General features: G+C 35.5%; 1 long non-coding RNA gene across 1 annotated transcript; it reads left to right on the forward strand.

Annotated features, from left to right (window-relative positions):
• The first annotated feature begins 31,000 nt into the window (after positions 1-31,000).
• Positions 31,001-115,114, forward strand: LOC306668070. Its single transcript, XR_013765723.1, has 3 exons — positions 31,001-31,234; positions 90,687-90,805; positions 114,860-115,114. It is a non-coding gene; the product is annotated as an uncharacterized lncRNA (long non-coding RNA).
• Positions 115,115-144,179: the final 29,065 nt, after the last annotated feature.

The following is a 144,179-nucleotide window of genomic DNA, read 5'->3' on the forward strand; positions in this document are numbered from 1 at the left end:
GTGACCTTGGCATCTTTTCCATAATTTAAAGAGTCCCTCCTTTCAAAGGAGAGAAACTGCAGAATAAGCATATTGGTAGGAACTTTCCATGTGTTTTCTGGGCATCCATTTTTGAAACTAGAACTGACATTGGGAAATGGTGTAAGAAAATATATGTGCGCAATGCATTTTGTGTTACTTTAGAAGGAGAATAATCTAAGATAAAAGAACCCATTAAATGAAAGGCTATGGGAAAAAAAACAATCTCCTAAATGACGAAATACTGTGGTAGAGTAGAAAGAAACTGAAATTTAGATTCAGAAATCCTAGGTTTTAGTCTTAGCTCCCCCAGCTACTAATATGTCTCACTTTGGTAAATTATTTAAATCCTATTTTTTTCTTATCTATAAAAAGGTTACTTATAATCTTTGATTTTTAAGACTATTGGGATTTTAATGGATAACATATTAAAGCACTTTACAGTGTTACAAAGATACAGTCATGTGCCACAAAATGACATTTCAGTCAATGACAGATTTTATACACACACACACACACACACACACACACACACACGTATGCATACATACATACTTTGGCTTTAGTAGCATTTCTGCTGACTACACAATCTCAGAAGGCTGAGCTGACTTTCCAGCCTCCAAACTCCTGGTGCGTTTTCTCAATCCCATAACCCTGGCTCAGTTTCAACTCCTACTGTACTAGTATAACCATTAACCCCATGAGACTGAGAGCTGGCTTGACTGTTTTATTTTCCCTGAAAGGTTTTATCCCTTAGTTCTAAGGGGTCTCTGACTGTGTCAATTATAAGGATATAATTATTGTGATTGTCCTGGAAAGAACATGGTATATTTAATCCAATATTCTAACTTTACAAATGAGAAAACTAAGGCATAAAAAAGTAAAATGAGAAAAAGATTCATAGCAAAGTTGGAATAAAAACATACTTGAAAACAGACACAAACTACCACCTAGGATCTAGACTGTCTATATTATTTGCTATATAAGATTAAAAAAACTGTCAATCTTTATGTTTTATATTTATAACTATATTTTTTAATTGAATAAAAGAAAAACCATTAACAACAAATGCTCCTTCCATCCAGACAGAAAAGTAGGTCCAATTTGTCTGGTAACAAATATTTGCAAGAGTTGTGGTGTTTTAATAGAATGAGGTCAAGAGAAGGCCATCACAATTGCCATTTTTCATTTAAGAAATGTTAGGGTAAGGGAGATTTTCCAAATGCTAAAACAAGAAATATTTGGGAAAAAAAAGGAAAAAATTAGAGTTAAAACCAACATATGGGATAGGCCATCACTTCAGAAATCTGAGAAAGCATAGAGTATGTATTAGTCAGCATGGGCTGCTATAACAATATACATAGCCTGGGTAGCTTTAACAACAGACATTTATTTCTTACATTTGTAGAGATTGGAAATCCAAGATAATGGTGCTAGCATTCATCTGGTTTCAAATTATGGTTGGTCTGCTGAGAGCTCTTTTCTTGACTTGTAGATGGTTGCCTTCTCCCTGGGTTCTCCTTAGTAGGGAGAGAGAGAAAGCAAGTCCTCTACTGTTGTTTCTTACAAGGGTCCTTATACCTTCATGAAGGTCCCACCCTTGTTACCTCATCTAAACCTAATTATCTCCCAAAGGTCCCATCACCAAATATCATTGCATCAGAGGTTAGTGATTCAACATATGATTTTGGTTGTGACATAACCATTCAGTCCACAGGAGAGTGAGAAATAGAGTAATTGACTGCTTAAATAGAATGTAGTTGATTACATTCCCCCATTTAAAAAAAGGAGAAACAGAAATTCCCTGTCAAGGTGACCACCTAAGCCAATGTATTACTTTTTCTTCCCACCTCTGACAGTCAAAGAACATAAAAATAAAACTAAATTTAATTTACCAGTGGAAAACTATAAGATTGAAAAAAACCATATAAGTCATCTATATTTAAATATATTTTAAAAATTCAAACTACCACTTGCATCAGCACCAAGAGTGGTGAAGAGCTTCTGGGAGTTATAAAACAGAGCAGTGAATAATGAAGCAAAACTAAACCCAGGAACTTGCAAGTATTAAAGAATAAAAGTGGGCAGGGTGGGGAGTGAGGTATCCAGTGGAATTCTAAGAATAACACCAGGACACAGACAATGGAAACTAGAAGCATGGTCAGCTACAAAATTAATTAAAGGAAGAATGAATAATCTGCTTCTGCCAGAGTAGGAGACTCCACAACTTTACAGATAGACATAAATTCCATAGGGTATGTGATTGGGAGTTGGCTTTTGTATTTCTCCAGACTTGATCTGGAAAAGGGAGAGAAAAGGGAAGTGGATCCCCTCATCTCCGTTATTTTCCTGAATCAGACTACTGTTGAGAAGATGAAGCAGGTGGACTATTGGAAAAGTTTCCTATCCTGGAAGTTCCTTCCTGGCCTCCAGTCAAAACCAGAATCAACGTCTTGCTTTTTAAACCAGAGCCAAACTTCCACCAGATGGCGCCAAAACTACAGCCAGGACCAGAAAAGATGAATTTAGAATTTTTCCTATGGGTAAAGCACTGTAAATTGGGATTCTGCAGCAGGTCAGTGCTGGGCACTTACTAACTCTGAAACAAAGCAACCCCTCTTGTGCAATTATATTTTTAATGACAGGTTTTTCTGTAATTAAAATGAAGGCTTCTTCATTGCTTCTGCACAGATATTTCCTTTTTAGAAAGTGGACACCTTTAAATAGAAAAGTCTGAGGAAACTTCCTGAATTTTCAGCTAAGGCTTCCAAATATGAAGTCCTTTTCAACCAGAGTGATTCAGATAAATTTATTGACCATATGACTCAATACAATTTATTTTTCATTCTGCTCACTTTTCTGATTAAAAAATAATAGGTAAATTTTTATCCATTGTGGTCAACTCAGAGTATATTTAATATAACAGTGCTGATCTCTATCGACATTAGACTTCACATTGATTAGCCAAGCACTACCCATGTTCCCAGTGTTCATTTTGTTCAGAGTTCTCTAAAGGATGAACTGTAATTAACGTTATAATAAACTCGGAAATTCAACCTTCTCTTTACAGCCATTAGGAGTCTGCTTCTTGGAACTTTGTCTAGAAAGACAACAATTTCCAAAGACAAATCACCATTCTCTTCTAACCTGATTTCAACAGAAAGAGCAGGATCCCTCACAGCCCTGGCAGCCTGCTGTGGTTTAAATAGTACCTGTGGACAGGATGTAAAATTCTACCTTAGCACCTTAGTATCTCTCTATGATGGTCTTCACAACCCTGCTGATGTGGTAGTAATCCTAAATTTATTCATCAGATCTCTTTATGTTTTTTAATATAGCATTGTAAGGTTGACTCCTGAGACCCCAAATGGAATACAAAATTGCTGTGTATGTATTTATTCATTTGAAGCAAAGATTTATAAAATAATTTTTGAAATGCTGAGCTGGAAGTATTCTCTGAGATAAATAATCAAATACTAATTTTAAAAAGTGCAAAAATCTGCTACATAGAACTTGTTGAACTAGAAGTCAGTATTTGTTCATATTTTCTTATGCTTCCATATTAAACCAACAACTTAACAGTGTATTTTTAATAGACTTCAGGGAGATTCAAGAGTTTGTTGTGGGTGTCAGGCAAAAAGAATCCCTCCAATGGGTTTTTCAATTGGCTGATTCTGCATTTATATTAATGTAACTGATGGTCAGAAAAGTGTAAGCAGTCAATACTGAAATCACTGAAATTAGACCTCATTTTATATTCAAACTCCCTGATTTACTTGTGATGTTTCCTTGGGCAAATTACTTAACCTCTTATTTAATCTCTCTGGATGTCAGTTTTCCTTATCTGTAGAAGGGGGACAACAATGATATCTCTTTCAGGGATTAGTCTGAGTTTAAATGCAATACATAGGAATACTCCTTCAGTGTTACTGTTATCATTGCTATACAAATTGTCTATATAACACTCATTTTAGTGTAACAAATTTCAGATGGGGTTTTGAAAATTTATTATCAGTAGATGGTAAATACAAAAATCTTAAAATGTAATCGTAGACCTCAAGCGTTAGATCTTTAAATGCTCTTAATGTATATAAAATTAAACAGTCGTGGATGAGAGAAGATGGAAGTGATAGGGAGGTTACAAATAACATTTACTATAGACTTATTATATTAATAAGGAAGAATGAGTTTATAAGTTTATCACTCGTGGGATTATTTAACTCTACTTGAAAAAAGTTTTGAAGCATGTTAGAATTTCATTATTATATTTTCAATGCTGTAAATTCAGAAAATATTTAAGCATTTAAACGGAAATTTAAAAGTCACCTTAAATTCTACCATCTGAAAAGAACGAGTTAGGTGCATGTGTGAAAATATTTAATAAGTTTTAAAGACAAGGAAGTGCAGAGGCTCTAAATTGGGGACATGCCTAGTGCACTCCAGAACATTAAAGTGGGTCATGAAACTAGAGTAGATGAATGAATAGAAGGTGGGGTAAAAAGGAATAACTAGTTAGAAGTCTAAAGATGATGGCACCTTAGTTCAGAGTGATAGAGTGGAACTGAGGAAATGTCATTTGATCTGGATATGAGTTTTCCTGGAAGTCAGCAGTCAGGAATGACTACAGGTTTTGTGTCTGGTTAACCACAAGATGGGAGTTGTCCTTCACTGCCTTTGGAAAGTAGAAGGATCAGATTGGCAGGAAGTGGGGGGAATCACTAGGACCTCAGTTTCAGACAATTGTCTCACAATCTAAGTGGGCACATGAAAGTAAGTAGTTGTATATATTAATCTGAAACTCAGTAGAGAAATCTAGGCTAAAGATAAAAGTTTGGGAGTCATCAGCACATACATGATTTTAAAGTCATGAGAAGGATGGGATTGTCCAGAAAAAGAATTTAAGTTTCAAGCCATGAGACCTTTCAACTTCTAAGACAGAGGGACTAGCAAGCTGTCAAATGCTACCTGTCATTCGGATTCTATAGACAGAAATGACCAGTAGATTTTGCAATGTGGAAGTCATTCACTGCTCTCCAAATTGGTTCAAATGTTCTTTTCTATACTTTCATAATCTCTTGACATTCAAACATCCTTACTCTCAGCAATGACCAGTGTCTTATTTCAAACAATCAGAAGAGGAATTGCATAATCCTACCTGTGTCTCTAACCAGAATAAACTAGTCTGTTAGATGGAGAGATTCTCAATGCTCTTAACCACGGCTAATCATCTGTACAAGATCCCATCCCCTCTAGAATATTCATGATCGTTTTTTCAGTCGTGCACACTTCCATCATCATTTTCTCTGTGTAATTTTTTCTCATCAGCATACGAATTTCTAGAAAAAATTCTTATAAAATGAATATGCACTTTTTAGAAAATGCACAGAAACTTTCTTTTTTATTGTAGCAATTCCATAAGTTATCACTCTTCACATACTTTTATAAAATCTCTGATCTCCAGTTATTTTTTTTGTCAGTATCAGAATCTACTTGTACTGAGATTTCTTTTAAATGTGAAAAGTTACTGTCTTAAATCTAATTATGAGTTAAGTATACATTTATATCTAAATATAAGTGTAAGGCATTGGTTTCCAAGTTATCCGCACTACCCTAAGACAGAGAAAGATCCTGATTCCATGGGAATTGAGGGAAAGAGCAGAACACTTTTCTGTTTGAGAACAGCTGCTATTTAGCATCTAATTCCACTATCATAGGGGCCTGGAGTGGACTGATGCTGGGTTCTATCTCCTTCAGGCAAAATAACTTCGTTTTATTCTATTGGGAGTAATGAGTTATTTTCAGTTCAAGACTGAGTAATAAAGTGAAGATAGTGAATGGGGACTCAGGGTATAGCTCAGTGGTAGCAAGTACAAGGCCCTGCTTTCAGTCTCCAGCAAAGCCAAAGGAAGAGAGAATAAGACAGTGAATAGTATTTAGTTTCTCTCTTTCAGAAATCCTCATAAGGATATTAGCATGCAAGCAACTCACTGGACTGCAGTGTGATTCGTTTTTCAATAGCATATTATGGAAACAAATAGAAAAGAATTGTTAGCATTTGAAAGATGAGGAAATTTTGCCTTAAAAACATACTTGAGGGGTGAGGAAGATGAAGGACACAACAGGAAGAAAGTAGAGGAAACCAGAGGATTCTGATGTCACGGGCAAAATGGCACATTAATGTAATTCTGGGCAGCAATGTAAAGAAACAAGTAGAATCAGAAGTAAGAATGGGAGTTTAAAATTAACCATACAAATTCAGAGAAAATGGAAACCAAATTTCACGACAGCAATTTGACATAATCCCCTCAGAAATCACAAAGCAGCTGATTGGCTTTTTTTTTTTTTTTTCTTTTTTCTTTTTTAGAAGCTCTATGGACTTGCCTGGAATACTGACATACAAAAGCCACCTGGTACACATGTGTTAATTAGGAGTAAAAGAAGTCCCCCCCCCCCCCTTCGACAAGGGGGCCAAGCCAAATAAAAAGAGAAGTACACACAGCATCCTGAAAAGGGTATTTGGAAGAAAAGTAAAATCTTTCATTGTCTTCAACTGATCAGAGTGCCAAGATAAATGTGTCTGAGTCTTAAGGTACAGGGTACCTCTGGCCACTTTTGGCAATTGCTTGAACTAAAATTGGCTTGTCTGCAACGTTTTTTAAAGTGAAAGAAATTAGTCCATAACCACAATATTTAATCCCCATAATGTCAAACAATCAAGCCCTTCATTGAAGTGAGGGATTGTTTTGGCATCCACAGTCCATCCCATCTATAATCACCCAAAGAATTGATTTTGAATCAAAGGTACTTTAGGCAAATTGTGAAATTGTGAACTACATTTAGTGCTGAAAGATGCCAAGATGTGATGTGCTGAGAAGCCAGATCTGTAGAGCTCTGACAAGGGACCCAGACAGCCTTGGCAGCAATGTGGACTAGGCTGTTTGCCCAGAGAGCCCAGTGCTTCACCTTTATGTACCCACTGACCTGTGCATTGGCTTCTGATTCTCTCCTCCCATCAAAACATTGTTTTCCCCAGAGAAGATCAATATCATTCCATTATTACTTGTTTTTGCTATACTGAGAATTGAACCCAGGGGCACTCTACCACTGGCCTACATCCCCAGCTCTTTATTTTGTGACAGCATCTCACTAAATTGCTCAAGCTGGCCTTGAGCTTGCCTCAGCCTCCTGAGTCACTGGAATTATAAGCATAAGCCACTGTGCCTGGCTAGTCAATTATATCTTTTTTAAAAAATATTTTTTTAGTTGCCGATGGACCTTTATTTTATTATTTATGTGTGGTGCTGAGAATCAAACCCAGTGCCTCACACATGCTAGGCGAGTGCTCTACCACTGAACCACAACCCCAGACCTCTTCAATTTATCTTGAGTTTGGATAAAAGTGTTTTCTTGTTCAGAGTTATTTGTATTTTAAATTATATCATAAATGCTTCATTTTCTCTTTAAAGAATTTCAGAAATGACAAGTAGGACAGCTTTGAACTATGGGAGATGATCCTTCTCAGAGCCTCTGAATGTGCTACCCCGAGTTTCCAAACCTAGCTGACCAGGAGTTTACTAGTTAAAGGACTCTCCAAGAGTCTTAAAATAATTATTCTATGACCATAATGACCTGTTGTTTGGGTTCACCCCGCTTCCATTTTTCCCTGTCTTAAGAAAAAGTACCCTTGCTTTAGTCAGCTTTTTCACCACTGCAACTAAAAGACCTGACTAGCACAATTGTAGAAGAGGAAAAGTTTCAGGGCTCATGGTTTCGGAGGTCTCAGTCCATAGACAGCTGATTTTATTCCTCAGGGTTCCAGGTGTCACAGAACAACATGGCGGGAAGAGTATGACGGAGGGAAGGAGCTTATATGATGGTCAGGAAGCAGAGACTCGCTTGCCAGATACAAAATATATACCCCAAAGCCACGTCCCCAATGACCCACCTCCTCCAGCCACACCCCTCCTGCCTCCAATTACCACTCACTTAATCCCATTAGAGGATTAATTCACGGAATGGGTTAAGACTCACAGCCCAGTCATTTCCCCTCTGAACCCTCTTGCATTGTCTTACAAGCAAGCTTTAGGGGGACACTTTACATCCAAATCATAACAACCTTCTCTTTCCTTCAGGGACCACTGACTCCATTCTATCTATGTGGTTTGCGTAAGGTTAACTCCATCGCTGTCTCACAAAATGAACATATGAATTTGATCTAATTAATTTGAACATCAGATTTTCCCAGACTCAGAAATGAGTTTGTTGTTAGACAAACCTGGAGACTGATATCAGGGAAGCAAAGGTACAATAAGATCATCCTGGCCTGGGCCAACCAATGAAACTCAATCTTGGAACTTCATGCAGATTGTAGAAGCAGGAGAGATCTCTCCTTCTTGGAGTTACTTAGTAGAATGCATGTGACCTAACCAAGTTGCTGTGAAGAGGAGGAACAGGTTTGAAGATGAATCCTGGGAAGGAAAGCCAAGTTAAGAAAGAGGACAAAGTGCATACAAACCATAAGGTCTAGTTTGAGCCACTGGTATTTTCAGTCAAGTCTATCAATAATTTTGAGTCAGCTTTGGTTGGGTCATTTACAACTAAACAAAACATCAACTGTTCCAAAAACGTCTGTCTGTTTGATTGGACTTCCTGATGACACCCAAGTTGAACCCAAAGACACCAATTGCGTGATAACTCTCAGAACTTCAGATTGTTGCTCTGACTCCTTTACTGTCCTAAAAGTTCTTCCCTTTACCCCCCAAACTGGTTTCCTTTTGATATTAAGAGACATTTACCTAGTCATTACTACTATTTGAACTACTTTACAAATATTCACTCATTTAATTCGTTTAGCAATCTTATGAGGTAATTTCCAGTTTCATTCTCATTCTGTAGACAAGAATTCTAGGCCAGGATCACACAGCTTAGTGTGGGAGGAGGTGGCAGGAAAGGAGAAAGCTGGGTTCCATCACTGACAGGCCTAATTCCTGTTGCACCATTTTACATCAGTGTTCTCAGCCCTGGCTTCTTCATACAGGCATCAAGTATCTGGGACCTGAAAAAATTACCATTTCTGGGGTCCCAGCACCCAAGGGTCTGGATTGGGGCCTGGGCATCAGTGTTTTGCAAAGCTTCATAGGTAATTCTAATATCTAATTCATATTTTAAAAAAAGACCTATTCACATAAAATATCAACAATATTCTCGACCCATATCTGGACATCCAAAAGGTATCATTGGCTTTTATATTATACTCACTAGAGAGCAAGTAATTATTTTAAAGTTTTACTAAGACAATCCATTATGATACATATTTAAGTTATAAATGATATTAGCTGGGACTAGGGATAGCATTAGGGCTCATGCAATATATATAATGTGAGAAATGGAGGCCAATATAGACAAAGGTATTTAAATTTGAATAACTGCAAATGACCTAATCTTAGCTGCTTATTCTTGCTATTAAGGTCAAAATGACGATCGTTGTCAGGTAGAACTTGTATGTGACCCAGATAAACGTCATAGCAATGAAATACTATTTATTTACAGATTGCCTTGCTCCAACAAATATAGTGTTTCAAAGTTGTTCTGTCCTTTGTATCTGAACTCTAAAATGAAGAAAGAAATGTTGCCTTTTTTTTTTTTTTTTTTTGCCTCCTACTCCCTTGTTACCATGTCCATCCACAAATTTAGCTAGCTCTTGAGGGGGTCTAGCTCTTGGGGGTCACAGTTCTGTTATGCTTTTAGAGAAATATATGGGTAAATGGCAGGGTAAAAGTATGAAGACATCTTCAAAGTTATGAGGAAATTATTTTTGCTTTAAATAATCTCCCATCATTGCCGCTGATGAATTAATGTCTTATATCTTGGACTATTTATGTAGTATAATTTAGTACCTTCTAGTCCTCTTTCCATTCCCACTCCCAGAATTTTTTTTAAATATTACCTTTTCAATTGAGTATAAATTCAGAGATTTACATGGGCAATGTGGAGAGAATAAATATTTAAGTGTGTTGGATTTCTAATTTCTCTTTCCTTGGTGGAAATGAAAAACGCTTTTCATGAAATTTCAAAATGTCATTTATACATTTTTCAAAAATAAGAATTAATCTACAATCACCAACAATATTCATATTTCTGATACATATAACCCTAGTATCTAAATATTTCTGCTTGCCTTTTTTGTAGTTTTTATCCTTTATCTATATTTCATTATTTTTAAAAATAAGAACTCTTTCCTAATAAAACCAACAAATTCTTGTAAAATGTTATTAAATTTACCACAGCATAAAGACACCCTGACCTTCCCACCCTTTCATCAGGCTTTCTGCAAATCATTTTGTCTTTTAAGCAAATACATTTCAACACTTAGAACATCATTAGTAGTAGCAAATACAGAAAATAAAATTTTCCACATTTCCATTGTTTAAATTTAGCAAGAAGATATAAGCTTTATAAATTATTCCTCAGTTTGAGAAATATAATCAGGAAAGGTAAAGAAACATTTACTCCATTTAATTAGCAATGTAGTGATAGAGAATTAATACATGAGACAATCTGTAGGAAATGAACTCAGTTGTCACAAGTTCGCAGCAACCAAATCATTGTTGTTATTTTTGACTTGTGAAAAACAGCAGGTATATATTAATATATATACCTGCTTTTGATTAAGAGAAGAACAGAAAAGCTAAATTCTTCCTGAAGAATAATTTAGTACAACAAGTAGCAATTTTTTTAGCATTTCACCAGATTCTGAATGAATTGCTTGATTAATTGTCGAGGCTTTTATTACTGATGAGTGATGAAGGAGAATTTGACAGCTAGTGGTATTCAGTGATTTTTCTGATTTGCACTGCAGGGGGTTTATTCAACAATTAGATTGTCCTCTACAAAGTAGTTTCTCTATTCAGTAATGACTTATTGCTTATGGTTTTTCTAAAGAAATATATTCAATTTTGCTTTCTCTTTTTACTTCAGAAATTCCCAGCATTTCTACAAATATCCCAATAACCCATCCATTTCTTTGAGACCCCCTTCTGAGTTGATGTCCTCTCTGGCTTTTGAATTTGTGTTATCTATATGATTTTAAATGCCAAGGATATAAATAGTTTTGAAAATAAAGCAAGGAAATGTCTGCCAAAAGTTTATTTCCTCAGTGGGCTAGTCAGTCTCAGATTAAACTGTGAAACAGAAGAAATATGCCACTTTTTTTCCCCATAAGAAACTGACCTCTTCATTAGGTTCCTGTGTGGTTCGGTATCTTGAGTTTTTACCCTGCGCAAGGCACTGGGGTAAGTTGCTGGAGTATAAAGATAGATGAGTCACTTTTATTACAGGCTGTTCCTCTGTAAACCCAGAAAGTTCTTCTCTAATAGGGTCTCTTAAGAGAGTGACCATAGATGCTAGTTTTCCCTAAGCAGTCCATGTTTACTCCCATTTTACTCTCAAAGAATCTGGTTGATCTATATGATATGTATGTGTCCATATTTCCCTTTGTCCTTAATGACATTGATCACTATTATGAAGAAAATGATGTCAATATAGTGGTTCTATCTTAGTGGGTATTGACTTGCATCTAACAATGACTTAAAGATGAATTAAATTTTTTAATTTATATTCTTTCAAGGGGAGGGTACTGCAGATGAACCTAGGGGTACTTTCAAACCACAGAGCTACATCCCCAGACCTTTTTATTTTTCATTTTGAGATAGGGCTCACTAATTTATCCATGGTGGCCTCAAAGTTACCATTCTGCCTCATCCTCCCAAGTTGCTGGGATGTGTGCCATGAGCCTGGATTAACAATTTTATTTTTTTAATTTGAAATTATGCATATATACAAATTTAAAAAACAGGCCACGAAATTATTGTTTCCCCTTCATCTACACTTCCCAAAAGTTAACATTTTACAAAGCCACAGAAAATGATAGCAACAAGGAAATTAATATCTATACCATACTATTTTCTAATCTATAGACCTTATTCAAATTTCAACAACTATCCCATTGATTTCCTTTTTCTAATCTAGTCTTCAACACAAAGAATTGCATGTTGCATTTAGTTATAATTTCTCTGTAGTCTGCTTCAGTCTTTTTGTCTTTTAAGACTTAGATATTTTGAATAATACTGGCAAGTTATTTTATAGACTATCTCTTAATTTCAGTTTACTTAATATTTTAAAGATCAAATGGGGCTATTTATTTGTAGTAACAATACCACAGATGAGATAGAGTTTGCTCATTACATCATGTCAGGATACACTAACAGAACTCTTTAAGATACAAAGGCAACTTTTCAATTTTCTGTTGTGTAGTGATAGTCCTATACACATTAGATTGTTTTTCACTTTATGTAAGAAAGATCTTACAGTGTTGCACTTCTCTCTGTTACTTTTATAAGTTAAAGACTTAGTTCTTGTAGGACACTTACTGTGAAGGCAGCCATTCCACTTACAAATTAAATCTACCTAGATAAACTAGAGGGGCCAGCTCTGATGTTAGAAAACTCTTTACATGACCACTTCATTTAAAAATTCAGCCTGAAGAAGCAACTAGAGAAGATACTTCCTACATCTTGCCTTCAATATATATATAATACTGATAAGTCAATGAGTCAAGTGTTTTATGAGTATTACTTGAAAATTTTATTGAGTATATAGATTTGTCTTAAGGGTAAAGTGGTGGTTTTTTCCAAAAGTTCAATAATATGTCTAATCAATAAACTCTGCCACATCTTCAGAAAACAAGTGTTCTTCTTCCTTAGGGATTTACTCTTTAAAGTCCTACATTTTAGGGTATTTGTGTGTATAAGGATTGATTCATTGAATTTTTTTGCATTCTGACAAAGATTACAAAACACTAGAGCATGTGTAACTTTATTTGTTGACTCCATAAGAATTAATTTGGTTTAGCCACTCAATACTAAATGAACTCATTGCTACATCACAAATAACTTGTATATTGTTGGGATAAAGGGTTTTTTAAGTTATTCTTTTAAAACAGCTGTAGCTATTCATTCAAAAGATTTGATGACTTATAAAATGCTCTAGGTAACTTAAGATTTTAAGGATTTAAAAGGAAAATATGTATTTTTCTTACAAAGGTTCATAGAAAAATAATATGAGGAACTAATAATATTTGAGAAGATTTTATTAAAATATGACCTTGAAAGAAAATATATGTATTTTTATACCAGAACTGCCTTGTTACTGCTCAATTTCCACTTATCACAAATTAGGGGAAAAGATGGGCACATTGTCATCAATGTATTATGTATGACAGAGAACACAGATTTATCTGTCTGATTACATAGTGTTTCTGTACTTTAGTGTTCATATCCATTTTTGCTTAGGATGATGGAATAAGGGTCAAAGACTTGCATATTCCTGCCTTTAAAAAGTAGTAAGTCTCTTATAAAATATAAATATTACCAATTTTAAAGTCAATGTTAAAGCAAATTTTTAGTTAACCAAAATACAGATGCAAAATACTCTAATGATTTCATTCAACTAAATTTTTACCAAGAGGAACATTAAAATGGGGGCCATATGTTCATAGCATGGGATAATAAGATAAGAATAAAATAGTAGGGAGTTCTGATTCATCACAATTATATGTTCCTATGGCTACAAAGATTCAGAATTTTTAGACCTACATTTTATTATATTTTTAATTACTGTAATAAACCAAATTATTCATATTTTGGTTATAGTAAATTGAAACATGATTCTACAGATATAGCACAAGGAATATAGTTATAAATTTACACAGCTACCAGTTGCTAGTAGTAACAGTTATTACATTACACATATTTCTCTTGTAATATGTTAAACATTCCATCTTTGGTTTCTATTTGCCATACAATTTTAAATTTGCATACTAAACACATCATGGCACTTTAAATTTATAAGTGACTTAAATTCTTTGAAATTCAGGAGCTTTTCTGCTAAACTAGATGTAGTAATTCTTAGAAGTTGATTGGGAGAATTAAATGAGGTAACGTATGTGAAAGTACCTCTCATTTTCTTTTGTATATAAATTTTCTTTTCGTCCTTTTTCATTTAGACTATGACAGTAATAGTTTATCTTCATTGTCTTTTGCTTATAATTTTATTGGATGCAAATTCACATTCACCCTAATAGTCGAGAATATCTATGGCCTTTATCACTCATGCTATTTTTTCCTGTTTATTAGAGAGCTCTGTGAACTATTATTCACAAATCATTATTTCTGACGCCATTCTCTGAGGTGTGAGCATCTGCTAGCTGCTAACAGAGGGTGCAGCTGTTGTTCAGACTGTGTGGTGTTGCCAAGCAACTGCTGCAAACCAAATCCCCGGGCAGGTTGCTTGCCCAGGCGCACCTGCCTGCCGACCCAGCTATTTATTTAATTAAAAATCTGTTCCTGCACAACAGCTTGGCTGGAAAGGCAACAGCAGCAATCGATTACAACTATATTAAATGACCTACCCATATTGTTTCATTGACTATTCATTTCTAACCCAAGGTGTCTCTGACCACCCCCACTTACTCTTAATGACTTTGCAAAAAGTGTGTAAAAGCAAAGTACAGATGGATTCTATGCATGTCAGAGAAACCAAAAACAATGTCAGGAATAACCCTTCCTGTAATAAAATGGGTCCAAAATGAAACTCATCAACAGGAGAGCTTCTACCAAGAGGACACTGCATCTTTATGTGCAGGAGGGAAAAAGGAATTTAAAATATGTATATATTATTAATTAGGAATTAGGAAATTAAATATTTTCATGATCTACATTGCTTTGTTTTTCCTTTCAATTAAGAAAAAAACATTTACCACTTCAGATGCATTAGAGTTCACCCTTAGGTTACGCTGATTGTCTATTCCCATTCTGGTCTCCCCATTTTAAAAATTGACAGAGGCACTTTTGTGTAACCAGATGATCTTAGAAATAAAACTGTCAAGAATTAATACCCATCAGTGAAGTTTCTTTTAAGAACCAGGGGGAGTCTTGGCAGTGCTTATGTACATGTCAACAGTTCTCTGTCCTTTGAAGCGTCTTCCAACTCCTTTTTCCCTCTTAGGAGCAACTCAATCTAATAAGGTTTTCAAGAGAAAAAAATGAAAGGTCTTAGTTGCGATGGCATGACAGATTTATTTTTAATATCTTTGAGGTGAAGACTTTAAACTGGGGCTCCATAAGTGAAGTATTCCTTCCCAGTTTTTATGCAACTATTGAAGTCAAACAAGGCCTTTATTAAGAATTCAGTGTTTGCTATATCATCATGACCAGCATAAATTATTATTTAAAAGCTAGAATTAATTCTCTTTGAGCAATGTATAAATTACCTGTGCAAAGGAAGTTTGTCTTCAGAAAAGGTACTAAATAAAGTATAAACAGTGACTGTTCAATATGAATGGGAGCTCATATTTAAAGAATATATATAACAAAGTGTTTTTGTACTATATATGCATATTTGTGGGTCTGATTTCAAATGGTTTTACAGGTTTTAAAGTTAAAATTGAGTTCATTTTTTAAAATTCTGCCAACATCCAAACGTCGTTCCTGGTTAGTGCATCTTTACCCAGGTATATACTTCACAGGCTTCTGTTTCTGCTCCTTGCCCACGCTGTCTTTATGTTTACATTTTCCTTGTCACTGAGATTGATGTCATTTCTACTCATTAGAGACAATGCTTAATCATAATAAGAATCTCATAAAACATTGCAAATTCACAATATCTACTTCTAATACAGATTTCCTTCAGGGATCTGCTATGAACTCACCAGGTTCAGTCTTCATTTTATTTTTACAAATGCTTGCAACAATAGATGGTTTATTTCTATGAACCAACCAGGCATACACAGTAATGTTATGCCTTTTGCAGGGTTTCTTTCTTTTATTTTTCTCTTCATTCCTTTCCTTCCTATAAGGAAATAACACATATCCTGAATCTTCTATTGGATATTATTGGATAATAATTTTTTTTAATCCAGAGTGGTGATTGTTATCAGTACAAAATATATTTCATCAGATTTTTTCTCTTTTGTTTTAAACTTTAACATACCAATGATAGAACTACAGCACATGTGTAAAAGTATTGTTCTACCAAATTCTTGAATTTGAATATTTTTCTGCTTTGGTAAGCTCACTCAAAATCTACTCATTCTTCAAAGCCTGAGTAAATATCATCTCCTTTGTCAACATAAGGTCTCCTGCAGTGCTGTGATTTCCCCTCTCAATTTAGTGTTTAGCACTTACGTCAACATGTATTGATACCTTGAACTAGTGATTGAAAATTATACAGTACATACATCTATGCTATCACTTATAGGCTAGGGACTGTACTGAAAATAACTAGGTAGTTTTCCTTGTAATATTAAAAATTGTAAAATGTTAATAAGAATTTTTACTGATTTAGGAATGAGGAGAAGAAAAACTATTGACAGAGAGTGGAATCACCAATAAATACAATAAGGAAGTTATACATTTGTAAATGGAAGTATCACTGTGCTATATTATCTGTTCCTCCAAAATCTACATTTTTTCCTGGACATATCATCTTGGGTGATCTAGAAGCCCTTTGGACTTTAAAATTCCCAAATTTGAATTCTAAATCTCTCTCCAAACCTGTTCCTCTGGACTCAATCTCAATTTCACCACCATACATCAGAATACTTATCTGGAAAATATGGAATTCATTCTTATCACTTTTATCTCATCTCACAGATTGTACATATTAAAATATTTTACTACCACTAATTAATATCTGCTACTCATTTATTAATAATATTTGTCTCCAAGCAGTTCCCGTTTGCAGTTTTTCCTGTCTCTACTGACTCCATACTGATATTAGATCTTTCTAAAACACACATCTGTCAAGTTACTTGCATGTTTAAACTTGCAGTGACTTCTTATGGCCTACATATGAAGTCTAAAGTCCTTACCATAGAATGTATGAACTTCCAGGAACAGTTCTTCATTTAAAGGTCCCATTCAAAATTAACTTCCTCCTGATGTTTTACATAATTCCTTCAGATATAATTTAATACCTCTTCCTTTGTGTATCCCTACCTCATCCATACTCCTGTCATAGCAGGATTAAGGATAATCACTTATTGTGATTTATTAGTTGGATAGGTGCTTAGTAAACACTTGTTAACTGACTATAATGTGCTCACCCATCCAATACCAGTCATGATAGATTCATCCCCTTCCATTTCTTCTCTTCAGTCATCTTGCTTCACATTGCATCCCTATCAACTAAAGTAACTCAAGACATGAAGCCTTGTTATAAATGATGAAATAGATAGGTTTTAGTATACAGGGATAGAAGTAGGAAATGGTGTTTACTAATGAGAATGAATTGATTACTTGCAGAGTATACTAGTTCCAAGACCTATAAAAGTACCAGAATATTGAGAACCTAGTTAAAAACTAAAAGTGTAAGAGCACCAATATTTACCTTCTGAATGAGAGATCTTCCTAACGATTCTATCAATCAGGTTTTGCATGAAGAAAGAGACCTGATAGAAAAAGGATTCATATTTTATAAATATGGGGGAATTTGTTTTCTTGTCTACTAATCCCACCTCCATGTTCTGGAGCCTGCAGAACTAGTACAATATTCTATTAAAAGAATATTATTTATATTAACACTAATAGAAAGCAGCCTTGCACAAGTCCTTGGCTAGAGATAGACTCCCTTTTTACATAATTTATCAAATATATCATAACAGGAGATTAATCTCCCCAGTGTGAAAGGTATAAATTTGTCTTTGGTGTATCATCCAAAGTCCTAACAATTGTGCAAATTCCTGTCCCTCCAGACTGCATTCTCAGAAACCAAATCTCCAGGGACACCACTTCTGTGTCATTTTCTTGAGAAACAGGACCAGGTAGTGATTTCAGCCAACCCAAGCTGAAGGCAGGGTGTTAGGAGATTTCTAGGGTGAGGAATTGGAGAGAAGGCCAATGAGAGAGAAAGCAGCATTGCGTGGAGCCCTCTGCCCTTTGCAGGCCCTCTTCCCAGCAGGGACCAGTTAGATATCTTAGGAAAGCTACTCTCAAATCTTTACTATACTGTGGATTCAATAAATATTGAATTTTTTTTTTTTTTGCATCTAAAGTTAAAAAAGAAAAAGGAAAAAGTGAAAAGCTGATTTTTCATCCTTCAGTGTTTCATTATGTTTCTTTAGCTAACAGTAAGATGTTTTACTATGGAGTGTACAACATACAACTATTTCTTACACAATAGGCAGTAGTGACAGAGAGATAAATAATGATGGCGTATGCTTCTGAGTATATGCCATAGTCCCTTTCCTTTATGTCTTTACATGGGGAGTGTTAAATAATGTGATGACCGATGGAAAGTGAATAGGGGACAATGTAGATACCACTGAGTAAATATGAGTATGGACTTGTAATCATATGGAGATTGAACTTCTTGCTTCAGCTGCCTTTGGCGACCCTATAACCTTGGTCTTCTAAGCTTCCAATCTTTTTGGTACCAAAGTGAAGATCATATAATACCTCTGTCATAGAGTTGTAGGGAAGTTTAATATTTGCAAAGTGCTTAGACCAGTATCTAGCAGTGCTTAGCAAAGTATTACTTAATAAATGATAACAATCATAGTACAGTATGACTGAACCACAGAATATATAGAAATGAATGACAAGATATGTGTCTGAATTTACACATGGCTAGATCAAAAGTGAACTTATACCATGCTAAATAAAACTACTAGGCTTCAAATCATTCAAAAATATCTTTAATTCTTTTATGTCTTACAATGGATGAGAATTGATTTTGTTTCCCCTGATATTTAAAATAAATAAATACCTCAAAGAAAACAAGCCTCGAAGAAAAGCCCAAAAAAGGATGCCTTTTTATGGTGTTATAAATTGTATTTACACAAATGACTCACAAAAATGAATTTGTAACAAAAATCTGTACTGTAAAGAGACCTCAGGGTAAGTAAACAAGAATACGGTAATATAAACCACCCCCCCTTTGCCATATGTTATTGTGTGTCTAACATAAAATCAATTTAAAAAAGAACACATACAGTTTTATAGTCTTCATGTGATATGCTGGTTGATGTTGCTTTTAAAATTCAGCACCTCACATGACCTAAAGTTGTACCTATTTAGATGTCATTACTACTATATGTCAGGAAAGGAAGAACATTAGTCTCTGTGATTTGACTATGTGACCATCTCTCTCATGTAACATCTAGTCCACTTTAAAATTTCAAACACTGGAACTTTTGTTACATTGATTTGAGAGCTTCCCTTATCCTTCCTCTTCTTGCTTTTATTTGTATTTAATCTATTCCTGCCCCACCTCGAGATGCATGAATATTATTAACTAAAATAAATTTAGCAAAATAAATCTATTTTTCTGAAACATGTATGATAATTACCACCTGTTCAGAGATTCTGAATGCATACTACTGTAGGAAATGAATTTTAATTCCAATTTGGCCATTAAATGACATCGAGTAGTCATTTTGCTCATATGGGTTTCAGTTTCTACACTTAGAAAACAAATCAGTCATTTAATTGTACCCTCAGATCCATCCTATAGCTAAGACTTTTTGGCTACCATAATTATATTCCTAATAAGTCAGAAATGTTCTAGTGAAAAACAGGATATATGTTCTTGTGAAGCACAAGGCATAACAATACCATTGAAAAATCAACTAAAGTATCAACATTCTTTGAAAAGGGTATATCAGTAATAAAGTTGTAAAGGTTACTTACTTTAGAATTACTGAAATTAATACACTGGACACACATTTCTTTGGGGAACGACTCATGATAGATTTATGATTATTCTGAATGGCACTAACAAGTTTCTAAATCTTTTCAAAACAAGTGAAGAGTTCAAATGATTTAAAGCAATTCTAGACTGAACATTTAAGGATTTTCAGCAACTCATTGTTTCCCATCCTTAGTAACCATATCCTGATTTTTCCCTGGAAAACACTCTGATCCCCCTGCACTCAGTCCAAATGTCTCTTCAAGAAGTTAACTCTACTCCTCTGTCCTAAATACGGTAATATTCCAGTGAGGTTTGGGATTACTTAGGGTGGTCAAATCAGACTAAAACCTTGGGCTTAATGGAACAATGGGGGAAGTATCATTTGTCATTTATAGGATTGAGGATTGAATAACAGGGAGTAGAAGTTGCCCAGGAACCCCCCTGTATCTGAGACCAAAACTCACAAAGAGGAAACTGACTTGGAGACAAATTCCCCAGTGTAATCTCATCAACCCTAACTGAAGCTTTACCTGTGAACATTTCAGTCATGTAAACATGTAAGTTGGCCAGTAGTTTCCTTTTCTTCTGAAGTCAGTTTGATTTGGGATTTCTGTCAATTTCAGCAAAAAAAAAAAAAAAAAAGAATAGTTATTACAAACTCAGAATGTATGTCAATTACTCACTGTATATAATTTAATGTAGATGAGCTACCATTGTGATAAATTGGGAAAGCTCTTCAAATATATGGTTTATTCTGAATATACTACTAAGATGTATATTCATTAAAATTTATTCAAAGGAAATAATTAATGAGCTTTCTTCTACATTCTGAGAGAATAATGTACCAGCAAAAGAAATCACCTCTTTGCAAAGCAATTATGTAATAAAGGAATTCAGAATCATTGATTAATTATATGTCAAAAATTCCTTAATTCTGTAAGAATAATTGAAATATACAATAAGTGTAATTTATTTATTTCTTTATTCATTTACTCATTTTACATTTTCAGATTATGCAAAAACTTTTATGTTGAGGTCAATTCAATACAAGATGCTATTGTTTGGACCCACACTGTTCAAAACAGAGGCACACACATATGGCTATTTACATTTAGATTGATCAAAATTAAATTACTTAAAAATAAATAAAATTAAGGGTTTACTTTCTCAGTCTCACTAACCACATTTCAAAGGCTTAATAGCTTCATATGACTAGTATCTATCATATAGGCAGGGCATGTATAGAACATTTCCATCGTCAAAGAAATTTCTATTGTATAGCATTGGCTTAGACAACAGAGCTCAACAAAGAGCATAACAAAATAATCCTCTTCATCCAAGAAAAGTATATGCAATGGAATATACAGGAATGGATTTGTAATTAAAATAATGATAAAGAAAACTGAAGTTTGAATAGCAGGAACCCATAATCCAAATTATCAAAAATGACTTTCCTGAGGATGTGACATCTAAATTAAAGATTAAAAGAACTATCTAGAAGAATTTGAAGTATTAGATGTACTATTATATTTTAAGGAAGTACAGAGTAAAATGGAGAGTAAAATTTATAAGATAAAAATGTATGGATTGATTGCTTTTCAAGGTTTTTTTAGTTTTTATAATAGCATATTTGAAAATAACAAAAGAATATATACAACATAAGTGTACATCATAAAGTGTAAAAGAAAACCAACACTCATGAAACAGAACACCACACTTAAAGGAACTTGAATTATACTAAGGATCCCTGATATCTTCCTTTGTTTTTTTCAAATTAATTGTTGTCTTATGGTACAAAATGATATACTGTGGCCCATATATATTTGATACATCTATATAATGTGTAGAATAAAATTGGGATAGTCAACATTTCCTTCAAACTAAACACTTAAAAATTTTAAATTAATATTTAATGATTACATGTATGCTGCTCAAATCAGGGTAAAAAAGTTTTGTCACCTTATTGGTGCTTTGTATTTGGAGTCTGTTTTAGTCAGATTTTGCTTTGCCAAAGGACCTGACAAGAACAACTTAGGTAGAAAAGTTTATTTTGGCTCATGGTTTTAGAGTTTCAGTCTATGGTCTGCCCACTTCATAACTCTGGGCACCAGGGTAGGCAGAACATCATGGCAAAAGGGCATGGTGGACAGGAGGGAAGCAGCTCAGGACATGGCAACCAGGAAGCGGAGAAAGCTCTGCTCATCAGGAAAATATAGACCCTCTGCAAAGGCACATCCCCAGTGACCTACTTTCTCCAACCATACTCTACCCACCTGCAGTTCCTGCCCAGTTGATCCATATACATGGGTGAATCCACTGATTAGGCTACAACTCTCTTAAGCATTTCACCTCTGAACATTCTTGCATTGTCTCACATGTGAGCTTTTGGGAGACACCTTATATCTAAATCATAATAGAGCCTCAAGCTTCTCTTTTCTAGTTATTCATAAAACATATAATAGGTCTTTGTGAAATGTAGTAACTCCACTGTTCTGTAGAGCACTAGAACTTATTACTTCTCACTGTGTTTTGGTACCCATTATCCAACCTCCCTCCCCACCCTCCCACCTTTCTCTGTCTCTAGTAATCACAAGTCTATATTCAGATGGACTTTAAAAAATATATACATATGACAGAAAATATAAGGTATTTGTCTTTCTGTAAAGGACCCCCAAATTCTAAGCTCCAGCTTCCCTAAAAATAATACAACTCTTCAGAATTTTTTAAAAATTTGTTCGCTTTGCATTATAGGTTTAATAAGAATGGGTGTGTTTCTAAAATTCTTATGATTTTTGTATAGTTCATCTGTGACTTTTTTATTTAAAACATACAAAGATTCATTTATATTGGCATGTGGTGTTACAGTTCATTCATTTTCACTAACTTCAGTCTCCTAATATGAAAATACTCAACTACAAACCTCTTTTCCAATCAATAGACATTGGTATTATTTCCAGGTCTTTGTTGTTAACAAACAATGCTTCTACGAACAGTTTTATATGTGTGCTGATGTTTTTCTGTGGTGCATAGTAAGGAGGGAAATTCACAGGATATAAGCATGTTTAATTTAGAAGATAATGCCAAGCCAAATTGCTTTACCATTTTACTACTCTGTCAGGAGTATGTGAGATGAGCTGTTGCTCCACATTCTTTTCAGTCTAGGGGGTTATAAATAGTATGTCATTGTTCACTTATGGAGGTTGCCCATTCATTCATTTTGGCAGCTCTTATTTTCTGTTCTCAGAAATGCCTACTGGCTTCTGCCATTTTCTCTTGGGTGCTTCTCTTTTCTCCATGGATTTTTAGTTCTTTATTTATTCTTCCTAATAATTTTATCAGTTTGTGTGTAGAAAACATATTTCAGATTATGGCTTCTAATTTCATTCTTTTTACATAAGTCTATTCTATTGTGTAATTTTCAAACAACAATTTTCACCCATTTTCAGTGTTTTTGATCCTCTCTACGCTCCCTCTGTCACCATTGCGATCAAGATACAGAATACTACATGATGTCCAAAATTCTCCTTGCAGTTTTAGAGTCAAATCCCTTACATCTGACACCAAGCAGCTAATGTTGCATTTTCTACCTTATAGATTTTTTTTTCATAATTGAATTATAAAGTCTGTAATCGTTTGTAACTGGCATTTTCAATTAACATAATGGTATTCAAATATATCTATATTGTGTAATAGTACGCTATGCCTTTTTATTACTAAGTAATATTTCATTGTGTGGATATATCATAGTTTATCCATACTTCTTGGTGGATACTTGCATTCTCTCCAGAATTGCTTTTGTGAATAAGGGTGTCACAAGTAGTCTTGTACACATGTTTTTATGGTCACATGTTTTCATTTCTCTTGAATAAATATATACTAATATAATTGCTGAGTCCTATGATAAGTGTATGTTTAACTGTGTAAGAAATTTCAAGCCGCTTTCCAAATTGGTCATTCTATTTTGCATTTTCAGCATGTTTTGTGAAACCCACCAACACAAATGTAGAGATTTTCATTTTCTACATATCCTTGCCATCTCTTGGTATTTTCAACCTTTTAAATTTTATCCATTTTTTGTGGGTATATTCTAGTATGTCTCTAGAGCTCTAATTTGTTTCTCTGATACCTATGGGTGTTGAATATTTTTTCAAACGTTTGTTTAGCCATCTGTATATCTTCTTTTGTGAAATGTCTTTCCTTATTTTTTTGCCCAAGTATTTTTTAATTGTTTGCCTTCCTTCCTTAATATTGAAACGAAAGAGTTCTTTGTAAATTTCAGTTACCAGTTCTTCACAGAATATGTCCCTCATAAACATTTTCTAATTCTTTGGCTTATACTTTAATTTTCTTAAGTGGTTTTTGTTTGTTTGGTTGATTGGCTGGTTGGTTGTTTTTTGTTTTTTGTTTTTCTGGACTGGGTATTGAGTCAAGGGGTACTTTATCACTGAACTACATCCCCAGCTCTTTTTTTATTTTTTTTATTTTGAGACAGGGTCTTGTTAAGCCAGCCAGGTTGGCATCAAATTTGCAATCTTCCTGCCTCAGTTGCCTGCTTTACTGGAATTACCACATGTGCCAGGGCTCCTGGCCTTAACAGTGCTTCTAAAAAGCAGAGTTTAGCCAGGTGCAGTGGTGTTCACTTCTAATCCCACCACTCAGGAAGCTGAGAGGCAGGAGGATCACTTGAGTCCAAGAATTGGAGACCCACCGTCTTGAATAAAAGTGAGACTGTCTCAAAAACTAATTAAATTAATAAAAAGGAAAAGTTTTAATTTTAATAAATCCAAACTAAAACTTTTTACTTTTGTGGTGTCTGTTTATGTGTCCTATCCAAGAAATGGTACTGGAAACTCCTGTTGTTTAATTTGTTAAGCTCCTTGCTAACTTAAGAATATTTTTCTCATATATTTTTTCTATAATTTGAAATCTTCTCTGAGTGTCCATGTAATATTGAGTAAATAAAGATCTTTTTTCCTAATTCAAATAAATAGTTCCAAAAATTTATAGTACTTTGGGGGATAAAATTTTGCCCACTGAAGCACAAATAGAAATTTCTAATATATTCATACAAAGAGATAATAAGTTGATAGAACTTATTATGCATATACATATATATGAAGTAAAATGGCTTTATTTCACAGCTGACAGGCTTAAAAAATTTGGGTATCACTCCTTATATTAAAAAGTAAAGAACAAGGGCTAGGGTTGTAGCTCAATTGTAAAGCACTTTCCTAGTATGCTCCTGGTCCTGAGTTTGACCATAGCACATACATACATACATTCATAAAATTATAATTTCTCTACATCAATATATTCAGCTTTACCTTTTGTATCTTACATACAGCAGTTTTACATTTTAGAACCCTCAGTATGAATTCTTACTATCAGTTTATAGGTCAGATGTTATGTATGCCATATGTAATCACAGCTTGTTTTTACATAATGACATAGCAATACCTGCATTTATTTCAAAGATAGAAATTAACAGTATCCTATTCAGTATAATTTATTATTTAGTGATAATATTTTTTCTGGTTTTGAAAATAATACTCAAAAATATCTTAATTTGGAATTAAATTTGATAAAAATTTTATAGAAAAAGCAAACAGTTCAAAATTGAATGTTTTGTTAACTTATCCACAAATAGAACAGAATTGATATTACCATAAAATATAAATAATACCTTGATTTTACCAAGTTTTCTTTGATAACAGCTAGCGTAATACACTAAATGAGACTTTTCTCCAATATCAACCTATTATCATTGATAATGTTGTCTTGAAAGGAGTCGATATTTTTCCACCATCATAACCTTAGCCTATCTCCATTCAAAATATTTTTATGTTTCACTCATATGATGTATCTTTATCAAGAGTTTTTTCTTAAAGACTAGAAAGTAATACATTCTTTGATTACTAAGGTAAAATGTTTTTATTGTTATGAAGCTAAGACCAAAGTGGTCATCCAACAGACTTAACAAAGATGATAAATCAATACCAAAAATATAGTTGTGATCATGTTGGAATTTTCTTGATGGCAATATTATTTCTTTAAAGTATCTTTACAAAAAGAAATCTCAAGGTACTTTTTGTTAAAAATTTTTGTTCAATAAGAATTTTTAATGAATTAATGACTTAATTTGGCTTGAAAATGTTTTACTTACAAATGAGCAATGAGAATCGGGAGGCTGTAAAATATAGGATAGAATTATTAGAGTGTAGCTAATTATTATAATATAAAAGTCTTGTCCAACAAGACCTACCTAGCCCTGTATTCATTATTCTAGTTCACTTCTAATTAATTCTTCGGGGCTCAAGAATTTTAAAAAATACTGCCATTTCACCTGCATAAACAGCCCTTAGATATGATGGTCAGGAATTCTATTTTCAGACTCATTCACCATTCTAATTAGCTGACTTTTGAAGAAAGAAGATCTAAAAGTCTTGTATGCCCAGAGTAAAATAAAATAAAAAGAATATACTTTTTAAAAAATATATGAACTGTCCTCCTAAACAGTTAACTATCTGACTAAAACTCTGTTTGAAGTAAATAGGCATTAGAGATTAGTAAGAGTACTTACAGCAAAAGGCAAAATTATACAAGAGAACAGCAGGACAAGTCTTGGAACTGTGATCATACTACATTCTAGAAATATCAATTTAGAGATCCTTCTATAATAATTATGGCATTACAACAGAATTGGTATTTGGTAAATCCATTCATTTGCGGGTATCTCCTAAGTAACTGAGAGTATTGAGATTTGTTTGTATGAATACCAAAGCACCTATCGTTTAACAGAACAGATAAAGTTTGCAACAAAGGAAGATTCTAAGATTGTCAAATATTTCTAGGCACTAAACCAAGATAAGAAATGAGTAGTGCTCATTTTATCTACTGTTGTAGAAATTGCCAATTTCCCTGGCAACTGCAATTTCAATGAAATTGTTCATTGGAAGAAACCAGATTGCAATGGGTTGAGAAGTGGGAGGTTAAGAATGCATTCATTCTAAATAGAGAGAATACCTTCAAATTCTTTTGTTATAAATGAGGATGAGATAGATAGCTGGATATGGTTGATGGACTTCATCATTTTTTAAATGGGATTATGTTCAAATGCTAATAGAGTGTGTCAGTCTGTTTTCTTGTGCTTTATCTTTCGCAAAATACCCTAGACTGTATTTATAACGAGTAGAGGTTTATTTTGACTCAGAATTCTGGAGACTGGGAATTCCAAGCACATGGCACCTGCATCTGGTGAGGGCCTTCTTGCTGAAACATAACGTGGTGGAGGACATCACATGGTAAGACAAGGCAGCTATGCCGAGAGCTTTTATAGCAAAGTCACTCCCACAATAGCCCATTAATCCATGAACAAATTAATACATTCAAGAGGGCTTCCTCACCTCTTAAATGTTCCACTTCTCACAGGGCCCACCTCTCAAACTCTGCTAAAATGTGACCTTGGGGATTAAGTTTTCAACACATGAAATTCAAGGTGCCCATTCAAATCATAGCAGAATAAAATCAGAAAAAAACATATTGACTTAGAAAAGAGAAATCAATGAAGCAAGTTCCCTTAGACAGGATGGATGAATCTTAGGAAAAACTATAATACTTCCAATTTTAACAAAAGTGCTGGAATTTATGATGGTAGGCTTAGAAATTTATTGGCAGATGTTATGGATTTTCCATTTAACGGCTTTTGTTTTGAAGTAGTAGAGAAGTTATCAGTTGAACATGAAGGAAGAAGACAGGAGTGGATTGGAACTGTCATAAGTTCAAAACAAAAAGTTTTAAAAGTAAAAAACTAGGGGGAAATTCTGTGTGTGTTTGTGTGTGTGTGTGTGTGTGTGTGTGTGTGTGTGTGTGTGTGTGTGTTTTAAGGAAGACTCCTGAGTAATATAACTAACATAGTCAGTATTCACGTTTCAGCTCCCTCCTCACACACAAACTTATCCACTTAAGACTCTAGGTCTACTAACCTAGAAATAGGAAATACGGGGGATGGGTGGGCATGTTAAATGAGTTGAAGAAGATGTAATCAGTCAAATTCTACTGGGTACATGATTAAATTGCTGCAACAAATAAATGGCATTTTATTTTATGATGAGTTTGCTCAAACTGACCTTGAACTCCTGTTATGGTTTAGATATTAGGTGTCCCCCAAAGCTTTTGTGTGAGACAATGCAAGAAAGTTCAGAGGTAAAATCATTGGGTTATGAGAACCTTAACCTAACCAATGCATTAATCTGCTGTTAGGTATTAACTGAGTGGCAGATAGGTTGTGGCTGGAGGAGGAGGGTCACTAAAGGTATGCCTTTGGGTTTTATATTTTGTCCATGGTGAGGAATGCTCATTGCTCCCTAGTTATCAAGTTCTGAGTTGCTTTCCTCCTCCATACCCTTCTGCCATGATGCTCTGCTTCATCTCTGGTTCAGAGCAATGGAGTTAGCTGTCAACAGACTGAGACCTCTAAAACTGAAATCCCCAGATAAACTTTTCCTCCTCTATGTTGTTCTTGTCAGGTCATTTGGTCACAGAGAAAAAAAAAAAAAAAAAAAAAAAAAAACCCTGCTCAACTTACTCTCCTACCTCAGCCTCTCAAGTAGCTGGGACTATAGGCATATACTACTGCATACATCTCAATAAATGACATTTTACCCAGGTCAGATAAGACTGTATTTTTAAGAAATTAGGAAAAATTGAATCTCAGAGAGTACTGTATTTTTAATACAATTAGGATAATTGAGCATTAACGGGATATTAGGGTCATTCAGGATTATTGTTAATGTGTTAGGTGTGATAATAACCTTGTGGTTATTTTAAAATAGCTTTACCTGGAGGGATACAGACTGAAGTACTATGAGCAAACAGATGTGATGCCTAAGATTTGTTTTGAAATTCTCAGAAAAAAAGTGGAGCAGAATTAGATGCAAGAACAGCAAAATGCCAGTAATAAATGTTGATAAATAATGTGGAGACAATAGTCATGGGCACCACTTCTAAGGTGTGTTTTTGTGGAAAGAAAGAAGTAGAGGTGAGTCAGTTGGAAGGAATGAGGGACAGAAAGGATTATTTATTTTAAATGATACTAAAACATGTTTGAATGCTCATGGAAATAACTCAGTGGGGAGGAAGAAAGTGAGATAAAGAAGAGAGGAACTATAGGAACAGACAGCTATGGAGGTGAGAAAGAATGGCAGGCATACCAGCAGGGAAGGTAACATTAGCCTTTGGTAAAGCAGGGGCACCTCACCCAGAGTGCTAGGCAAGATAGGTGACTGTGGGCAGATGGAGTTCCTGGTGGAAGGAATGCTGACTTTCCTCCATGACTGCTTCCCACTTGGTAAATCAAGTAAAAGCCAAGATAAGTAGTAAGATTGAGGAAAGAGGCACTGAAAGAAATTGAAACCCAGAAAGCACATTTTAATCAGATCTTTCTTCTACTGAGCCTCAATAAATGTGGTCATTTGTATGTAAGCAAAGGTTATCATGTGGTCATTAAGAGGAGTGAGTACCAAGTTTCATAGATAATTTTTTTTAATGAAATCATTAAATTTATCCTGACATAACAGAATCTGGCTACCGGATGATCCTCAGAAGTGAACTCTGATAAATCAACTTGTAGATATTGAAATGAAAGAAACAGGTATTTGGTGCACCTCTGCCTTGGTGTGCTTATGCCTTTCTTTTTGGCCTTCAAACCTGTTATCAGCTACCCAGATGGCACGATTCCATGTGGGTTTATACAGATAGCACAATTCCATGTGGGTTTATATAGAGAACACTACTTCAGTTTGAATGTCTGACTTTACATGCTTTGAAGATGTGTGCTTTTATAATCACGGCAAAAGGAGAGGAACATAATTGAAGGGAATATGTGAATGGCAAAAAGAAACCTCCTTAGCAGATCTGAATCTAGGCTGTGGTCACTATGTGTCACATAGCACAGATCATGTGAAGTAATAATAGACTAACACACCATTCTGGGGAAGTGTGAATTTGAAGACCAATTAGACAGAACAATATTTTTTTCCTAATGTGTCATAGTAACGCAAATGGTTGTGCTAAATAAATTCATGCTCTGTACTGCTGTGAAAATTGAATGATTAATAACCTTCAGTATTATTCTTGCTTAGTTTAAGGCACAGTAGACTAACGGATGATGAGATCTTAAGCAAGAATATATTTCTATATGGATGTTACAAACTCCATTTTAATTTCCTGCTTCCTATTACCCCAGATTATGCTTTTGTCCATTTTTGAATTTAACGTGAAACTTCAGGCCCTAGACTTGACAAGAAGTAGGCTTTGAAACAACCTAAAATACTTTCTTGTATGGAATGTTTACTAATAAACTTTACATTTCTAAAGCAAATACAAAAATTTGGACTGAAATAATGCAGATATAAATATTTGTTTTTACCTGTAATGCTTACTTCATAATTACTCTCAAGTAAAAAGAACTTTAAGAAGTAAAAAAAGGGAAGGTTTTCAAGATGGTGGACTAGAGGGTGGCTGCATTTCAGGTTGCTCCAGGATTCAGCATTCAAAAGAGGAGATATTGAGAGACTTGGGACCAACTCAAAGCAGCTGGGTGAGTCTCTCCCGTGGGAGAGGTGTCCCGGATGGGGCCGTAGTCCCGGAACACAGGGAACTTTGTGAAGTAGAGCTCGCCAGCGAGACACCCCTCCCCCTGCTGGAGCAGTGAACTCGGACAACTGGGAGCATCATAGAGGAGGCCGCTCAGCACAGCGCGTGGACTCGGAGCAGCCCACCGGGGCACCGGGCAGCTGCCCGGAGGAGGAGATGCGTACTGAGCTGTTTGGACTCAGAGCTACCACTCCTGAACACCGGCAGGCTGCCCAGAGGAAGATGAGGAGCACGGCATGTCACTTGGACTCAGAGTGGCTACACCAGAGCTCCGGGCGGCAGGCCAGAGGAGGCTCGCGGTGTGTTGTTTGAACTCAGAGCGACCACTCCTGAAACCCGGGGGGCTGCCCAGAAGAGGAGGAGGAGCGCGGCGGGAGAATTAGACTCGGAGTGACTGCACCAGGGCTTCGGATGGCTATCGGGAGGAGGAGGTGCACAGTGAGTTGCTTGGACTCGTAGCGACTGCACCGGAACTCCCGGCGGCTGCCTGGAGGAGGAGGAGGTGCGCGGCGGGTAACATGGACTCGGAGTGACTGCACAGAACACCCGGCAGCTGCCGGGAGGAAGAGGCATAGCAGGTCGCTGGGGCTCAGAGCGATTGTACAGGGCTCCAGGTGGCTGCTCAGAAGAGGGGCCACATAGCCAGGCGATAAGGCGCAGAACAGGGTCCCAGGACCTAGGCGGCTTCTTGGTGGAAGAGCTGCACAGAGACAAGCTGAGAGGTGGAGTGAAGGTTCCAGGACTGCAGGCAGCTTCTCTGAGAAGGGGCAGCCTAAGGAGACTCGTCTGCGAAGGGCAAGGCTCCCAGGCCCAGGAGGTAGGCCCATTCCCGGGCTCCTGGGAATGTTGCAGAGGAAGGCAGCCCAGCCCAGGCAGTAGTTGTGGATTGAGGGGAACCTCTAGGAGGGGGACTGACCAGCGAGACCTCCCCACCGGGTGAGTCTTCCCTGCCAGGTGAGGTTTTCCCACAAGGACAGTAAAACCAGAGACACAGGCCCAAACAGGCCTTCCACAGCCCGCAGCCTAGTTCCCCTTTGGATGACCATTGGTCAACAAGTGGAGGCACCTCTGCCACTAGCAGGGAATATACCCCACCTGAAGGCCACCACCCCTAGAGAGGTAGCTTCCTTGTGGAGCACTGCATTATCAAATTCCTCCAAGACTTCAGGCTACTAAAGGCTAGGAGGGGATATACTAGAAATCTTCAGGGACATTATAAGTCAATAGAGGAAATATGCAATATCTCAGCGGTCCACTGATACCTGAACAATATGAGAAAACAAGGGAGGAAAATGCCCCAAACAAATCTAGATGTTACATCAATAAAATCCAATGACAGCATGGCAGAAGAAATGACAGAAAGGGAGTACAGAATGTACATAATTAAAATGATCAGGGAAGCAAACCATGAGATGAAAGAGCAAATGCAGGCATTGAATGGTGAGATGAAAGAGCAAAAGCAGGCATTAAATGATCGCACCAATCGACAGTTAAAGGAGCAAATATAGGAAGCAAAAGATCATTTCAATAAAGAGTTAGAGATACTGAAAAAAAACAAACAAACAGAAATCCTTGAAATGAATGAAACAATAAACCAAATTAAGAACTCCATAGAAAGCATAACCAAGAAGATAGAACACCTGGAAGACAGAACCTCAGATATTGAAGACAAAATATTTAACCTTGAAAACAAAGTTGACCAAACAGAGAAGATGGTAAGAAATCATGAACAGATCTACAAGAATTATGGGATATCATGAAAAGGCCAAATTTAAGAATTATTGGGATTGAGGAAGGCTTAGAGAAACAAACCAAAGGAATGAACAATCTATTCAAGGAAATAATATCAGAAAATTTCCCAAATCTGAAATGAAATGGAAAATCAAGTTCAAGAAGCTTATAGGACTCCAAATACACAAAATTACAACAGACCCACACAAAGGCACATTATAATGAAAATACCTAACATGCAAAATAAAGACAGAATTTTAAAGGCTGTGAGAGAAAAGAACCAAATTACATTCAGGGAAAAACCAATAAGAATATCAGCAGAATTTTCAATCCAGACCCTAAAAGCTAGAAGGGCCTGGAACAACATGTACCAAGCCCTGAAATAAAATGGATGCCAACCAAGAATCTTATACCCAGCAAAACGTACCTTCAAATTTGATGATAAAATAAAATCCTTCCATGATAAACAAAAGCTAAAAGAATTTACAAAAAGAAAGCCACCATTACAGAACATTCTCAGCAAAATATTCCATGAGGAAGAGATGAAAAACAAAGAATCAAATCAGCAAAGGGAGGAACTATCCTAAAGGAACTGTCAAATAAAGGAGGAACCAAGTGGTATCAAAAATAAATAAATAAATAAATAAAATTTTTAAAAGGCACCAAATGACCAGGAATACAAATCATATCTCAATAATAACCCTGATTGTTAATGGCCTGAATTCATCAATCAAAAGACATAGACTGGCAGATTCGATTAAAAAGAAAGATCCAACAATATGTTGCCTGCAAGAGACTCACCTCATAGAAAGAGATACCCATAGACTAAAGGTGAAAGGATGGGATAAAACATACCATGCACATGGATTTAGCAAAAAAGCTGGGTTATCCATCCTTATTTCAGATAATGTGGACTTCAAGACGAAGTTAGTCAGAAGGGATAAAGAGGACATTTCATACTGCTTAAGGGAAGCATAAATCAGCAAGACATAACAATCATAAATATCTATGCCCCAAACAGTGGCGCATCCATGTATGTCAAACAAATCCTTCTCAATCTCAGAAACCAAATAGACCATAACACAATAATACTAGGTGATTTTAACACGCCTCTCTCACCACTGTCGTGAGAGTGGTGAGAATCAACTATTTATTTTGTCAATTGTTTGTATTGTTTCTTTTGTTTCAATTTCGTTATTTCAGCTCTGAGTTTAACTATTTCCTGTTAATAACAAAACAGGATCTTCCAAACAAAAATTGAACAAAGAAACCATAGATCTTAATAACACAGTCAATAATTTAGACTTAATGGACATTTATAGAATATACCATCCAACCAAGAGCGAATACACTTTCTTCTCAGCAGCACATGGATCCTTCTCTAAAATAGACCATATATTATGCACAAAGCTAATGTTAGCAAATACAAGAAGATAGAGACACTACCTTGTATTCTATCAGATCATAATGGATTGAAGATAGAAATAAATGAAAGAGTAAAAAACAGAAACTACTCCAACGCCTGGAGATTAAACAATATGTTACTATATGATGAATGGATAACAGAAGATATTAGGAAGGAAATTAAAAAATTCTTAGAGGTAAATGAGAACAAAGAAATATCATATCAAAATCACTGGGACACTATGAAAGCAGTACTTAGAGGAAGATTTATTTCATGGAGCACATTCAACAAAAGAAGAAAAAATCAACAAGTAAATAACTTAAAACTACAGCTCAAAGCCCTTGAAAAAGTAGAGCAGACCAAAACCAAAAGTAGTAGAAGACAGGAAATAGTTAAACTCAGAGTTGAAATCAACCAAATTGAAACAAAAGAAACAATACAAACAATTGACAAAATAAATAGTTGGTTCTTCGAAAAAATAAACAAAATTGAAAAACCGTTAGCCACACTAACAAGGAGAAGACAAGAGAAAACCCAATCACTAAAATTCGGAATAAACAAGGAAATATCACAACAGACATGATTGAAATACAAAACATAACTAGAAGCTATTTTGAAAATCTATACTCCAACAAAATAGACAATTTTGAAGACATCAACAGGTTTTTAGAGACATATGAATCGCCTAAACTGTACGAGGAGGATATACACAATTTAAATAGACCAATTTCAAGTAATGAAATATGAGAAGTTATCAAAAGCCTATCAACAAAGAAAAGTCCAGGACCAGATGGGTTCTCAGCCAAGTTCTACAAACCTTTAAAGAAGAGCTCATTCCAATATTCCTCAAAGTATTCCATGAAATAGAAGAGGAGGGAACCCTCCCAAACTCATTCTCTGAAGCCAATATTACCCTGATACCTAAACCAGACAGAGACACATTGAGGAAAGAAAATTTCAGACCAATATCCTTAATGAACATCGACGCAAAAATTCTCAAAAAAATTTTGGCAAATCGCATTCAAAAACATATTAAAAAGATAGTGCACCATGATCAAGTGGGTTTCATCCCAGGGATGCAAGGTTGGTTCAACATCTGGAAATCAATAAATGTAATTCACCATATCAATAGACTTAAAGTCAAGAATCACATGATTATTTCAATAGATGCAGAAAAAGCGTTTGAACAAAATACAGCACCCCTTCATGCTCAAAACACTAGAAAAGATAGGGATAGTGGGAACATTCCTTAACATTGCAAAGGCCATCTATGCTAAGCCCATGGCTAATATCATTCTAAATGGTGAAAAACTGAAAGCATTCCCCCTAAATACTGGAACAAGGCAGGGATGCCCCCTTTCACCACTTCTATTCAATATCGTCCTTGAAACTCTAGCCAGAGCAATTAGACAAACCAAAGAAATTAAAGGGATATGAATAGGAAAAAAACTCAAATATCCCTAATTGCTGATGATATGATTATATACTTAGAGGAACCAGGAAATTCCACCAGAAAACTTTTAGAACTCCTAAGTGAATTCAGTAAAGTAGCAGGATATAAGATCAATGCTCTTAAATCCAATGCATTTTTATACATAAGTGATGAATCTTCAGAAAGAAAAATTAGGAAAACTACCCCATTCACAATAGCCTAAAAAAATAAAATAAAATACTTGGGAATCAATCTCACAAAAGAGTTGAAAGACCTTTACAATGAGAACTGCAGAACACTAAAGAAAGAAATTAAAGAAAACCTTAGAAGATGGAAAGATCTCCCATGTTCTTGGGTAGGCAGAATTAGTATTGTCAAAATGGCCATACTACCAAAAATGCTATACAGATTCAATGCAATTCCAATTAAAATCCCAATGACATACCTCAAAGCAATAGAGCAAGCAATCATGAAATTCATCTGGAAGAATAAGAAACCCAGAATAGCTAAAGCAATCCTTCGCAGGAAAAATGAAGCTTTGGGTATCACAACACCAGAACTTCAACTATACTACAAAGCAATAGTAACAAAAACGGCATGGTATTGGTACCAAAATAGACAGGTAGATCAATGGTACAGAATAGAGGACACGGACACAAACCCAAATAAATACAATTTTCTCATACTAGACAAAGGTGCCAAAAATATGCAATGGAGAAAAGATAGCCTCTTCAACAAATGGTGCTGGGAAAACTGGAAATCCATATGCAATAGAATGAAATTAAACCCCTATCTCTCACCCTGCAAAACACTCAACTCACAATGGATCAAGGACCTCGGAATCAGACCAGAGACTCTGCAGATTATAGAAGAAAAGGTAGTTCCAAATCTTCAAATGTCGGCTTAGGATCAGACTTCCTTAACAGGACTCCCATAGCTCAAGAAATAAAAGCAAGAATCAACCACTGGGATAGATTCAAACTAAAAAGCTTTCTCTCAGCAAAGGACACTATCAGCAATGCAAAGAAAGAGCCTACAGAGTTGAAGAAAATCTTTGCCACTCATACTTCAGATAGAGCACTAATCTCTAGAATCTATAAAGAACTCAAAAAACTCAACACCAAGAATACAAATAACCCAATCAACAAATGGGCTAAGGAAATGAACAGACACTTCACAGAAGAAGACCTACAAGCAATCAACAAACATATGAAAAAATGTTCAACATGTCTAGTAATAAGAGAAATGCAAATCAAAACTACCCTAAGATTCCATCTCACCCCAATTAGAATGGCGATTATCAAGAACACCAGCAACAACAGGTGTTGGTGAGGATGTGGGGAAAAAGGTACACTCATACATTGCTGGTGGGGTTGCAAATTAGTGCAGCCACTCTGGAAAGCAGTATGGAGATTCCTTAGAAAATTTGGAATGGAACCACCATTTGACCCAGCTATCCCACTCCTTGGCCTATACCCAAAGGACTTAAAATCAGCCACATCAATGTTCAGAGCTGCTCAATTCACAATAACCAGATTGTGTAACCAACCTAGATGTGCTTCAATTTATGAATGGATAAAGAAACTGTGGTATATATATATATATATAATGGAATATTACTCAGCCATAAAAATGATAAAATTATGGCATTTGCAGGCAAATGGATGAAATTGGAGAATATCATGCTAAGTGAAATAAGCCAATCTCAAAAAAACCAAAGGACAAATGATCTCCCTGATAAGTGGATGATGACACATAATGGGTGGTGGGAGGGTTTGTGTTAGGGTTAGAGTTTGGTTTAGGGAGGGGGGCAAGAATGGAGGAAGGAAGGACTGTATAGAGGGAAGAGAGGGGTGGTTGGGGTGGGGGGAAGGGAAAAATAAAAGAATGAATCAAACAACATTACCCTATGTAAATTTATGATTACACAAATGGTATGCCTTATTCCATGTACAAACAGAGAAACAAAATGTATCCCATTTGTTTACAATTAAAAAAAAGAAGTAAAAAAAAGAAGCAAAAGTCAAAAGATAGTGTTTTATTGCAGCTACATGTGGTTTGAAGTTCAAAAAAAAAAGAATTATTACTTGAATCTTTCTGTTATTTTTACAGATAATTTAACATACTAATTCTTTTCTCTTAGAGGGTTCAATGAAAATATGAAGAAAAGAGGATAAGTATTATCCCTCAACAATTGCCTCCACATCCAGATGCATTTAGTATTCTTTTAGCAAGTTTTTACAGTATAGGAGATAGCTTATAGTTTTAGAAAAATTGTACTTTAAGTTTCATAAAGTGCTGTATGTCATGTTTTTAATTGAATGTGCATATATCATTTAATGTTATTTTTATCAACTACTTTTTTTGTTGTTTGTTTTGATTCTGGGATTGAACCCAGGAGTGCTTTGCCATTGAACTACATCCCCAGTCTCTTTTAGTTCTTATTTTGAGACAGCATTCCACCAAATTGCTGAGGCTGGTCTTGAATTTGCAATCATCCTGACTCAATCTCTTGAGATGCTAGGATTACAGGTATGAGCTACCATGCCCAGATACATCCACTCATTTCAAAAAATAATAATAATAATACTTGTATTTCACTGCATAATCATCACAGATCTTATGTCAAGGTTTTTGTTTTTTTTTTTTCCTGAAAAAAGAGGTGCAACCATTATGTGAAGGTTTTATTTAAAAAATGTGCTGGTAATGCTTAAAAATCATTTATTACTAAACTATCTTCAGAGCAAGATTCAGATGGAATACTTGTGAATATAAATTAAAATTGAATAGTCCAAATTGACACACATCATTTCTTTGTGATAATTTAGTAAACATTTTTTTCAGTCTAGAAAAAATGTTTTGTTGTTATTGATTTGTGCATTATAGTTAAAACAGCACACTTAAGAAAATTTACTATAGTGTGAAGTTTGAACTTAGAATATTTAATCTGTATCTGAAAGTTCTGCACCACTATCATTGGTTTTGTTATCTGAGGTGCTGTTATCAGTGCCACTTATATAAGATGTGTTTATCATTAGTCCTATGGCGCTCTAAACAAACCACGCAAGTTGGCTTTTGGAAATATACTAACAATGTACGTGTGCTGAGAATTCTAGGCCGACAGTGTGCAAGAAGAAAAATGTGCATCCGCATGCCACTGGTGAATGCATTGCTGCTCTGTTCACCTTTTAAGCAGCATGATGAACAGAATTACTGCATGTGAGAATTGCACCAGGAAAGGTTATAAAACCATTTTTGGACTGAAAAATCAGGGTATAACGATTACATGATGGTGACAATTATAGAGTGAAATTGGTATGAAAGAGCACTATAAATGAAGCCATGTAATGATCTTTGCTAATATGCATGCTGCAACTTGAATATGTCCCCCAAAAGCATTTGTTGAAAATTAATTCTCAATGTAAGTGTTGGGAGGTGTGGCCTAATGAGAGCTAGTTAGGTCATAAGAGTTCTGCCCTCATCATGGATTAATGCCATTATTTTAGGAGTGAGGGTTTGATTTTTTTTAATTAAAGAACAACATCAGCCCTCTTTTGTCTGTCTTCATATTTCTTTCCCCCTCTCTCTTGTTGTCTGTCCCTCTCTTACCCTTCCACCTTCTTCCGTGAGATGACACAGCAAGAAGGCACTTCAAGATGCCAAGTCCTAGATCTTAGACATCCAAAGCCTCCAAAACCACAAGCCAATACATTTCTGTTCATCATATGTTATCTAGTCTTGGAATTTCTGTTATAGCAGCACCAAATGGACTACAGCTCTCTCTCACATGAACAATTTGAAATGAATACACCAGAGTATAGATTAATAGATCCACTTTAAAGTTATTCAATGGAAAACTGGAGTTTTGACATACCAAATAAATATTAAAAAGCAAAATGAAGATAATAAATGTCATTTTGCTTGAAATTTTAACAAAGTGATAAAATGAACAATAGTTAAGAGTTAATAATAATCACATAGACATTGGAGTTATAACATTGTAACAGCCTCAAAGTCAAGTTCATTCAGATCATTACTAGATAGGACTGCTATAAGCATGCTTCTTCCTTTCATAATTTTAGCTTAAAAAGTATTTATACTATGCCTCAAAAAATATGCATAAATTCAAACATTTCCAGATCTTTTGTGGCAAGTCTTCCTTATTTAGAAATTCTCATATAAACTGGATTCTTGATATGAGCAACCAATTTACATAATTCTATGAAAATGCACCTAACAGGCAGGAATAAGCTTTTTTATTTATTAAAGTTTGGATATTAACAAATGAACTACTTAATTTCTTTAATTTTGTGTTTGTTCTATTTCCTGATAATGTAATATTAGAGTATTATTTCAAAGTATGGCGGCTTTCATTTCAGACATAGCAAGAAAATGATATATAAGAGACAACTGAATAACAATATGATACACATGGCATAAACCCACATAAGCAATTCAGAAATTTAATCCTTTTAAAAATTAATGCACATTCATATATTTAATTAAATACTATGAGCAAAAAACTCAGGGGAAAAATGCATGTTTATGTCTAGTTCCATTTGATTGCCACATGTATTTAGTGCTAATTTAAGTACTTTGTGTATTTTCAAGGAGGCTGAAAATAGGATATTTTTCTGACTAATGACATTAGAAATTATTGTTTCCATTGTTACATGATTTATGACGAAACCATTTCTTAAATCAACTGAAAACACATGGTAGCTTTGCATATAAATTTTACTTTCCTAAATACTATTCTAAAGAGTTTAGCTTCTACCATTATTAAAATATCTAAACATGAAAATTTTTATGTGGCATACTCAAAATGGAGACAATGTTAAAGTAAGGTCTACAAGTTTACTGAAGTTTTTGAAAGTTGGGAACACTATTATAGTACTATACTACTGCTAGTAGTAGTAACATGTGGAATGTATTAAGAGTAGCAGGTTGATGATCCTAATGACCTCAATATAATTCTGCTTTTAATTTAAATGAGTCAAAATGTATGGATAGTACAGAATATTCATTAAGATTAAATTATATTATAAAGAAATGTTATCATTCAAATATGTCAAATTCACAAAAACATTAACAAGACTGTGAAAATCAGCTATGTTCCAAGACTCCTGAGATTAAAGACCCAATGGCTTGTTTTATTTTCAATCTTTTTACCATATAAGCACATATTTATTAGTGTGATTATACTAGAAGTGAAATTGCATGACTGATTTATTTTACTTACTGTTTAATTGTGATACATTAGTTTTTTCTCATCATGTAATTATCACAAAGTTAGCAGCTTTAAACAACATACATCTCTTTGTGGATCAAGAGTCAAGGCGCAATGGGGCTGGGTTCTCTGTGTCGGGTCTTCCAAGGTTGCAGTGAGTTAGCTGGGCTATATGTTTATCCGAGGATTAAGGAAGAGTATGTTCCTAAGCTCATTCAGGAATTTAGTAGAAGTCATGTCCTTGTGGCTATCAGACTAAAGGACACAGGATGTTTTTGTTGGTGGTCATTGGCTGTCCACCAAGACTGCCTTTACGTGAGATAGGCCACCTGCACTTTCCAAAATTTACCTATACTTCTAGAGTAAGCCTGCAGTTTCTTGCCATATGGTCTTCTCCAACATAACTGCCTACTTCATCAAGTACACAAGCAGAGTCTGTCACCTCAGGGAAGTCCCAGTTCCTCTTTCAAGAGTATTCACTTGATTAAGTTGGACCCACTCAAAATTATCTCCTTTTGATTAATTTAAATCGGAGCCTTAACGGTATCCATAATGTCCCTTTACATTTGCTATATCCTGTTGACTAGTACCAAGTTCAGGGAAGAGGGATTATGTAATGTGCAAACACATGAGACTAGAATCATGGGGGCCACACTATGGTTTGTTCAACACATACCTGTCACTTAATTCCTTGAAAAATTTTAATTTCAAAGGCAAGTATCTGTACAATTTCATATGCTTTCAAGTTGTCATATTAGATTTGACGACGAAATAAAATCCTTCCATGATAAACAAAAGCTAAAAGAATTTACAATAAGAAATCCGGCATTACAGAACATTCTCAGCAAAATATTCCATGAGGAAGAGATGAAAAACAACGATGCAAATCAGCAATGGGAGGAACTAGCCTAAAGGAATAGCCAAATAAAGGAGAAACCAAATCATGTCAAAAAACAAAAATGAGTCAAATAACTGGGAATACAAATCATATCACAATAATAACCCTGAATGTTAATGGCCTGAACTCATCAATCAAAAGACATAGACTGGCAGATTGGATTAAAAGAAAAATCCAACAATATGCTGTCTGCGAGAGACTCATCTCATAGAAAGAGATACCCACAGACTAAAGGTGAAAGGATGGAAAAAAATATACCATGCACACGGACACAGCAAAAAAGCTGGAGTATCCATCCTCATTTCAGATAACGTGGACTTCAAGTCAAAACTAGTCAGAATGGATAAAGAAGGACATTACATACTGCTTAAGGGAAGCATAAATCCACAAGACCTAACAATCATAAATATCTGTGCTCCGAACATTGGCTCATCGATGTACGTCAAACAAATCCTTCTCAATTCCAGAAATCAAATAGACCACAACACAATAATATTAGACGATTTTAACATACCTCTCTCACCACTGGATAGATCTTCCAAACAAAAATTGAATGAAGAAACCATAGATCTCAATAACACAATCAATAATTTAGACTTAACAGACATATATAGAATATACCATCCAACAAAGTGCGAATATACTTTCTTCTCAGCAGCACATGGATCCTTCTCTAAAATAGACTATGTCTTATGCCACAAAGCTACTGTTAGCAAATACAACAAGATAGAAATACTACCTTGTACTCTATCAGATCATAATGGATTGAAATTAGAAATAAATTACAGAATAAAAAACAGAAACTTCTTCAATAACTGGAGATTAAATAATACACTATTATATGATGAATGGATAACAGAAGATATCAGGAGGGAAATTTTAAAATACTTAGAAGTAAACAAGAATAAAAACACATCATATCAAAATATCTGGGACACTATGAAAGCAGTACTTAGAGGAAGATTTATTTCATGGGGTGCATTCAACAAAAGAAGTAGGAATCAACAAATAAACGACTTAACACTACAGCTCAAAGCCCTAGAAAAAGAAGAGCAGACCAACACCAAAAGTAGTAGAAGACAGGAAATAGTTAAAATCAGAGCTGAAACCAATAAAATTGAAACAAAAGAAACAATCAAAAAAATTAACAAAATAAAGAGTTGGTTCTTTGAAAAAATAAACAAAGTCAATAAACCCTTAGCCACACTAACAAAGAGAAAGAGAGAAAACTCAAATACCTAAAATTCGGAATGAACAAGAAAATACCACTACAGACACAAGTGAAATACAAAGCATAATTAGAAGCTATTTTGAAGATCTATGCTCGAACAAAACAGAAAACCTCGAAGACATCAACAAGTTTCTAGAGACATATGAATTACCTAAACTGAACGAGGAGGACACACACAACTTAAATAAATCAATTTCAAGCGATGAAATAGAAGAGGTCATCAAAAACCTACCAACAAAGAAAAGTCCAGGACCAGATGGGTTCTCAGCCGAGTTCTACAAAACCTTTAAAGAAGAGCTCATTCCAATACTCCTCAAAGTATTCCATGAAATAGAAGAGGAGGGAACCCTCCCAAACTCACTCTATGAAGCCAATATCACCCTGATACCTAAACCAGACAGAGACACATCGAGGAAAGAAAATTTCAGACCAATATTCTTAATGAACATCGATGCAAAATTCTCAAAAAAATTTTGGCAAATCGCATCCAAAAACTATATTAAAAAGATAGTGCACCATGATCAAGTGGGTTTTATCCCAGGGATGCAAGGTTGGTTGAACATCCGGAAATCAATAAATGTCATTCACCATATCAACAGACTTAAAGTTAAGAATCACATGATTATGTCGAAAGATGCAGAAAAAGCATTCGATAAAATACAGCATCCCTTCATGCTCAAAACACTAGAAAAAATTGGGGTAGTGGGAACATTCCTTAACATTGTAAAGGCCATCTACGCTAAGCCCATGGCCAATATCATTCTAAATGGTGAAAAACTGAAAGCATTCCCCCTAAAAACTGGAACAAGACAGGGATGCCCTCTTTCACCACTTCTATTCAACATTGTTCTTGGACTCTAGCCAGAGCAATTAGACAAACCAAAGAAATTAAAGGGATATGAATTGGAAAAGAAGAACTCAAACTATCCCTATTTGCTGATGACATGATTATATATTTAGAGGAACCTGGAAATTCCACCAGAAAACTTTTAGAACTCATAAGTGAATTTAGTAAAGTAGCTTACAAGATCAATGCCCATAAATCCAATGCATTTTTATAAATAAGTGATGAATCTTCAGAAAGAGAAGTTAGGAAAACTAGTCCATGCACAATAGCCTCGAAAAAAATAAAATACTTGGGAATCAATCTCACAAAAGAGGTGAAAGACCTCTACAATGAGAACTATAGAACACTAAAGAAAGAAATTAAAGAAAACCTTAGAAGATGGAAAGATCTCCCATGTTCTTGGATAGGCAGAATTAATATTGTGAAAATGGCCATACTACCAAAAGTGCTATACAGATTCAATGCAATTCCAATTAAAATCTCAATGACATACCTTACAGAAATAGAGCAAGCGATTATGAAATTCATCTGGAAGAATAAGAAACCCAGAATAGCTAAAGCAATCCTCAGTAGAAAGAGCGAAGCAGGGGGTATCGCAATACCAGATCTTCAAATCTACTACAAAGCAATAGTAACAAAAACAGCATAGTACTGGTACCAAAATAGACAGGTAGATCAATGGTACAGAATAGAGGACATGGACACAAAGCCAAATAAACACAATTTTCTCATACTAGACAAAGGTGCCAAAAATATGCAATGGAGAAAAGATAGCCTCTTCAACAAATGGTGCTGGGAAAACTGGAAATTCATATGCAATAGAATGAAATTAAACCCCTATCTCTCACCCTGCAAAACACTCAACTCACAATGGATCAAGGACCTCGGAATCAGACCAGAGACTCTGCAGATTATAGAAGAAAAGGTAGTTCCAAATCTTCAAATGTCGGCTTAGGATCAGACTTCCTTAACAGGACTCCCATAGCTCAAGAAATAAAAGCAAGAATCAACAACTGGGATAGCTTCAAACTAAAAAGCTTTCTCTCAGCAAAGGAAACTATCAGCAATGTGAAGAGAGAGCCTACAGAGTGGGAGAAAATCTTTGCCACTCATACTTCAGATAGAACACTAATTTCCAGAATATATAAAGAACTCAAAAAAACTACACCTAGAATAGAAATAATCCAATCAACAAATAGGCTAAGGAAATGAACAGACACTTCACAGAAGAAGATCTACAAGCAATCAACAGATATATGAAAAAATATTCAACATTTCTAGTATTAAGAGAAATGCAAATCAAAACTACCCTAAGATTCCATCTCACCCCAATTAGAATGGCAATTATCAAGAACACAAGCAACAATAGGTGTTGGCGAGGATGTGGGGAAAAAGGTATACTCATACATTGCTGGTGGGGTTGCAAATTAGTGCAGTCACTCTGGGAGCAATATGGAGATTCCTCAGAAAGCTTGGAATGGACCCACCATTTGACCCAGCTATTCCACCTCTTGGCCTATACCCAAAGGACTTAAAATCAGCATACTACAGAGATACAGCCACATCAATGTTCTTAGCTGCTCAATTCACAATAGCCAGATTGTGGAAACCAACCTAGATGTCCTTCAATTGATGGATGGATAAAGAAACTGTGGTGTTTATATATATATATATATATATATATACACACACAATGGAATATTACTCAGCCATAAAGAATGATAAAATTATGGCATTTGCAGGCAAATGGATGAAATTGGAGAGTATCATGCTAAGTGAGATAAGCCAATACCAAAAAACCAAAGGACGAATGATCTCATTGATAAGCAGATGATGACACATAATGGGGAGGGGGGTGAGAGGGGGGCAAGAATGGAGGAAGGAAGGACTGTATAGAGGGAAAAGAGGGTTGGGAGGGGTGGGGGGAAAGGAAAAAATAACAGAATGAATCAAACAACATTACCCTATGTAAATTTATGATTACACAAATGGTATGCCTTTACTCCATGTACAAACAGAAAAACAACATGTATCCCATTTGTTTACAATAAAAAATAATAATATTAATAATTCCAATAGGCTCTGGGGCCTAGAAAGAGGCTGTCTCTGCTGAGTACCTGGTCCTAAGGTAGTTAGGTCACAGGAGTATTGCCTCCTGGACCGTGAGAGCCAGAATGAGGAGGTGGTTCAGAATATGGGCTTTGAATTAGTTGATTTGCATGTGAAAGCAAGTTGGCATGGTACTCACTATGAAAGACAATGAAAAATTGCATTTTAATCCACTCGATTTCGGGATGAACACTTACTGGCAGTAGATAAAATCTGTGACTATGTATGTATGTGTATTCACACAGCAGTGAATGAAGATAGAGCAAACGTGGCAAAATATTGACAGTCTAGGTAAAGGATTTATGAGTGTTATTTACAATATTCTTTCCTCATTTCTGAGGGTTTGAATTCTTTTTTATTGAAAAGTCAAGGAGAAGAAAACACTGAGAAAGACAGAAAAAAACATTTTATGTATAACATGGACATGTATTCAAACTGTTTTATACAAGCCAGAAGAAAGAGCTAAGGCTTTTTGTTGGGTTGATGATTATATGGGGAGAAAAGGAGCCCCATTGTGGGTGAAGCCTGGATAATTAGAGGCCTTCTCCTCCAAACTATGAGAAGAGAGACAAGAAGCTCTGTAAATAAAAGAAATGTGAAAGTATTATCAGGACTAAAAATATTCTCACATTAGGCTACTTCCAGAGATCTGGGAATTATTGTTATTTCCTCACAGCAAAATTCTGAGAAAAAAAAAAAACTGTCCTTACATTTTTTAATTGGAAAATAAAAATGCCTCTAGCTTTCAAAAAATAAAATAAAATACAAGGACTTTATTGGCTCATATAACAGAGGAGTCCAGAGGGGGGGTGAGGCTCCACGCAAAGTTCACCATATTTTTTTAATATATCAAAAAGCACAAATACCCTTTTCTGTCCTTTCCCTCAAACTTTCTCAATACCAACTTTATCCTAACCCTGATTCAATATGGCAGCCAACAGATTCCAAGGTCACCTGCATTATCAGTCCTTCATGAAAGAGTAAGTGTCTTTAAAAGCCCGAGATTCACTAAAACCAAATGTTCTGTATGCACACAAGGCCCCAGACCATAACTACATCCAGAAGATAAAATGTGATTATCAGCTCCTCCTTGAATATGTGACTTCCTCCACAGGTCAGAAGTGGCGCCAATATCTGATAGCACCAAAAGGAAATAGATTTGGAAATTTAAACACAGCATATTTACTCTCTAGTTATCTAATTGTTTCTGTACGTTGTTTCTTTTTTCTCTTAAGTAACCAGGTTATCCTTGAAAACTACTTATTTTTTTTAGTACCTCATTTTGAGAGAGAAGCCAGATTTCTATTGGAAACTCCTTGTCTTCCTGGCATAATCTGAGTCATGTGAATAAAAACTGTGATACTGGCCTTGCAGCTGTTTTTATAAGCAGGAGGTACCTGTCGCACCAATTTGGTTTGTGGTAAGTAGACATAACTTTAAAAGCGAGTTTATGGGGGAGGGCTGTGTATTCCACCAATAATTCACTCCAATTTTCACCATGGATGAAGCATTGGCTACTGTTTAAGATGGTAAGGTAGTTGGGCTCCGAGATAACCCACAATGATCCTCAATACTTGTTATCCCCGCCCATAGTGAAACAGGTCTGGTCCATATGAGTCCTTTAAGGCTACATAACGAAGGGCACTATAGCTTCTACTTCGTTCTCTTGAATTGCACACCAAAGGGGATGTCAGGTACCATGTCATGAGGCCAAAAAAAGAGAGCTAGAGAGGCTCACATGGAGAAAAATAGAGACATTCCTCAAGAGCTATTCACATCTTGATAGTCCTGAGATTCAGCAACATTTGAAATAAAACCTTAAGCCCCAATTAGGCCTTCAGGTTATTATAGCTTCAACCAACCTCTTGACTACAACAAAACTTGTTATGTAGCAATGTATGGCTCACCCAGGTTTATATTCTCTATTGTATTAAAGAATATTGGTTCTAGTTTGTGTGTGTGCACATGCATGTGTGTGAACTTTGTTCTGAATTAGGTAATATGCTTTACTAAGTGCTCTTTTAAAATCAATGGAGGCTACTCTTTAGTTTTCCTGACTAGATAGTTAATTGCTGATATATCTTCTACTTTTAATAATAATTACCTAGTACATATATATACATATGAAATGTATATATATTTAAGGAAATTAGGGATCTATCGAATTTCACTCAGCTGGCAAGTGGCAACTCAAGGATTCAAGATTACCTGTATTTTTACCTCAGTGCCCATGTGTTTAATTGTTACATTTTAAATAGATCTATTCCTGGTCTCAACAGTAAATGTTCTTGATTTACTATGTCATTGGGAATGGTGGTATTTTATTTAGGGTTTTGTATTATTCTCACTGAAGTGATTGCTCTCTATATCATATATACTGTATTTTGGCATTTGGGTGTCAGAATGATGATAACTTCATAAACCAAGTTGAAATGTTATTCCTCTTTGTCTAGCTCTGCACTAGTTTATAGGGTGATCATATATTCTGGTACAATATGAAAAATATATCTTGAAAGCATAGAATCAAGCTGTCTGCCTTCAGAAATATTTTGAGATTACTCTAATGTCACGCGCACACACATTTTTTAATGTTTTTTTTTTTTTTTAGTTGTAGATGGACACAATAACTTTATTTACTTTTATGTGGTACTAAGGATCCAACCCAGTGCTTCACATGTGCTAGGAAAGCACTCTACCACTGAGCCAAGACCCCAGCCCCACACACATTTTTAAATAATGACAAATTTACATATGTAGTTTTTTGTTTTTGTCTGTTTGGTTTCTTGGTACTGGGGATTTAACACAGGGATGCTTAACAACTGAGCCACACCCCCAGTCCTTTCTTTTTTTTATTTGAGATATATTCTAGCTAAGTTGCTTAGGGCCTCGCTAAATTGCTGAGGCTGCCTTTGAACTTCCAATCCTCCTGCCTCAGCTTCCTGAGCCACTGATTATGGGCCCGCACCAATGTGCCTGGCGCATATGAAGATTTTTAAATATATTGTTTGAAAGTTAGTTTGCCAAACTAATATCCTAAAACCTTCAAATACTTAATTATGTGATTCCTATAAACAGGACTTTCCCTTTATATAACCACAATACTACCATCGAAATCAGGAAACTAACATTGATAAGTTTTTCCATCTCATACTCAGACATAATTCAAGAATCGCTACTTGCTTTTCAAATGTCTTCTAATGATTCAGTTTATAATTGCTGTATGTATGTAGCCTTTATGTCTCCTTAGTCTCCTTCAGTCTAGAAGAGTTCCTTAAGTCTTTCATAGAACTTCAGGACCTTGACATTGCTAAAAGTGGTAATTATTTTGTATAATGACTCTTAATTTGGATTTATCTGATGTTTCGTCATGATTAGATTCAGATTGTGTATCATTGGCAGGACTATGACATAAGTGGCTATAACATTCTCTTTGTATCCTTTAATGTAACACATTAATAGTAATGATTCACCTTGACAGTTTGGCCAGGATGAGGTCTGCCAGGATTGTCCACTGTGAAGTTGCCCTTTTCTTTTTGAAATAAGTAAAATATTTTGTGTGAGGACACCTAAAAGTTAGGCAAATATCCTATTCCATATCTTACTTTCAATTAGCTCAATTATTTAAATTTATTTCTTTCTGTACAGATTCATGATTTCCCACTTTGTTGGGAAATATAATCCATTATTATTACTATTAGGTGGTTCATGTTGTGTCTGATATGACTAATGACCTTTTCATGCTGGCTTTTGTATCCTGTGGTGTGACCTCTTCATCTTTGGATATTTCTTTGCCTCTAAAACAATATATTACAGATTCATCCCAGAATTTCCTTCCTTCCTCCAGATAAGATATTATCATTACTTCCAGGAGTCTTGGTTACTTTTAGTGGAAATAGCTTTGAGAAGCCACAATCTCAGCTCTAGGTTTGCTTATTTTAATGGGATGTCACTGATCCCAGACAGGGAACAGACCTAGGAAATATGTGTGTGTCTGGACAAACACACACACACACAATTTACATATGTATTTATTGTTTATATATCTAAATATTAGAAAATCTTAGCTCACAGTGTTACATCAAGTTTAAATTCAGTTTCCTCAGAATTTATTTTGTTTTTCTCCTTGTCCCTATTTCTGTCTCCCTTGTATTATACTGAGGAATATGAGTCCCATGATGCTTGCTTAACACATTTACTTATTTGATGAATCCCTGTGTGTAACCAAAGTCCAATATTCCTGTCACCCCTCTTTCATGTAAATACATTCCTCTCCCTTCTTGGATTTTATTTTTCACCATGGCCTTCCCATATTCTTAGCATGATGCTCATCTCAGTCAATTTTAAGCCTCTCGGTGTGTAATGGCCTTCGGACCCAGCTTTAGTCATGACCCCACCGGGTACTGGGCCACCCTTCTGTGTAGATATTCTTCTTATTTATCCTGAGTTCTGACATCCCACAAGGTCACACTCCCTTAAAGAGACATTATCCTACCCTACTTAGGTTCTGACTTCCCACACAAGGCCATCCCTATAGCTGCTTGGATTAACACCTCACATTGGGCTACTCCCCTTCCCCTTTCCTGCAGACAACTCCCTTCTCTGCCCCACCTGATGACTTTGGGATCAAGTTACTTTTTAAAAATTTTTAAAAATAATTTATTTATTTTGATTCATTGTAAACAAATGGGGCCAAATTATTTTTGAAGGGAAGGGAAGGGATCAGATGAAAAAGGAAGTTATGAGGCTAATTTCTCAGTAACTGTTTTTCAATTTCCCAAAATGTTATTGATTTTGTCTAATATTAATTATGAAACTTATTTTAAATGTGTGTGTTTTTCAGGTAGATTCAATCATATTGAAGATTTCAAAGCATAAAATTCAAAGGACAAAATTCTCACAAATATTAGGAATTTTAAAAAGCAGTTCTTTATCCTTCTCTCACAGTCCTACACGTCTTAGGAGATGAGGCATTAACTGGTAGTTCTTTCTCAAAATCATGTTTCTCCACATTTTAGAGGATATTTTTTCCTGCACTATCTTTTCAAGGATATTTACATATATGTCTCCTTCCAAAAAAGAGGGCAGACTTTTTTTTTTTTTTACACTACCAACTACAATAAATATGTTTCCCACTGGGGCAAAGTTTTAGTGGACTTGGTTTGCAACCTTTTATAAAAGACTTGGGTTTCCTTTCTTAAAACACTGCACATTGTGTTCTGAGACTCTCCTTCTATAACCATGTGGGAACTGCGGTTTGAGGAATAGGCACAGGAAAATGATGATATTCTGGCTCCTGATGCTGCTGTGGTGATAACGAGTGCTTTGTTTCTAACTGAGGAGTCTCCTGTCATCTGCCATCATCCCTGAAACTATGGCAGGCTAACTATTTAGTTTGCAAATACGAAAAATTGTCAGACACTTTGTAGTTACTACAAGTTATACATTTCACTACAAATAAGAGAAAATTCAAATACCACTAGTTTACACAGATATATCTTTGTTTAAAAAATTAAAAAGCCTTGAGATAAGTGATCTAGTAATGGTGCAACTGCTAAGGCATGTCATCAGGGACCCAGATTTTATATTTTTCTGCTCTGCCATCTTTGCCAAGTATATTTTATACTCATTGTACAGGCATTGTGTCTATGTGTCCATTGTGTACACAGGAAAATGAAAAGGAGAAATTGTGAATGGATGGATCTGTCAATTTATACCAAAAAAAAAAAAAAAGAAAAAGAAAGAAAACATTTTCCTGGGAGAACTAACCTGCACATTTCTGGATAATGATTACTACTCAGTATCCACATGGACAGCTAGAAGGCCTCAAAGCAAAACTTCGAGGCCATGTTTTAGGTCAGGCAATGAATAGTGTCTATCATAAGTATTATCCTATAATATTTCATCCTCTTTGAATATGTTACATAGCTTCTCTTTCCTAATTCCGTGAATCTTTTTTTTTCTTTTACTTATCTTGAATATATTTGCCAACTATCTGATTTTATTATTGCTAATTTTTTTTTAATCAATATAGTGTACTTCTGATTCTGTCTATGATGGAGTAACAGGGACTGGATTTATTCTCTTATCTGAAACAACCAAAAATCAATGCAAAATCTATTAAACAATCATAGCAACTAAAAATCAATGCAAAATATATTAAACTATGATTTGTAGACGTTTGACTCCAGGCAACTTAGGATAGTGATATCTGAGAGAGAGGCTGTCACATGGAAGTGGTTCCTTAGCAGCAGCATGTGGCAACTGCCGGGCTTCATACATTGGGCCAGAAAGGAGACAATGATCCAAAGTGAACGTAGCTAGTAACAATAGTTACAACAATAGTAACAACCTGGTACTGATCTTCCAAACCTGTGTTTCCACAGGGTAACAACAAGAGGGCCAAATGGTACCTCCAGACATTGGATTGCATTGCAGGAAAGCTACCCTGAGCTCAGGAGACCAACCCTCACTCCCTAACCTTATTAGAGGTCTACCAGCAGACCTGGCCAATCTTTACCCTGGAGGAAGAAATTATATTTATTATCATGGTCAGGAAGCAAAACTATGGTCAGTCCCAGGAAGAGACCCTATATCTCTGTTTTAAGGCTGCTATACAAACATCCTTGCAAATAAAGCCCAAGCCAAAAACTATTGGAAGTCATGTAGAAATGCTATGCAGAGTTGCCTCTGAACAAGGAAGATAAGGTGAATCCTACAGTGACCTCAGCTTACTGCCTAGAGAGATCTGCCAGGATGAAGTGCAGGGAGGGGCATCCTCATCATCTCCCAGAGTCAAGGAACCTTCCATCCAATGCTGATGAAAAGTGGTGAGCACAGACATTTCTGATCTTAGCACCTTTATTTGTAATAGCCCCAAATTGGAAACCACCCCAATGGTCACTGGTTTCCTGACTGGAAATCAGAGAAGGATGAAAAATAACATAAAGAAAATTTTGGGGTGGTAGATTTATTATCTTGATTATGATAAAGTTTTCATATTGAAACAATTTGTTTCAATAATATGAACACTTTTATACATACTTATTATGTGTAATTTATATAAATTGTATTTCATAGAAGTTTAAGATGTGGGTAAAATATTTTAGGAGACTGTGAATTTATTTATAAAAATCTATATAATTGATTTTTCTTTTTCTTTTTCTCATTTTTGTCTTTAATTTTCTTAAATTGAATGCTTTACACATTTTTAATTCTGTTTTGATAATGACAATACTTCATAAAATGAATTTGCTTTTGAGTATAGCCTTCATCACTTAGTCTAGAATTTCAGTTGCAAATGTTACTTTACCTGATAACTATTTAGAAAAGTTATTTTAGAATTTAGTAAGCAGTGTTTCTTAGTGTTTTATTGTGTTTTAGATAGATCATTTTATTATAGAATCTCTAATGTGGTTTATTAATTTGTTTAGAATTTTATTTGGTTCCAATTGTCATTACACCCAAGCCCCTTTACCATACCAGTGTATCATGTCCTAGCCCCTAAGAGTGTTGGTTACAAACAAGTCCTTGGTTGCCCTCTTCTCCAGAAAGTTGCCTTCAATCAACAGAAACTCATCCAAGAGATTAGGTCCCTTCCCTCTAAAGCAGCCCATAATCACCCAGTGACTGCCTGAGAGAAGGTACAAAACTCCTGTACCTTTGTCTCAAGGTAAAAGAAATTACTGATGCAGTGATTTTCTGGGTCCCCTATCTCCTCAAACTAAGTCTGGAATTTACTGAGAATACTTCCTAGCTCAGCTCCTTCCTCACTCCTATCCTAGTTCACTCTCTCCCTTATGTGGTTAGGGATTTTCCCTGAAAAGCACTCCCTCAAAAATCACGGGCATCTGGGGCTAGAGGTGTAGCTCCATGTTAGAGCACACATTTAGCAAAACTGGTTTCCATCTCCAGTACCCTCTCCCCACCCACCAAAAAAAAAAAAAAAAAAAATCACACACAAATTTTTGTATTACGTTCTGCTTCTGGAAATCCCAAAGATACCATTTTTCTTAATCAGATTTTATTAGTGCTTCATGGATGAATTAAAAAGAATGTGTATATAATTTACACACATATGTCTACATATTTATACACACACATTATATTGATTATATTTTGAAATAGTAACAAATGCTTCCTTTCCCCAACGTATGCTTGTTTCCATTCCTTTGCTTAATTCAGGTAGCAACAATGGCTTCCTGTGTGCACTGCCTTAGGGATACAGACTTGTACTGATACACATCATTGTGCTTTTCCATAGACCTCTGACACCCTTAGTAGAGCAAATAACCTTGATGGCAAATATGTTCACTTGTGAGACCAACCAATTTTTCCTCATCCTGATAAAAGCCAGTACCATTTACCTACTTGTTAATATGGAAAATCTTGAAAATATACTTGACCTTGCTTTTTCTCTCACATTGAACATCTGGTCTTATAGCAATAAGCTCTACATTTGAATTATAACCCAAGTCCAGCATTTTCTTAACACCTCACTACCATATCTATCCTTACCTGGATTTTTGTCCTTACTTTCTGATTTATCTTCTGTTCCCACCCTTGCCTCTATCCCCATAATCTTCCTCTTAGAACAACTAGACTTATCTTTTTAAAATGTAAATCAGATCATGTTATCCCTGTCTGGAACTCCTCTGAACTTCCCATCTAATTTAGAATAGAACATGAAGTCTTTACATATCTGGCACCCAACTCTTCCTCCAACTCTTCTCTTCACACTTCCTCTCCTTCACTCCTTTCTAGTCATACTTGCTCCCTTGATACTAATGCATAGTCCTACATCAGGACCTTTGCACTTTCTGGAACAATCATTTTAATGTATATCTAGGTGACTCTCTCCTTAGTTAATTCAAATCTCTGCTTAAATGTTGTATTAGTCAGCTTTTCATTGCTGTGACCAAAATACCAGACAAAAACAACTTAGAAGAGGAGTAATTCATTTGGGGTCATGGTCTCAAAGATTTCAAATCATGGCTGGCCAGCTTCATTACTCTGGACCTGAGGTAAAGCAGAACATCATGGCAGAAGGGCATGGGCATGGCAGAGGAAAGGTGTTTAGCTCATGGTAGCTAGAAAGGAGAGAGAGAGAGAGAGAGAGAGAGAGAGAGAGAGAGAGAGAGAGAGAGAGAGAGAGAGAGAGAGAGAGAGAGAGAGAGAGAGAGGGAGAGAGAGAGAGAGAGAATATGAATCAGGTACAAACTGTGTTATTCCAGGGCACACTCCTAATGACCTACTTCCTCCAACGGGGCTCTACCTCCTAAAGTTTCCACCAGCCCTCAAATTCAAATCCATTCAAATTTTAATCCATCAAATGGATTAATATCTGATGAGGTTAGAGCCCTCATGATCCAATCATTTCCTAAAAGCCCTACCTCTGAACATTGCTGCACTGGGGACCAAAACTTTGACACAGGAGATTTGGGGAGACATTCCAAATCCAAACCATAACAAATATCATTTCCTCAAGGAAGATGTTTTGTGTTCATTTTTAAATATGTATTCTGCTTTCTGTCTGTGCTTTTGTTTACAGCAATTTGATTTTAAATTATATATTTCCTATTTGTTTATTGTCTACCTCCTCCACATAAAGAAGACGTTATCAGTTTTATTTGTAATCTCCATATATAATGCAAACTTGTTATATAAATAAATGAATAAAGAAAGGATAAATGAATGAATAACTTAAACTATTACCACATTTTAGTTAGTTTTATATTTAATCATGCATATTTTGTATAGTTTGGTTAGTTGTTTTTTCCTGGCACGCATAACATTTTTTTCTGTCTCTCTTTGTGGGAAAGCTGTTTACCTACTTCACATTGTTTTCAACATCTTTAATATTAATCAATCATTTCATTTATTCCTTAATTTTAATGCTAATATAATTCTTCTTGAAGTCTCAGTTCTTTACTGTAATTTGAAGCCAGATATTTAATTCTCCCTTAACTTTGAACTTAAATGTTCATTTAAGTTTATCAAAAAAATCATGACTTTGTACCTGAACCTGCTGTTCTATTCATATCAAAGATCTGAACAATAAAGCAAATTCATGTATAATGCCAAAATTCTATCTGTTCTAATTTCAAAATATAACCCAAGTACCACATTTTCTCAGTTCCTTTACTACCATGCTTATCTCTTTTCCTGGATTAACTGCCATCTCCTTTTTCATATCCTTAATTTTTTTTTTTTTTTTTTTTGCAATTTTGCAACCATAGTGTCTTTCTTTTAAACTAGTTTTTCCTCATAACATTCTCCAGAAGCTTTCCATTTTTCTTCCCCAATTTGGACAAATTGCTCTCTAAGTCTACTATAAAGCTGTTACCTTGGGATTCCCTTTATTTCTATTTTGGGTCAAATTTATCCTTTTCTGGATCCAATGTCTTAGTCATTCTCAGTTAATCCATCATTTTGCTATAGCATATCCTCAAATCAACCTTTCACCCAAATGCTCTTATGTGTGTGTACATCACTCTTAATTTCTGATATCGTCTCTCTATTTGTCCATAGGTTTTTTTGATTCATCTGCATTAGCCCTTCATGTGAATTCTCAGTCTGAACACTTGTTTGTCCCTCTTGTGTGATTTTATTTCCTTTGATAATTCCTCCAGTTTCCATTGATCTTCATTCTGGGAGATTTTATTTACTCCTAGAATAATGATCAAAAGCATATGGATAAAGAAAAATCTAAAAGATAAATGACTGACCGAGGGGATTTGACATTTGACTAAATGGCAAAAGGAGACTAAAGAAGAGAAAGTAGAATGATGGAATTGGAGGAATCGTCACAGATAAAAAGTTCAAGATGGACAAGCACATGTTCAGAAAGAAAACTCATATGGAGGACTAATGCCGACGATTTTCCATGGCTGCAGGATGAATGTCTCTAAAGACAACACACACTTTCTTAAATATCATCTTCTGTTCTGGAAATCACCTGGTTTTCTTTGTGGGAAAAAATCTTTTAAATTTTCTACTTTCAAGTTCATAAGGATAATGTCTTGGTTTTTGATCCATGAAAAACAGGAACGAGGAAGGAGCTTTCTCTATATGACTGTAATGATGTTGACTGACTCTTCTAAGGGTAGTGAGTCAGGGACCTGGTTTTTAGGCAGGCTATGCTTTCAGTTCCAGAATTAGAAAGATTTGCACTGAGGTGCCAACATCCAGATTAGCTCCGTTAGTTCTTACCAGAGAGTTCTATTGAGTTATTTAGAGAACTGTGCTCTGTTGGAGGTTTCATTGGGTACATGCTGGCAGCAGGCTGTTCTGAATGTGGAGGTTTGGGGAGGGGGTGTCAAGTGCTTAGTACTCAGTAATGCATGACATTTCCATGTTCAAATCTGGACTCCCTCCTCTTCATTTGCTCTGTCAGCATGGTACAATGGACTCCCACAGCCTGCCCTATCTGTTGCCATTTTAGTCCACTTTCTGTCTTCTGCATATTTGAAGAAACTTCTTGTGGACTGATAGCCTACCTTCTTGTTCTCTTTGTAGGTGTAGTAGTATACATTTTAAAGAATTTTATCACTATAATTATAATTTGCCTTAGGTGGGGAGAGAAGCTTAAATTTTGTCTACCCTGTTGACCCAGAATCACTAATTTGCTGTTATTCCTTTTTACAAATGTAACCAAATATTTGACTGAAATGTGATTCCACCACCAAAAAGAGATAAACATTTGTCCCAATACCTTACGGTTGTTTCTGACCCTCACAGGGCATCTCAATCACTGAACTTTAGTGGGCCTCAGATTCAATACATGTAAAACTGAGGTACTTATTAATTTCTTTTGCCTCTAAAATTATGGTTCTAAATCTGTTGCAAAATATTTATTAAATTTTAAATATTCTTCCAAGTATCATGGAATGCTTTCTGATTATATGTTCTGGTGAGGCAAAGCAAGAATTAGAAGGCTTAATGTTATTAAACAAGAAAAAAAAAGAATCTTATTCTTCAAAAAGACAATTGTCTTTCCATAATAAATTACATTCAGGGGAGAGGGGGAGCCAGCTGGCACCAAACAGTAAGGTTTTATTTATAGGAAAAAAGAATGACAGCTTAATCCACTTTAAAGAGAAGTCACACCAAAAGCTCATAAGAAAAGATTTTCTTTTTTGCAAATGTTCATATTGCTCTCTCAATCTTTTTCCAATTATGAGAACCCGAGAGCATGTAGCATACAGTGACATATTTGCTTTTGTTCCCAGCATGTGCACAACAGTGCTATAGATTTTGAGTCAATAAGCTGCAAATGAGATCTTAGAATCCTATTTTTAAAAGACATTTTTGTGTGTGTTAGTGAGATGGAGGGACACAGAAAAGTAGTTATAATATTTTTTGAGAAAAACATTGAACCATCAGTTCAAAATATTTATCTTCATTGGTTCTTAGTTTGTTAAGAACCTTGGCTTAATCTGAGTCAGTGGCCTGCTTTCTAACTTTTTTATACATTTGACGTTATTTGAAAAGCTAACTAAGCACATATTAGTTTCCATTTCCCCTTTGGACATAAAGTGTCACTGATGGATGAAGGAATATTTGGAATACATATTAGTAGATTCCAGTGCATATATGTTCAGAGTTTTGGTCTGTGGGTGTGTAGGAGAATTGTAAGGAGGCATGAAGGCCTCACAAAACATAATTGGCTCTGTTATAATTGGACCCTGGAGAAAACCCATCCTGCTGCAGCTTGCGGCTTTTCTTCTGGGAATAAGAAAACCATGGTTCCTTTCTTACCAGCTTCATTTCTATACATCTTCGCATCAATTTAAACTGCAGATATAACAGTACTAAAATATTTATTGGGAAAAAGTTAACAAAACTTCATGGAAGTAATATTTCATAAATCTGATGTTATTTCATGAAGTTGCATAATTTTTGGAAAATTGGCTTTTGTTTTCTTGAGTAATTTAACCCATTTTATATTATGTAGACGGTCTTTTAAAAGTGAGTTCAGTTCTACAGGAAGAAAACTAAAATAATTCCCAATTACAAAATATTGATCTGAAACAATTTATAGGAGCAGGCATGTAAAAGTGGAATCACTAAATTGAAGGAATCTAAATTTTTCATGAAGGATGTATTGCTTATTTTGAGTGACACAATGTTCCTTGTTTTTATGTTTCCTCTAATGCAAGATTTTAGAAAATTGTTTTAAGTATCATTTCTCATATTTGTTATAAAAATAGTGAGTAATTTGTGTTGTAATTTTGCTTTTAATAATCTCTGTTAACAAATTTTTTATTGCTTTCTTTCATAGTCTCAAATCCCTTTGTCAGCTAAATGTGAGGCTCATCATATTTGTCTTTTTGTCTGTTTTGTGCATGTGGCATTTCTCACTCCCTCTTGTGAGATTTTTAATGACAGAAATCATACTCTATTAGTTCTTGTTACTCCACTACCTAGAGTGGTACTTGCCAAGGGCTAGATAGAACATTGTTGAATTTATTTTTGAATTATCTAGGTGTTTTTAAGTTCCTTTTAGCCATTTTCTCTTTTCTCTATATTCATAAAGGACTATAAGAAGTAGGAGAAAATTCCTCTCTAAGCAAATTGGTGAAGAGACAAAAGGAAATGAGTAAAGCATCACAAATAAGTCAAATCAAACTAGATTTTGACCAGTCTCTGCCCTAAGACTTAATAACTACAGAATGAAATTTTTGTGCTTTAGGAGGAGGATTATAAACAGCACATTATTATTGCGAAGCACTTTCAACACGAAAGTGGCTAAATATTCTAGGTAAATGTACTAATGTTCATGAGCTAGAGTAGTCAGGGTTCCAATAATCTCAAAATGCCTGAAGGAAGGGGACGATGCCATGTGCTAATGAATACCCTTACATAATATTCTTCTTTTCATAATATATTTTTCTCTCACCTCAAATAATATTCTTCTTTTCATAATATATTTTTCCCTCACTTCAAATTTGTTCTGGAACCACTTCCATAAAAAAAGCAATCTCTCAAATACAGCTATTTGAAATCAATGGTTATCAGATCATGACAACGGAAAAAGAACTATTTAGCCATTGCCTTATTTTAAGACCACTTGAACGCTGGTCTACTCACACTTCCTCCTACCTTCCTCCACCTCCCTCTCCTGGTCCATAATCTTTAGTTTCTGTTAAAGAGCCTATTCCTGTACTGTTTGAACCTCATCTTTCACCCACATACATCCTGCTGCTTTGCAGGTAACCATGACAATATTTCACAGAACTGAGGTGATGTGCCATATAAAATGCAGTCATGCTGTCTTAAATTTACTAGCAAGCACACCTTTCTCAAAATACACACGTGCACACAAACAAATACCATATTAAAATTACATGACATTTGGGAACTCTTCAAAAATTGAATATGCAATCAAATGATTTAATGAGTGGGAAGAGATCACAGGTTTTTTTTTTTTTTTTTTTCCTTCTTTTCTTTTGGTAGGAACAAGTAAAAAGGTTGTACTTGCTAGGTATCCTTGCTAATTCAAAAATAGGATCTTAATAATTTTTCCAAACTATCCCAAATTCTTTAACTTCTTCAGTATCTGTCTCCTTAAAATTTATACTAGTAGAAATGATTGCTAATTAATCACAACGTTGGAGGTAGATATATTTTCTGGTTTATAATTTAAAAGAGAAAATTGATAGAGATTATTATTTGCTTAATATTTTCAATTAGACCATTATGGTGTAGTATGAAAATACTGGTCAAGGAGTGAAAAGCTCAAGATTAAGATTCTAGGCAACAATAGGAATCACTAGATCATCCGTTTAGAGCTTTTCAACAGATAGACTATATCCTACTTTACTAGTAATTCAAATATCTGCCATTCCAGTCTCTCTACAGAGCTCCGGTTCATTGTTGAGTTGAAATAAAGGTATAAGACTCATTCAAAATATCTTTTCCCTCTTTGACCATTAGTGGAAACACTGACTGAGACACTGAGAATAAAAGAAAGATATTAGATGTCATCCCAGAAGTTGGAGGATTTTTACAATTCAATCAGAGTCATGAGTCATGTCTTATTGTGACTTGTCTCCAAATTCTTTTCTTATTGAACAGGTGCATATTTGGTGACTAATACTGCTCTACACTTTCTTAGATGTGCCCAAGATGTATGCCCTTGGGTAGCTCATACTCAAACCATTCCATTCTTTCTCCTTTAACTACATGTCCTTAGTTTGTACTCTTACTTTTAGAGTCAGTATCTTCTTCTCAAAATATTTCCCCTGTCAATTAATTATCCACCAGATTAAGCTCTTCTAACTGCACTGCAAAGTCTTCCCACAGAATAAACATGGAGGGTGATGGGCTGTACAACCTGCTACTCAGCAAACCTTCAGTTATTCCATTACCATATTTTTGCCAATATTATTCTATCTACCTGGCACTTCCCGGTTTTAGCTTATCAATATTTCAGGACCAATTCAGGCTACAGCTACTCTGAAGCTTTCTCGGACACTCAAAATTATATCATTAATAATACATAAAACCAGCAATAATAATAATAATATCCAATAGTTGGGGAATAGGTCTGTGTTCCAGTAATGAACCATGATCAGTGCCGTATACACAGCATCTTAGACTTTGCATTATTTTTCTTTTACTGTTATCACAAATTACCACAAATATACTGGTTTGAAACAAAATATGGCAGCACAAAGATGTAGGAGGAATGAGGAAGGAAATATTAAAAAATAAAGGTAAATCTGTGAAAACATTGACTTTATAAAATAATAAAAATGATGTCTTATGAAGTTTAAAAATTTGTTAAATTGTTAATAATGACACAAAAAGCAAGAATAGCAAAAATAGAATTAACATTTTCTAATGCTTTGCATTGTCTGGAAAATGTTGACAGTATTAGTTTACATTAACTTTAATAAGTCATTGGTGTAGTCATTACAGTAACCAGTTAAAACAAATAGACAATATATATAATAAGAAAACAATCTTAAGAAAAGCAAGAAGCAAGTGGGTAGGAGCACAAATGTGAACAAATAGAAAGCAGAGAATAATGTAGATTCAAAATCATATACTGTAGTAGCTGTACTAAATGGAAATAGGCTAATTACTCCATTTAAGTGACAAGTGTTACCACTAGATTTAAAAAAAAAAAATTAAAAACCTTATCTGTTGGTAAGATAGATCCTTAAATTAAAAAAAAATTGAAAATAAGAGGAATAAAATCCTTATGCAAATCATGCAAACACTAAGAGAAAGCTGATATACCTGTGTTAATATACAGCAAAAAGCATTATTATCATAGGGACTTTTTATAATGGTTTAATTAATTTAGGATGATATATCAATTCTAGACTTTTATATTCCTAATAACATTGTATCAAGATATATAAAATAAGAACATATAAAACTAACACATTCATGGTATTGGAGACTAACGTGTCTCTTTGAACTAATAGAACACATAAAAATCAGTAAGGATATAGAAGATTTAAACAATATAATTAAAAAGGTTCACCTGATTAACATATTAATAAGAATTATATCTGATCTATAGAACTCACATTCTTTTCAAGTTCACACATATAATAGAAAGACCATATGCTGTTTCAAACAAATCTCAATATCCATCAAATTACTAAAATAACACTAAGTATGATTTCTGATCACAGAGCTTTGGATCTAGAAATCGACAGCAAAAAGAAAACCAGAAAATCCTAGTAGGTTTTGAAAATGAGCAATCATCTAAAAATCCTGTGTCTCAAAGGGAAAAATCACAAATTGAAATTTAAGAAATAGTTTAAACAGTGATAATGAAATGCTTTATATCCAAACATATTGGATATGCCCAGGGTCACACTTGGACAAAAAAAATTATAGAATGGAAAGAAAAAAATAACCTGGTATCATCTCAAGAAGCAGCAAGGGCACATAACACCCAGATCTTGGAGTGTAAATTCTATTTCTCATGAAAAAGAAGCAGAAATCCTTCTCCTTGTAGAAGTGCATGATCCCACATTTGGAGCAGGAAATGTACACAGGGAACACCCAACTGTGCCCAAAAGTAAGGAGAATTCTCTCAGTCTAATGAGATTCAAAAGAGCACAGCGTTGAAGAGGTTTATAGATTGTAAACATTGACAAAATCTCTAAGTAACCTTTTTTATGAGAGACTGAGATAGAAAGAGGGGAGAACAGAAGGGCAATGGGAAAGTTTATATTTAGAAAAGATGCCACTTTATAAATGTAGAAGGAATCATAGAATGAGGAAAATAACCCATTTTGCATCCCCCTATGTGATAACCAATGCAAGCAGGACTCACTCATTAATGATAAAGTCATTAGGTAAAAAGTTGTTGGAGAACCGGACATTTACGAATCTCAAAATATGAGCTCACAGATGACTTATCAATTACAAAGGCATAGCTTTGTACAATGAAGTAATCAGGCCATCACCATTTCAAACAAGTGATCAAATTTAGCTTGACCAAAAGCTGGGCCACCTGACATTATGTCCCTCAAGCTTTAAAGTAATAAAAAGTACACATCATTGTCTGAGAAGTCTCCTCGCCAAGAAATTACCTAACTTGAATCTAATCATGTGAAAAGCACTCAGACAAATTCAGAATAAGGGAAATTCTATAAGACAGCCGGCCTGGACTGTTCAATAACACAGTGTCATGACAAACAAAGGCAATCTAGATTAAAAGAGACTCGAGAGACAAGACAACTGAGTGTAACGTGGAAACTTTCACTGAATCCTGGATCTGGGGTGCAGGGTGAGGGAGCTACAAAAGACATTTTTGGAGACAGGAAATTTTCATGTGGATTGTTGATACAGAATTATTGTTTGTTTTCTTCCAAATGAAAATGATTGTATTCTTATTTATTGCTGCTGTTAAAAAAATACCCCAAATTTGGTTCAAAATAACAAATTTATTATTTTATTATTCTGAAGGTTAGAAATCTGAAATGGGTCTCACCGAGATAAAAACAAAGTTTTGACCAGGGCTGTGTTCTAAGGGAGAATTCATTTCTTTGCCTCTTTTACCTTTCAGGGACTAGTCATGGCTCTGACGTTCTCTTTAGCCATCTTCTTAACGCTGTTGCATCTCTCCAAACATTATTCCATATTGCATCTTCTCCTGACCATAGCAAGGAAAAATTTTTTTCTATGAGGGATCCATATAATTAGATTGGGTCCACCCTAATAATCCAGGATAATTTTCTCATTTTAGGGTCTTTAATTTAATCACATCTGCAAAATTCTCTTTGCCATATGAGTTAAGTATTCGTAGGTCCTGGGTATTAGGTCAGAGAGTCTTTGGGGGAGAAAGGCGCTACTGGGTCTACCTCAAAGATACTATAGTTATTCAGGAAATTATTTTTGTTCTTAGGAGAGGCACTTTTAATGATTTAAGAGTACATATGCAAGTTAACATATGAATAAATATGTGCGTCTGTGTGATAACCAGATATAGCAATATGTTAACAACAGTTGAATCTAGATGGAGATTTTATGGTTGTTTTTGTTCTGTTCTTTCAACTTTTCCCCACACTTAAATTTTTTTAAAGAGGAATGCTACTGAGCTCTTAGTCCCCAGACAATATAGGACACGACTGTTTTAGAGATGAGTTTTTGTTTAAAAAAAAAAAAAATGAAGAAGACGAAAAATGAGTAGCTCAATAAATATTATCCATAGACCTTGACTAGAATGAGAATAAAGTTGTCCTTGTTTGGTTTTTTGGTTTATTTATTTTTTTTTTTTTTTAAGCAATTACTTATGCTTGCTGAGAAAAGGTGTTTGTTACCTGGTAGTTTGTAGGTGACACAGTGACCTTATTTCTGTGTTTTTTGTCTTTGTAGATAAAATTTGGAAGTGGCCTTGTTTTGTCTCACTTTATCATGCTCCTGTCTGGTGGGGCTGTTCTTTGGGAATGTTTATTTTCAGCTGCACAGTGGCTTGGCCTCCTTGTGAGCTCCAGGCCAACTCTGACAGCACAGAGTCCTTGCTATATCTGGCAGACCAATTTCAAGAGGTCAAGGGCTGCTTTTTTCCTTCTCAATGTTTTCTTTTTAATGAAGGCTCAATATATAAAATGAGTGAGGTAGGTTCAACTTTGAGAATAAATGTTAAAGCAGAATATCGTCCTTAAAAGTGGCAGCTGTGCCTGGGATAAATATTCTAAGGAAAAGGAATATTATTCACCCTCTTGCACTCATTTGACAAATTTTCTGGTAGGTAAAGGGTAGTGTGAGTAGCCCTGAGGGGAACACAAAGATGAGTAAGGGACAGTGATTATGTTTTTAAAACTTAAATTTTTATCATACACATGATATATGTTTCCAACATGGACTATTGATTATAAATAAAGAAAAGTGTCATCCTGTTTATTAACTAAGTCTTTGCTTAAAGCTGAATTCCAAATAATTATATGAGATAATTTAATCTTGAGAACATTTTTCAGAGAAGTTTTTGTGGAATTATTTATTTTGGTATATACATACTGTGAAATTCAAATACATATCTACCACAGATTCTTAATAAGGCTGCTATACACCAAGTTGTCTATAGAAATAAATATACGGTTAAGCTTAACCAAAAGAAATCAGTGTTAAATAAGACATCGCTAATTGCTGTCCCCCAATAAAGATTATCCAGCCCTGCAGTCCTTAGCAGTAGGGTACACTTACATTGATAAGATGGATGATATAAAACCATAATTGTGCTATACAAATGTAAAGGATTGGGCTGGGGAGACAGCTCAGTTGGTAGAGTGCTTGCCTTGCAAACATAAGGCCCTGGGTTCAATCCCCAGCACCGCAAAAAACAAACAAACAAAAAAAAAAAAAAAAAAAAAAAATGTAAAGGATTGTGTATAAAATAAATATTCCTTAGTAAAATTTTCCTCAATAATTTACAACAAAATGTGGTGATTGGAACCACTATTCTTATGGTTGTTATCATTACCTTTTATATTCAATAAATATAATCCTCTGAAAGGAAACAGTTCCCAGGGGGAAACATAGCACTTGAATGTACTGCTGACAAAAGTAATCGGTATGCAGAAAGATAGCAATTCAAATCACAGGCAGTCTCTTTATTAACTGCCTTAGGGAGGTGTATTTGAGAATTTTTCTATGAGCTTCTAAAACTCCAGGTTAACCAGAATAAATGAAAGGGTTTTTCTTAGTTTATAGTCCCTCTGCCTTCCAACAAAGTTGGAACTTGAAGCTTCCTGAAGTCCATTTTCTATAGGCCTTCATATTTTGTGTCCATCTTGAATTGAATTGTACATTTTTACTTTCAAGTTCTAAAGTTCCTTATTTTTCTAGGTAATAGTTTTCAGTCATTATGTTTTTAAGTACTTTCACAATCCTTCCCTCTATAATCCTTTTCCATGGTAGCAATGATATGAATGTTAGATCTTTTGTTATTCCCTCACAGGTTCCTGAGGTTGTGTTAATTTGTTAAATCTCTGTTTTCTCTCTGTTGTTCCAATGGGTCATTTCCATTGCTCTATTTTACAGAGCAACCGTTCTTTCCTGTGCCCTCCATTTTTCTCCTGACTCTGTTTATTGAGTTTTTTATTGTAGTTCTAAAATTCCCATTTGGTCCTTCTTTTTTCTTCTTTTTTCTGCCTGTGACTATTTCTTTTCTGGAACTTTCTACTTTTACTTGTTTCAAGAGTTTTGATAATGCTTATTGAAGTATTTTTCAAATTTCTATTTTAAAGTCATTATCAAATATTTCTGATAAATTTGTCATTCAACATTTGTACTTACCAACTGTCTTTTTAACATGTATTGTGGTTTTCCCTTTTTTTGGTATGATATGAGATTGTTAAAAAATGAAACCTGGTATTTAGGGTACTATAAGACTCTGGGTTTCAAGGTCAACTTTTCCTGACATTACTGCAGAAGGGGAGGAGAGGAGTGTCAACTCATTACTGCCAGAGAGTAGAGAAGTTCAAGTTCCTACTCAGATTCTATTGAGACCAGGAGCGAGCAGTTCCTTGTTCTGGAATTTTGTCTCCCTTCTAGGTCTGTACTGATACCACACTGACTGGGAAGGGTAGGAGGGCTTCCATACAGTCAGATGGAGTAGGAGTTTCAGCCTCCACTGACAGTAGGTAAGAGGAAATCGCCTCACTATCACTAGGTATTGGGAAGAAACTTGATTCTTCACTAGTTATCCTCTGATACCACCCCAGTGAGTAGAGGTGCAGCAGATGATGAAAGACTGTCTTAGTCCATTCTGTGCTGCTATAACAGACGCCCCAAGACTGGGTAATTCATAAAGAGCAGAGGATATGTTTCTTGCTATTCTGGAGACTGGGAAGTTCAAAATCCAAAGACCCATGCTTGGTGAGGCCTGGTTTTATCCCATGGTAGAAGGCGGAAGAGCAAATATGTGTACCCAAGAGGTGGGGAAGAAGAGATGGAGGGAAGAGGAGAGAAGAGAGTTGATACTCCCCAGTAACAGCATTAGTCCACTTGTGAGGGCTAAACACTTCTAAAAGGTCCTACATTGGTGATTAAGTTCCTTACACATGAACATTAGAGAACATACTCTATCCGAAGGAAAGACTACATCCCACAAGATCTTCACTGCTGCTATGGGAAGGGGTGCTCCTTACTGCACAGAGAGGGAAGGAGGTTCCAGCAATTAACTTGGCCTTCTCTGACATCTGGGAAGGGCACCCTGTTAACAGCCTGGGAGGGGTGGAAGTCTAGGCTCTGCACTTGGTCTTTGTGCTTATGGAAGCAGGTTTGGGATCACAGTTATGTCTCTGGCATTTGGCTGGAGTAAAATGGTTATTTCTTGTCTAATGTTTCTACCTTCCTAAGCTGCCCATTTCCTGGTCAGTTGTCTAAAGAGCACAGGCTGTTGTTGGATATTTTTGTCTCCACCATTTGTATTTCCAGGTTATTACTCTTCTAGCACCACATCTGGGATATATGAGGCTAAAAGAAAACCCAGGGAATTTACCACTATCATTTTTCTCTGGTCCTAACATCTTTAAAACAACTTTAAGAGTTTTATTATTTTGTATATAAAATGTCTTGGATTTTTCATTGTAATTAATAGGAAAAATATGAAAAAATACATCTATTTCATATTTCTAGAAATATAATTCTAATGAGACTATTTGATGAGAAAATGTAACTCTCATATAACCTTTACTATCCAATTTATTTGAGTATTTTTTTTTAACATTTGATTGAGAACCTTTATGGTTTGGATGTGAGGTATCCCCCAAAAGCTCATGCGTGAGACAATGCAAGAAGGTTCAGAGGAGAAATGATTGGGTTTTAAGAGTCTTAACCCAATTAGTAATTAGTCCCTGATGGGATTAACTGGAATGATGGGGTGTGGCTGGAGGAGGTGGGAATTGGGCATGGCTATAGGGTATATATTTTGTATCTAGAGAGTAGAGTCTCTGTTTTCTGATCATCATGTGAGCTGGTTCCCTCTGCCACACTTTTCTGCCATGATGTTCTACCTCACCTCAAGCCCCAAGGAATGGAACCAGCCTTCTGTGGACTAAGACCTCTGAAACCATGAGCCCTCAAATAAACTTTTCCTCCTCTACTGTTTTGGTCAAGTACTTTAGTCACAGCAGCAAAGAAACTAAAACAAGAACTCTCCTTTTGACGCAAATAACAATTTACCATAGTATCTTTTTTTCTTGATGTTTGAGTTCATAGGCCAAAGAGAAACTGCTACCTGTTTGGAAAACAGAGTTGTTTTGAATCACAGTCACACCTATTTTTTACATTTTGCTTATGGCTTTATTTGAAATATAGTGACAAAGTTAAATAGTAGTGATAGAGTCTTTATGGCCCACAAAGCCAAAAACATTTATTATCTTCCCCTTTGCAAAAAAAGTTTGCCAATCAGTTTTAAATGTTTCATCTTACCATCTCATGACACTTGTAAGCTAATTCATGCAGAATTTGAACTCAAGAATAGAGAGAGATCATTTCAAAAATGTATTATCAACTACATTCAATAATTTGCTATCTTAGTTGATGAGTCCTCATCCATTTAATTACTCTCTGACTCATGAAAAATATCTTCAACTTCTTTTTTCTGAATCTGACACATTTAATACCATTATTTAAAGCAAATAATATCTCTCTGATATGTGGATGCTAACATACAATAAGGGGGTAAGGAAGAATAGAAGTTCATTGGATTAGAAAAAGGGGAATGAAGAGAAGGGAAGAGGAGAATGGGAAAAGGAAAGACAGCAGAATGAATCACATATAACTTTCCTACGTACATATGTGAATACACAACTAGTGAAACTCTACATCCTGTACAACTACAAGAATGGGATCCTAATAAAAATAAGTTATACTAGATGTATGTATAATATGTCAAAATATACTCTACTGTCATGTATATCTTAAAAGAATGAATAAATAAAAAGTAGAAAATAATAGATGCCTTAACTGGAAAGCAAAAATTTTCCAAAGTCCATTTATCAAATCATACTGACTCTAACAATTTTAAATAGTTTAATTGCTTACACTTTATAATCATAATCTCAGTTAAAACTTGTAGTATTCAGACTTTATTTACATTGCCCAAGGGAATTTTTCTGAGTAATTTACAAATGAGTACAATTATTCTATGGGCAAGAAATATGCTAAATGTGAACAAAAGAGAAAACCATGGAAATAGCTACAAAACCTTTTTGCTAAGATTTCACAGCATATTTGAGAAATAACTAAGAAACTGTTGTGGCCAAAGAAGAATGAGGAAGGAAAGATTGATTGGAGATGAGTTCAGTTAGGTACCTTGGGCCATATCATGTAGGACCTCATATACCATAGTAAAATCTTACATTTATGAATGAACTGAGCAACCAATGGTGGGTCTGGGGGGAAATCTTATATGCTTCAGCCAAGGTTTTGAAAGAAACACTCCAACTGATATGTGAAGACTGACTGTAAGAAAGCAAGAGAATAAGAAAGAGTGGTGTATAATATGAGTATGGCTGGTCTTGGTCTCTGGGTCCTGGGAGGTAGCCTCTACATCCTTGGAATTTGCAGAGTACTAGGAATATCTTTGTTTTTGGTGGTAGGCCCTCTTATTTTATATTAATCAGATGATTCATGGTAGGCCCCAGTTTAAACTAGCAAGAATGATTCCATATGAGGCCTGTTGGGGAGAGAGGATGGGTGGAAAGACCAACCATGTGATTAGAGAATTGGGCTCTTGGGCCACATATGAGCCTGATCTCTGGGGAAGAAACTAAGAACTAGAGATTGAGTTCAGTCATGTGGCCAACAGTCCAGTCATTCAAGCCTATAATGAAACTCCAATGAAAGGTCTGGATTCCAATTCGCCAATTGGTGGTACTCAGTGCATATTGTTAAACCACTGACATGCTGGGAAGGTGACTTGTTTTGACTCACAGGAAGCTTTGCTTTGGGGACCCAACCAGACCTCACTCTATATGTCTCTTTTGGCTGGTCCTGATTTGTACCCTTTTTGCTATAATAAAATTTTAATTGGAAGTATAGTGCTTTCCTGAATCCTGTGATATGTTTTCATGAATAATTGAACCTGAGGAGATAGTAGGAACTCCCAAATTTATAACTAGTTGGTCGGAAGTAAGAGTAGCCATAGAAGGCCCTGAGCTTGTGGCTGTGTCTGAAATAAGATAAGTCTTATGAAGAACTGTGACCTTAGCCTGTGAAGTTTGGCCTAACTCCAGGTAGTTTGGAAATCAATGCAGGTATTAGTGGTGGAGATATTGTTAAGGGTCAGATTCCAAAAATGTTTTGAAGTAAAACTAAATGATTTACTGAGGCATAGAATGAGGAATGTGAGATAAATAGAAGAGTAAAGGATGAATCCTTTTTAAACTACTAAGCTTTACTCAATAAAATATACCAAACTTTTATACATATCTTTATAATTAAATATAGAATATTTAGTTATACATAGATATGTCTGTAAATATGTCTATATCTATACCCATCTTTATATATTTAATATTTATATGAACGTTACATATAAAATTATATATAAAATAATTTATGTATATAATTATATACATATGTTTGTAGTATAAATGGAAAATGTCCATGAAAATTATAACCATTGCACATTCTTCTCTTTGAATGATGTTATATTAATGCCCTACATATTTTTCTCCTGTTCATCACAAACTTAAATTTCATATATTATTTTGAATAGTTCAACATACTTGAAGGTTGGAGAAAAATTATCTTAAGAAAAATTATAATAATATCCATTGTAATTTTTCTGCATTTTCCTATTCTTAACAAATAGTATGTTTTAAACTTAATGGGCATTTTTTAATCACCAAAAAATATGAATAGTAAAAGAAAAGAGTACAGTCCTGTCTTTATAGTAGTCATTGTGCAATTTCTTTCTGCCATAAAAGGATTAACATAACTTAAGTTTGGATGTATTTCTACTTATTATTTAAACTGAAGAACTTCTACGACCTTTGGAGTTGAGATCCACAAACACTGCTTTGGGAAAAAATGGACAAAGTAAAGAATGAGCTACTCCTCTGCCCAAGAAAGTGAAAAAATTGTTTAATTATAACTCAAGGGACCAAAGGTAAAGAGCTGAGGATCCTTGAAATAGAGGGGAAAGTAGAGCTAGCAGGAGAGTAAAAAGAACGAGCCTCAGGCACACAGGAGAGCTGCAGTGTATAGAGATCCACGACCAGAAAAATTCTGTTGTGGGAACTAGCTAATTAGATGTCCAGAAACAATGAAATCTTGTCTTGAATTCAAAGTTCTTGCTTTTTTGAATGTTCATGCCCAACCTGGCTTCTAATTGCCAGTCAATATCAACAAAATTGAATAAGATTATTAACACTGAAAACCTATAAGCAATGCTTTGGGGAAACAAAGAACTGGAGCAGCATTCAGCCTGGGGCAAAGGGGTAGGGAAGGAGGGGAGACTCAAGAGGGGTAGAGCAAGAGTGTGGTGTAGTCCCAGGAAGAGCTTTACAGTTAATACAATTCCTGCCCACTTCCCCCACAAATACTGGAATGCCTGTCGTTAAGATAAGAAACAGGGGCTCCTTCAATTGTTCTTTGAATATTAAAATTAATGCTAATGCCAGAAGGCTGAAGGATTTGGGATTGGGAAAGTCAGAAAGAAATATGAATGTTCATATCAGATGAAAATCCTCCCTATATGACAGTACTATAACTAAATTATCAAATCATGAAGATGCAAGGTATTCACTTGTTAAATACAGGCACAGTTGTCTGGAGAGACCTATCAGGAGAACAAGCTTTGGGCAAATGTACCCACCACTTGCCCAGTGTGGATTTTGCCTCTGTCTGGGGATTTATGTAAAAAAAAAAAAGTGTCCAATATTTGAACTGTTTTTTAAAAATCATACAAAGTTATAACTTTCTTAGTATTTTGCACTCTTGCAAAAATCCAACTATATGCGCAGAGGTGAGAGGAGATGTACTGTTACAGAATTCACATAAAAATAAACTAACATAGCAGCACTCATTCAACATGACTGGCTTCCAATGTTGTCCTAATTGGACTTGATATAGTTTTATTTTCAACTGTAATGCATTTATGTGTAAGTGAGAATGTATTCAAAGTAAAATATAAATCCAGACTTTGTGAATCCCAGAGGGTTCCACAAAACAGTTTAAAAACATTATGCTTGGTAATGTTTCTATTGGAGCACCACTATGCTGAGTGGAAAAGGATCTCCTGGAAAAAGGCTAAAGAAGCAATGTGAATGGGAGATACACTGAAAGGATATGAGAAAACTTGTTCTCTTTTAAATTAATTAGGAAGTGACGAGGCTCAAATACATACTATACATAATATGTGATGCATAATATATAATATTTAAATGGTATGAACATTAGTATTTATTACATATAGTGTACAGATATCTATTATATATCATATGATATATTTAGATGCATATAAAATATATCTATATGCAATAGATATTATATATAAGCATCTAATATATTTATATATCTATATGTTATATACATATCATATATAATGTATTTATAGCATATAATATATATTCAGCCTTACCACAATATTATATATTGTTATATATTACATATTATTTTACATATAAATATATATGTTCAACCTTATCACTTCTCAATTAATACAGTAATATAATTTAATATATATCATACATGTGTGATATACATACATATATGTGACTAAATTTGGACCTTTGGAGAGGTAATTAAGATGAGTGAGTTCATTGGGGCAGACCCTAATCCAATATTACTGGTATCTTTATAAAAATAGATTAGGACACACAGAGGAGATGTATGCACATAGAGAAACACAGAGCAAAGGTGGCCATCAACAAGCCAAGGAGAGAGATCTCAGGTAAAAACAAACCTGTCAACCCCTTGATCTTAAGCTTCCAGCCTCCAAAACTGAGAAAATTGATTTCTGTTGTTTAAATCATCCTGACTGTGGTATTTTGTTATAGTAGCCCTCCCAACTAATACAACTTGAAAAGATTAAGTCCACTTAGAAATGGATTTGTTGGTTGGAATAGAAGGAAACCATCTGGCATACACTGAACCTAATCCATGATTCTCCCTTGTTGGTATAAAGTTGTAACTAATTGTACTATCACAGAGATGTGTGTGGTGAGACATAAGAGGAAAGCACCGGGAAAACTTTTTTTGTGTGTGAATGGGGCCAGGTACTGGGGACTGAACCCAGGGCATTTGACCACTGAGCTACCCCCATCCCCTTTTTATTTTGAGCCAGGATCTTACTAAATTGCCCAGGATGTTCTTGAATTTATGATCCTCCTGCCTCAGCCTCCTGAGTTGCTGGGATTACAGGTGTGCAACACTGTTCCCAGTCATTTGGGTAAATTTTAGGTGGATTAGTAATGATGCTGTCATGTTTGAAAAGTCACATGTATTTTTTTATTTTTTATATATTTACTATTATGATACCTTTTTTACTGGAAGTAAGATATTACATTTGAGAAGTTGTGGGCAATCAAACCAAAATAAACAGTCACATACAACACTTCTGCATACATGAGAATTTTATAGAATATAATCTATCAATATTTATATTTAATAAATCCTGGAGTAATTACAATGTGATTCTGGCCATATTTCTGGGCATCATAGTACCCTGAACTTTTAAAGCATATGTATTTGCAACAGATTAAATTAGCACTATGTTCTTCAATGACTACCTTGTCACTTACACTCAGAATTGTGTGCACTCCTGATCTGACAATGCCACAGCTTAAAACATTTCATGTGTATATGTCAAATCACAAAAAACTATACTTATGTGAAGTGACTGGTTAGACTAGGTGTTCAAATAAGCACATATAGCTTCAAAGAATCTACAGTTCTTACTGTAGAGGAAAAATCATAAACTTCAAAACTTCAAGTAGAAAATTCTAGAAGGCATGGGAATGTTGTGGATGAAAAAATACTAGTAGCTGGTGATAACTTATTACAGAATTTTCAAAGTCACTTTAAAGTTACTGTAAAAGTTTAAACTCACCCGTTAAGAGCAAAAAAGTTTGAGCTGTCACATCAACGCATACACACACACACACACACACACACACACACACACACACACACACAGCCAGTTAGCTAAACCTTCAGCAATGTGTATACGGTGGAAAAAAATAGTTTTTCAGGCATAAGACAACTCCATTACAGATGACAGAAATCAGTAATTATCAAATATTGTACCATCTTTTAACAAAAAGTTCTGGAACATGATGATACCCTGGCAAATATTATATGAATAAATTTGGGGCTGCACTAGATTTTTAAAAAAATAAATGAATTGTATGTTGTTTTGGATTTCTTCCAAACTCTTTCAAAGATTTATATAAAGCCAGCCAAAATCTTCATGATTTGCAGGCAACTATATTGTGGGGAAATCAGAAACAGTATACAGAACTCATTTAAAATAAAGAACTAAAGAAATGCATTTTTTCTTTATGTTTAACATAAATATTGAAATTAACTGAATGATTCAAATGCATGAATTTTCAAGATTCATTACTTTTAAAATTATCATCACTCTGGTTTGAGGACATAAAAGAACATTGCATTGTCTTACCTATGATCATTCAATAGAAGTGCATACATTCTGAATCTGTAAATAGATTTGAGCTAATTGACCTAACTGGCTAAGATCTCAATGTTATTTTAAAAGTGTGGAGATTTTCTCAAATAAATTTAACAAAGATGGTACAGAAGTTATTTTGAAAATACATTTTTAAAAAGGAGATAGCATAGCAATTATTTAAGGTTTAGGTTTATCTATAAAAGTTGGCCATTGCTACTTACGACCTAGACTCAAATTCAGTCAAAAAAGGTCAAGGTCCACTGCTTTGAATATAAAGTTTGTGAGGGATCATTTCTCATTATTAATAAATGTATGAATCCTCAGCACCACAAAAAAGGGAAATAAAACAAGAAATTTATCATTGTGTAGGAAGCATAAGATGTATTTGCATGAAATATTATTTATGCAAGACTACAATTGCCAGGAAGTATTATAGTATCTTTGACCTATGCTCACAAGATAAAGTTGGCTACCTTAAGTATGAGTTGAGCTGACCATGGAAGGATATGTCACAGTTGGATATGGAACGACAAAGTGGTTTTGACAAAGACAAAGGATCAAGAAAACACTGTGCGTGTCTGGAATTAGTAGGTAGATGTATTTGCTAGGATGTTTGACTGCATGTGAAAGAACTATAAAAGTAAGATTGAATTTGACTGTGGAGAATATTAAATGCCAGATAGAGAAGTATGGCTTGCAAACATTTTTTTAATATTTTCATTCCTTTCTTATATTACTACATCCATAAATCAAAGTGTCAACTTAGGATCTGGAGCAATTAAAAAGTGATGATGTTTACTTGAAAAAGCGTTGTTCCTTACTTGACTCTTCTTTTACCTGAGAGGAAATTTTGAAACAGTGGATTGATGTAGAACTTTTAAATACTTGGTTCATAATGATGATGTACATGTCTTTTTCATCAGTCTTAAAATGAACTCACATCTCTAAAGGAGTAGTTTGCATTGTCCTGTATCATGCTTGCCAGTTGAAACCTCCACTGAGATGGTTCCTCAGTATTAAGCGTGTGGTGGACTTCTGTGATGTTCCTGCTCAGTATCTTTTCCTTATACTTCACTCCTGTTTTGTTTTCTCCACTGTACATAATTTGGCAGAATCGCTAATTAATGTGCCCTGGCCATTCCTGTCCATGAGGGGAACACATGACATAAGACCAAATTAAATGTCCTGTCCTTGGAATCTGATGCCTTAGCAGTATGGCACATTGTGAAGCAGAATATCTCCATTTGTTTCTGTTATCTAGGTCTCCAGGACCTATTCTGATTTCTGTGCACTAGAATACTGGTTCTTTAGTTTTCTCTTCATGAAACAAGCTGTCTTATATGTGGCCAAGAAATTTATTTTTTCCTCACATTTTTATTGGTGCATTATAATTGTACATAATGATGGGATTTGATACATACTTGTACATGCACACAATAAAACAATATAATTTGGCCAATATAACTCCCCAGCACTTACCCTTTCTCTCCCTCTCCCACCTCCTGGTCCTTTTTCTCTACTGATCTTCTTTCGATTTTTAGGAAATCCACCCCCAACTTTAAAAGAAAACATAGAAACCTTGACCTTCTGACTTTGAGCTACTTCGCTTAACATGATGGTCTCTAGTTCCATGCATTTTCCTGCAAATGCCATACTTTCATTTTTCTTTATGACTGAATAAAACTCCATTATGTATGTACATCACATTTTCTTTACCCATTCATCCACTAGTGGGCACCTAGGCTGGTTCCATACTTTGGCTATTGTGAATTGTGCTGCTATAAACATGCATATGAGTTATTACTATAGTGAGATGACTTTAATTTTTCAAGATAAATACTGAGTGGTATAGCTGGATTCAATGGTAGTTCCATGCCTAGTCTTTTGAGGAAATTCCATGCTGATTTCCACATTGGTGGTACTAATTTACAATCACACCAACAGTGTAAAAGTGTTCCTTTTTCTCCACATCCTCTCCAACATTGATTATTATTTATATTCTTGATGACTGCCATTCTAACTGATGTGAGATGAAAACTCAGTGTAGTTTTGATTTGCATGTCCCTAATTGCTAATAATGTTAAATATTTTTTCATGTATCTTTTGGCCATTTGTATTTCTTCTTTTGAGAAGTTTCTGTTTAATTATTTGCCCATTTATTAATTTGGTTCTTTGATTTTTTTGATGTAAAATTTTTTGAGCTCTTTGTGTATTTTAGATATTAATCTTCTGTCAGAAGATTAGCTAGCAAAGTTTTTCTCCTATTCTGTAGGTTCTCTCTTCACATCCCCAATGGTTTCCTTTGCTGTACTAAAGCTTTTTAATTTGATGCTATCTTATTTATTAACTCTTGGTATTATTTCCTGAGCTCTAGGGGTCCTATTGAGAAAGTCATTGCCAGTACCTGGAGTGTTGACCCTAATTTTTCTTCTAGAAGTTGTATCATTTCTGGTTTTCTGGTCTAATTCTGAGGTCTTGGATCCATCTTGAGCTGGTTTTTGTGCAGGGTGAGAGATAAGGGTCTAGCTTCATTCTTCTAGGTATGTCAAGAAATTCATTTTTGCTTAAGTCTTCCACAGCATTTCAACAACTTTACAACTAAAAATTATTGGGCACTGGCACTTCTAATAGTGCTTAGGTTATTTTAGTATGACGTGCTACTGTTGATGGGTTATACAGAGATGCTACTAATGTCTTAAAGGCAAAATGACAACATAATTCATTATCTTAAAGTATCATTAAAAATTAATTTGTGACAATGGGTGTAAAAAAACAGGACACAAGTCTTACTCTTATAATGCATCTTGTGTAGATGACATCAGATAATTGATTTGAGTTCACATTTTAGCTTTTTTTTTTTTTTTTTTAAGTGGTGAAAAGGAGTAAGCTGGTCATTGAGCAATCATTTGGTTCTGTGAAAATTTGAGTATACCACCCCTAAGACTCTGGAATAGTGGTTTGCCATTTGTGGAATTTATGTGGCCTTATCTTTCAAGTATCATTGAGATGTTTTAAAAATTGTTGCTGAGGTTGTTAGTATAGCCAGTATAGCATTTCTTTACATTTTGCTGAATATTTAATTCCTGTGTTTTCTATAGTGAACAGAGGCACAAAAATAAAGCATAAACAACAAACAGAAAGTTTGGGTTAATGCTTTCCAGAAAGCATAATCTGTAGGAAATAGTTTACTGCTGAAATCCTTTTAAATATATTACATGCAAACCAGGACACTAGCACTTTATTTTTTTCTTAAAGAACAGAAAATGGGGATGGGGATGTGGCTCAGTGGTAGAGTGCTTGCCTTGCATGTTTGAAGTCCTGTTCAATTTCCAGTAAAACACACACACATGCACACACACACACAAAAGAATAGATAATTCGATGAAATTCTTCAAAGAGTGAAGTTGACCGTGCCTACAATATGTATATGTATACATAGATATGCGCTGATCAAAATTCCAATAAATACAGATATTGTGAATAATTTATGTCATAACATAGGTTTTCCATATGCCAAAAAAAGAAAAGAAACAAAATATAAGTATAATTTTTATTTAAAGAATAATTGTAAATTCTATTTAGTAATTTACTTTTTAGCTATTTTCCCTTCAGAATGTTTAAGCATACATTTCTGCTTCCGGGAAGCTTATTCCCCACTTTCATAACTATAACTATAAATTATTTTTCAGGTTTCAGCTTAAATATTTCCTCAGCAAAGTCTTCCCTTATCTGCTCAAATCTAAATCATATACTTCCATTCTAATCTTCAGTATAGCCTTAATTTTCCTTTACTGCAGATATTTGAAATCACACATTTTTGTATTATTATTCATCTTACGTTGCGTTAGAAGAGTAGAAGTTTCCTGAGAACAGAAGTACTATCTGTTTTGACTCAGTAGATATTCATGTAAATTAATGAAACCTTCAGCTAATTTCTAAAGCAGCATATTTTTTCTTGGTTATATGTTGATTCTGTGCCAAGAGCACATGAGCAAAGATGGAGTAATGCACACAGTCTTCTATATGACTAAATTTGCTTCAAAAAATATGTGCAGCACCCAAGTGTTATCACCATGAAGTATTGTATGACATGTTGGCACTATTTGATTTCCCTTCCACCAGAATAGCAAACAAATGACATAAAAAATTGAAAAAAAATTACTTATTCCTTACCATATGATAATTAAAACTAAGGCAACCTTTATATTATTAGACCAGAAACTTGTACAGAGTAGAATACAATGTGACCTAAAAATGCTAGTATTGATATGGTATCAACCCATAGTAAATGCTTAAACTCTGAATCTTCCTCCCCAAATTAATAGGGGTAAAATTATGTTATTGGAAAAATAAAGTTTCCCACAGCCTGTGTTATTCTCTTTAATGACTCTTAGGGAAAAGTTACTTGGGCTGTTGTTGGCGAAATACTATACTCTACAAATATATTCTAACTTTTTTAAGGGATCCATGTAATTCTAGTGGGACTATTTTTCACATGCTTAACTCACATTTTGGCAAAATCATGCAGTATCATACTACCATAGATTATTAAATGTTAAGCCAAAAAATTTAAACACACAGCAATAGCAGACTTTTTCATCCTTTTCCATTTTGTAGAAAACTGAAATATATTCATTCTGGCTTCCAAATAAGAATTGTGAAATGGGTATGCTTGTTCTTATTTTGCCAGGTATATAGTCTTTTACCTTTTTACTATTATTTTAAAATTTATTTAGGGGACTGGGGATGTAGTTCAGTTGGTGAGTTCTTGCCTTGCAAGCATGAAGCCCTGGGTTCAATTCCCAGCACTGAAAAAAATATTTATTTAGAAATGAGGAACATTCACAAGAATGTCAATTACCTTTTCCCTCCATGAAGATCTTGTGAGTATATTTTGGAGATAGAAAACATTCCAAAAAGTACCTTAATAGAAAAACAGATAGTTTGAATCTATGAATACCATGCAGACAGTAAAATCAACCCAATTTCTTTCCATGATTTTGAAAGTAGTTTAGCACAGACTGAAAAATGCTATGCATCAATTTAGAGAGGCGGTTAAGTCCCTTAGTATTGTACTGCAAAACAAGTTTTAACCCAAGATGGTTGAAACTACTGTGAAATGACTAAAAAGGGAAATTGCAGTATTGGCATAAGGCCACTAGAGGGTGAAAGGAAAAACAGCCACAATTCCACAGGAAAATATTTCTACACACACTACATTTAATAAATATGTGACAATTTGTCACATTTAAAAGCACTTAAAAAAAAACAGCCATACTTAGACTTGGAGATAATTTATAAACAGGGACAAATTGACAATTTGATTTGAGACAAAAATCATAGCTCTTATGACTTGACCGTGACAGGCATTTTGTTATCTATTTTAAAGGAATTTATTTGAAAACAAACTAAAAGCTAAGGCTACCTTTTGTTTCAATTGTGATTATTTTATCACTTAGAGAAATTAAGTACATTTAATTTAAGAAAACAAACCAATATATAATTAAATGTATGATGTCTATTATTCAAACATAACCATACTTTCTGTAACAGAATAGAAATCTCCTGGCAGTTCACTCAGGAAAAATGTTTAGATTGATTATAATTCATGATAAATTCCAAGCTCACTTTTTAAGTGTCATAAAGACTCACTGGCTTTTTAAGTATGTCTCCATTTTAGTCAAAAACTAGACTTACTTACATCAATTTGATTAAACCAATGAACCATCATTTAGTTTTTTGGGTTTTTTTTTTTTTTTTTTTTTTTTTTTTGTGGTGCTGGGAATTGAACCAGGGTCTTATGCATGCCAGGCAAGCACTCTACCAACTGAGCTATCTCCCCAGTCCTAGTTCTTTTTCTTTTTTTAACCTAAAACTGCTCCTGGGAAATGTGTGTTATTTTGTGCATATGCTTCCATTTCAAATTTTCCACGCATTCACTTCATATTGACTTTTTAAAAAAAACTGTTCTAATTAGTTATACATGACAGTAGAATGCATTGACACATCATACATAAATGGAGTATAACTTCTCATTCTTCTGGTTGTACATGATATGGAATCACACTGGTAATTTAATCATATTGTAAATAGGGTAATAATGTCTGATTCATTCTACTATCCTCCTACCCCATACTATACTCCCTCTCCTCCCCTCACTCCACTCTGACAAATCCCAAGTACCTCTGTTTTTTCCCTAGCCCCTTATTGTGAATTAGCATCCACATATCAGAGAAAATATTTGGCCTTTGGTTTGGGGGGAATTGACTAATTTTGCTTAGCATAATATTCTTCAGCTTCATCCATTTACCTGCAAATTCCATCATTTCATTCTTCTTTAAGGTGGAGTAATATTCCATTGTATATATATATATACCACAGTTTCTTTATCCATTCATCTGTTGAAGAGCACCTAGGTTGACTCCATAGCTTAGCTATCATGAATTATACTATAAACACTGATGCGGCTGTATCACTGTGGTATACTGATTTTAAGTCCTTTGGGTATAGACTGAGGAGTGGGACAGCTGGGTCAAATGGTGGTTCCATTCCATGTTTTCTCAGGAATCTCCATACTGTTTTCCATAGTGGTTGCACCAATTTGCAGTCCCACCAGCAATGTATGAGTGCACCTTTTCCCCACATCCTCAACAACATTTATTGTTGCATGTATTCATGACAATTGCCATTCTGACAGGAGTGAGATGAAATTTTAGAGTAGTTTTGATTTGCATTTCTCTAATTGCTAGAGATGTTGACCATTTTTTCATATATTTGTTGATTGATTGTATTTCTTCTTCTGTGAAGTGTCTGTTCAGTTCCTTAGCCCATTTATTGTTTGGGTTATTTGAGGATTTTTTTGATGTTGAGTTTTTTAAGTTCTTTATATATCCTGGAGATTAATGCTATATCTGAGGTGTGTGTGGCAAAGATCTTCTCCTATTCTGTAGGCTCTTTTCATATTATTGATTGTTTCCTTTGCTGAAGGAAGCTTTTTAGTTTGAATCCATCCCATTTATTGAGTAGCAAGATATAAAATCAACACCCATAAATCAAACACATTCCTATGCATCAGTGATGAAATCACTGAAAGAGAAATTAGAAAAACTACCCCATTCACAATAGCCTCAAAAAAAAAAAAAAACTTGGTAATCAATCTAACAAAAGAGGTGAAAGGACAATGAATACTACAGAACACTAAAGAAAGAAATTGAAGAAGACTTTAGAAGATGGAAAGATCTCCCATGCTCTTGGATAGGCCAAATTAACATTGTCAAAATGGCCATACAGGGTTGGGGGTTGTAACTCAGCTCAGTGGTGGAGCATTTGCCTCATATGAATGAGACACTGGGTTCAAATCTCAGCACCACATAAAAATAAATTAAATAAAGGTATTGTGTCCATCTACAACTAGAAATATTTTTAAATGGTCATGCTATCAAGTGTTATACAAATTTGATGCAATTCCTATGAAAATCCCAGTGACATTTTTCATAGAACTAGCAAAAGCAATCATGAAATTAATTTGGAAAAATGAGAGAACCAAGATAGCCAAAGCAATACTTAGCAAGAAAACTGAAGCAGGAGACTTTAAGCTATACTACAGAGCTATTGTAATTAAAACAGCATGGTATTGGAACCAAAATAGACATGTAGACTAATGGTACAGAACAGAAACACAGAGACAAACCCACATAAATACAGTTATCTTATAATAGACAAAGGCACCAAAAACATTCACTGGAGAAAAGATAGTCTCTTCAAAAAATGGTGCTGAGAAAACTAGAAATCCGTACGTAACAAAATGAAATTAAACCCCTATCTCTCACCCTGCACAAAACTCAAAGTGGCTCAAAGACTTATGCACTACAAGACCCTGTGCCTAACAGAAGAAAAAGTAAGTCCAACTCTTCACTGTGTCAGCTTAAGAACTAACTTCCTTAACGAGACTCCTAAAGTGCAAGGAGTAAAATCAAGAATAGAGAAATGGGATGGATTCAAACATACTGACTTTTTAAAATTATTTTTGGTGGTGAACATGATGATGATGTGCATGACTGACATTACTGAACCCGACTCTCCACAATGCAGAGCATAAATAAACCATTAAATGTGCTAGAGCAATTCTGAGTGTGTAACATGAAATAAACCTGCAGAGGTTACAAATTATGTACTCTACCTTTCAAACTCTAGGAAGCTATGTTGAGGCTGATTTCCCTAATATACAATAACTTCTAGTTTGAGGTTTTCGTAGTATTTTTTCTAGTTCTAGATTTCTCCTTCTGTAACACATGTGTAATCAAGAGATTTTAAATATGGTTCACCCCTTCACGTGAAAGGTCCAGAGATCTAAAACTTATTCTTTCATCATAGTAAAGCTATTGAAAAATTACTGCATTTTCAGACATTTTCTTCTTAACCTATTAAACTGGACATATCCAGTGACTCAGGAGGCTGAGGTAGAAGGATCACAAGTTGAAGGCCAGCCTCAGCAACTTAGTGAGGTTCTTGGCAACTTAATGAGACCCTGCCTCAAAATAAAAATAAAAAGGACAGGTTGTAACTCAGTGGTTAAGTGCCCCTGAGTTCAACCTTCAGTAACAAAAAAAAAAAGATAATTAGTAGACATGGTGGCTCACACTATTCAGGAGACCAAGGCAGGAGGATTGTAAATTTGAGGATGTCCTAGGCAACATAGAGAGACCATCTCAACAAAGCAGAAGAAAATAAATGGAATGGCACTCAGTGATAACTATCTACCATGTACAAGACTCTGGGTTCGATCCCCAGCACTGTAAAAAAAAAAAAAGATTATGCTGTATGCATTTATGAATACGTCAAAATGAACCTCACTATTATGTACAACTATAATGCACTAATAAAAATTTAAAAAGATAATTCCACTTATGGTGGCCACATCACAGAATTTTATGAAAATAAAAAATGACAATTATGAGATGACATTTTCTAAATTGTGAAACAGACAGTGGTGTGTTCATTATTATTGTTATGATAGTGTTTCCTCAAAGTCATAGATCAAAAATATGTATCATATTTAAAAGGAGCATGTGATCACTTATAAATCCACAGCATAAATCAAGAATTTAAAAGTTAACTATTTTAGTGAGATGAATTCTAATTAAAATAGTTAAATATATTTTTGACCAAATAAAATCCCACCTGAATATAACGTATTTTAGTTTTGCTACATATTACAATCATGAGAGAGTATAGGGGTGATAAGATTAGAAAAGGATAGGATTCAAATTGTAGAGGATTTTTCATACCTGTTTAGGATATTTGTCTTTGTTCTAAGAAAGAATTGGGACTCACTGACTGTTTTACAATTTAAAATGTCAATTTTAAAAGATTAATATTACAACTATGTCTATAACATACTGTTAGGTGAGAATTGAAGAAAATAAGGCCAACTATAACAGGTAATAGATACAGAATGCCTGCATGCAAGGTATGAATTATAACTTTAAAAAAATGTTTTCAGTTGTCAATGGACCTTTATTTTATTAGTTTATTTATTTATTTATTTATTTATTTATTTATTTATTTATATATGGTGCTGAGGATCAAACCCAGGGCCTCACACATGCTAGGCCAGTGCTCTATCACTGAGCCACAACCCCAGCCCATAACTTTTAATAATGTTTCAAACTTAACAAGAAATTAATGTTTGTAGGTACATTTAAATAAAATAGGTAAATATGAATTATGTTTTATTTTTTAATTTGTTGCAAATAAGTTATCCTAAGTTTGTAAAGTCAGTTGTCTAGAGCAGTCCATTTACCTGTTAAAAGATCCAACCAAAGATATGAAAAGTTGTGCTCCATTTGTGTACAGTGAGTCAAAATGCATTCCACTGTCATGTACAGCTAATTAAAACAAAACAAAACAAAAAGATCCTACTAAATTGCAAACAGATTTGCTGAGATAACTTCTTAACTCCCACTTTAATGAATTCATTTAATTTTGAAAAAGCACTTACCTAAATTTCCATTAATGAATAACAGTGTTTTGATTAAGTACTATGTATTTATCTGTTTATCAACATTTTAGAAGTATGATTAACCAGAATCTATAATCTAATACAGATTAATCTTTATTGTCTTGACTTCAGTATAATGATGGCCAGTAATATCAGGAACTATCAAACTATAAATATAAATACACAAATACACAATCACTCAGTGGCATTTTTTTTTATTATTATTATTGGTACTACATTGGCCTATACCCAATATAAGTGAATCACAGCAGCCGAGAAGGGATCAAGGGTACAAAAACTGAAGCAGTGAGCCAAAATTTCCTTTAGGAAAACCAGAATAACATTAAGGTATTCTCAATTATATTCAGTAACAAAGAAAATGACATATGGGCAATACCATCTTGGAGACAGAGATCAAAATACAATCAAGAAAGCAGGACACATTACAAGGCCAACAGACAAGAGTGAACAAGCCTTTGAATTAAGCTCACAGTGACCATGGCACAGAACACTGAGCTTTTCGTCACAGCTTTTAAAACACAAAGATAACATATAGTGACTTTACAGAAATTCACGTTAACTGACTACTTCATATGAAATCCATTTGGCTTGTTTGTCTCTTCATGAGTAATGAAATTGCATCTAAATTTAGCTGTGCCATGAAATTGAACCACACATATTAAATAATAACTGGCATCTATTGGCATTTTTAGGAAAAAGCTTGTTAATGTACTCAATCTCTATTAGATGCAATATGACAGTTTATTCTACCTATTTTTAAAAGATCAGCTGTTTATGCAAATCAAGATGAGTTCAAGTATATATTAGTTTCAATAAGGAAATTTCCATTTACCAATGATTCCTTAACACAAATTCAAGTATGTTTAAAAGGTTTATGACACTAAGAAACATCAGAAGTGGCCTTAACTAGCAATAGGACATAATGAGGATGTTAATTTAAAGAAAAAAAAAAAAATCCCTGTCCTAACAGCTGATACCTGCTGTGCTCAGACTCTCCACACTGTTGCTTCTCACTTAAACATAGGAATGACTGATGTCAGTAAAAATAGTTCTTGCTGTTAGATGGCAGTGGATAAACTTCACAGTTACCAGCCAAATATCAAGTATTTGCAAGCTCTCATTTCTGTTGCTGATTATCCAGTGTAGTTTTATAGCCCTGAAATAAGAGTAAAGTTGGAAGCTCATTGGACATGATTTAAAACAAAATTCTCAAGGTTGGTTAGAGGTAGGAACCAATCATTCTAAAAGTCAAGTTGGCTCAACATAGAGTTGCAGGCAAGATAACCCAGAAAAGGCAAAGCTGATATGGAAGTATGTTTGTGTATTTTAATAGAATTAAAAGAGGAAATGAATAGCTTTACAACATTAAATGAAACAAGGTTAGTGGACTTAAAAAATAATTATAAATTTTTAATTTGTACGTTTTGTGCAGGAACAATTAAATATAGACAACTTAACCCAATCTAAATTGATTCATAATCTGTTTAAAAGGATTCTTATAGCAACTAAATTGCAGAAGGATTCTTGTTCTATGTCTACATAGTGTTTAAAAAATATGTATGGAAAAATTATATACATAATATTTACCACGCAAAATTGTAACATATTATTGATGTATAATATATATAAATTATATTTATAAATTATATAAAATGTATATACATCTATGTATGCAAATACATGAAGCCAAGTACCTGAGCTTTTACTCAACATAACAACAAATAATTCAGTTGATTTACTTTTCAGTTGACCCGTGTAGGGAACTAATCAAAGGAATAAATGGGTGTTATAATTGTAATAACAGTATCCAGCATCCAAAATTTGTTGATGACTTGCTCATAGTAGTTTCTCTGAATTGCTATTCAGTGTAATTTTTTTTGTAAAGTGAGCATAATTTAGAAATCCCAGTTTGGGTTTTTAATTTGTTTTTAGAAGACTTTGCTAGCAAGAGCAGGCCATAGGTGACTCTGAGCCTCAGGTATAGTTTTGACCTTTTCCCTCTTACATGTCTGACACGTTATTCCCCTTTCTAGTATAGCTTGTTTCTCAGAATATTCTTCCTTCTTAGTGTTAACAGATTAATACAGAATTGAAAGAACAAGTAAGTAAAGCATTGTGAAGGGAAAAATTTCCTGACAAGCAGAAATCTAATTAAATTCTGGTAATTAACAAAAGCATGTTCCTTGGTTTCCATTTCTTCATGTGTAAAGTTGAGGTTAAATATCATACTCTCTGAGGTTCTTCTAGTTCTGTAAACTATTATTTCAGTGAATGAGAAAGGATAAAATAAGTTAGCAAATATTATTGAAGCAATACTTACTACATCAAAATGGCCATACTTTTTCACAGAAACTAATGTGTCAATTTCAAAATAGCATAACTCCATTTCTATCCCTATTTAAAGAAAAATGTAGAATGTAAACTGCAAAGTTTGCTAGAATCCATGTAGAACTTTTGAAATCCTGTGGTACTAGACACTCCTATGCCTGTGTCTCATCTTACCAAGTGTTTACAAACCACAGCTCTTTTTCTAGTGGAAATAGCACAGTGTTTATCAATTATCACAGCAAAAATTTCAAATAATGGAAGAAGTATAGAGATTAAATATTAAAAGATGGACATAGATCACTGAGGTACATATATGACTCACATACTGCCAAGTGTGGGAAATTTTGTCATACTTGCTATTAAGTTGTCCTGCCACAGTCTCATGATTGCTGATGGAAGATGGGAGAGTTCTGAGTTAAAAACAAAGGACCCTTCTTCATTGCAGCAGTTGGTTACAGAATATCAGCCTAGAGGTCTAAGCCCCAAACCTCACAAGCAAATTTGAAGAGGGACAGATGTTACCCTTATATGCAGTGGGTACCATTATTTAAGAGGAATCCTAAGCTTAGGGAACAGACCCTACATAATGGACCATAAGTCTGATTGAACTTTGCCCTATAAAGTAACATTATATTTATTATGCACAACAATAAAAAATATTTTTGCTTCAAAGGGAGATACTATTTCCACCTTCGAAGACTGTTGTTCCCTATACAAACATCCTTGGCAAGATTGTCTAGTACAAACTATCAGCTCCTCTGTAAGCAAAATGTACAGAATCTAGAGCCCAATGGTGAATTACTCCCAACAATATGTTAAATCGAGCTGTTTAAGGATGGCTAATCATCAAGGCTGCATTAGAGTGAAAATGTGTTTAAAACTATATGAACCATTTATGTTTTAGATATTTGTCATAATTAAAATTTGGAACAGTAGTGATAAAAATAAGGAAGACAAGAGTATCGTTTAACTCGACTATTTGTGTAGAGTTGACTATTACCTCATCAGCAACCTCTGTTTTACCAAAACCAATGGTCAATCCTATTCTCTCCTTCTACCTCTCAGCAGCCTGACAGTGTCAATTTCTTCCTAGCACATTTCTTTCCCTTGATCTCAAGACTCTACAATGCCTTGGGTTTTCCTCTCAACTTATGGGTAGCTCCTCTCCAGAGCTCCTTGGCTAAACTTTACTCATATGAATAAATTGTGAAGTTTAGGATGTCCTTAGAATTTTTAGCTCCCTTCTCCATCTGTCTTTTTTTTTTTTTTCTAGATGATCTCATTCCATCCTACAAATTAAAGTCAAATCCATATTATAATAGCCCAAATTGTATCTGTGGATAAGAGATACAATTTCCAGATTTCCAGATCCCCTAGCTCCTATATCTAATTCTCAGTTCATATTTGTAGTAGGAGTGTAATCAGAATGTCAAATTCAACATGTCTGATAAAGAGCCCTTGATTTTCCCCAGTCCAGCAAGATCTGTTTCTCCTCAAGATTTCATTTCAGTTAATGGCACTAATAATAATCCAGTTGCTGTGGCTCCAAACTCAGAAATTAGGTTTGACTTTTCTTTACACATCCCTGACACACAACTAACTTATGGGTCATGTCAGCATTGCCCTAACATGTATCCACCAGCTCCTCTTCCTCTTTAACAAACTGCTTTGGTCCTGGCTCTTATCATCCCTTGCCTGCCCCACTATATTTGACTTTTTAAATGCTTTTATTTTTGCCTCTCTCTGCTTCATTCTTATGTGGCAACCAGAGTGACCATATTAAACTGGCATAAAATTTTCCAAGTGTATACATCTCCCACCAACTTCCAATTTTCAATAGAATAAGATCCTGGTTCTTATGGTAGCCTTTAAGACCCTGTAGATTTAGTCAGTGCTACTCCTGGGCCTTCTTTTTATGCCACTCTTGCAGATATTCCCTGAACTTCATCCATACTTTTTTCTTATTTCCTCAAGCACATCAACTTTTTCCCATCTTGGATCCATTTTACTTGTTCTTCACTGGAATTTCTTTTCCCAGATTTCTGCAGGGTTGCATCTTTCTCATCAGTTAGTTTAATTTTATCTCAGATTTTTTTGGGTTTCCCACTCTTTCCAAATCAGTCACTCACTATAGCACTTTTAGTTGCATATTCTGCAACCATTCTTCTTTGAATATAGAACCTTGACATTATTCACATTTCCTTACTACCCAGAATGTTATTTTCTGAAAATGATGACACCTGAGACTTCCTTCACCGTTTGAGTCCTGAGGCTATCCAGGTATACAGGACTAAAAAATGTTCTGAAAATGACAAAAAGAACTTCTATAAATGATGAGGTAAACTCTTACATTAATCATCTAGGACTTTCTAGTTCTAGTTCTAGTATGTAACTTCATGTAATGTGAGATAATAAATGTCCTTGTGGACAAAGATTTGGGGATTTCCTCCTATAACTTGAGACTAGAAACATCTCCACTGCCATGTTTGATATTCATTGTCCTAATTTTTCTCAGCACTTTTCTCAAGAAGGACAAGACCTCAGCTGTCTTGTCATCACTGAACATACAGCACTCAGAGTGTGGCACAGGCCTAGCGGACACTCAGTAGATGTTAATTAATTAATAAATGAGTGAAACCATGTCTGAAGGAACTTATAGTATTCTCAATATGTCTTAAAACTAATTTATTATATCTTATAATTTTATAGGTCAGGAATTCAGTCAAGGCATAGCTGAGAGATTCTTCTCCATGTTGTATTGATGGAGGTCTCTTAGTACCTTTCAACTGCCAGACTGGGTTAAAAGGTGGTGTCACTCACAGATTTGAGTTTGGGTAAGGATGAAACGCTGAGTTTAGCTGGCCTATCTACCAAATGCTTACATGTGGCCTTTCCAGCATTTTGGTCTCACAATAGTTGGATTTCTTAGATGACAGCTAAGGAGTCCTAAAAAGTAAATGTAAGGGGGCTAGGGCATAGATTCCAAGCTTCTTTAAGTCTACTCTTGAACATCCCATTCTGCTGGTCAGGACGCTCAGTCAGTAAATCAGCATGAGCTTATGGTACCTTAAAAGGAACTTCTAAAAACATCACACATCTTCACACATGCAATAAGCACAATAATCCTTTGAAATACATTAGTGTGCTTTTCTCTTTCCTCTTTCTGTGGTAGGTAATCTTTCCTCTAATCAGTTGTTTACTTTGTAGAAAATTTAGGCTATTACAGAAAGAAGTAACTCTTCAGCTTTCAAGAACAAAAGTAGAGAGGTTTCAAGGTGGCAGACTAGAGGGTGGCTGCATTTCAGATTGCTCCAGGACTCAGAATTCAAAAGAGGAGATATTGAGAGACTTGGGACCAACTCAAAGCAGCCGGGTGAGTCTCTCCCATTGGGGAGGCATCCCGGATGGGGCAGTAGTCCCAGACTACAGGGAACTTTGTGAAGTAGAGCTGCCCAATGAAACACCCCTCCCCCCCCCAGAGCAGTGAACTCGGACAACTGGGAGCATCATAGAGGAGGCCACTCAGCAGAGCGCTTGGACTCAGAACAACCACTGGGGCTCCAGGCGGCTGCCCAGAGGAGGAGGTGCGTGGGGAGCTGTGTGGACTCAGAGCAACCACTCCTGAACACGGGGCCGAGGGGCCTGCCCGGAGGAGGAGGAGGAGCGTGGCGGGTCACTTGGATTCGGAGTGACTGCCCAGGGCTATGGGTGGTTGGCGAGAGGAGGAGATGTGCAGTGAGTTGCTTGGACTCCTAGCAACACACCAGAACACCTGGTGGCTGCCTGGAGGAAGAGGCATGAGACAGGTCGCTGGGACTCCGAGCAACTGTATGGGCTCCAGGTGGCTGCTCAGAGGAGGGGCCGCATAGCCAGGTAATAGGTGCACAGCAGGGTTCCAGGACCTAGGAGGCTTCTTGATGGAAGAGCCACACAGAGATAAGCTGAGAGGTGGAGCGAAGGTTCCAGGACTTCGGGCAACTTCTCTGAGGAGAGGCAGCCTAAGGAGACTCATCTGAGAAGGGTGAGACTCCCAGGCCCAGGAGGTAGGTCCAGGCCCCTGGGAACCTTGTAGAGGAAGGCAGCCCAGCCCAGGTGGTAGTTGTGGATTGAGGGGAACTTCTAGGAGGGGGACTGACCAGCGAGACCTCCCCACCAGGTGAGTCTTCCCTACTAGGTGAGGTTTTCCCACAAGGATGGTAAATCCAGAGACACAGGCTCAAACAGGCCTTGCCTCAGCCCACAGCCTAGTTCCCCTTTGGATGACCATTGGTCAACAAGTGGAGGCAACTCTGCCACTAGCAGGGAATATACCCCTCCTGAAGGCCACCACCCCTAGAAAACCAGCTTCCTTGTGGAGCACCATATTATCAAATTCCTCCAAGAGTTCAGGCTACTGAAGGTTAAGAGGGGATATACTAGAAATCTTCAGGGACATTATAAGTCAATAGAGGAAATCTAAATATCTTAGCAGTCCACTGATACCTGAACAATATGAGAAAAACAAGGGAAGAAAATGCCCCAAACAAATCTAGATGTTACATCACTAAAATCCAATGACAGCATGGCAGAAGAAATGACAGAAAGGGAGTTCAGAATGTACATAATTAAAATGATCAGGGAAGCAAACCACGAGATGAAAGAGCAAATGCAGGCATTGAATGATCGCACCAATCGACAGTTAAAAGAGCAAATACAGGAAGCAAAAGATCATTTCAATAAAGAGTTAGAGATATTGAAAAAAAAAAACAAACAGAAATCGTTGAAATGAATGAAACAATAAACCAAATTAAGAACTCCATAGAAAGCATAACCAATAGGATAGAACACCTGGAAGACAAAACCTCAGATATTGAAGACAAAATATTTAACCTTGAAAACAAAGTTGACCAAACAGAGAAGATGGTAAGAAATCATGAACAGAATCTCCAAGAACTATGGGATATCATGAAAAGGCCAAATTTAAGAATTATTGGATTGAGGAAGGCTTAGAGAAACAAACCAAAGGAATGAACAATCTATTCAATGAAATAATATCAGAAAAGTTCCCAAATCTGAAGAATGAAATGAAAAATCAAGTTCAAGAGGCTTATAGGACTCCAAATACACAAAATTACAACAGACCCACACCAACGCACATTATAATGAAAATACCTAAAATACACAATAAAGACAGAATTTTAAAGGCTGTGAAAGAAAAGAACCAAATTACATTCAGGGAAAAACCAATAGGAATATCAGTAGTTTTTCAATCCAGAGCCTAAAAGCTAGAAGGGCCTGGAACAACATTTTTCAAGCCCTGAAAGAAAATGGATGCCAACCAAGAATCTTATACCCAGCAAAACTTACCTTCAAATTTGACGATGCAATAAAATTCTTCCATGATAAACAAAAGATAAAGAATTTACAAAAAGAAAGCCAGCATTACAGAACATTCTCAGCAAAATATTCCATGAGGAAGAGATGAAAAACAAACAAGCAAATCAGGAAAGGGAGGAATTATCCTAAAGGAATTGTCAAATAAAGGAGGAACCAAGTCATGTCAAAAATAAATAATGAATAAATAAATAAATAAAATTTTAAAAAGCACCAAATGACAGGGAATAAAAATCATATCTCAATAATAACCATGAATGTTAATGGCCTGAATTCATCAATCAAAAGGACATAGACTGGCAGATGGATTAAAAGAAAGATCCAACAATATGTTGCCTACAAGAGACTCACCTCATAGAAAGAGATACCAATAGACTAAAGGTGAAAGGATGGGGAAAAACATACCATGCACATGGACTCAGCAAAAAAACAGGAGTATCCATCCTCGTTTCAGATAATGTGGATTTCAAGCCAAAACTAGTCAGAAGGGATAAAGAAGGACATTTCATACTGCTTAAGGGAAGCATAAATCAGCAAGACATAACAATCATAAATATCTATGCCCCGAATAGTGGCTCATCCAAGTATGTCAAACAAATCCTTCTCAATCTCAGAAACCAAATAGACCATAACACAATAATACTAGGTGATTTTAACACACCTCTCTCACCACTGGACCGATCTTCCAAACAAAAATTGAACAAAGAAACCATAGATCTCAATAACAAAATCAATAATTTAGACTAATGGACATTTATAGAATATACCATCCAACCAAGAGCGAACACATTTTCTTCTCAGCAGCACATGGATCCTTCTCTAAAATAGACCATATATTATGCACAAAGCTAATGTTAGCAAATACAAGAAGATAGAGACACTACTTTATTCTATTAGATCATAATGGATTGAAGTTAGAAATAAATGAAAGAGTAAAAAACAGAAACTACTCCAACACCCAGAGATTAAACATATGCTATTATATGATGAATGGATAACAGAAGATATTAGGAAGGAAATTTAAAAATTCTTAGAGGTAAATGAGAAAAAAGAAACATCATATCAAAATCTTTGGAACACTATGAAAGCAGTACTTAGAGGAAAATTTAGTTCATGGAGCACATTCAATAAAAGAAGTAAAACTCAACAAATAAACGACCTAACACTACAGCTCAAAGCCTAGAAAAGAAGAATAGGCCAACACCAAAAGTAGTAGAAAACAGGAAATAGTAAAACTCAGAGCTTAAATCAACAAATCGAAACAAAGAAACAATACAAAAAGTTGACCAAATACATAGTTGGTTCTTCGAAAAAATAAACAAAATTGATAAACTTTTAGCCACACTAACAAAGAGAAGATGAGAGAAAACCAAATCACTAAAATTTGGAATAAACAAGGAAATATCACAACAGACATGAGTGAAATACAAAACATAATTAGAAACTATTTTGAAAATCTATACTCCAAGAAATAGAAATTTCCAAGACATCAACAGGTTTCTCGAGACATATGAATTGCCTAAACTGAACGAGGAGGACATACACATTTAAATAGACCAATTTTAAGTAATTAAATAGAAGAAGTCATCAAAACCTACCAACAAAGAAACTCCAGGACCAGATGGGTTCTCAGCAGAGTTCTACAAACCTTTAAAGAAGAGCTCATTCCAATACTTCTCAAAGTATTCCATAAAATAGAAGAGGAGGGACCCTCCCAAACTCATTCTATGAAGCCAATATTACCCTGATACCTAAACCAGACAGAGACACATCAAGCGAAAGAAAATTTCAGACCAATATCCTTAATGAACATTGATGCAAAAATTCTCAACAAAATTTTAGCAAATTGCATACAAAAACATATTAAAAAGATAGTGTACCATGATCAAGTGGGTTCATCCCAGGGATGCAAAATTGGTTCAACATCAGGAAATCAATAAATGTAATTCACCATATCAATAGACTTAAAGTCAGAATCACATGATTATTTCAATAGATGCAGAAAAGCATTTGATAAAATACAGCATCCCTTCATGCTCAAAACACTAGAAAAAATAGAAAAAATAGGGATAGTGGGAACATTCCTTAACATTGTAAAGGCCATGTATGCTAAGCCCATGTCTAATATTATTCTAAATGGTGAAAACTGAATGCATTCCCCCTAAAACTGAAACAAGGCAGGGATGCCCTCTTTCACCACTTCTATTCAACATTGTCCTTGAACTCTAGCCAGAGCAATTAGACAAACCAAAGAAATTAAAGGGATACGAATAGGAAAAGAAGAACTCAAACTATCCCTATTTGCTGATGATATGATTATATACTTAGAGGAACCAGGAAATTCCACCAGAAACTTTAGAACTCATAAGTGGTTTCAATAAGGTAGCAGGTTACAAGATCATTGCTCATTAAATCCAATGCATTTTTATTACATAAGTGATGAATCCTCAGAAAGAGAAGTTAGGAAAACTACCCATTCACACTAGCCACGAAAAAAATCAACTACATGGGTATCAATCTCACAAAAGAGGTGAAGACCTCTACAATGAGAACTACAGAACACTAAAGAAAGAAATTAAGAAAACCTTAGAAGATGGAAAGATCTCCACTGTTCTTGGATAGGACGAATTAATATTGTCAAAATGGCCTTACTACCAAAAGTGCTATACAGATTCAATGCAATTCAAATTAAAATCCCAATGACATACCTTACAGAAATAGAGCAAGCATTATGAAATTCATCTGGAAGAATAAGAAACCAGGATAGCTAAAGCAATCCTTAGCAGAAAGAGTGAAGCAGGGTTTATTTGCAATACCAGAACTTCAACTATACTACAAAGCAATAGTAACCAAAAACGGCATGGTATTGGTACGAAATAGAAAGGTAGATCAATGGTACAGAATAGAGGACATGGACACAAACCCAATAAATACAATTTTCTCATACTAGACATAGGTGCCAAAAATATGCAATGGAGAAAGATAGCCTCTTCAACAAATAGTGCTGGGAGAATTGGAAATCCATATGCAACAGAATGAAACTTAAACTCCTATCTCTCACTGTGTACGAAACTAAACTCTAAATGGATTAAGGACCTCGGAATCAGACCAGAGACCCTACAGATTATAGAAGAAAAAGTAGGTCCAGATCTTCAACATGCCGGTTTAGGACCAGAGTTCCTCAACAGGACTCCCATAGCACAAGAAATAAAAGCAAGAATCAACAACTGGGATAGATTCAAACTAAAAAGCTTTCTCTCAGCAAGGAAACTATCAGGCAATGTGAAGAGAGAGCCTACAGAGTGGGAGAAAATCTTTGCCACTCATACTTCAGATAGAGCACTAATTTCCAGATTCTACAAAGAACTCAAAAAAAACTCTACACCAAGAATGCAAATAATCCAATCGACAAATGGTCTAAGAAAATGAACAGACACTTCACAAGAAGAAGATCTACCAAGCAATCAACAAACATATGGAAAATTGGTTCAAAATCTCTAGTAATAAGAGAAATGCAAACCAAAACTACCCTAAGATTCCATCTCACCCCAATTAGAATGGCGATTATCAAGAATACGAGCAACAACAGGTGTTGGCGAGGATGTGGGGAGAAATGGTACACTCATACAATGCTGGTGGGTCTGCAATTAGTGCAGCCACTCTGGAAAGCAGTGTGGAGATTCCTTAGAAACTTGGAATGGAACCACCATTTGACCCCAGCTCTCCTACTCCTTGGCCTATACCCAAAGGACTTAAAGTCAGCATACTACAGAGATACAGCCACATCAATGTTCATAGCTGCTCAATTCACCATAGCCAGATTGTGGAACCAACCTAGATGTCCTTCAATTGATGAATGGATAAAGAAACTGTGGTATATATATACAAAGGAATATTACTCCACCATAAAGAACGATAAAATTATGGCATTTGCAGGTAAATGGATGAAATTGGAGAATATCGTGCTAAGTGAGATAAGCCAATCTCAAAAAAACAAAAGGACGAATGATATCACTAATAAGTGGATGATGACACATAATGGGGGGTGAGAGGGGTTAGTGTCAGGCGTAGAGTTAGGGTTATGGAGGGGGACAAGAATGGAGGAAGGAAGGACTGTATAGAGGGTAAAGAGGGGTGGGAGGGGTGGAGGGAAGTGAAAAAATAACAGAATGAATCAAACAACATTACCGTATGTAAATTTATGATTGCACACATGTATGCCTTTATGCCATGTACAAACAGAGAAACAACATGTATCCCATTTGTTTAATAATTTAAAAAAAAGTAACAAAGTAGAATATACATCTTTGAGTGTCTTACAATGACAATCACAGTCTTCTAAATTCTAGGCCATTTTGAAAAAGAAAAGAATTTTCTAACCTTTTGAAACTTCCATTAGCATGTTGGGATCTCAGCCTTCCTTTCTCCCCCTACCTGGCATGCTCAGGTGTGGCTGCGGCAAAGTAAAAAAAAAATCAACAAAGACAAGTGGCGGGAGGCTGGGGGGGAATCCATAAATTCCATGAAAAAGAGAGGTCGGTGGAGTAGAGGAATGAGAATTGAGGAAGGGAGGAGGGAAGACAAAAGGAAGAAACAGAGAAATGACTCTGACCAAACTTTCCTATGAGCACATATGAATATACCACAGTGAATTTCACCTTTATGTATATTCATGAAACACTACGTTAAAGAAAAAACTATAAATAAAAAGAAAGAGGGGCTGGGGATGTAGCTCAGTTGGTAGTCCTGGGTTCAATCCTCAGCATCGCAAAACAAAAAAAAGATCAGTAGGGTAATGAAAAGGAAAGGAAGGGAGAGAGAAGGGAAAAAGGAAGTTCTGGGAACTGAATTGGAGCAAATTATGTTCCATGCTTGCATAATTATATCAAAATGAGCCTTAATATTATGTATAACTAAAGCGAACTAATAAAAAATTAGATTTCAACAAGATTTTTTTCCATACACAAGGCCCTTGGGTTCAATCCCCAGCACCTCCAAGAAAAAAAACAAGTTTTTTCTATCTGTTGAGGGAGATGAATTAGAGAGGTGAGAAGAAGCAGGGAGAGATCCTGAAGGATGTGGAAAGTGAAAGGAGGGCGGCAGCTAGGGCAGGTGCCCCAGGGCAGTGGGAGATGGGTGTGAAGGGTAGAGACTTGCAATGAAAGGGCAAATACCCTGCAGGAAGAGCTTCTCTAGAGGGCGTCAGCAGGAAGCCACCAAAGGGTCAGGGCCCACTGAGGAGAGGAACCATGACACAGTGGAAGTCGGCAAGGATTCAGGGAAGAGAATGGATCCAGGGAACAGAGTGTCAATCCAAGGTATGCTGTACCCTTTGGTCACAAACATATATTTGTAGTCCAAACCTGAGTTTTGAACTTTCACAATACTATTCAATTGTCTGCTCAACATTTCCACTTGGGTGACAAATTAGACACTTTAAATTGGCGTGCTTCCTTTCAATTTCACACTCAAATAAGAAATTTTCTATTCCTTACCTTAAACCTACTCCTCCTGCCTTTTCTATCTGAATTAGAGTTCACTATACCCTATTGTTGAGCTCAAATTCTTAGGCACTAGTCTTAATCCCACCCTTAGGCTGATACTCAATTTTACCAACTTCAAAATACATTCAAAATGCAGTTGTTTTCTACTCATTTCCACTACTACCTCTACAAACCATTCTCCTCTCTTGCCTAGACTGGAGATTCTCCCTGATTCTAGTTTTGCCCACCTTAAGTTCATTTTGTTCACACACACACACACACACACACACACACACACACACACAAGTCAGTATACTTGCAAGAGATTATGCCTCTCTGCTGCCTGAATTCTACTGTGGCTTCACAGTGCTTGATACCTCTCATTATGACTTAGGAGGTCCCATTTCCTCTGATTCCTAAGTATTCTCAAATACACTCGCACTTATTCTTGTCTGGTCCCTTGTCTAGACACACAGCCAGTTAGCTAACCTTCAGCAATGTGTATACGGTGGAAAAAAATAGTTTTTCAGGCATAAGACAACTCCATTACAGATGACAGAAATCAGTAATTATCAAATATTGTACCATCTTTTAACAAAAAGTTCTGGAACATGATGATACCCTGGCAAATATTATATGAATAAATTTGGGGCTGCACTAGATTTTTAAAAAAATAAATGAATTGTATGTTGTTTTGGATTTCTTCCAAACTCTTTCAAAGATTTATATAAGCCAGCCAAAATCTTCATGATTTGCAGGCAACTATATTGTGGGGAAATCAGAAACAGTATACAGAACTCATTTAAAATAAAGAACTAAAGAAAATGCATTTTTCTTTATGTTTAACATAATATTGAAATTAACTGAATGATTCAAATGCATGAATTTTCAGATTCATTACTTTTAAAATTATCATCACTCTGGTTTGAGGACATAAAAGAACATTGCATTGTCTTACCTATGATCATTCAATAGAAGTGCATACATTCTGAATCTGTAAATAGATTTGAGCTAATTGACCTAACTGGCTAAGATCTCAATGTTATTTTAAAAAGTGTGGAGATTTTCTCAAATAAATTTAACAAAGATGGTACAGAATTATTTTGAAAATACATTTTTAAAAGGAGATAGCATAGCAATTATTTAAGGTTTAGGTTTATCTATAAAAGTTGGCCATTGCTACTTACGACCTAGACTCAAAATTCAGTCAAAAAAGGTCAAGGTCCACTGCTTTGAATATAAAGTTTGTGAGGGATCATTTCTCATTATTAATAAATGTATGAATCCTCAGCACCACAAAAAAGGGAAATAAAACAAGAAATTTATCATTGTGTAGGAAGCATAAGATGTATTTGCATGAAATATTATTTATGCAGACTACAATTGCCAGGAAGTATTATAGTATCTTTGACCTATGCTCACAAGATAAAGTTGGCTACCTTAAGTATGAGTTGAGCTGACCATGGAAGGATATGTCACAGTTGGATATGGAACGACAAAGTGGTTTTGACAAAGACAAAGGATCAAGAAAACACTGTGCGTGTCTGGAATTAGTAGGTAGATGTATTTGCTAGGATGTTTGACTGCATGTGAAAGAAACTATAAAAGTAAGATTGAATTTGACTGTGGAGAATATTAAATGCCAGATAGAGAAGTATGGCTTGCAAACATTTTTTTAATATTTTCATTCCTTTCTTATATTACTACATCCATAAATCAAGTGTCAACTTAGGATCTGGAGCAATTAAAAAGTGATGATGTTTACTTGAAAAAGCGTTGTTCCTTACTTGACTCTTCTTTTACCTGAGAGGAAATTTTGAAACAGTGGATTGATGTAGAACTTTTAAATACTTGGTTCATAATGATGATGTACATGTCTTTTTCATCAGTCTTAAAATGAACTCACATCTCTAAAGGAGTAGTTTGCATTGTCCTGTATCATGCTTGCCAGTTGAAACCTCCACTGAGATGGTTCCTCAGTATTAAGCGTGTGGTGGACTTCTGTGATGTTCCTGCTCAGTATCTTTTCCTTATACTTCACTCCTGTTTGTTTTCTCCACTGTACATAATTGGCAGAATCGCTAATTAATGTGCCCTGGCCATTCCTGTCCATGAGGGGAACACATGACATAAGACCAAATTAAATGTCCTGTCCTTGGAATCTGATGCCTTAGCAGTATGGCACATTGTGAAGCAGAATATCTCCATTTGTTTCTGTTATCTAGGTCTCCAGGACCTATTCTGATTTCTGTGCACTAGAATACTGGTTCTTTAGTTTTCTCTTCATGAAACAAGCTGTCTTATATGTGGGCCAAGAAATTTATTTTTTCCTCACATTTTTATTGGTGCATTATAATTGTACATAATGATGGGATTTGATACATACTTGTACATGCACACAATAAAACAATATAATTTGGCCAATATAACTCCCCAGCACTTACCCTTTCTCTCCTCTCCCACCTCCTGGTCCTTTTTCTCTACTGATCTTCTTTCGATTTTTAGGAAATCCACCCCCAACTTTAAAAGAAAACATAGAAACCTTGACCTTCTGACTTTGAGCTACTTCGCTTAACATGATGGTCTCTAGTTCCATGCATTTTCCTGCAAATGCCATACTTTCATTTTTCTTTATGACTGAATAAAACTCCATTATGTATGTACATCACATTTTCTTTACCCATTCATCACTAGTGGGCACCTAGGCTGGTTCCATACTTTGGCTATTGTGAATTGTGCTGCTATAAACATGCATATGAGTTATTACTATAGTGAGATGACTTTAATTTTTCAAGATAAATACTGAGTGGTATAGCTGGATTCAATGGTAGTTCCATGCCTAGTCTTTTGAGGAAATTCCATGCTGATTTCCACATTGGTGGTACTAATTTACAATCACACCAACAGTGTAAAAGTGTTCCTTTTTTCTCCACATCCTCTCCAACATTGATTATTATTTATATTCTTGATGACTGCCATTCTAACTGATGTGAGATGAAAAACTCAGTGTAGTTTTGATTTGCATGTCCCTAATTGCTAATAATGTTAAATATTTTTCATGTATCTTTTGGCCATTTGTATTTCTTCTTTTGAGAAGTTTCTGTTTAATTATTTGCCCATTTATTAATTTGGTTCTTTGATTTTTTGATGTAAAATTGTTGAGCTCTTTGTGTATTTTAGATATTAATCTTCTGTCAGAAGATTAGCTAGCAAAGTTTTTCCTCCTATTCTGTAGGTTCTCTCTTCACATCCCCAATGGTTTCCTTTGCTGTACTAAAGCTTTTTAATTTGATGCTATCTTATTTATTACTCTTGGTATTATTTCCTGAGCTCTAGGGGTCCTATTGAGAAAGTCATTGCCAGTACCTGGAGTGTTGACCCTAATTTTTCTTCTAGAAGTTGTATCATTTCTGGTTTTCTGGTCTAATTCTGAGGTCTTGGATCCATCTTGAGCTGGTTTTTGTGCAGGGTGAGAGATAAGGGTCTAGCTTCATTCTTCTAGGTATGTCAAGAAATTCATTTTGCTTAAGTCTTCCACAGCATTTCAACAACTTTACAACTAAAAATTATTGGGCACTGGCACTTCTAATAGTGCTTAGGTTATTTTAGTATGACGTGCTACTGTTGATGGGTTATACAGAGATGCTACTAATGTCTTAAAGGCAAAATGACAACATAATTCATTATCTTAAAGTATCATTAAAAATTAATTTGTGACAATGGGTGTAAAAAAAACAGGACACAAGTCTTACTCTTATAATGCATCTTGTGTAGATGACATCAGATAATTGATTTGAGTTCACATTTTAGCTTTTTTTTTTTTTTTTTAAGTGGTGAAAAGGAGTAAGCTGGTCATTGAGCAATCATTTGGTTCTGTGAAAATTTGAGTATACCACCCCTAAGACTCTGGAATAGTGGTTTGCCATTTGTGGAATTTATGTGGCCTTATCTTTCAAGTATCATTGAGATGTTTAAAAATTGTTGCTGAGGTTGTTAGTATAGCCAGTATAGCATTTCTTTACATTTTGCTGAATATTTAATTCCTGTGTTTTCTATAGTGAACAGAGGCACAAAAATAAAGCATAAACAACAAACAGAAAGTTTGGGTTAATGCTTTCCAGAAAGCATAATCTGTAGGAAATAGTTTACTGCTGAAATCCTTTTAAATATATTACATGCAAACCAGGACACTAGCACTTTATTTTTTTCTTAAAGAACAGAAAATGGGGATGGGGATGTGGCTCAGTGGTAGAGTGCTTGCCTTGCATGTTTGAAGTCCTGTTCAATTTCCAGTAAAACACACACACATGCACACACACACACAAAAGAATAGATAATTCGATGAAATTCTTCAAAGAGTGAAGTTGACCGTGCCTACAATATGTATATGTATACATAGATATGCGCTGATCAAAATTCCAATAAATACAGATATTGTGAATAATTTATGTCATAACATAGGTTTTCCATATGCCAAAAAAAGAAAAGAAACAAAATATAAGTATAATTTTTATTTAAAGAATAATTGTAAATTCTATTTAGTAATTTACTTTTAGCTATTTTCCCTTCAGAATGTTTAAGCATACATTTCTGCTTCCGGGAAGCTTATTCCCCACTTTCATAACTATAACTATAAATTATTTTTCAGGTTTCAGCTTAAATATTTCCTCAGCAAAGTCTTCCCTTATCTGCTCAAATCTAAATCATATACTTCCATTCTAATCTTCAGTATAGCCTTAATTTTCCTTTACTGCAGATATTTGAAATCACACATTTTTGTATTATTATTCATCTTACGTTGCGTTAGAAGAGTAGAAGTTTCCTGAGAACAGAAGTACTATCTGTTTTGACTCAGTAGATATTCATGTAAATTAATGAAACCTTCAGCTAATTTCTAAAGCAGCATATTTTTTCTTGGTTATATGTTGATTCTGTGCCAAGAGCACATGAGCAAAGATGGAGTAATGCACACAGTCTTCTATATGACTAAATTTGCTTCAAAAAATATGTGCAGCACCCAAGTGTTATCACCATGAAGTATTGTATGACATGTTGGCACTATTTGATTTCCCTTCCACCAGAATAGCAAACAAATGACATAAAAAATTGAAAAAAAATTACTTATTCCTTACCATATGATAATTAAAACTAAGGCAACCTTTATATTATTAGACCAGAAACTTGTACAGAGTAGAATACAATGTGACCTAAAAATGCTAGTATTGATATGGTATCAACCCATAGTAAATGCTTAAACTCTGAATCTTCCTCCCCAAATTAATAGGGGTAAAATTATGTTATTGGAAAAATAAAGTTTCCCACAGCCTGTGTTATTCTCTTTAATGACTCTTAGGGAAAAGTTACTTGGGCTGTTGTTGGCGAAATACTATACTCTACAAATATATTCTAACTTTTTTAAGGGATCCATGTAATTCTAGTGGGACTATTTTTCACATGCTTAACTCACATTTTGGCAAAATCATGCAGTATCATACTACCATAGATTATTAAATGTTAAGCCAAAAAATTTAAACACACAGCAATAGCAGACTTTTTCATCCTTTTCCATTTTGTAGAAAACTGAAATATATTCATTCTGGCTTCCAAATAAGAATTGTGAAATGGGTATGCTTGTTCTTATTTTGCCAGGTATATAGTCTTTTACCTTTTTACTATTATTTTAAAATTTATTTAGGGGACTGGGGATGTAGTTCAGTTGGTGAGTTCTTGCCTTGCAAGCATGAAGCCCTGGGTTCAATTCCCAGCACTGAAAAAATATTTATTTAGAAATGAGGAACATTCACAAGAATGTCAATTACCTTTTCCCTCCATGAAGATCTTGTGAGTATATTTTGGAGATAGAAAACATTCCAAAAAGTACCTTAATAGAAAAACAGATAGTTTGAATCTATGAATACCATGCAGACAGTAAAATCAACCCAATTTCTTTCCATGATTTTGAAAGTAGTTTAGCACAGACTGAAAAATGCTATGCATCAATTTAGAGAGGCGGTTAAGTCCCTTAGTATTGTACTGCAAAACAAGTTTTAACCCAAGATGGTTGAAACTACTGTGAAATGACTAAAAAGGGAAATTGCAGTATTGGCATAAGGCCACTAGAGGGTGAAAGGAAAAACAGCCACAATTCCACAGGAAAATATTTCTACACACACTACATTTAATAAATATGTGACAATTTGTCACATTTAAAAGCACTTAAAAAAAACAGCCATACTTAGACTTGGAGATAATTTATAAACAGGGACAAATTGACAATTTGATTTGAGACAAAAATCATAGCTCTTATGACTTGACCGTGACAGGCATTTTGTTATCTATTTTAAAGGAATTTATTTGAAAACAAACTAAAAGCTAAGGCTACCTTTTGTTTCAATTGTGATTATTTTATCACTTAGAGAAATTAAGTACATTTAATTTAAGAAAACAAACCAATATATAATTAAATGTATGATGTCTATTATTCAAACATAACCATACTTTCTGTAACAGAATAGAAATCTCCTGGCAGTTCACTCAGGAAAAATGTTTAGATTGATTATAATTCATGATAAATTCCAAGCTCACTTTTTAAGTGTCATAAAGACTCACTGGCTTTTTAAGTATGTCTCCATTTTAGTCAAAAACTAGACTTACTTACATCAATTTGATTAAACCAATGAACCATCATTTAGTTTTTTGGGTTTTTTTTTTTTTTTTTTTTTTTTTTTTGTGGTGCTGGGAATTGAACCAGGGTCTTATGCATGCCAGGCAAGCACTCTACCAACTGAGCTATCTCCCCAGTCCTAGTTCTTTTTCTTTTTTTAACCTAAAACTGCTCCTGGGAAATGTGTGTTATTTTGTGCATATGCTTCCATTTCAAATTTTCCACGCATTCACTTCATATTGACTTTTTAAAAAAAACTGTTCTAATTAGTTATACATGACAGTAGAATGCATTGACACATCATACATAAATGGAGTATAACTTCTCATTCTTCTGGTTGTACATGATATGGAATCACACTGGTAATTTAATCATATTGTAAATAGGGTAATAATGTCTGATTCATTCTACTATCCTCCTACCCCATACTATACTCCCTCTCCTCCCCTCACTCCACTCTGACAAATCCCAAGTACCTCTGTTTTTTCCCTAGCCCCTTATTGTGAATTAGCATCCACATATCAGAGAAAATATTTGGCCTTTGGTTTGGGGGGAATTGACTAATTTTGCTTAGCATAATATTCTTCAGCTTCATCCATTTACCTGCAAATTCCATCATTTCATTCTTCTTTAAGGTGGAGTAATATTCCATTGTATATATATATATACCACAGTTTCTTTATCCATTCATCTGTTGAAGAGCACCTAGGTTGACTCCATAGCTTAGCTATCATGAATTATACTATAAACACTGATGCGGCTGTATCACTGTGGTATACTGATTTTAAGTCCTTTGGGTATAGACTGAGGAGTGGGACAGCTGGGTCAAATGGTGGTTCCATTCCATGTTTTCTCAGGAATCTCCATACTGTTTTCCATAGTGGTTGCACCAATTTGCAGTCCCACCAGCAATGTATGAGTGCACCTTTTCCCCACATCCTCAACAACATTTATTGTTGCATGTATTCATGACAATTGCCATTCTGACAGGAGTGAGATGAAATTTTAGAGTAGTTTTGATTTGCATTTCTCTAATTGCTAGAGATGTTGACCATTTTTTCATATATTTGTTGATTGATTGTATTTCTTCTTCTGTGAAGTGTCTGTTCAGTTCCTTAGCCCATTTATTGTTTGGGTTATTTGAGGATTTTTTTGATGTTGAGTTTTTAAGTTCTTTATATATCCTGGAGATTAATGCTATATCTGAGGTGTGTGTGGCAAAGATCTTCTCCTATTCTGTAGGCTCTTTTCATATTATTGATTGTTTCCTTTGCTGAAGGAAGCTTTTTAGTTTGAATCCATCCCATTTATTGAGTAGCAAGATATAAAATCAACACCCATAAATCAAACACATTCCTATGCATCAGTGATGAAATCACTGAAAGAGAAATTAGAAAAACTACCCCATTCACAATAGCCTCAAAAAAAAAAAAAAAAACTTGGTAATCAATCTAACAAAAGAGGTGAAAGGACAATGAATACTACAGAACACTAAAGAAAGAAATTGAAGAAGACTTTAGAAGATGGAAAGATCTCCCATGCTCTTGGATAGGCCAAATTAACATTGTCAAAATGGCCATACAGGGTTGGGGGTTGTAACTCAGCTCAGTGGTGGAGCATTTGCCTCATATGAATGAGACACTGGGTTCAAATCTCAGCACCACATAAAAATAAATTAAATAAAGGTATTGTGTCCATCTACAACTAGAAATATTTTTAAATGGTCATGCTATCAAGTGTTATACAAATTTGATGCAATTCCTATGAAAATCCCAGTGACATTTTTCATAGAACTAGCAAAAAGCAATCATGAAATTAATTTGGAAAAATGAGAGAACCAAGATAGCCAAAGCAATACTTAGCAAGAAAACTGAAGCAGGAGACTTTAAGCTATACTACAGAGCTATTGTAATTAAAACAGCATGGTATTGGAACCAAAATAGACATGTAGACTAATGGTACAGAACAGAAACACAGAGACAAACCCACATAAATACAGTTATCTTATAATAGACAAAGGCACCAAAAACATTCACTGGAGAAAAGATAGTCTCTTCAAAAAATGGTGCTGAGAAACTAGAAATCCGTACGTAACAAAATGAAATTAAACCCCTATCTCTCACCCTGCACAAAACTCAAAGTGGCTCAAAGACTTATGCACTACAAGACCCTGTGCCTAACAGAAGAAAAAGTAAGTCCAACTCTTCACTGTGTCAGCTTAAGAACTAACTTCCTTAACGAGACTCCTAAAGTGCAAGGAGTAAAATCAAGAATAGAGAAATGGGATGGATTCAAACATACTGACTTTTTAAAATTATTTTTGGTGGTGAACATGATGATGATGTGCATGACTGACATTACTGAACCCGACTCTCCACAATGCAGAGCATAAATAAACCATTAAATGTGCTAGAGCAATTCTGAGTGTGTAACATGAAATAAACCTGCAGAGGTTACAAATTATGTACTCTACCTTTCAAACTCTAGGAAGCTATGTTGAGGCTGATTTCCCTAATATACAATAACTTCTAGTTTGAGGTTTTCGTAGTATTTTTCTAGTTCTAGATTTCTCCTTCTGTAACACATGTGTAATCAAGAGATTTTAAATATGGTTCACCCCTTCACGTGAAAGGTCCAGAGATCTAAAACTTATTCTTTCATCATAGTAAAGCTATTGAAAAATTACTGCATTTTCAGACATTTTCTTCTTAACCTATTAAACTGGACATATCCAGTGACTCAGGAGGCTGAGGTAGAAGGATCACAAGTTGAAGGCCAGCCTCAGCAACTTAGTGAGGTTCTTGGCAACTTAATGAGACCCTGCCTCAAAATAAAAATAAAAAGGACAGGTTGTAACTCAGTGGTTAAGTGCCCCTGAGTTCAACCTTCAGTAACAAAAAAAAAAAGATAATTAGTAGACATGGTGGCTCACACTATTCAGGAGACCAAGGCAGGAGGATTGTAAATTTGAGGATGTCCTAGGCAACATAGAGAGACCATCTCAACAAAGCAGAAGAAAATAAATGGAATGGCACTCAGTGATAACTATCTACCATGTACAAGACTCTGGGTTCGATCCCCAGCACTGTAAAAAAAAAAAAAAGATTATGCTGTATGCATTTATGAATACGTCAAAATGAACCTCACTATTATGTACAACTATAATGCACTAATAAAAAATTTAAAAAGATAATTCCACTTATGGTGGCCACATCACAGAATTTTATGAAAATAAAAAATGACAATTATGAGATGACATTTTCTAAATTGTGAAACAGACAGTGGTGTGTTCATTATTATTGTTATGATAGTGTTTCCTCAAAGTCATAGATCAAAAATATGTATCATATTTAAAAGGAGCATGTGATCACTTATAAATCCACAGCATAAATCAAGAATTTAAAAGTTAACTATTTTAGTGAGATGAATTCTAATTAAAATAGTTAAATATATTTTTGACCAAATAAAATCCCACCTGAATATAACGTATTTTAGTTTTGCTACATATTACAATCATGAGAGAGTATAGGGGTGATAAGATTAGAAAAGGATAGGATTCAAATTGTAGAGGATTTTTCATACCTGTTTAGGATATTTGTCTTTGTTCTAAGAAAGAATTGGGACTCACTGACTGTTTTACAATTTAAAATGTCAATTTTAAAAGATTAATATTACAACTATGTCTATAACATACTGTTAGGTGAGAATTGAAGAAAATAAGGCCAACTATAACAGGTAATAGATACAGAATGCCTGCATGCAAGGTATGAATTATAACTTTAAAAAAATGTTTTCAGTTGTCAATGGACCTTTATTTTATTAGTTTATTTATTTATTTATTTATTTATTTATTTATTTATTTATATATGGTGCTGAGGATCAAACCCAGGGCCTCACACATGCTAGGCCAGTGCTCTATCACTGAGCCACAACCCCAGCCCATAACTTTTAATAATGTTTCAAACTTAACAAGAAATTAATGTTTGTAGGTACATTTAAATAAAATAGGTAAATATGAATTATGTTTTATTTTTTAATTTGTTGCAAATAAGTTATCCTAAGTTTGTAAAGTCAGTTGTCTAGAGCAGTCCATTTACCTGTTAAAAGATCCAACCAAAGATATGAAAAGTTGTGCTCCATTTGTGTACAGTGAGTCAAAATGCATTCCACTGTCATGTACAGCTAATTAAAACAAAACAAAACAAAAAGATCCTACTAAATTGCAAACAGATTTGCTGAGATAACTTCTTAACTCCCACTTTAATGAATTCATTTAATTTTGAAAAAGCACTTACCTAAATTTCCATTAATGAATAACAGTGTTTTGATTAAGTACTATGTATTTATCTGTTTATCAACATTTTAGAAGTATGATTAACCAGAATCTAATAATCTAATACAGATTAATCTTTATTGTCTTGACTTCAGTATAATGATGGCCAGTAATATCAGGAACTATCAAACTATAAATATAAATACACAAATACACAATCACTCAGTGGCATTTTTTTTTATTATTATTATTGGTACTACATTGGCCTATACCCAATATAAGTGAATCACAGCAGCCGAGAAGGGATCAAGGGTACAAAAACTGAAGCAGTGAGCCAAAATTTCCTTTAGGAAAACCAGAATAACATTAAGGTATTCTCAATTATATTCAGTAACAAAGAAAATGACATATGGGCAATACCATCTTGGAGACAGAGATCAAAATACAATCAAGAAAGCAGGACACATTACAAGGCCAACAGACAAGAGTGAACAAGCCTTTGAATTAAGCTCACAGTGACCATGGCACAGAACACTGAGCTTTTCGTCACAGCTTTTAAAACACAAAGATAACATATAGTGACTTTACAGAAATTCACGTTAACTGACTACTTCATATGAAATCCATTTGGCTTGTTTGTCTCTTCATGAGTAATGAAATTGCATCTAAATTTAGCTGTGCCATGAAATTGAACCACACATATTAAATAATAACTGGCATCTATTGGCATTTTAGGAAAAAGCTTGTTAATGTACTCAATCTCTATTAGATGCAATATGACAGTTTATTCTACCTATTTTTAAAAGATCAGCTGTTTATGCAAATCAAGATGAGTTCAAGTATATATTAGTTTCAATAAGGAAATTTCCATTTACCAATGATTCCTTAACACAAATTCAAGTATGTTTAAAAGGTTTATGACACTAAGAAACATCAGAAGTGGCCTTAACTAGCAATAGGACATAATGAGGATGTTAATTTAAAGAAAAAAAAAAAAATCCCTGTCCTAACAGCTGATACCTGCTGTGCTCAGACTCTCCACACTGTTGCTTCTCACTTAAACATAGGAATGACTGATGTCAGTAAAAATAGTTCTTGCTGTTAGATGGCAGTGGATAAACTTCACAGTTACCAGCCAAATATCAAGTATTTGCAAGCTCTCATTTCTGTTGCTGATTATCCAGTGTAGTTTTATAGCCCTGAAATAAGAGTAAAGTTGGAAGCTCATTGGACATGATTTAAAACAAAATTCTCAAGGTTGGTTAGAGGTAGGAACCAATCATTCTAAAAGTCAAGTTGGCTCAACATAGAGTTGCAGGCAAGATAACCCAGAAAAGGCAAAGCTGATATGGAAGTATGTTTGTGTATTTTTAATAGAATTAAAAGAGGAAATGAAATAGCTTTACAACATTAAATGAAACAAGGTTAGTGGACTTAAAAAATAATTATAAATTTTTAATTTGTACGTTTTGTGCAGGAACAATTAAATATAGACAACTTAACCCAATCTAAATTGATTCATAATCTGTTTAAAAGGATTCTTATAGCAACTAAATTGCAGAAGGATTCTTGTTCTATGTCTACATAGTGTTTAAAAAATATGTATGGAAAAATTATATACATAATATTTACCACGCAAAATTGTAACATATTATTGATGTATAATATATATAAATTATATTTATAAATTATATAAAATGTATATACATCTATGTATGCAAATACATGAAGCCAAGTACCTGAGCTTTTACTCAACATAACAACAAATAATTCAGTTGATTTACTTTTCAGTTGACCCGTGTAGGGAACTAATCAAAGGAATAAATGGGTGTTATAATTGTAATAACAGTATCCAGCATCCAAAATTTGTTGATGACTTGCTCATAGTAGTTTCTCTGAATTGCTATTCAGTGTAATTTTTTTTGTAAAGTGAGCATAATTTAGAAATCCCAGTTTGGGTTTTTAATTTGTTTTTAGAAGACTTTGCTAGCAAGAGCAGGCCATAGGTGACTCTGAGCCTCAGGTATAGTTTTGACCTTTTCCCTCTTACATGTCTGACACGTTATTCCCCTTTCTAGTATAGCTTGTTTCTCAGAATATTCTTCCTTCTTAGTGTTAACAGATTAATACAGAATTGAAAGAACAAGTAAGTAAAGCATTGTGAAGGGAAAAATTTCCTGACAAGCAGAAATCTAATTAAATTCTGGTAATTAACAAAAGCATGTTCCTTGGTTTCCATTTCTTCATGTGTAAAGTTGAGGTTAAATATCATACTCTCTGAGGTTCTTCTAGTTCTGTAAACTATTATTTCAGTGAATGAGAAAGGATAAAATAAGTTAGCAAATATTATTGAAGCAATACTTACTACATCAAAATGGCCATACTTTTTCACAGAAACTAATGTGTCAATTTCAAAATAGCATAACTCCATTTCTATCCCTATTTAAAGAAAAATGTAGAATGTAAACTGCAAAGTTTGCTAGAATCCATGTAGAACTTTTGAAATCCTGTGGTACTAGACACTCCTATGCCTGTGTCTCATCTTACCAAGTGTTTACAAACCACAGCTCTTTTTCTAGTGGAAATAGCACAGTGTTTATCAATTATCACAGCAAAAATTTCAAATAATGGAAGAAGTATAGAGATTAAATATTAAAAGATGGACATAGATCACTGAGGTACATATATGACTCACATACTGCCAAGTGTGGGAAATTTTGTCATACTTGCTATTAAGTTGTCCTGCCACAGTCTCATGATTGCTGATGGAAGATGGGAGAGTTCTGAGTTAAAAACAAAGGACCCTTCTTCATTGCAGCAGTTGGTTACAGAATATCAGCCTAGAGGTCTAAGCCCCAAACCTCACAAGCAAATTTGAAGAGGGACAGATGTTACCCTTATATGCAGTGGGTACCATTATTTAAGAGGAATCCTAAGCTTAGGGAACAGACCCTACATAATGGACCATAAGTCTGATTGAACTTTGCCCTATAAAGTAACATTATATTTATTTATGCACAACAATAAAAAATATTTTTGCTTCAAAGGGAGATACTATTTCCACCTTCGAAGACTGTTGTTCCCTATACAAACATCCTTGGCAAGATTGTCTAGTACAAACTATCAGCTCCTCTGTAAGCAAAATGTACAGAATCTAGAGCCCAATGGTGAATTACTCCCAACAATATGTTAAATCGAGCTGTTTAAGGATGGCTAATCATCAAGGCTGCATTAGAGTGAAAATGTGTTTAAAACTATATTGAACCATTTATGTTTTAGATATTTGTCATAATTAAAATTTGGAACAGTAGTGATAAAAATAAGGAAGACAAGAGTATCGTTTAACTCGACTATTTGTGTAGAGTTGACTATTACCTCATCAGCAACCTCTGTTTTACCAAAACCAATGGTCAATCCTATTCTCTCCTTCTACCTCTCAGCAGCCTGACAGTGTCAATTTCTTCCTAGCACATTTCTTTCCCTTGATCTCAAGACTCTACAATGCCTTGGGTTTTCCTCTCAACTTATGGGTAGCTCCTCTCCAGAGCTCCTTGGCTAAACTTTACTCATATGAATAAATTGTGAAGTTTAGGATGTCCTTAGAATTTTTAGCTCCCTTCTCCATCTGTCTTTTTTTTTTTTTCTAGATGATCTCATTCCATCCTACAAATTAAAGTCAAATCCATATTATAATAGCCCAAATTGTATCTGTGGATAAGAGATACAATTTCCAGATTTCCAGATCCCCTAGCTCCTATATCTAATTCTCAGTTCATATTTGTAGTAGGAGTGTAATCAGAATGTCAAATTCAACATGTCTGATAAAGAGCCCTTGATTTTCCCCAGTCCAGCAAGATCTGTTTCTCCTCAAGATTTCATTTCAGTTAATGGCACTAATAATAATCCAGTTGCTGTGGCTCCAAACTCAGAAATTAGGTTTGACTTTTCTTTACACATCCCTGACACACAACTAACTTATGGGTCATGTCAGCATTGCCCTAACATGTATCCACCAGCTCCTCTTCCTCTTTAACAAACTGCTTTGGTCCTGGCTCTTATCATCCCTTGCCTGCCCCACTATATTTGACTTTTTAAATGCTTTTATTTTTGCCTCTCTCTGCTTCATTCTTATGTGGCAACCAGAGTGACCATATTAAACTGGCATAAAATTTTCCAAGTGTATACATCTCCCACCAACTTCCAATTTTCAATAGAATAAGATCCTGGTTCTTATGGTAGCCTTTAAGACCCTGTAGATTTAGTCAGTGCTACTCCTGGGCCTTCTTTTTATGCCACTCTTGCAGATATTCCCTGAACTTCATCCATACTTTTTTCTTATTTCCTCAAGCACATCAAACTTTTTCCCATCTTGGATCCATTTTACTTGTTCTTCACTGGAATTTCTTTTCCCAGATTTCTGCAGGGTTGCATCTTTCTCATCAGTTAGTTTAATTTTATCTCAGATTTTTTTGGGTTTCCCACTCTTTCCAAATCAGTCACTCACTATAGCACTTTTAGTTGCATATTCTGCAACCATTCTTCTTTGAATATAGAACCTTGACATTATTCACATTTCCTTACTACCCAGAATGTTATTTTCTGAAAATGATGACACCTGAGACTTCCTTCACCGTTTGAGTCCTGAGGCTATCCAGGTATACAGGACTAAAAAATGTTCTGAAAATGACAAAAAGAACTTCTATAAATGATGAGGTAAACTCTTACATTAATCATCTAGGACTTTCTAGTTCTAGTTCTAGTATGTAACTTCATGTAATGTGAGATAATAAATGTCCTTGTGGACAAAGATTTGGGGATTTCCTCCTATAACTTGAGACTAGAAACATCTCCACTGCCATGTTTGATATTTCATTGTCCTAATTTTTCTCAGCACTTTTCTCAAGAAGGACAAGACCTCAGCTGTCTTGTCATCACTGAACATACAGCACTCAGAGTGTGGCACAGGCCTAGCGGACACTCAGTAGATGTTAATTAATTAATAAATGAGTGAAACCATGTCTGAAGGAACTTATAGTATTCTCAATATGTCTTAAAACTAATTTATTATATCTTATAATTTTATAGGTCAGGAATTCAGTCAAGGCATAGCTGAGAGATTCTTCTCCATGTTGTATTGATGGAGGTCTCTTAGTACCTTTCAACTGCCAGACTGGGTTAAAAGGTGGTGTCACTCACAGATTTGAGTTTGGGTAAGGATGAAACGCTGAGTTTAGCTGGCCTATCTACCAAAATGCTTACATGTGGCCTTTCCAGCATTTTGGTCTCACAATAGTTGGATTTCTTAGATGACAGCTAAGGAGTCCTAAAAAGTAAATGTAAGGGGGCTAGGGCATAGATTCCAAGCTTCTTTAAGTCTACTCTTGAACATCCCATTCTGCTGGTCAGGACGCTCAGTCAGTAAATCAGCATGAGCTTATGGTACCTTAAAAGGAACTTCTAAAAACATCACACATCTTCACACATGCAATAAGCACAATAATCCTTTGAAATACATTAGTGTGCTTTTCTCTTTCCTCTTTCTGTGGTAGGTAATCTTTCCTCTAATCAGTTGTTTACTTTGTAGAAAATTTAGGCTATTACAGAAAGAAGTAACTCTTCAGCTTTCAAGAACAAAAGTAGAGAGGTTTTCAAGGTGGCAGACTAGAGGGTGGCTGCATTTCAGATTGCTCCAGGACTCAGAATTCAAAAGAGGAGATATTGAGAGACTTGGGACCAACTCAAAGCCGCCAGGTGAGTCTCTCCCATTGGGGAGGCATCCCGGATGGGGCAGTAGCCCCGGAACACAGGGAACTTTGTGAAGTAGAGCTGCCCAGCCAGACACCCCACCCCCCGCTGGAGCAGTGAACTCGGACAACTGGGAGCATCATAGAGGAGGCCACTCAGCACAGCGCTTGGACTCAGAGCCACCACTGGGGCTCCAGGCGGCTGCCCAGAGGAGGAGGTGCGTGGGGAGCTGTGTGGACTCAGAGCAACCACTCCTGAACACGGGGCCGAGGGGCCTGCCCGGAGGAGGAGGAGGAGCGTGGCGGGTCACTTGGATTCGGAGTGACTGCCCAGGGCTATGGGTGGTTGGCGAGAGGAGGAGATGTGCAGTGAGTTGCTTGGACTCCTAGCAACCACACCAGAACACCTGGTGGCTGCCTGGAGGAAGAGGCATGAGACAGGTCGCTGGGACTCCGAGCAACTGTATGGGCTCCAGGTGGCTGCTCAGAGGAGGGGCCGCATAGCCAGGTAATTAGGTGCACAGCAGGGTTCCAGGACCTAGGAGGCTTCTTGATGGAAGAGCCACACAGAGATAAGCTGAGAGGTGGAGCGAAGGTTCCAGGACTTCGGGCAACTTCTCTGAGGAGAGGCAGCCTAAGGAGACTCATCTGAGAAGGGTGAGACTCCCAGGCCCAGGAGGTAGGTCCAGGCCCCTGGGAACCTTGTAGAGGAAGGCAGCCCAGCCCAGGTGGTAGTTGTGGATTGAGGGGAACTTCTAGGAGGGGGACTGACCAGCGAGACCTCCCCACCAGGTGAGTCTTCCCTACTAGGTGAGGTTTTCCCACAAGGATGGTAAATCCAGAGACACAGGCTCAAACAGGCCTTGCCTCAGCCCACAGCCTAGTTCCCCTTTGGATGACCATTGGTCAACAAGTGGAGGCAACTCTGCCACTAGCAGGGAATATACCCCTCCTGAAGGCCACCACCCCTAGAAAACCAGCTTCCTTGTGGAGCACCATATTATCAAATTCCTCCAAGAGTTCAGGCTACTGAAGGTTAAGAGGGGATATACTAGAAATCTTCAGGGACATTATAAGTCAATAGAGGAAATCTAAATATCTTAGCAGTCCACTGATACCTGAACAATATGAGAAAACAAGGGAAGAAAATGCCCCAAACAAATCTAGATGTTACATCACTAAAATCCAATGACAGCATGGCAGAAGAAATGACAGAAAGGGAGTTCAGAATGTACATAATTAAAATGATCAGGGAAGCAAACCACGAGATGAAAGAGCAAATGCAGGCATTGAATGATCGCACCAATCGACAGTTAAAAGAGCAAATACAGGAAGCAAAAGATCATTTCAATAAAGAGTTAGAGATATTGAAAAAAAAAAACAAACAGAAATCGTTGAAATGAATGAAACAATAAACCAAATTAAGAACTCCATAGAAAGCATAACCAATAGGATAGAACACCTGGAAGACAAAACCTCAGATATTGAAGACAAAATATTTAACCTTGAAAACAAAGTTGACCAAACAGAGAAGATGGTAAGAAATCATGAACAGAATCTCCAAGAACTATGGGATATCATGAAAAGGCCAAATTTAAGAATTATTGGGATTGAGGAAGGCTTAGAGAAACAAACCAAAGGAATGAACAATCTATTCAATGAAATAATATCAGAAAAGTTCCCAAATCTGAAGAATGAAATGAAAAATCAAGTTCAAGAGGCTTATAGGACTCCAAATACACAAAATTACAACAGACCCACACCAACGCACATTATAATGAAAATACCTAAAATACACAATAAAGACAGAATTTTAAAGGCTGTGAAAGAAAAGAACCAAATTACATTCAGGGAAAAACCAATAGGAATATCAGTAGTTTTTCAATCCAGAGCCTAAAAGCTAGAAGGGCCTGGAACAACATTTTTCAAGCCCTGAAAGAAAATGGATGCCAACCAAGAATCTTATACCCAGCAAAACTTACCTTCAAATTTGACGATGCAATAAAATTCTTCCATGATAAACAAAAGATAAAAGAATTTACAAAAAGAAAGCCAGCATTACAGAACATTCTCAGCAAAATATTCCATGAGGAAGAGATGAAAAACAAACAAGCAAATCAGGAAAGGGAGGAATTATCCTAAAGGAATTGTCAAATAAAGGAGGAACCAAGTCATGTCAAAAATAAATAAATGAATAAATAAATAAATAAAATTTTAAAAAAGCACCAAATGACAGGGAATAAAAATCATATCTCAATAATAACCATGAATGTTAATGGCCTGAATTCATCAATCAAAAGACATAGACTGGCAGATTGGATTAAAAAGAAAGATCCAACAATATGTTGCCTACAAGAGACTCACCTCATAGAAAGAGATACCAATAGACTAAAGGTGAAAGGATGGGGAAAAACATACCATGCACATGGACTCAGCAAAAAAACAGGAGTATCCATCCTCGTTTCAGATAATGTGGATTTCAAGCCAAAACTAGTCAGAAGGGATAAAGAAGGACATTTCATACTGCTTAAGGGAAGCATAAATCAGCAAGACATAACAATCATAAATATCTATGCCCCGAATAGTGGCTCATCCAAGTATGTCAAACAAATCCTTCTCAATCTCAGAAACCAAATAGACCATAACACAATAATACTAGGTGATTTTAACACACCTCTCTCACCACTGGACCGATCTTCCAAACAAAAATTGAACAAAGAAACCATAGATCTCAATAACAAAATCAATAATTTAGACTTAATGGACATTTATAGAATATACCATCCAACCAAGAGCGAACACATTTTCTTCTCAGCAGCACATGGATCCTTCTCTAAAATAGACCATATATTATGCACAAAGCTAATGTTAGCAAATACAAGAAGATAGAGACACTACTTTATTCTATTAGATCATAATGGATTGAAGTTAGAAATAAATGAAAGAGTAAAAAACAGAAACTACTCCAACACCCAGAGATTAAACAATATGCTATTATATGATGAATGGATAACAGAAGATATTAGGAAGGAAATTTAAAAATTCTTAGAGGTAAATGAGAAAAAAGAAACATCATATCAAAATCTTTGGAACACTATGAAAGCAGTACTTAGAGGAAAATTTAGTTCATGGAGCACATTCAATAAAAGAAGTAAAACTCAACAAATAAACGACCTAACACTACAGCTCAAAGCCTAGAAAAAGAAGAATAGGCCAACACCAAAAGTAGTAGAAAACAGGAAATAGTAAAACTCAGAGCTTAAATCAACAAAATCGAAACAAAAGAAACAATACAAAAAGTTGACAAAATAAATAGTTGGTTCTTCGAAAAAATAAACAAAATTGATAAACTTTTAGCCACACTAACAAAGAGAAGATGAGAGAAAACCCAAATCACTAAAATTTGGAATAAACAAGGAAATATCACAACAGACATGAGTGAAATACAAAACATAATTAGAAACTATTTTGAAAATCTATACTCCAAGAAAATAGAAAATTTCCAAGACATCAACAGGTTTCTAGAGACATATGAATTGCCTAAACTGAACGAGGAGGACATACACATTTTAAATAGACCAATTTCAAGTAATTAAATAGAAGAAGTCATCAAAAACCTACCAACAAAGAAAACTCCAGGACCAGATGGGTTCTCAGCAGAGTTCTACAAAACCTTTAAAGAAGAGCTCATTCCAATACTTCTCAAAGTATTCCATAAAATAGAAGAGGAGGGAACCCTCCCAAACTCATTCTATGAAGCCAATATTACCCTGATACCTAAACCAGACAGAGACACATCAAGGAAAGAAAATTTCAGACCAATATCCTTAATGAACATTGATGCAAAAATTCTCAACAAAATTTTAGCAAATTGCATACAAAAACATATTAAAAAGATAGTGTACCATGATCAAGTGGGTTTCATCCCAGGGATGCAAAATTGGTTCAACATCAGGAAATCAATAAATGTAATTCACCATATCAATAGACTTAAAGTCAAGAATCACATGATTATTTCAATAGATGCAGAAAAAGCATTTGATAAAATACAGCATCCCTTCATGCTCAAAACACTAGAAAAAATAGAAAAAATAGGGATAGTGGGAACATTCCTTAACATTGTAAAGGCCATGTATGCTAAGCCCATGTCTAATATTATTCTAAATGGTGAAAAACTGAATGCATTCCCCCTAAAAACTGAAACAAGGCAGGGATGCCCTCTTTCACCACTTCTATTCAACATTGTCCTTGAAACTCTAGCCAGAGCAATTAGACAAACCAAAGAAATTAAAGGGATACGAATAGGAAAAGAAGAACTCAAACTATCCCTATTTGCTGATGATATGATTATATACTTAGAGGAACCAGGAAATTCCACCAGAAAACTTTTAGAACTCATAAGTGTTTTCAATAAGGTAGCAGGTTACAAGATCATTGCTCATAAATCCAATGCATTTTTATACATAAGTGATGAATCCTCAGAAAGAGAAGTTAGGAAAACTACCCCATTCACAATAGCCACGAAAAAAATAAACTACATGGGTATCAATCTCACAAAAGAGGTGAAAGACCTCTACAATGAGAACTACAGAACACTAAAGAAAGAAATTAAAGAAAACCTTAGAAGATGGAAAGATCTCCCCTGTTCTTGGATAGGAAGAATTAATATTGTCAAAATGGCCTTACTACCAAAAGTGCTATACAGATTCAATGCAATTCAAATTAAAATCCCAATGACATACCTTACAGAAATAGAGCAAGCAATTATGAAATTCATCTGGAAGAATAAGAAACCCAGGATAGCTAAAGCAATCCTTAGCAGAAAGAGTGAAGCAGGGTTTATTGCAATACCAGAACTTCAACTATACTACAAAGCAATAGTAACAAAAACGGCATGGTATTGGTACCGAAATAGAAAGGTAGATCAATGGTACAGAATAGAGGACATGGACACAAACCCAAATAAATACAATTTTCTCATACTAGACATAGGTGCCAAAAATATGCAATGGAGAAAAGATAGCCTCTTCAACAAATAGTGCTGGGAGAATTGGAAATCCATATGCAACAGAATGAAACTAAACTCCTATCTCTCACTGTGTACGAAACTAAACTCTAAATGGATTAAGGACCTCGGAATCAGACCAGAGACCCTACAGATTATAGAAGAAAAAGTAGGTCCAGATCTTCAACATGCCGGTTTAGGACCAGAGTTCCTCAACAGGACTCCCATAGCACAAGAAATAAAAGCAAGAATCAACAACTGGGATAGATTCAAACTAAAAAGCTTTCTCTCAGCAAAGGAAACTATCAGCAATGTGAAGAGAGAGCCTACAGAGTGGGAGAAAATCTTTGCCACTCATACTTCAGATAGAGCACTAATTTCCAGATTCTACAAAGAACTCAAAAAACTCTACACCAAGAATGCAAATAATCCAATCGACAAATGGTCTAAGAAAATGAACAGACACTTCACAGAAGAAGATCTACAAGCAATCAACAAACATATGGAAAATTGTTCAAAATCTCTAGTAATAAGAGAAATGCAAACCAAAACTACCCTAAGATTCCATCTCACCCCAATTAGAATGGCGATTATCAAGAATACGAGCAACAACAGGTGTTGGCGAGGATGTGGGGAGAAAGGTACACTCATACAATGCTGGTGGGTCTGCAAATTAGTGCAGCCACTCTGGAAAGCAGTGTGGAGATTCCTTAGAAAACTTGGAATGGAACCACCATTTGACCCAGCTCTCCTACTCCTTGGCCTATACCCAAAGGACTTAAAGTCAGCATACTACAGAGATACAGCCACATCAATGTTCATAGCTGCTCAATTCACAATAGCCAGATTGTGGAACCAACCTAGATGTCCTTCAATTGATGAATGGATAAAGAAACTGTGGTATATATATATAATGGAATATTACTCCACCATAAAGAATGATAAAATTATGGCATTTGCAGGTAAATGGATGAAATTGGAGAATATCATGCTAAGTGAGATAAGCCAATATCAAAAAACCAAAGGACGAATGATATCACTAATAAGTGGATGATGACACATAATGGGGGGTGAGAGGGGTTAGTGTCAGGGTTAGAGTTAGGGTTATGGAGGGGGACAAGAATGGAGGAAGGAAGGACTGTATAGAGGGTAAAGAGGGGTGGGAGGGGTGGAGGGAAGTGAAAAAATAACAGAATGAATCAAACAACATTACCGTATGTAAATTTATGATTGCACACATGGTATGCCTTTATGCCATGTACAAACAGAGAAACAACATGTATCCCATTTGTTTATAATTTAAAAAAAAGAACAAAAGTAGAATATACATCTTTGAGTGTCTTACAAGACAATCACAGTCTTCTAAATTCTAGGCCATTTTGAAAAAGAAAAGAATTTTCTAACCTTTTGAAACTTCCATTAGCATGTTGGGATCTCAGTCCTTTCTCCCCCTACCTGGCATGCTCAGGTGTGCGGCAAAGTAAAAAAAAAATCAACAAAGAAAAGTGCGGGAGGCTGGGGGGGAATCCATGAAATTCCATGAAAAAGAGAGGTCGGTGGAGTAGAGGAAGAGAATTGAAGGAAGGGAGGAGGGAAGACAAAAGGAAGAAACAGAGAAATGACTCTGACCAAACTTTCCTATGAGCACATATGAATATACCACAGTGAATTTCACCTTTATGTATATTCATGAAACACTACGTTAAAGAAAAAACTATAAATAAAAAGAAGAGGGGCTGGGGATGTAGCTCAGTTGGTAGTCCTGGGTTCAATCCTCAGCATCGCAAAACAAAAAAAAGATCAGTAGGGTAATGAAAAGGAAATGGGAAGGGAGAAGAGAAGGGAAAAAGGAAGTTCTGGGAACTGAATTGGAGCAAATTATGTTCCATGCTTGCATAATTATATCAAAATGAGCCTTAATATTATGTATAACTAAAGCGAACTAATAAAAAATTAGATTTCAACAAGATTTTTTTCCATACACAAGGCCCTTGGGTTCAATCCCCAGCACCTCCAAGAAAAAAAACAAGTTTTTTCTATCTGTTGAGGGAGATGAATTAGAGAGGTGAGAAGAAGCAGGGAGAGATCCTGAAGGATGTGGAAAGTGAAAGGAGGGCGGCAGCTAGGGCAGGTGCCCCAGGGCAGTGGGAGATGGGTGTGAAGGGTAGAGACTTGCAATGAAAGGGCAAATACCCTGCAGGAAGAGCTTCTCTAGAGGGCGTCAGCAGGAAGCCACCAAAGGGTCAGGGCCCACTGAGGAGAGGAACCATGACACAGTGGAAGTCGGCAAGGATTCAGGGAAGAGAATGGATCCAGGGAACAGAGTGTCAATCCAAGGTATGCTGTACCCTTTGGTCACAAACATATATTTGTAGTCCAAACCTGAGTTTTGAACTTTCACAATACTATTCAATTGTCTGCTCAACATTTCCACTTGGGTGACAAATTAGACACTTTAAATTGGCGTGCTTCCTTTCAATTTCACACTCAAATAAGAAATTTTCTATTCCTTACCTTAAACCTACTCCTCCTGCCTTTTCTATCTGAATTAGAGTTCACTATACCCTATTGTTGAGCTCAAATTCTTAGGCACTAGTCTTAATCCCACCCTTAGGCTGATACTCAATTTTACCAACTTCAAAATACATTCAAAATGCAGTTGTTTTCTACTCATTTCCACTACTACCTCTACAAACCATTCTCCTCTCTTGCCTAGACTGGAGATTCTCCCTGATTCTAGTTTTGCCCACCTTAAGTTCATTTTGTTCACACACACACACACACACACACACACACACACACACACACACACAAGTCAGTATACTTGCAAGAGATTATGCCTCTCTGCTGCCTGAATTCTACTGTGGCTTCACAGTGCTTGATACCTCTCATTATGACTTAGGAGGTCCCATTTCCTCTGATTCCTAAGTACTTCTCAAATACACTCGCCACTTATTCTCTGTCTGGTCCCTTGTCTACAGTCACACTGGCCTCCCGATTACTCCTCTACCAAGACATGGAGGGCCTGCATTGGGGCTTAAGAACCCTCCTCATGGAGACCTTTCCCTAAATGGCCTATGGCCTGCAGCCTGCTCCTTCACTTTGTTATAGTTAAAATTCTTATCATCAGCAGGTCTTTTATGACCAGTATCAAAGATGACAAATGTATACCTTTACTGTCATCATGCCAAAACTTTTCCTTTTCAATCCTTGTCACCACCCTAATCTGGTTGTTATGTATCAATTGCAAATTACAAATTCTGTTATCGAAAATAAAAGACAAAATTTGCACAAGGAAAGCTTATTATTTTTAAAATGTCAATAAATCACAATGGAATTAAAAGAAAAGAGGGGTCATATCCAATGGATAAAGTCAGAAAAAGCTTTATTAAGGAGGCAATATAAAGATAGGCTTTGATGAACGCAGATGGTATAACAGGACCCAGTCAGAACCTGAAAACCAATCAGATTCAAGCAGTGGTTTGCAAAAGTGATGAGAAAGTAATCCATGTGCCCTTCCTTCAAGGTCCTGCATTTTATTATGAGGAGACAAGTTTCCATAGGAATTGAAAGGTGAGAAAAGGCAAAGTAACAGTCTTTAGGAATAACCACAGTACCAATTCAGACACACCACTGAAGGGATGTGGGAATCAAGGAGCGAGATTTTCCTTGTTTTGCAAGACTGAAATGCCTAGAATCTGACAGTTTGTAAATTTTCAAAAATGTAATAATCCAATCATAGATATATGCAGGAAAAAATATAGATCTGTAACTGCTTGGAGGCCAACATGCTGTTTCTGTTCTTTGTGTGAGACATGGTGAGAAGGCAGCAGTCCACAAGTTGGGAAGAGAGCCCTTGCCAAAACCAACCATGCTGGCACCCTGATCTAACACTTCCAGCCTCCAGAACTGTGAGAAAATTAATTTCTGTTGTTTAAGTCAAGAGCAGTTTGTTTTGGTGACCTGAGTTGTCTAATATAGTCTGCCATAACAAAATACCATAGGCTTAAACAACACAAGGCTTCCCCCGCCCATATTTCAGGAGACTAGGTGTCCAAGAGCAAGTTGCTGGTTCACCTGGTTTCTCTTCCTTAATTGCAGGTTCCTTCTTGATATATACTCATTTGGTTTTTCCTGTGTAAGAATATGCTGGTCTTGGGCTGGGATTGTGGCTCAGTGGTAGAGCGCTTGCCTACCTGTGTGAGGTATTGGGATCGATTCTCAGCACCTCATATAAATAAATGAATAAAATGAAGGTCCATCAACAACTAAAAAATATAATTAAAAAAACATTCTAGGCTCTATTTGTTTTCTGATAAGGATACCAATTCTTCCAGTACTATCACATGAAACCATGAACCACCCCCCAACACATACACATATTCCACCAGATAACAAAAACAAGGCAGTTCTGAGGATTGCAGGGTTGCTGAGAGGCATTTCTGCCTCAGTCCTGCCTTCCTACAGCACATCTCCCATGCAGAGGGAGAGATCTACCATACTAACCAGATTGCGGCACTCCTCACCAGCAGCTATCACACGGTTCAGCTGATCCTGCAAACCAGGCTTTTCATGATCTGGTCCCAGTGTTGAGCTTTTGTTTTACTCTCTGCTACCACCACAAACAGCCTACTCTAGCACAAGGGAGCTATGTCAATTTTCCCACATGGCCCTTCTGTCTCCCAGCTTTAAACTTTACCTGAGAAACGCCTTCTCCTTTTCAAGCTTACTCATCCATTTCACAGATTCCTACTCACTCTTCAAGTCCTGAGTAAACTTTTACCTTTTTTCGTAACCACAAAATCTCTCCATTTTCCATACTCCCATGGCGTCTTGAACATTTATCTATCATATGTAATCAACTGCCATATCTATTGCATATGCTTTCTATACTGCACTGATTTCAGAGCTTCAAAAGGGTATACGTTATTCACTTGGCTTGGAAAACTCCCTTTCTCCTGGTATTTCTCTGTTTTACAAGTGTAACTGCTGTTTATCAATCAGTCCTTGGCCTAAAATTCTTTTGGAAAACCTTCCCAATCTCCTAGGTTAGCCATTTTCCCTCTAAATACCCCTCAAAACATTAAGAACATTTACTTATTTGCTATTTTCCTCTTTCTAAAATAATGAATATTATCTATCTCCTAGTCCTGTGCTGTCCAATACAGTACAACTAGCTACATATGGCTAATGAGCACTTACAATGAGGTTCTTCCAAATTGAGATGTGTTATAACTATAAAATATAACAGGATTTTGAAAAGAATTCCAAAAAAGAAAAAAAAAAGGATAACAATAATGAATTTCATATTAATTACATGTTGAGATGATAGCATTTTGAATATATTGATAAGTATATTATTAAAGGTGGTTTCATTTTTTTCTGCTTAATCCTTTTTGGCATTAGAAAGTTAAAATTTTCATATATGCCATACAGATATCACTGCACTAGATTATGATCTTCAGAAGTAAGAGAACATATTTTACTTCTCTTGCTATCATTTTATAACCTCAGAAATATATGTTGGACAAATAAATTAATAAATGGCAAGTAATCAATAGAAAAATAGCTGCATCATTCAATTTGCAACAAGTGAAGGCATTTTCACATGTTGTATGTTATTAACCCATCAAAGCAATTTCAGAGACATCATAAAAATGCTCTCTCTCTCTCTCTCTGGGCTTATAAAGTAGAAGAAATTGGGGGTAGGGGGACAGTCTGAAAACCTTACGATGCTAAAGTTCTGACTCTAAAAATATATGTGTATTCTGACTCTGCTTTAATAATTTTTCTGATTTTTCATTTGACTCTATGTTTGGGGGGCAATTCTGAATGTGCCTGTCATAGGCAGATGCTTCTGTTCTCTAAGACTAGAGACATAGGAATCAGTAGGTGGTGGTACAGATGGCAAAGAGAGGGTGGGGTGACATTTCAAACTGTGGGCGGGACTAATGCAAATTTGGCAACCCAAATGGAATTTCTGTGGGCCTAACAACTTTTTGCAAGACTTCTTGCTTCCCGAGCAATCTTCAACTACCCACCCCTAGCCCCCACCATATATGCATGTGTCTGTGTGTGTATGTGTGTGTGTGTAGAGACAGAGAGCATACATATGTATATATGAAGAGAGAGAGAGTTTAAATTTCTTCTTCAGAAATCTTGTATATTGTAATTATCAAAGACTAAAAAGATTCCCTCTCAAAATTTTACATATGGAACAAAACTTACTTTATTTTTCTTATAGATGGTTCTATTTATATTTATTTTTATTGGTTCATTTTAATTACACATAGTAGAATCCATTGTGACATAATTAGAAAATAATGAAATATTTCTAATTCAGACCCCGGTACCTCTCCTTCCCTTCCCTCGCTCCACTCCCTGCTCCCTTCCCTCTATTGATCTTTCTGCCATTTACCCGTAGTTATTTTTTTTGATTAACTTCTTGTTGATGTACATGATGGTGAGATTCACTGTGGTGTATTCATATGTGTAGAAAGGAAAGTTCTGTCAGATTTATTCCACTGTCCTTCTTTTTCCCATTCACCCTCTCTTCCCTTCATTCCCCTTTGTCTACTTCACTGAGCATCTATTCTTCCCCACTCCACCCCCTATTGTGGATTAGTTTCCACATATCAGAAAACATTTGGACCTTTGGTGTTTTGGGATTGGTTTATTTCACTTAGCATGATAGTCTCCAGAACCATCCTTTTGCTGGCAAATGTCATAAAGTCATTCTTCTTTATGGCTGAGTAATACTCCATTGTGTATATATACCACATTTTCTTTATCCATTCATCTGTTGAAGAACACCTAGGTTGGCTCCATAGCTTAGATATTATGAATTGTGCTATTATAAACATTGATGTGGCTGCATCATTGTAGTATACTGATTTAAAATTCTTTGGATATATACAAAAGAGGGGGATAACTGAGTGAAATGGTGGTTCCATTCATAGTTTTTTTAGAAATCTCCATACTGCTTTCAAATCCACATAGATATAGTTATACTTGATAGAAGTGCTAAAAGCATACGCTGGGAAAAAGAGAGTCTCTTTAACCAATAGTGTTAGAAAAACTGGAAACCCCCCCCCAAAAAAAAAAAGAAAAGAAAACTAGAAATTGATATGTAGTAGAATGAAATTTAACCCCTATCTCTCACCCTTCACAAAACTCAACTCAAAGTAGATCAAAGACATAGGAATAGACCAGAGACCCTGCACCTGCTAGAAGAAAATATATTCCCAACACTCCAAAATATCAGTTTATGAATTGATTTCCTTAACAAGAATCCCAAGGCACAAAAAGTAAGATAAAAAAATTAATAAGTGGAATGGCATCAAATTAAAAAGCTTCTTCACAGCAAAGGAAGCAATCAAGTAAGTGAAGAGAGAACCTGCAGAATGGGAGAAGAGCTTTACTACGTGCTCATCAGATAAGGAGTGAATCTCCAGGATATAAAAATAAATCAAAAACTTAACACCAAAACAAGCAAACAAATCCACATTAAAGGGACAAAAGAACTAAACAGATATTTCTCAAAAGAAGTAAAACAAATGATAAACAAATACATGAAAAAATGTTCAACATCTCTAGCAATTAGAGAAATGCAAATTAAAACTACACTGAGATTCCATCTTGCTCCAGTCACAATGGCAAATTATCAAGAATACAAGTAATGATAAATGTTGGTGAGGATGTGGGGAAAAGGGTACATTCAAACTTTGCTGGTGGGACTGCAAATTGGTGCAACCAAATTTAATTTTAACATAGGGAGCCATAAGAATTTTTATCAAAAGTTATCTTAAAATGTTTGTTTTTAATTGTGCATTTAATTATATTATTAGAAATATATTGTAGTGTATAGGCATATCAATTAAACAAAGTGCAATTTTTATGTGATTTTTCAGCCACTGTCATTAGAATTGTGTAGCCACAGACTACAGCTGTGTAAGGTGAGTCACCTTACACATCACACTGCCCTTATGTTATGCATCATTTCTACAAAACCAAGTGTAGATATTTAATTTCTGTGCCCTCAATTCCTAAACTTTCTGTAGTGAATGCCCTCCTTCTTGTCCACATCTTTACAGAGCAACCAGTTCAACAGAGAGGACATGTTTTCAACTGTAGCCATAATAGACCACTGTGTTATATCATTGGTTTTTCTTTTTTGGACTTGGCCATGAGAAGGTCAATTAGACTACTAAGAAGTTGAATTTTTTGCACTCTATTACAGAACTCACAATATTCTCATCTACCTAAGTTTTTATTAGAGTGCAAGTTTCAAAAATGAAACTATTAACTATGAAACTATTAATCAACTATGTCTTCAGGATCCTCAGAAAAATATTATAGATCCTCATATCTTAAATTACACATAAATATCATTTAACTCTTTTGCTGGGACAAAACAAAAGATGTGGGTGGGGGAGAGACAGAGAGAGAAAGAAAGAGATGTTCTAAGGTAATTTAGAATCTGAAGTAACCAAATTCGTATATATTGCTAGTTGGACTGTAAAGCATGATAGCTACATGAAAAATAGTTTGACATTATTAAATAAAATTTCCTATACCTAATCACCAATAATTAGTTCTTAAGATGTATCCTCAGGAAATTCTCGAACACATGGACCAAGAAATAAGTACAAAAATCTTCACTGAAACTCTTTTGGTGAGGGAATTAAGAACTATGCAAAGGTCTATCAACAATCTAATTAAGAAAAAGTGTTGTGGTAAGTTAATATATACTGGTAGTGCTAGACAGCAATAAAGAATGAATAAGCTACAGCTAAAACTGACATGAATCTACCTTGGAATCATAAGATGGTGGGGAAATAAGATATGATGACTGTAAGCATTGTAATTCTATTTATATAAAGTCTTGAAGCATGCAAGTTCAAGCAATGCACTGATTAGGAATACATTCATAGGAGATCAAATATGTATTGATTTTAAAAGTAGTGATAAACAAAGTTCAGGAAGATGAATTTATCATGAATGAGAGTAGTGGGTGATAAGATTAAGGCAGAGCCTTCCAGGTCATGCTGGTAATGCTCCATTTCCTAAACTGGTAGTGGGTGTGGGGTGTTAGGTTTATGGTCAATTATTACACCTTACAATATATTATATTTTTTGTATACATCAAATATTAAATTTAAGATATTTAAAACAGTGTTATGAGAATAGGAAGAGGGGAAGAAAAGAAGAGAGGAAGGGAAAGAAAATATGGAAAAATTAAAGGAGGAAATGATTAAGAAATATAGAATATAAGAGTTAAGAATTCTGATAAAAAATGGAAATCCCAACAAAAAATTTGCAGAAAACAGAGAAATGTTGGTTGTGATGACATATTAACAATAGCAGAGAAGGAGGGGGGTGGTGGTGGTGGTGATGCAGTGGTGGTAAGATGGTGATGACATGGTACCTGGTGTTTATAAAATGATCGTTCTCCGCATAATACTCTCCGTTTTGTGTGTATTAACTCCAACTTCATGGGATAATATCCACTATTATTTTCATTTTTTATATGACTAAACTGAAGCAAATAAAGTCCCAGCGGACTTGAAATGGTTACCTATTCAATAAATGGCAGGGGAGGGATATGAATCCCATTGCAGACAGGTTTACTTTTTTAACTCTGTTATCTTCAGTGTGTAAGAATTGTGGTCCCGAGATCATGAGTGACTGATGTTTTTCAGCCCATCTGGCAAAGCCTCTGTGAACTTCCTTTGGTCTTTCTAGAATACAACCAGGTAGTTTATGAGGATTCTGCTTGGTTTCATGGAAATCTGTCAGTGTTTCAGGAGCAATGAAATTGGAAGTCTTGGGATAGGGATGTGCACAATTGCAGAGTGCTTACCTAGTTTGTGAAAGCCTTGAATTCCAGTCCCAGTACTGCAAAACACACAAAAATCTAAAAATGCTATTGGACAGTAGGGTGCAATGGCAAACATCTAATCCCAGCAGCTTGGGAGGCTGAGGCAGGAGGATCTCGAGTTCAGAGTCAGCCTCAGCAATGGTGAGGCACTAAGCAACTCAGTGAGACCCTGTCTCTAAATAAAATACAAAATAGAACTGGGGATGTGGCTCAGTGGCAGAGTGCCCCTTAGTTAAATCCTTGGTACCTTCCCCCAAACAAAACAATGCTATTGGAGTGCTCTTAAGAAATTCTATGCTTTCCTGCTTTCATTCTTCATGAGACACTGGAATTGGACCACCTTTAAAAAATGCATTTCATGCATTATTTACTTCATTTCCAAAGAGACAATAAGTTTTATGTGATAAACAAGATGTTCCATACATTAAATAATATTTCAATAAAGTAGTATTTTATTAAAAATAAAATTATATAATACTATCTTCAATATTTTCAGTTCAGTCTTTGAAAACTCACATAGGGCAGTGCCAAGTTTAGAAATTTGTTCACAGCAAGAATTTCAAACATACAAATAAGAAAAAAAAAAACCACAAGATTCTATATATTTTCTAAAAGTTTACTATGTATCATAAGCATCTCTTATTTCTTATATCATTCTGATGACCTTATTCTGTGGAACTATATATGCTTATTAATATTTTATGGTTCTAGTTAATAGAAGTCATCACAAAATACAATTATAGATGACTCACCAAGTTGGGAAAAAACGATCAGCATCATCATTGTAACTGAGTCACCTTCCCTGTACTATCCAGCCCCTTGATCCCACAGGCAAGGACAGTGCTGGTCACATCCTTCCCTAGCTAACTTTTTGTCTCGTCCAGCGAGTACAATGAAGACTTGGCTCTCAGATGGAGTTTTAAGGTCTTTATTTTTATGGGAGAGCTTCTGAGCCGAGTGCCTGGTTCTTCTTCCTCCACCGCCACCATCTTCTTCTTCTTCTCGCCACACAGCTCTCTCTCTTCTTCTTCTCTCTCCCACAGCTGCTGCTGCTCTCTCTCTTCGCCACAGAAAGTACGCAGCTTTATAGGATGTAACAGCCAATCACCTAACGGGTCAGGCGTTTGGATCGTGGACACTTCATGGTGGGTAATGAGGACATGTACTGATCACAAGCTCAGCACAGATGCGGAGGAGATCAGTCAGCCAATAGAAAGCACTTCCTTAAAGTTGTTTTTCTTTGTGGTTGGGCTTCTCGGCACCATCTTAGGGCGAGGCCAGCTACCACTGTGGGCCCTACAGGGCAGCGGCCTCCAGCATCTCCCCCTTTCTGTTTTATTAATGGCTTAGGATCAGGTCATCATGATAGCTCAAGTGGTAGGCACCATCCTTACCCGTCATCGGAATTCTGACCTCCAGGTGTCAGAACCCTGTCTTAGGTTGGTATGGGCCCCCATGAGCCTATCTGTGACTCTGGATCCCCAGGATCGTGCCTGTCTTAGGTTGCATAATAGCAGAACATATTCTTACCTGTCATTGGTATCTCACCCCTCTTGGGATGAGGACCTGTCTTAGGTTGATATATGTCTCTGTTTGCTTACCCGTCACTGGCTACCGATCCAGCATATTTAGCCACACCTGGGGAGATGTGCCAGTTTCAAGCGCCATAAGTGCCATTTTGATGGTCTGACATTCTCCCTGTTGTTGGCATCTTACATGCATAAGGCATTGGATCATTAGTCCAAATCCCAGTACCATAAGTATTCCAAGAGCCATGATGCCTGCCCATGTTTTAGTAAAACAGAAGATGTTTTTGAGTGATTTGAAGATTGCTGAAATAGGTTCAATGTGAATTCTAGTGGAGTTCAGTTTAATACTCTCTAATCCTAATTGAGTGGTAAGGTTATCAAGAGTATAAGACCAGTTTGCGGTTAGGTATATACCAACCTGTCTTGTGAGATTAGAAATATGTGTCTGATTTTTCCACTCAACAGTAGTAACACATAGTCCTGGGGTAGTATAAATACAACCTAATCCCATAACTTGTTGTAACATGTCTACCTGTTGTAATAAATCTACTCGCTGGTTTACTATAAGTATGCCAGCCTTTAAGTGGGCATTGATAACCTTTTGTGTTTGTAAGGCTGAGGCGGCTCTTTCAACTATATTATTGACAGCTTGTGCTGTTGGTATTGTAGTAGCTAATGCTGTTGCTACTGCCGCAGCTGCAGCAGCAGACACAGCCACCGCTGTAACCACTGCTGCTGAAATGCCGAAGTCTCTTTTGTTTCTGGACAAAATCACAGGCAGCTCTTCATCAGTTATGGAGACTGGTAGAGGCAAGAAAGTAGGAACACGCATAATCACTGCAACAGAAAACTGGGAGGCATTCCAACATTGTGAAAGGAAACAAGTTACGTTAGCATCAGAACAATTTAGGATGGTAGTACTATGGTTAGTTAATAGAAACATGAAAGGGGGTGACACACAAACTGGAGTGGGAGGAAAGGTTATGCTTCTAATTGAATTTAGACTTTTTTCTTTTTTCCTGTTCCTCTTTTTTGACTATCCTCTCTAGTTCCTCTTCTGAAAGTTCTTCCTCATCCGAGGAACCTCCTCTTTTTGATAATCTTTCAGAGGTTCTAGATCATTCCTCTTTTATCTCCTCTAAAATGTCTTCTCCTTTTTCTAGTGTATCTTTAAACATTGGCCTCGGGTTAGTTAAGCACCCGCGAATCAACGTCCAAATTGCGCTCGTGCCCACCAGCAATGGTTCTACTTTCTCCCTCTTTCTTAGATCCTCTCCTAAGTGATCCCACTGTGGTCTATTTAAGAGTCCCTCATCTAAAAACCATGGCGCAGCTTCCTCTATTGTTCTGAGGAAAAGGCTCGCAGTCTTTGTTTTTAGAGGTGTTCCATTTGCTTTTAATAAGTCTCTAAGCGGACCCTCCATTCTGATCCGTGATGTTTCGCCGCCCATTTTCTAAAGCTTTAAATGCTACCCACACTACAATGCTAAGTCACACTAAAACAACTAAAAACAATAATGCTCTGCAACAATACAATGCAACCAAAGACATGAGCTCTTGACAAACAACAAACACACAAAATCTTATTATTTTAATACCTGGCCAGTCCGCTGGGGGTTACTTTACCCAACTCCCTGTACCTGGGGGTTACTTTACCCAGCTCCTTGTACACTGCTTTAACCTTTCTTGACTTATTTTGCTTGACTTGTTTTAGTTTTAACAGCTGTTTTACCTGGATATTACTTACCTCTTTTTGTGGTGGTGCGAGGGCTTCCAGGTCTCGGCACCACTTGTCTTGTCCAGTGAGTACAATGAAGACTCGGCTCTCGGAGTTTTAAGGTCTTTATTTTTATGGGAGAGCTTCTGACCGAGTGCCTGGTTCTTTTTCCTCCACCGCCACCGTCTTCTTCTTCTTCTCGCCACGCAGCTCTCTCTCTTCTTCTTCTCTCTCCCACAGCTGCTGCTGCTCTCTCTTCGCCACGGAAAGTACGCAGCTTTATAGGATGTAACAGCCAATCACCTAATGGGTCAGACGTTTGGATCGTGGACACTTCATGGTGGGTAATGAGGACATGTACTGATCACGAGCTCAGCACAGATGCGGAGGAGATCAGTCAGCCAATAGAAAGCACTTCCTTAAAGTTGTTTTTCTTTGTGGTTGGGATTCTCGGCGCCATCTTAGGGCCAGGCCAGCTACCACTGGGGGCCCTACAGGGCAGCGGCCTCCAGCAACTTTTGGAGAACCTAACTCCCTCCTCCCCCTTAGTCCTTAATGAATCAGGATGTGAAAAAGAACTAATGCGTTTCCCAGAGCAGAATGTAGTGGAAACATTGCAGCCTTCAAAGTTACAGACCTTGGTTTATTTCCAGCTGCCACATGGTAGCTATGTCTTCGTAAGCAAGTCTCTTAATCTATGTTTCACTCTCAACAAATTACTTACATTTAGTTTCAATTCTCTCTTCTGCATAAGGGAAATAAGACCTCTTTACAAGATCCCTGTGACATCTCGATGAGATGAAATGCATAAAACGTACTGCACAGTGTGGGACACTAGTAAGTGCTTAGTCTGTTGATTTTCCCTAACTTCTATGAACACAGTTGGTCATTTTATCTTCATGATAACTACATGCAGCATCAAGATCTCTAAAATTGTGTGGAGAAAACAAAATAATGGATAAAATATTGTTTCAGTGCATACAAGCAGTATCATTCCCTAGCTCCTCACTTCGGCAAACTTCATTTACCCACAGATGGAATCCCTGATCACTGGACTTTGGCCAGAGATTTCAGGTTTGCTGGGTTAAAGGCGTTTTTCCAAGGTGACACTCAAAGCACAGAGGCCCAGGATCAATTCAGCTTGCTGGTGGTCCAATCAACTCGGGCCCTAGTTACACTATATATACCTTTGTCCTGTTTTAATATACAATGCTTCTGGTTATGACAACCAGATTTCTGCTCTCCCCTATCTTTATTCCCCTCCCCTTCACCCATTCTTCTTGGGACTGGTTGGGTAATATTTCAATCATCCATTGCTGATTATGTCATTCTTTGGATTGGTCCTTCAAACCTCTTCATTATTCTAAAATAAAATCTAAAATCTCCAAGGTTCTGTATGATTTCACCTCTTCCTTCCTTTTGCAACCTCATTTTGAATCACATCTTTTATTTTCTATTGTTTATTGTATTTGTTTTCATTATACATGACAGTAGAATCCATTTTGATATATTTATAAAGCACAGAATACGTCTTACTATAATCAGCCCCTAGTATCTCTCCTTTGTCTTTCCTCTCCCTACCCTCTGACCCCTTCCTGCTATTGATTTTTCTGCCATTTTCCCATAGTTATTTTTAAAATTAATTTCTCATGGAGTACATTATGATGAGATTCACTTGGTATGCTCATTTACATACATAGGAAAGTTATTTCAGATTCATTCCACTGTCTCTCCTCTTCCCAATCCCCTTCCATTCCCTCCATTCCCCTTTGTCTACTTGACTAACTTCTATTCTTTTCCTTTCCACCTTATTATGAGTTTGCTTCCCCATATCAGAGAAACATTTGACCTTTGACTTTTGGGGTCTGGTTTATTTCACTTAGCATGATAATCTCCACATACATCCATTTGCTGGCAAATGTCATAAAGTCATTTTTATTTATGACTGAGTAATACTCCATTGTGCATATATACCATATTTTCTTTATCCATTCATCTGTTGAAGGTCATGTAGTTGACTCCACAGCTTAGCTACTGTGAATTGTGCACCTGTAAATATTGATGTGGCTGTATCACTGTAGCATAATTAGTTTAAATCCTTTGGATATATACTTGGGAGTGGGATAACTGGCTCAAATGGTGGTTCCATTCCTAGCTTTTTTGAGGAATTCCATATTGGTTTCTAGACTGGCTGCACTAATTTTTAATCCCACCAACAATGTAGGAGTATATCCTTCTCTTTACATCCTCACCAACATTTATTGTTATTTGTATTCTTGGTAATTGCCATTCTGACTGGAGTGAGATGAAATCTCAGTGTAGTTTTAATTTGCATTTCTCTAATTGCTAGAGATGTCAAACAGTTTTTCATATATTTTTTGACCATTCATATTTCTTTTGCAAGTGTCTGTTTAGTTCCTTTGCCACGTTATTGATCGGGTCATTGTTTTCTTGTCATTAAGGTTTTTTTTATTTCCCTGAATCTCCTGGAGATTAACACCCTATCTGAGAAGCAGGTGGCAAAGATCTTCTCTCAGTCTGTAGGTTCTCTATTCATGCTCTTGATTGTTTCCTTTGCTATTGTTTTCCTCAGCTATTTTTTTCTGCTGTGACTAAATGATCTGACCAGAATGATTTTAAAGGAGGAAAAGTTTATTTGAGGACTCACAGTTTCAGAGGTCTTGTCCACAGAAGGCTGGCTCCATTCCTTGGGGCTTGAGGTGAGGCAGCTTGCATCACAGGAAGTAGAGAGAGACTCCACTCGCCAGAAAAAATAAATACTCTCGATTAACAAATTCCTCCAGCCACACCCAACCTTCCTCCAGTTACCACTCAGTTAATCACATCAGGGATTAATTCACCCAATAATTTCTCCTCTGAACCTTCTTGCGTTGTCTCACACATGAGCATACCATAACAGGTATAAAGAAGCTTTTTAATTTGATGTTATCCCATTTATTAATTTTTTATTTAAGCACCCCTTTTCTTTTGAATTACTATTAATTTTAACTAAGGTACAACCACACAGGCTTTTTAGAAATTTTCAGTGAATGCAGTAATTTTCCTATCTCTTTTGTCATAAGACTATACCGTTATAGTTTGGATGTAAGGTGTCCCCCAAAAGCTCATGTGTGAGAGAATACAAGAAGGTTCAGAGAAGAAATGATTGGGTTACAAGAGTCTTAACACAATTGTTGATTTAATCACATGATTGGATTAATTGAGTGACAGCTGAAGGCACCACTGGAGGAGGTGGGGCATTGGGAGCATGACTTTGGGGTATATATTTGTTTGGCAAGTGGAGATCTCTCTCTCTCTTTTCTGATCATCATGTGAGCTGCTTCCCTCTACCACACTCTTCCACCATGATGTTCTGCCTCACCTTGAGCCCCAAGGAATGGAGCTGGCTGTCTATGGAATGATATCTCTAAAACTGTGAGCCCTTAAATAAATTTTTCCTCCCCTAAAATTTTTCCGATCAGATCTTTTAGTAGCAGCAGCAAAAGAGTTGACTAAAACAACTACTTTCAAAATTTTGTCATTATTTTTGATTGTTAGCGGAAATATGCTTAAATTTGACTTCTTTTTTTATTACACTGATAAAGTTTCACAGTTCTTTCTTAATCTCTGGCTTGATATATCAGTTTTAAATTCTCAACCATTCTTTCTTCCCCAGTGTCTACAATCTTCTTCTTGGGAGACTTCAATTGCATGTATGTTAGACCTTTTTATTCTGTCCCATATACCTATTACTTACTTTCTGTAATTTTCTCCTTTTGATTTGGAATTTTCTATAGGGCTATCTTTCAATTTTCTAATCTTATCTTTTACAACTCAATTTACTCTAGCAAATTTATAATTTTAGTCCTAAAAATTTCTATTTTTGTGTGTGTAATAATTTCCTTTAATTTTGCTATTCCCTAGTAAAAATTTCCACCTTTTAATCTTACTTTTCAATTGTTTCTCTTTCTTGAATTCTTTATCATATAGTTTAATGTCCTTGTCTACTTTCTCTACTATTTGGTTTGTTACATGTCAATTTCCTTTTGTGTTTTCTAAACATTTGGTCATGTAACTCTGTTTTTTGTATACATGTTTAGACTACGTGAATAAATGGTAGACATTAGGCATTAAAATACCCACAGAGATTATAAATTATGTATTCTACCTTTCTAACTCTAGGAAGATATGTTGAGACTAATTTCCCTAACATACAGTAACTTCTGGTTTGAGGTTTTGGTAGTATTTTGTGTAGTTCTAGATTTCTCCTGTGTGTAAGGCACGCATATGCTAGAGATTTTAAATATATGTCTCAACCCTTTGCATAAAAGGTTCAGAACTCTAATACTTGTTCTTTCAACTGAGTGAAACTAATGAACATCTCCCCACACTCCTCAGAAAGTTTCTTCTTCACCTATCAAACTAACCATATGATGTGGCTCAGGAGGCTGAGGCAAGGGGATCACAAGTTCAAGGCCCGCCTCAGCAATTTAGTAAGACCCTCAGCAACATAGTGAGACCCAGACTCAAAATGAAAAATAAAAAGGACTGGAACTGTGGCTCAGTGGTAAAGTGTCCCTGGGTTTGATCCCTGATACTTACTACACACATACATACATACACACACACATACCAGCCAAAAGTCAAGCATAATTCTCCAACCTCTCTTCTTAGCCCCTCAGACTTCTTCTCTTGCCTTGCCTCTCTTTTCCTCTCCTTTCCCTCTTTCTTTCTCTCTCTCTGTCTGTCCCTCCCCATCCTCTCTCTCTCCACCTTCTCTCTTCTCCTCTCCTTTTCTTTCTTTTATTTCAGCCTTACAAGACCACTGGAACCTCTTCTCTTTCTCTGTCTGCAGGAGAAAGCTTTTGCCCAGGCAAAGCCATGTTCTTAGGCATTTGCTCTGAGGAATGTTAGCGCACTTCCCTCATCAATCAATATTGTCTTGTTATTAAATTCTTTCCTAGTACCTTATACTTCTTCATTTATAGCACTAGTGTATGTGTATATGCGTATGAACAGGCACAAATACTTTCCCAGAATCTATTATGTTCTTGGCAAAGGTACATGTATGTTCCTGACTTTCATTTTCGCTACCTATCTGTATGCTCAGTTCTGTAACCAAAAATTTGTGGCTGATATTCCATGCTCTATGGTATAATATCAAACATTGACAACAGTGGTTTTCTATTTTGGCTGACAACAAAGTTCTAGCGAGTGAAGTCTTTATAAATAAGAAATGTTTTTAAATATTCTGTTCCATGTATGATGAATGGATGTTAGTAACAAAGATGGTTAACTGCTCAACAGCATGCATAACCCTCCTCAATTAGCAAAGAACTGACTTTGGCAAGCGCATGCACCTAGACAGGACCATAGAATTAATCCCCATTAGAAAGTGAGCAGCAATTTTGAGTGGTTTTTGTACAAAATTATTTAAAAGGAAGACATAACTTCTATCTATCCCTTTCTGTAGATCATTTTGAGGTTTAAGGATCTTTGGGCCACAAGATTAATAGAACTTGTTTTCCTGATAATATCTGCACTCCTCCCCAGTTTATCCTATTAATAAATTGAGGAAAAAATGCCCATTTTTGTTGAACCACTGAAACATGGATTTATTTGTTACAATAGTTAACATTCTCAAACTAATACAGAAATTGATTCCTTGAACTGGGTGCTACCAGAACAAAAATCTAAACTATTTGATATGGATCAATGATCAGGAGACAGTCAGCAAAAACTTGATGTAATAGACTAGGAAAATAGAGACTGATATTATGCAATGTCAAACATTTGGTCAAGTTGTCACCAACTCAACTTAATAAGCACACTGCATGACTGTCAAACCTATAACTCTGTATAAATAAAATGAGAAAAAAAAGTCCGTAATGAAAATAGTGTGTGTTGGTTGTTCCTTGATTGGCTTGATGAAGTTTTACAAGAGACGAGTTCATGGAAGAATAGGATGGAAAGTTCTATTCAGTATGGCAAATACTGCTTTAAGAATGTTTCATTCCCTGTAAGTTTGTAGTTTCTGGTAGCCCCAAGACAACTAATGTTAAGGGTGTGGGGGAGAGAGATGGAGGAAGGGAGAAAACAGCAAGAAAGGAAATATTTTAAAGCTAACTCTAGTGTTATGTCTAGGAATTTTGCAATTTGGTACTGAGAGAAGTAATTAAATGAGAGGCTTCCAAGTTTACAAGAATTCTATCATTAAGAAAAAACAAAACTCAAAACATGAACCTGACTCAATAAATAAATAAATAAACAAATAAAAAGAGACTATTCACCAGCCCAACCCCCCAAATTTGTAATACTAGGGGCTGTGATCCAAAATCTGGGTAGTTCCCAAGGAGGATACTTTAGTTTCTTATTTCTGTTCTTACAGATAACCAAACATCCGGTGACTTAAGAAAAAACAAATTTATAAGCTTCTAATTGTGGAGATCAGAAGTCCGAAATAGGTCTCACTGGTCTGAAATCATGACAGCAGGGCTGTATTCTTCTTGTAGGCTCTGGGAGACATCAGTTTCTTTGCCCTTCCCAGCATTTAGACACCACCACACTCCTTAGTTTATGGGCTCTTTGTGGCTTCTTTTATCTTAAAAGCCAACAATGAGCAGGCTAGTTATTTTCACATGCTGATGACTCTCCTGCCTTCCTTTTCAGTTGTCAGGATCCTGCCAATTACACCGGGCCTGCCCAGATGATCCTCTCTCCATCTCAAGGCCAGTTAGCAACCTTAGGTCCACCTTCAAATTCCCTTGTCACATAATATGACATATTCACAAGTTCCAAGGATTAGGATAAAAACCTTTTGGGGCAGAGGGTGTGGTTCTGCCTACCACAGTGGGACTATTGCCCATTGTTCACTTCAAAACAATCCTCAAAGATAATTGACAAGGTCAAACCTCCCATAGATTGGAGCCAGCAGCCATCTGAAATAATAGACAAGGAAGACTGTTCAGACAGAAATCAGGGTTGTACAGAGCTTCTTCCATAATAAGTATGCTTCACTATGTCTTCTCAGTAAGATTTTGTGATTGCTGAGAAATGGTAGTGGCTGTGGTATTTATATACCATTGTTCTTGCAAATGAGAAAAGTTGTTGAAATCCTTTTGATGCTCAGTCTCATAGTACAGGTGTGTGGTAAGAGGAGGGGCAGGAAACTTGTTATTCCAAGATTGCTGTATCATGGGGAGCCATATTGGATGAGGTAGAGAATTGTGCATTATGTAGAGATCTTTGACAGGGAGCTGGATGAAGGGATGCAAGAAGAGCTTAGCTTAGAAGAATGGAGAATATTCTTTGTGTGGGAAGAAGGAAGCATGGATATTTAATAGTAACTGGTAGAGACAGCTGACTTACCACCAAAATCTGTTCCCCAGCTTCCACAACATTTATGAAAGTGACTGGTCAGGTGGGGACATCTTCTGTTAACCTGTGGTTACATCTAGATGGGGCCATGAGACTAGTTTACCCCAAAGAAATAAGAGAGGTGATATATTTCAAGCTATCAATAAGCGATCATTCCTTATCCAACCTTTTTTTCTCCTTTTGTCTGGAGACAAAGACTCCAGGGCCCTAGGAGATGAGAAGCCACAAGAAAGATTCAGGATCCTTAAAATGCCACTAGGAGAAACCTACCTGGTGCCAAGCATTGGACTGGTAAATGAGCAAAAATCAATGTGTCTTCTGTGCTAAGCTACTAATATTTAATGGTTTGTCAGTAAAATCAATGTAAACCTAAAATAGAATTACCTATATATTCAGAAAAAACAATTGTGATCTTATAAAATAAAATAACCTTTGCAACTGGTTCATCTTTTCCCTATTAAAAATAGCCAAATTTATGAAAACCATAGCACACATCCATAAATAATTGGTTTAAGGCTATTTTGATCAGTGCTAAAATTTTTAGCTCTTTAGGTATAAAAGTACCTATTTTGTTGAATGTTTCACAGGATGTTCCTTCAAAAACAAGAATTATGTTGTTTAATATAATTTATCATGATCTCCAAATTTTATTTTTAAGGGTTATATTAAAATATGTTTGAATATAATGTTGTCAAACCAACTCCAAGGCTGCAATTAGATTTGTATTAAAAAGAAAATGTACATATGTGTCTATAGCAGTATTGTTGTTTTATATAAATTTGGTATAAAGAGAACCAAATTTTATGGATTATAATGCTTGAAAATATTGAGTGCTATATCATGCAAAATTAACCCATTTAGTTTTATGAAACAATTACAAACTATATATAAATCATTACTAAAGGAGCCATATCATTTCAGGGGCTTGATTTACTTAATAGTTTCCAAATAGTTTAATAATATTATTTATACTTTAATTTAAAACCAGTATTTGGCTCACCAGTTTTCACACAAACTGATTCTCAATATAACTGCAAATTATCTAATATTTACAATTAAAATGCATTATTTCTACTAAAGTAAAATATTGCATATTATTTGGTTTTGGAAATGAGTTTTCAATATATTAATTTAAACTCATAAGTTTTATAGTAATCCAATACACACATTTGCTAGTTTTAGTCTCCATACAAATGCTACTCTTTATTCATATTGGTTGACACAATAGAAATACAGAATCACTATTACCTATGGACAGATGATACGATTTCATTAGAAAACTCAGGGAATTTAAGGAAGAGAAAGGTTGAGTTACAATGCTATACTTTTTCTATTGAATTTTTTTCTTTCCATAACCATATTGTCCTTGGAGTACTTAGATTACTTTTCTTCCTATAGTGCTAAGATCAATTCCTATTTTTAGCCAAAATAAAGAAATTTGATTATTTTTTATTCTTCTTTCAGAAAAGAATTGTGACCCATATGAGGTTAAGGCTTATTAGGAAAAGGTGGAATAAATGAAATTTGCCTCCACTGCTACAAAAAGTAGATTTAAGAAACATCTGAGAGTATGTTTAAAGTACTCTTATTTACAACATTTTCTTGTTGATTACTGTTCATGCCAGTTTATTTTCATGGTAAATTAAATAACATGTCCTAAACATCCAATTTCAGACTAAAATATTTGCACTGAATCAGGGCCATACTTATTTTTCTTACCAAAACCAAGGTGATAGTTAATTCATCAGATAAATAGATACTTGATGAGAACATATTGGTATTTATTTACATGTTCTGGGAGAGGTGCTTCTGCCTGGATGGCTTGTCTACTTGAATTTACTTCTTAAACAACCAAATGTGATAACTTTGATGGAAGAGTTTTAAACCAAGGAGGGGATGAAGATGATCTTGAGGGATAAAACATGTTTGGGGAAGAATGAAGTCTTGGACACATCTCTATTCTCACTCTGAAGAGCAGACTTCCAACTTGGCCTCACAGGTTGCTGGAGCTGTTTCTGCCATATGCCAGTTTCACTGACCTTGACACATGGAGAGAGCAATAGATCTGACAGGCAATTTAACTCAGGAGTTTGTGTTAACAGTAACACCTGATAATAGAGCTCACCTCACAGAATCACCATTCTCATCATAGACCAAGAAGATTCCCATGTTAGAAGCTTTGCTCTGAGCTTATTGGCTGACAAATTTGTACTCACCGTGTCTTTCCTTTTCTCTTTCCTAGCCCACCTCACATCACTTCCCATTCAAAAACATTCACTTTATGAATAATATACATGTATGTATGAGAGGTTTGTTTTGTTTACAAGAGTCCTTAAATAATAGCCTCTGACCAGCAGAATCGTTATCACTTGAAAATTTGTCAGACATGTAAGTTCTTGGGTCCTATCCAGTCCTACTAAATCAAAAACTCAAGGCTTGGGGACCAGTGATCTGTGTTTTACAGGTCTTCCGGGGATTTATGATGCATGTTCAAACTGGAGAACCAATATCGTGCATGAATGGGATGGTAGCTATAAAGTTGCAAGTATAACCTTCTGCTGTCGCTGGAGTTTTCTACCAGCAGCACCTTAGCCCAGCCTCTATCTCACCTAATAGTATTTCAAATTACTTAGAAGACAAATCCCTCCACATACAAACTTACTCCTCTCAGGAATCCATCTTGGTTTGAAGGTGGATAAGTAGGATACATTTTGATTATCTTTGGTTTACTTTTGTCAGACACAATACCAAATTTTGATAAATTTTTCTTGTATGTAATGCTTTTTACTTTCCTTACCTTTTTTCGTAATACACTTATTGAATACCTACTACAGTCTAGGTACTTGACTAAAGGCAACATTGTCAAGATTCATGATTCAACAGTGTGTATATTTACAAATTTGTGCAATCATAACCCCAATCCTAGAACATATCATCACCCCAAAAGAAATTCCATGCCTACTGTGGTAACCGTCTCCCTCCATTTTTCTCCAACACTCCACCCCAGCCTTAGCCAAACCTTATTTCTCTCTGTGGATTTTCCTACTTGGACATTTCATATAAATAGAATTGTACAATTTGTGGTCTTTCATGAGTGGCTTCTTTTACTTGGCATGTTTTCAAGATTCATCTATGTTGCCACACGTTATCAATACTTCATTTTTATTGCCAAATAACGTTTTATGGAATGGATATACCACATGGTGTTTATCAATTCATCATTTCATAGCCATTTGCCTTGTTTCTTTTATTATGGATATTATTCCTACGAATATTTTGTGTATGTGTTTTTCTGTGAACCTGTTTTCATCTCTTTGGTAAATATCTAGGAGTAGAATTGCTGGGGCATATGGTAACTCGGTTAATCTTTTCTAAAACAACAGCTCTATTTAGATTCCCACTAGGAATATAATTTAGAAAGATTTTTGACTTGGAATTCTGGACATGTTTCACATGTTAAAGCTTTTCTTCTGTTTAATAACAAAGGGTATTACATATACTAATACTAAAAAATAAATTGATATCTAATCAATTATATATCACACACAAATCACATTTAAGCCAATTTCTGGGTGTCACGTAGAAATATATACTAAATTTATGAGCCATATGATTCCTACAAAATATTTTGCATTTAAGTTGATAACATAAGTAAATGATTAAAATAAAAAGAATATATGACTTACTGAGAAAATGTGTAAATAAGCGAATAAAGACACACAATTAAATTTCTAGTGTGCATCAGACAATTTTCAGGTTTCCAATCTGTATTTGCATGTATATGCTACATGTGTAAAACAGAGAATGTGGTTTTTCTCTTAAGGAAGTATAATACATCTTCTTGATGTTATTAATGAAATTAAATGATGACCATCAACCCACATCAATCAATCAATATTTCCAAGGTTTTAATTTAAATATGATTTGAAGCCTAGTAGACTGACTAGAGATAGTGATTCTAAATTGAGTAATTGAAGCTATGTAGAAATATGAATGCATGTTCAGGTTCTCAATTAGAATCCACATGTTCTTTCTATGAGAAGATGCAGCCTGTTTGTCAAAACATTGATATAAAAATAATCATTCAGAAAACATGTTTATAAATTGGCAATTATCTGTATTTTTAATTATGATTACTATTATAATAGAAAATATTTTAGGAAGTGTTTTTACTTAAAATTTTAAAATTTTTTTCTTAAAACACTAAAATCAGCTTGTTGTCTTAGTATTTCATTGAGAAATAAATTCTTCACATATAGGTATATTTGAGGATCAAATAGAAGATATCAAGATGAAATGCACTTAGTTATAAATATTATTGATCTGATATTTTTTAGTATTGTCATTTTCATTTTGTAAAGCTTCCCATTTA

The sequence above is a fragment of the Sciurus vulgaris genome (genome assembly GCF_902686455.1).
Source record: "Sciurus vulgaris genome assembly, chromosome: 8".
Taxonomy (NCBI): Eukaryota; Metazoa; Chordata; class Mammalia; order Rodentia; family Sciuridae; genus Sciurus; species Sciurus vulgaris.